A 144,179-nucleotide genomic window follows, 5' to 3' on the forward strand; every position below is an offset into this window, starting at 1 on the left:
GCAATGAAGAAGCATAACATCCATTTGGAGCATTATTTAACTTCAAATTCATCTTCAGGAATGGCACTTTCTGCATGTGGTTGTCAAGCATCTCGGTCTGGCTATGCACTAAATGTATCTTCTTCTTCTCATTCTCATGAGTGGCTCATTGATTCTGGAGCTTCTTATCACATGGCCAAAAACAAAGCCATGTTTTCTTCTTTAAATGATTGTAACACCAAAAATATATATGTTGGTGATGATAAATCTCTTAGTGTTGTAGGGACTAGAACTGCTCATCTAGACAATGGTCAGTTTAATGATGTATTATGTGTTCCAACCTTATCCTACAACCTTCTATCTATATATCAGATAACCCATTCAGGTGAAGGTAAAATCGTTGAATTTTCACCTCACGATGTTGTAATTAAGGACCTAAGAGATCTTAGACAGATTTTAGCTACTGGCATTGCTAATGATTCTACAAGGTTGTATAAGTTTCACAACTTTGGGTCATCAAATCTTCCCTCAGTATTTGTTGCTCATAATGATGAAGTGATCAAACTTTGGCATGAGCGATTTGGTCACTTAAACTATTGTTCTCTTCAGAATCTATGTAAAGAAAATATGGTGACAGGTCTTCCAATGGTATCTTGTAGAGATGGTTTTTGTTCCGGGTGTGTACTCAGAAACATCATCGGGACAGTTTTGAAAAACGTGCCTCTTGGCACGCCTCAGCCGCTTTATAGCTCGTGCATAGTGATTTATGTGGTCCACTTCCAGTTGCTTCATTCTCTTGCTACAAGTATTTCTTAACTTTCATTGATGATTTCTCCAGACGCACTTGGTTATACTTTGTAAAACTGAAGAGTGAAGTATTTAACATGTTCTTGGCCTTTAAGGCCTTTGTTGAAAAACAATCTGGACATCAAATTCTTAAGCTAAGATCTGATAATGGCAGAGAATACGTTAAAAACACATTCATCAACTTTTGCACTGAGAATGGAATTCAAATGCAACATATTGTTCCATATACTCCACAACAAAATGGTGTAGCTGAAAGGAAGAATCGCACCTTAAAGGAAATGGCTAATTGCATGCTTCAATCTAAAGGACTTAGTCTTAATTATTGGGCAGAAGAAATTAACTGTGCAAATTACATAATAAATCGCACTCCTACTAAGGTTTTAAAGAATATCACTCCAGAAGAAGCATGGAGCTCAATCACACCAGATGTAAGTCACTTTCGTGTTTTTGGAAGTGAAGCGTGGGCCCATATTCCAGATGAGAAACATAAAGCTTTAGAACCTAAGAGTGAAAAATGTATTTTTGTTGGATATTCTGAAGATGTCAAAGGATATAGACTTATTCCACTTAAGTCCAAAAATGATATCATTAGAAGAGATGTAAAGTTTTCTGAAAATATATCGGCCTGCGATTCTAGTTCGGTGGATGTGCCACCTCCCCCTATCTCTTCTACTTTTGAAAATATTTCTTCTTCAGATGATGAAAGTGAGGATGAAAATCCTCCCCCACCTTCTCGATATCCTCCTTCAGCTCCTCAGCTTCCAAAATGGGTCCGTGCTACTCGGGATGCAGCAGGTGATCTTGCCGGTGATCCTACAGATCAGCGATGTACACGTTCTTAGATCGAGAGGGCCTCTTCTTTACTGGCTCAAGCTTCAGTGAATTATGATCCTGACACCTTTGTAGAAGCTTAAGGCCATCTAGATTGGGAAGCAGCTATGAATGAAGAATATCATTCATTATTGTCAAATGATACATGGGATCTTGTTCCTCTACCAAAGGGATGGAAACTTGTTAGATGCAAATGGGTTTACCGAACGAAGTATGGACCAGATGGGAAAGTTGATAAACATAAAGCTCATCTTGTTGCTAAGGGTTTTTCACAAGTTGAAGTTATTGACTGCACTGAAACCTTCTCCCCTGTCACCAAAATGAACTCTATCTGCCTTGTTCTTTCCCTTGCTACTTTTTTCAAATGGGAAGTCCATCAGATGGATGTTAAATCTGCCTTCTTGCATGGGGACTTGCATGAAGAAATCTATATGGAATAACGTATTAGCTTTATACAAACAGACTCCAGCCTTGTATGTCGGCTTAAGAAATCCCTTTATGGTCTCAAGCAAGCTCCTTGAGCTTGGTATGCCAAAATGGATAACTTTCTTTCCGAATCTGGCTTCTCTAGGTGTCATTCTGACAATACTGTCTACACCAAGAAAGTGGGCGAGTCTCTTATCATTCTTGTTCTTTATGTTGATGATCTTATCCTGACTGGTAGTGATCCCAACCTTATAAACCATGTGAAGACTAGCCTTAGAAGGAAGTTTGAAATGACAGACTTAGGACACTTACATTATTTTCTCGGTCTTCAAGTCTTGCAATCCAAGGAAGGTATTTCCCTTTCTCAGTCCAAGTATGCCTGTGATATTATACACCATTTTTGCATGGAAGACTGTAAGCCAACCCCTTCTCCCTTCCAGTTTCGAGTCAAACTTTCAGTCACTTGTACTTCTCCTAAAGTTGATGCTACCTTATACCGTCAACTTGTAGGAAAACTTTTGTATCTAACCCATACTCATCCTGACCTTTCCTTTGTTGTTGGCCTTGTTGCTCGGTTTATGCAAAACCCACGTGAAAGTAATTGGAAAGCAGCTAAAAGAATACTTTGTTATGTTTGAGGTATAGTTTAGTTTGGGATTCATTACAGTGCCGAAGCATCTCCTCTATTGGTTGGTTTCACTGATTCCGATTGGGTTGGTGACCCTGATGATCGAAAGTCTACTGTAGGTTATGTGTTCAGTCTTGGTTCAGGACCTATTACATGGGCTTGCAAGAAACAAGGTGCCATTTCTCTTTCTTTAGCAGAAGCAGAGTATCATGGTGCTGTAGAAGCTAGTAAGGAAGCCTTGTGGCTTCGTCAGATCCTGTCAGAGTTTGGCTTTCAGCAGCAGCATCCGACTACACTTTGGTGTGATAATCAAAGTGCCATTCAACTATGCAAAGATCCAGTCCAACATCAACACAGCAAACACATTGAACTGCACATGCACTTCATTAGAAAGCTCATTCACGACCATGTTCTTGAAGTGCAATATTGTTTAACATATGATCAAGTTGCAGACATCTTTACAAAGGCTCTCACAGAGGCGAAGTTCACTAAACTTTGATTTATGGTTGGAGTTCAGGAAGTTATCACTAAGGGGGGGTAGGCTCTAGTGCCTCCTTCCTTCTCCTATTGTGTCATATTTGTAAATCCTTCAATCCCATCCTAGTTGTTCTTAAGGGGGGATGTTAGGATATTCCGACCCATAGGAAATAGTTAAGTACAACTTGGTCTAGTATAGAGTTAGGTATAGTGTTAGGTAAAGTGTGTTTCTTTACTATGTACATTTTGTAACTTACAATCCGACGGTCACGATATGTAGTGATCCGACGGTTCATTCTCTCCTCAGTATTATCGACACTTGATCTGTGGCTTAACACCCTATTAGTCCATGATCTCTATTTAAAGAGCATGGAGGGTCATTTGTAGGCTAATCTATCTATGAGAGAAGCATATGTGAATTTTCATTATTTTATTAATAAATTGCCTGAAGTGGCCACGTTGGCTCAAGCCATGGACTATTTCCCTCTTTGAGGATTTTAACCACGTCAAAATACTGTTGTATTGATCTGTGATCTGTTTGTGAGCGGTGTCCTTTGTTGTTCTATCTGAGGAACTTACCCTGTAAATTCCTATAGAGTGATGGCCTGCTCTTCAGTAACACATCCACCCATAGCTATATCGTGAGCAATTGGGGCCAAGAATGATTTAGTGAACCATTCAATGAGAAATTGATCAACAATATCAAATTTGATTAGGTGATGTCCACATCTCCATTCATGGATGTGATCAACGATGTGTGTCGCAGTATCTTGCTTAAGTGATGTGAGAAAATAGGTGTCAGTTTCATAACAAACTAGCAGCTGAAAATGCGTGAGGAAAGCCATGGCTAAAGAGTTAAAGTCATGGTAAGTACTTTGAGGTAGCTCGATGTACCACTTTGCTGCACCACCCATGATGGTCCATTGGAAAAGACGGAGATGAATGGAATCATCCACGTATGAGTTCTACGAGCATCAGAGGTGATATGTCATCACATGGGCCTAAGGATCTTCTTTAGCTTTCCCATTGAACTTTAGACAATCGCTTGGTATCTTGGATGACATCAGAGGCCAGTATGGCGAATGAAGGATAAAATCATTCGTAAGGTGAGATACATCTGGAAACTCGAGTGTAGCCAAAAAAGGCATTTGGGTGTTAAAAGGCATGAGAGGTCGATAAGTAGGCCCAAAAAGAGGAGCCCATCCATGCTGGTAAGGACTTTTGTCCCACAGTGGGGGATTCTGGCCATATGGCATTTTAAGCTACCCCCATGCAGATTACCTTGACCATATGGATGATTTTGACCTTGAATACCTTGTAACTGTCCAGCCATAGGTTGCTAATAAGCAACGTATGGGTTAAAATGTTGTTGAGCTTGTTGACCTTGGACATACGCATATGGGACTTGTTGACCTTGAACATATCGGTGATGAACCTATTGTCCCTAAACAAGAGAGTTTTGGACCTGTTATCCTTGGGCATAAGGTTGATACACTTGTTGCCCTTGGACATAGGGATTATGTACATGATGCCCTTGGTTGGTAGGATTCTAAACCTATTGACCTAAGACATGAGGATTTGAGTCTGTTGTTGCAGGACTTGACCTTGACCCTACCACTACAAGAGTTGACCTTGTTGATATGTATACAAGGGTTTCTGCTACGCTGGTTCGTTTTGTTGTTCCAGGACTTGACCTTGCGGTTGCAAAATTTGTCCCTGGGGCTATAGAGGTTGGCCCTGCAAGGACATGGATTGAGACGTGTGCAAAGCATATTCCATATGCTGCTACATGGCTTGCTTCAACTGTTCCAAGGGTTTACCTTGAGGTTGTTGTAGTTGACCTTGCTGTGAGATCATTTTCCCTTACAGTTGCATGGAGAGCCCTTACTACAACAAAGGTTTCCCTTGCGGTAACAAATGTTGCTCTTATTGTTGAAGAGGTTTTCCTTGCTATTGCAAGGTTACTTGAACAGTGCCTAGGAAATTGCCGAACCGAATCTAGCCGTAGCCAAGCTAGATGTACTATCCATATTGGAGGGTGTAAGGTTGATTAACCATTCCTTGAGAACCATATGGAATGTAAGGATTTTGGTATTAGACCTGAGTCCCATAAGGATGCTAATACTGAACATTTATTGATCCAGACAGACCAATGGGATTCTAATCCTATTGGTACTAGATATTTCTTGATCCAGTAGGACCAACAAGGTTATGAATGACACTAGAAGAAGGCTAGTTTATACCAAGCATGTGAGTTTGTGACACCATAGAAACATTCAGGTTCTGCCCCCAGGCGATGACACAACCTGGCCACTTGCTAGAGGGATAGAGGAACTGACAGAGACTTTCTTTGAAACTATCAATTGTGTCTGATGGGTAAATGGGATTGACAATAAAAGGGTATTTAGAATGGTGGGTTTCATCAGGACTGAGGTAATAGCCGGTTAGCGATTCATGTTCGTAATTAATGGACCTAGAGTAGGCATGGTGCTTGATGTCCAAACAAGCTTATGATAGAGTGATGAGGCACTAGGTGTACCTGAAACCAATTGTGCCAAAGACACATAGTTGGGTGGAAAACTGGTGGGAATACCCCCTCAAAAGGGGAAACGCTCTGGAGGAAGAGGCAATTCTTCCCCCTCAACATTGTCAGGAGTAGAAATTTCAGACCCATCCAGAATTGTAACTGGAGCGTCACCTTTGGGTTCCATGTCTGGAAACAAATGACAATGAATGGCTGAATGAGTAGGGGGGATAGTTCTAAAGGAATGCCCAACTGGTCATATGGACTGTAAGGACGCTGCAGTGATATCACAATAGGGTCAAACAAAGGGTTTGAAGGGTAGATAACCAATCCAAGATGACCGTCAGTGGTTAGCGATTTCTCTGGAGTTTGAACAGGACTGTCTACAGATTCCGGGCCAAGATCAAAAAATGAGCCAGTATTGAAGGTAGGCAGAGGACAAGATGACAAAGGTTGAATGCTCAGAACAACTGTGAGTTCAACATCTTGGTCCTCAAGTGACTCTGCTAACTCATCAAATGGCTCCTTAGACAATCTTTCAAATGGAGGAGAGGAAGAGGAATTGGGTGAACCAGATGGTTCAGCCACGATGACCTTGTCTTAGTTGACAAAACAATTAACTTCAAGGCTTTAAAATGTTTTTTTAAGGGAAACTCACAATTTGGTCTCAGAAAAAGACTAACTGGGTGTTTTGGATCATGGGCAATAAATTATCAAGATGCATAAAAGATTGGTGCTCTTTCATTTTTTAAGAGTTGAGAAAGAAAAAAATATGACTCTATCGCTTTTGATTGGAAACGAGCTTGTAAGGACAAGTGCTCGAATGATATTTTAAGTTTAATGAGTCAAAAATATCAAATGACTGCTCTAGATGATCAAGGTAAATAGGATTACCAGGCAACCATGAATTGCAGAATACCTCCCGGTAAACCAAGAAGTACAAGCAGGCAATCTCCTTGAATGTTGTGTTCGGTGTATCACACTTGCAAGGCAACTGACTCGACTTCCTAAGGATAAAAGGATTGCAGCCTAGTGGAGTCTCCCATTATATACTCAATGGTATGGGGAGCACAAATCCATACTAGAACTGTCTAATGCCAAAGCTAACAATAGTTTTTAGGTTTAAAGACCTCGGAACACATTTCTAGCCTAGACCTTATAGATATGATTATTAATGTCAAATGCACCATAGGTTAATTGAATTCATTTTGAAGTTTATCTTGAGTTATGTTTCAGTTTTCAGTTCTTATTGATGCAACTTAAATGCAACTAAATGAGACAAGGCCCTTTCAATTCGATGAAATGCCTACACTAGAGAGGGTAGAAACTACTCAATCAAATGCAAATAATAAAGCAACTAAAAACTAAATGATCTTTCACTACCTTACTTTTTTCAAAAAATAAACTAATGAAAAATGCATTCCAATTCCTAATTTCCTAACAAGCACTTATTTATTAGTCCTTTCAAAAGAAAAAAGTTCTCTTCCTTTTTCAAATGTTGCTGCAATTATAGTCTTCTAACAATACAAGTTATTGTAACATAATGATGCAACAAGCTAGAATTTCATACTTTTTTATGAAACAACGAAACAAACTTTTCACATATAATATTTCAGTGAAAAATTTCTTGAGACGATAAGCTCTTCAAGCAGATGAACACATGAAAAGAGAAACTCATTCAGGCTAATGAACCCTCGAATTTACCAACCACAAGACAAGCAACGTAATCCATGCCGGAAAATAAACGTTTAGACAAGCAAATGAAAACTTTTCAAACTTGTGTAAAAGAGGTCAAAGTCGTAAAGGGACCTAAAAACAAAATGCAAAGAGTAAGTACACCTATAGCCCAACTTACTGAGTTCACAAACTGCTGATTGGACGACCAACTAGATGCCCTAGTGTTGTTGGCCACTCAATGACTCAATCAATCAAGAAGAAATATGATAAGCCAACAAGCAAACAAAACCAAATGAAAAGTAGCTTTCTAATCATGGAGAAAACAATCCAAAAGGCTTACGGGGTCAAAACCGCAAGAACAGAATACACTGGCCGAGATTGGGGTCAGGCCCTAATCTTCACTTATAGGCATCGACGCAACTACCTAACTCACAACAAGCACCAGAGGCTAGTTGGTGCAACTGTTTCTTAGCAACTCGCATTGATCGGTGTGACTATCAGTGGGTTAACCACGCTGATCGAGGGATCTAAGGAAAAAATAAAAGGGAATTGAAACAGGAACCAAATCTGCTACTACGAATTTTAGATTCAGACTAGTACGCAGCAGAAAATAAATAGAACCAAAGTCAAAAAGTGGAACTAGAAAATTTCTCATGAAATCATGAAATCCAAGACAAACAAAAGGATTGGGTTCCCCAATGGAGTCACCAATTTGTGGTGAAGTAAAATTATAAGTGCGGACACAAACAAATTCCTCTAGCCCAATAATGGGTCTAGCCACAACAGATACATTCTATGGAATATTTCCTTAGGTTAGAACCAATTAAGAGGGCCTACCTCTTAGTCTACTTATCATGTTTGATGATGTCCTTGCTTGCTCGCTCCAGCTATCTCTCGCTTCCTTCTTCAAGCACCTGAAACAAGTAAACAACAACAAACAACCAACATGATAATAGACAAATTGTAATTCAACCTACTTAACAAGCCAAGAAACACTAAGCCATGAATATGTAAGATGAAAAATCATGTAGAAAATAAATCGATAGTTGCATATATTAGTATAAAATAGAGATTACAACCATTTTTCTTGACGTTGCAGTCCTCCTCTGACAAGACCAGGTTCCCACACACTTCTTCTAGCATTCCATGATGGCCTCAATTGAAAATAGTTTTAAGGCTCTTCCCTTTAGGCTTCACTCCAAACCAGATCACGCTTCTCCCTCACACAACTAGTTATAGCTTGTTGTGTACTTCAAACCAAAATAGCATTAGCACACTAATATCAACACTAGATTGTGCTTTGGAAGAAGGGAGGTTTATATAGGATGAATGGATGGGAGATGGATCCTCTTCTCATGGGAGAAGGGCTTATCCCTTGAGGCAGTTCCATCATTATAGGGGAAATGATCCCAAACTGACATCCTCGGCCCAATCTAGCCAAACCATTTACTAGACTTCCGTTAGGAAGCTTCTAGAGTTGGAGCTTTGGCTCCTAATTTAAAAAACTTTCCAAAGCAAGACCGGCATGACTGGAACACAGCTAAGTTGATGTGGTCGGCGTGAGGTATGGTGTTAATCTCTGCACATTGGCGTGGGGAAGACAAAGGTCATTAGCACCAGTCTTGTAAACTAGGAAAAATAGAAGTTTCAGGGGAAATGGTACAAAAGGGAACTGATCTACTTATGAAGAGGGACACAATGGGTGTTTCTTCATGAAGGCAAAGCATGTGGGGTTCACTGTAGAGGTCCTCTAGTATCAAGGAATTGGGAGTATAGGGACAGTTTCAAAATGTTGTATAACACACTGCTCAAGGTCATCGTCTCAGGGTTAGTGTGAGAAATGATTCAGTGAATCACGTTTGCACATGGGAACACAGGCTATCTGCATGAAATCTGGTACAAGCCAGAATTATGAATGTTCACATACACCTGATGGTCTCCAAGGTCTTTGCCAAAAGTACCCGCGAATGTTTCATCCACCTCTTGTCACTTTAGTTTGATGTCCATGTCTAGATATAGCTTCATATCTTCGTAGATCGGCGGATTAGAGGTCACCTGCTCAACTGCTGCTCTAGCTACAATACGATCAATGTCTTGAGATCATGTCCTCTTAGAAGCCATTGAGATAGATGAACACCTAAAAGATATGGAAACAAGCAGCATGCATGGCAAGAAATATCTTAGTGAAAACAAAGCAAATCTGTGGAAGGACACATCACATACCTAGGGAACTGATGAACGAGATTGTGAAAATTTCACTGGAAGGCTAGGTGACTAGCTCCCAGAACTATGCAAAAGGAAGTCTAGGATTTTTCGGAGGCTGGACTAGCTGCTGGATCTATGAAATGGGCAATACAGTGAGGCAGCTAGCTGTTGGGATTGCCAAATGCACAATTCCAGCTGGGAAGGACTGCTAGCCCAGGGACATATTTGTGAAATTTTTTGTGCCAAGTAGCCACTGTCCTCCATAAATGCACAAAACAATCCTAGAGGCCAGTGTTGGTCACGAACGTGAAAATCTGGAGAGGAAGGTAAGCATTCCTTCCACAAATCGTGCAATGCAACCTTGGTGAAGGCAACGCCCAGGACAAGGTTGGCCCAACTCACCGACGGGAATTTGAAAGTAACTAAGACAATTAAATGCATGGTGATACTAAGTGATAAAAGAAGTGGTTAACAGCGGATGCAAAAACATGAATGAATGAATCAAAATACATATCAACATGCATGTGGATGAGGCAGTTTGTCAGTTGGGCGAACTTCCAAGCAAAATAGTTTCACGCATGCGATAGCAGTTAGATAGCAACAAAAAATGAAACAGAGCTAGAAAAGTTAGAATACATGTAAACTATAACAAGCGTTCAAATAAATCAAGAAAATAACACTCACACAAGTGAATACACAAAAAGCGACAAAAATGTTGAAAAATACAAGTTGTGGCCACTTACCCGTGAATACCTAAGAAGATGAGTTGAAGAGTCCTATATGTGATGTGGGATTTTAGAGCTGCAAGATCGATGTGAATGAATCAGCTCTAATTCCTTGAATAAATAATTTTTGTCTCATGACACGCATACCACAAATCTAGGAAAAAAATGACACTTGGAGTGAAAGTTCTAAAACGACTTTTCATGTAACCCCCCCCCCCCCCCAGAATATTAAAAATAGTTCCCTGAATCATGGGATGCCTCTTGCATGTTGCCTCTTGCTATTCCAGAAAGATCAAGCCATGCATGCATGCAAGTCAAGTTTCCCTGGTCCTAGGTGGGATAGGTCAACTGGATTGTCCATGCATGCAAGTGCTCAGTTGCTTGGGAAAAATGTGCATTCTTGGCTAGGAGCTGGGCTAATTACCCACAATGTTTGAGAAATTTTAGGGCAGTGCAACTGAATGCTACCCAGATTTTCACTAATCCTAGGCTGAATAGCCTACTGCTGGGAAAATTTGTGCAAATCCTGCTGGGAGGGTTGGCTAGCAAGATTGTGCAATCTTGGAGCTTAGTAGGATGTCAGAGAGGATTGCACAATTCCTGGAGGGAAGACTAGTTTCCCTCCAAGAATGCATGATTTTCAAGGGGAATCTTCTTAGCCTGCAGCTGGACCAAATCTAGATAAGAAACCTATGAGGGGAATGGATCAACTGTTATTGATAGGCTTCCTTTGTGTGAGGAAAACGCTGAAGCTTGAGTACTTGACAAAGCAAGACATAGTGTTGTGTAAGGTTGCTAGGGAGGCTATAAAACAGGTTAACGCAAAATTTTGGAGGGTGGTTGTAGCTGCTACAGAACCTGGCCACCATTCAGCTTGGAATACGTGTCCCATCATCCATGGTATTTATATATTTTTACATGGAATTTTCACAAGGGTTGTTATAGAACCCTCCCCATTAAGGAAACACCATCCTTAGTGTTCAATGCACCTATAACCAAAAATATTGCTGAAAACAAAACATACTACCCATGGAGCTTTATAACACAGCTCGTTGCAATATTTACAATGAATGACCCGCTCAAAAGAAAAACATCATGACAACATGACCAAATAAAAACCATACAATATATTAGAGCTTTATAACATGGCTCATTACGGTATTTATAATGATATACACATATACACATTTTCATAACCAGAAAATAAAGGATACAATGCCCTAATCGATCAACAAGGGAATCCAGATGTTCACACCTCCACCCTCAAAGTAATAAAATGATTCACCTCCTTCCTAGGAACTCCAAAATCAACTATAAAGTCAAATCTGCATCTAATGTCCAACGCTATAATCTTATGCCACTTGTCCTCTCTGAGAACAATTATCAGCTCATTGTTACAAGGCACACTCCCAATGTGTATTTGATTCCATATAGCAATGCTAATGACCAAAAAAAATCCATCGGTGACCTTCCCTTCTCTACTACACAATCCCTCGAGAATCTGGTCACCTCTTTCGTGTAGTCACTCACCTTCCAAGTTCTGCTAGCAACACCATCCCAGGAACTCCATCCCTTGGCAAGGCTTCCTCCCATCAGAAGATACAAAAACCAAGGCATATCCCTGCCTTAAAACCATTATACTGGTCATAGCATGCTCATGGAAATCAATGGACACAATTGGGTACCAGTGTCCCACAATGTCCCTGTTTCTAAAGTTCTCTACCAATATACTTCTGCATTTCTAATTTCTTTCAGCGTTGTTTCTAATACTTGCAGTCGATTTCATCCCCCCAACTAGGCATGTTCATGCTTCCTGTACCAAGTACATAACTTCCATTAGATTCAAATTAAATTGAAATAAATTCAAATCATACCTCATTGGTAGTTTGTCAATAAGGTACACTTGGAATCGTGTTCACTTCCTGTAATAAGAAGTCAAACTAGCATCTTTGACCAAATCACATGTATAAAAATATCACATCACGTTAGCTCAAAACACAACCATCATTGATCAAGATCATAAATGACATGTAACCATCATAAGCCAGAATCATAGATCATAAACTAGAATCATAATTCACATGTAATCATCATATACTAGAATCATAAGTGACATGAATAATAAAACTAAAATACAATATCAATACCTATACTTCATCAATCATTAATTCTTCCTTTGTTCTTTTATATAGACACTGGATTAGTTGCCACATCCAGCAAAGACCCAATGCCTTCTCCTCTACCAAGTTTACGCATATTGTGCATCACACACATACAACTACACCTGACACACAACACCATTCAATACATGCACCTACACCTCACGTACAACACATACACCTATAGCTAGTGTACAACACATTGCATCCATCTATACCTGATGTGCAGTACAACCCAATACATGTACATACATAAAGTACAACACAACGAGTACATGCGCCACAATACCACAACTACATGATGCACATACATAATACCACATGCCCTCAACATAGCATGTATGACATGCACACAATACCACACTTGCACCAGTACCATTGGTACACCGCACCACCTGCACAATGTGTGTACAACATCACATGTACACAATGACACATGTACACCACACCACTTGTACAACGTGTACACAATACCGCATGTACACAATACCACATGCATGATATGTAGGCGACACCACTTGTACACAACACTATATGCAAGACATGTACATAGCACAACCTGCACACATCGCAACTTGTAAAAAATTTACACGACACCACATGCACACAACACCACTCGTACAATAATGCACACCACACCATATGTACATAGCATCACATGTACAACATGCATGCAACACCACTTGTCCATAACATTTCATTCCCAACATGTACACAACATTATCTATACACAACATTGCATATCCAACATGTATAGAGCACCATATGCACACGCATCGCATATATGTCGCAAAGACAATACAATATGTATACAACACCCCCATAGGAAATATTCTCACAACCCTATTTGTACCATCCTGTACATAACATTGCATAAATAACATGTACACATGCTATGTATACCCAACACCATAAGTGCACACATCATATATCCACATGTACAACATATACGACATATGAATAACAGTAGTACCACACATCCAGAGCCACACTAACTCTACCAAGAAACCCTGCTTCTGGTGTCTTATCCATGCTTGTCTTAGCATGCTGCGAACAACGCTTCTTTCATTCTACTAGTGTATAATGTGGTATAACATGTCCACAACATAGTCATAATGTAATCACATAATATCAACTAATAACCACATGATACTTACCTCGTATATTTTTCATGACTACTCTTCCGACGTGATTCCTCATGAACCATGAACCTCTTCATGCCATTCAGTTGCGTAAGAAATTATCCCTTCACAAGAATGATCCCTGACAATTCCTATCAGAAAGTGACATACATACATACATATATATTCGTTAGCATAAAAAAATCATCACCTTGTCGGACAGCGACATACATACATTCATGTATACATATATAAACATTAGCATAATCATGATCATAACATAATTACTAGATAACATAAGGTCAAGGTTAGGACAAATTCATTTATTCATGCAATACATGTGCAACATCGAGAACAATAGATCCCAACATAGCCAAGGCATATGATGCCTAAAATCCATTTTCTTTACCTTTTCCTGTTACCTTTCTCATGACTATACTGCTACCATCCATTTACCACAATGGATCCAGCCAATCCAACCAACTGTCATAGCCTTACCTTCCACTACGCTTACTCACGCACCGAGCTTCATCTAAATCTTACATTACCTTTCAGGTATGACACAAATGTCCTCACTATCCATCAACCTTCCTCTTTCCCAACCAGTTTCCAAGACTCAAAATAATAAAAGAGAAAATAAGAAAAAATGAAGAAGAAGACCATGAAATACCATAACGATAGAACACTACAAACAAGTGGCAAGGCCTTGCACTAGACATAAACAAAACCACAAATCAATCTCAAAAGACCAAAAGCACAAGAAATACACCATGACTTAATCCCCATGGTTCCCAAGGAAAGCTCAACATGAGTCATCTTCAAGATTTCACGGTAACCTGTCTTGCCATGCAACTCCCTGCATCATGATTCCAATGTATAATTAAGCATAATAATACACTATTTACCTCATCTAATTGCGCTAAGCGCATTGCTCGCAACTGAACACATCCGAGCCATCTCTCAAGGGACTTCAATCCTTTAATAGATCCATCTGTAGCTAAAGACTAGCTAATATACCTGTCAAGTCCATGTTCGTGAATATACCACATATCCACATAATGTTAGACAAAATAAAATGTTTAGAAGACTTTCTATGTGCAACACACTCATTCTTTTGAAATTAGGGTTTCCAAATAGAGCCAAAGGAATTATTGCCTAATTCCTTTCTTTTACCTTTTTACCTTGTTGGAATCAAGGCTTACTATATGTTGTCACACCACCAACTGTTAGTTATATAGACACATCAACTATTACCTTCTCATGCTAATACCAAGCATGTTACCCTGTAACTTCTCACACATGTCAGCCACATGTTCCAAATATCAAGACAATCATATCTATTAATTTGAAATCAACCATTACCAAGACTAACAATCATGTCATAATCCATAATCAACTCATAGTCATTAGGCATAATACTACAACTATCACCTACTATACTCAAGTACTTATCAACTGTCTCAACACGTATATTTTAGTACAATCATCTCAAAACAAGATCATTTAAACACATACTCATATTATGAAATTCATCAAACATTCATACCATGTTAAATAAATCAACTGTATGACATAATCAACAGTCAAGCACCAAATATATGACATAAGAAACTGATACCTTAATGTATCTCAGGGGAGGTGATCTTCTTTGCACAGTCAATCTAGTTAGCATGATATAACTTTACAACACATCAGCTCAAGAACTCATAAGATCATGATATCCATAACAATATCTAACTAACATGTTCACATCATAAACTCATACACAATTATCATTCACACATATGCAAAGTCAATCTAGATTAGTGTAACACCATCTCACAAATATGTCGTTTCATACTTGAATATTGCAACCATAACCATTTGCATAGGTCAAACCAAGTTAACACAATACATATAACATCAAGATCTTTAAGGAAATGAACATAACCATCACGCATATGACCAATCTAAATTATAACATCAATATCTCGATTAAATTATCATAATCATCACGTTAATAGCATATAATAACAATAGGCTATATATCATACTCATCAACAAGATACAACATAATCATTAAGTTATCTAATATAAAACAACAATAGCAATGTATACAACTACAAGTTACTATCATTCTTGACTATCTAACACATGTTCATATAACCACAATAATCATCTAACAACACAATACATATAACATCAAGATCTTTAAGGAAATGAACATAACCATCACGCATATGACCAATCTAAATTATAACATCATTATCTCAATTAAATGATCATAATCATCAAGTTATCTAATATAAAACAACAATAGCAATGTATACAACTACAGGTTACTATCATTCTTAACTATATAACACATGTGCATATAACCACAATAATCATCTAACATATATCATGAATGTAACCATAACATCAAAAACATGTTCATAAACCTAATGCATATAATAATCCTTAACTTACATAACTGCATGCCAAACATACACTACCTGTATGATGATCTTCTCTTATTCCAAAGTCTAATGTTGCAACCTCATTATGATGTTCTGCATCCCTTGCTCTATCTCAACTATCTTATTAGAATCATAACAACGAATAGTATCATGATCTAAATTGCATGCAATGACTTCACAAGGCATGTTTGACCTACTATACATGCATAATCATAGCCATGACCATACATGCATAACAATAGCCATTACTCCATTGTACACATTTCCACATGCAACCAACAGTATGCATAAGCAATGCCAAATCAACTACACCTACGCATAAATGCATGTAGTCGAACATAAGCGATCAATTCTTGTAATCAACCTCTAAGACTAATACATGTAATCAAAATATTCAAAAATGTAACCTAACATACAAGGATGTAAGTAGGTATCATGAAATCAACATGTAGGCAACATATAATTCATACTCATTCAGTCACATGTTCCAAAAATCAAGACATCTTGTCTATTAATTTGAAATCAACATTCACCAATACTAACAACCTATAAGCATACCCCCTTAATATCCATGGTCCACACTATGGTAGAAGGAGGAAGCTACTATCATGGCCTGCCCTCTAATGTCTAATTATGGAAATGGGATCTCCAAAGCTCTACTAAATGTAACCACACTTGAAAATAAGTTTATTTTTATTTCTCATACATTTGTATGAGACTAAGTAAAAAACATTTCACTTATTCCACTTGTAACATAATAACTAAAAATATGCCACTTTTCCATTTCCTTACATGCAACTTTCCAAATTCATTGCATGCAACCTTTCAAATTCCCTACATGCAACTCTTCAAATTCTTTGCATGAAAATACGCATAGATCAGCTACATCCATATTGTCATACTACAATACTATACCATCCAAAAAAATAACATTTTCTTCAAACAATTACCATACTTTTACATTTTTCTTCAAACAACTAGTATACTATTACATTTGCATGTAAGCATTTCATCAAACACTTTACATGCAAACTAATATAGAAAATTATTTCATACAAGTAAGAATATATCAACTACAAGAATATTATTACAAATCAATATTATCCCCAACCACAAACAACATACTCATTGGGGCACTTTATCAAATAGTTTGTATGCAATTAATCATTAAACGATTTAAGCATTCCATCAAACACTTTGCATGCAAACTAATATGGCAAATGATTCAATCCATATATCGTAAAATATAGTAGTACAAGTTATGGAAACTGAACCATATTATCAATGTTATTATCCCTCACTATGGTTCAAGTTTCAACTACTGATATTTCATAGTTGAAAAGTTATAACAAAATACCAACACAATCATATTTGGTGCACAATTCTAGGAGTATTCAAAAATCTCTACTTCCACTGGTCATAGATCCTAAAATATAGATAATAAATGTTTGAAATTTTTATCACAATATTAGTGGGATTTACCTTCAGTTTGGAAAAAAATTTCAGCTCCTGAGAGTGCCTAGAAGAAAAGTATAACAAAAATGGCAGCGTGACCTGTTTGAGGCCTGATTTTAGGAACATTTAGAAGGCTCGACTCCCTCTACTCATATCTCCTAAAGTATTGTGACCCAATATCTAAAGTTTCTACCACATAATCAATGGTATGTCCCATCAATGTGGACAATTTTTCAGCTTCTGAAAGCCTACAAACAATGAGTTATTGCATAACTTCCAACATGATCTGTTTAAAGGTGCATTCAGGAAGGTCTTCTTCTTTAGATCATAATTTCTAAAGTATTGTGAACCAACATCTGAACTTTTGACCACATTATCAGTGGGATTTAACTTCAAAATGGATATTTTTCAACTTCTAATATTCCATAGAAGAAAATTTATAACAGATATGAAAGAAACATCTTAAATTTAACCTTTGTTCTTCATTTCACCTATGATAGAGCCCATTTAGTCCAAGTGTTTGAACCATGATCTGATACCACTTTGTAACACCTTCAGGGGTAAATGTGCATATAAAATAAATAATAGGAACAGAAATACATTAAACATATCAGCCATAAAAATCCATATACTTAGTACATTTATACATGAAAATCAAGGGAATGAATTTTTCATTAAAAAATGTAATGAACCAACTGGTGATGGGACTACCACATTCCACCCAACCATAGATTGGCTGAGCCAAGTATCTCTTTAGTAAATAACCCCCATGTCATATTCCAGGAATGAATGTGGGATCTCAGAGAACACATCAATCAAAACTCATCCATGGCTTCGAGAGGCCACCCACCTCAAACTATCAAACAATGATTCCACTTCATGGTAAGACATCACTAAAATCCATCATCAGATTGATCTTCATCCAAGCCTTCCATGGCTTCTAGAGAATCTGTCCAACCAAGGCTTCCGGGACTAGTAACTCAACACACCAAGGGCTTCCAGAGAATTTTTCCAACCAAGGCTTCCAGGACTAGTAACTCAAACCATGTTGTTATAGGGTTTCCAAATCATTTGTCCAACTAGGGCTTATAGGACTAGTAACTCAACGCAAGATGTTACAGGGCTTCCAAAGTTTTTTTTCAACCAATGCTTCCAAGACTAATAACTCAACCCAAGCTAAGGAAACATGAGAACCAACCAAAACAAAATAGTGAAAGTAAACCCACAATCACCATGGCTATCGAGGAAATGGAAAGGCTAGGCAATCCACTATCAATCCTAGCCATCCTCCATGCCAATGACATATCATAACTAAGAAACCTCATGCACGTGCCATGCATGCTAAAACTAGTGAAGAAGTCATACATGCAACTCAACACCTACGAGAATTCTGATGTAGTTGTTGATGTCGATGCCCTCTTGTGCTTTCCTTCTCCTTCTTTGCCTTCTTGCTTCAAGAATCCAAGTAGGCCACACCCTCCGAGAGTTCCCCATGAAAAATCTAAGTATCCAAGAGTATGAGAGTGAGAGAATAATGAGAGAGATCCCAAAACTAAACTGACAAAAGATTCACACTGAAAGGAAGAAGCTTCCCAACTAATCCTTAAAAGCCTTTTTATTAATGAGGCCTCTATTTTCTTCATTTTTTGTTATTTTCCTTCATTTTCCTTCTCACATGCAACCTGTGACCTTTCACCTCCTTTTTCTCCTATTTTCCATTATTTTCATAAATAAATGTGCTAACATAAATTTTTTCCTCTTTAATGCCTTAGCCATTGCCTTTGCCAATTTCCTTAACCATAAACAACTAAATGAACACCCACTAGGATGTCCTACCCACCATTCAGCTTCGAATATGTGTCCCATCATCCATGGTATTTATATATTTTTACATGGAATCTTCACCATAGCTATTACATATTTAAGGAAGTGGAATCAAAAAACTAAAACTTTACTGACCTTTTGAAGGAGCTGCAGGACTCCGAGGAGCCAATCAGCCACTCTAGGTTCCCAAACCCTGAGTTAACTTGCTTTTTTAGTGATATGGATTCCTAGTCACTTCCATAACTAGAAAATCAAGTGACTGTAACCCTCTAACCACATGGGAAAGGATGTAACCATCCAGCCCCAGTTCTATGCATGCAACCCCAGAATCTGAGCCACTTTTTCAGGGCTACGATCTAGACCTATGCCTAGAACATGATAGAAATTTACAAAATGATGAGTGACACAAACACAAACCCATTATTATAAAACTTTCTCAAAGGCTTGACCTAACTAGACCTAACCATGACATTCATTTCATCAAATACGTTGTGAACATGTAATCTATAGGTCATAAATACATATATGAATATAGGGGTCTCATACTTATCTGAAAATCATCAGGAAGGTCTAATACCCTCTCATAATAGTTGCAATAACATCTATTAGGTCATGCATTCAATAACCAATCACTTAAAAATAAAACATGATAAGAGCCATAGCTAGAACCTGTCATAAACCATGCTTATAACCAACATATAACCAAAATAATAACAATGATATAACAACCATCAAAGACACATCATAGCAAGTAAATTTACTTGTAAAATACAAGAGGAGAATAAATCTTATTAGGATATGAAAAATCCAACCAATTCTATTACTTCCACATACCACCCAACCGTAGAATGGGTTGTACCAAATATTTATTTCAGCCAATCACACCTGTGCCATATTCAAAGCATGAATGTGGGATTCACAACAAATCAACCAGGGCTTCCTCAAGCTTTAACGCAATCCCATCAAAACTAGTTAAGGGACTCCTAGGCCCGAAACCCTCACCTATCAAACCAAGATTAACCACAATCCCACCATTATTTTTGAAGGGATTCCTAGGACCAAACAACAAAACATACACTACCAGGCTTTACTGCAATCCTACCAAAAATAGTCGAGGGATCACTAGATCCTAAACAAGCTTGGATGCCTCTGAATTTATTCACCAATACCTTGAGGAATTTTCTCATCTCCACCCTTGTTGGGTCCTTCATTTTTAGAAGTACAATAGTTGCGGAAACATAGCATCAAAAAACTACCGGAAACAAACCATCGAAAAACTAAAATGACAATGATATTGCTTGGAACTTGTGCAATGGAAAACAAGGGAGCGTGTTGAAGAACTAGAAGCCAACTTTGATATTTTGATACAGTCAAACAGAAAACCAAAATTATGGCTCGAGGTATTGAAAACCGTGGATCAAGTGAGCAAGGTATCAGAGCAAGCAAGCATGGTTATAAAAGAAAATAGAAGGCAATGAGAAACAAGTCTAGGTAATTTTACAAATTTGAAATCGAGCCTGAAGATTAGATAGTGTTGAGCGTCCAGAATTATTTATCTCTAATATATGGATTTGCAATATTTTCCTTATTTATTCTCTATATATTTTCATAATATGCACAAGTCTATAACTGTTGTAAGTTGTAATTCCATTGTTTGTAATGAAACTTCTCTCTGATGGTGATTAATATAAAAAATACAAGATTTCTTGTATTTCACTTTGTAACTTATGGGGCCTTTTAAAATTTTATGCTTATGTTAAATTTCTTGTTGAATGCATATTGTGAATGGTTAAGAATGAATGTTGTGATAGTCATGGAACTAATATAATAGAAATATCCAAATCCCCTTTATCTCTCCATGGTTCTGACTCGCCTTAGGTGAGATCTTCTTACTTTGGGAAGGAGTGAATATGTTGACGAAGTGATAGACTACGTGGGCCTTTTATTGGCACCCTCAGTCGATCCATGGATTAGTTTTTAAAGTAAATTTTCTTGCAAACAAATGGTTATGTTGTCAAGACCTTAATTTTCTTGAAGGTAGGTTTAGATCATGCGATCCTAGTATGTTTGTCAAAATATCCAAACATGGTGGCATGAATAGGTTGACAACTTTATTTTGCAACAAGGGTAGTTGAGGTATAAGAATTTGGACTCGGTCAAATAAGAAATGTTATATGTTTAATCTTCTTGCAACCAATACAAAATATTTTGGTGTGAGTTCTCAGAGAAGTTATAAAATTGGTCAACTCGATACCATCCTAAATCAAGGGTTCCTATATAGCCGATGTTGCGTAGGGATTGGACAACAATATATTAAACCAATATTTATCAGCTAGATACAAAACTGACAAGATCCATTTATTTCTGGGTTAACGCAATGATTGATTGATATATTATTGAGTTTGTAGCTGAAAAGCATCAGTCATTTTCCCATGCAGAGGCTATATTCAAATTTCGAATATGATGGTGGTTGCTGAAGGAAATCCCACTTTGGATTAAGACACTTTTATTTGAAGACAACCTATTGGAGTTTTAGCAAAATTAAATGGCAGCTTAAGTTACTTGTACTAGGCCAATGGATTAGGGGAAAGGCAGGTCGTGTCGTTGTGGGAGGATTAAGGGATTCCTATAATGAATCAAGAAGAGGTTCGAAAAGAAAGGGACTTTAGGGCATTGCAGAGGGTGATAATTTCTGAAGAGTGGCATGAGAAGAACTTGCGGGAACTTAGAGCTTGATGAAGAGAATTACATCTCATAGGCAGTGCTATGAGGAGTTTGGTAGAGTGAAAGAGGGAAATGGAGACTCCAGAGCTAAGGAAAGTGAGCGAGGGAGAGACTTCTTTTTCTGGCATGATAAGAGCAACCAGTGGGAGTAGAAGTGGAAGTGGAGTGAAGGGATTAGGAGAGGTTACTTTGATGCATGAGGGCGTAGAAGGATTTCGTACATCTGAGCCAGATGTCTAACTAACCAGGACACCAGAAGATGATACCCCAGTAGATGACGATTTACATTTCGTAATGACGTAGCTTTTATTTAAAGATGAGTCAACTCAGGAACACATAATTCCGTAGCATAGCAACACGACTATTCCTCCTCTCCCTTACCTTCCCCTAGTGCTATATCAAATTCCAGATTTTCTATTTTCAAAGATATGCAATTTTATTAAAGTTCAGTCATTGCATGAAGGTAAAAGTAGCTCTAGAGGTGTTAGTCAATCAATTTTAGTTAGCTATTTGCAACTAGGTTCATGAGGATTCATACTTGTTTCTACAACGTAACCAACCATGGCTAGAGTTGTCGTTGGATCACTTACAAGATAGCCCGAGTTAGTAGGAAAGGGGGGGAGAAGATGTTGAGCAACATTGGTATTTGTGTGAAGCTATTTGGAGGGTTCTTCAGACCCCTATCACTACCAATATCATTGTGTTTTAGAACACGTTGCGGGATAGGGATTTGAGATGGTTCATAAAGTGGATTGATGTTAACCATAATGATGATATTGAATAAGTTAAGAAAGAATTTATGTAGGAGTTTAAGTTACCACAATCAAATCAACAGGGATTGACAAAGTTATTAGACATTCATCAAAGAGAGGGGGAATCATCTTTGCAATGCATGCAGTGATTCAAGGATGATAGTAGCAAATTATCTTACACTATTAACCCCCATCACCAGAGATACTATTTTATCAAGGCCTTATTACCAATGACCCAGATTTCATTATCTCAGCAAAAGATCAGCATGTTGCAAGATTCCTTGTAGTAAGAAATGAAAATAGAGGCTATGGTGAGTTATCCACAAGATCATAGAGTTAGGGGACCTTCAACAAATCCTGCTATTAAGGGCCTCCAAAAACTAGTTGCTACATTGATGGAAAGGCCAAAAGATCTAGCACCTTCATGTCTAACAAGCCATCATGTTTGGTGTACCCACTGCAAGGTTGAAGGGAACTATGCTACAGAGTTCTCATGACTCATAGGACCAGGACAACGCAGTATGCCCATGGGACCTCAACCATCACAAACTTCAAGATTCACACAAATCTCTTCTATGTTTCCTTTTCAATGTCATACTTAGTTCTAGTCCTTTCCTAGTCCACTAGGTATGTCTAAAAATGATTATTGTGAAATATGTCGAATATTTGGGCATTAGCCTCACTTGTGTCCTATTTTACAGAAGTATTCAAATGTTATGAATAACCTATTTTGTGAATATTTTGGATCTCCTAATCATCATAGGGATCAATGCTAGTCCTTCAATGCCTTAGCAGACCATCTTGATCATTATTGTTTTCGTGTTATTGAGACTCCTCGAGGGTAAGGAGGAGGAGCTCTGATGGGATGAAGGATGGGTGGAAGAGGTCTGATTAGATGCTATAGTTGTGGTCATGAAGGCCATGTGGTGAGAGAATGTCCTTTAACGTGAATACCATGGTTTTCATAATATCAATTAAACAACATGTAACAAAATATTACCTTGAACGTATTTCTCTATGGTAAGAGAGAAATTAGGCAAAGGGAGCTAATTTATTCTGCGTAGACCCCCCGAATCCTAGCCCTTGAATGCAACCTAATATCAATTTTGTTATGAGAGAAGGTAAGAGGATGGGAACTGATATTGGATTCCCTGATTAGCCAACTATTATAAAGCCTACATCCCCAAAGAAATCATATGATCCAAACTAGCAAAAGGAGTATTACAGGGATGCAACTGAACTTTTTTGTTAGTTAATGCCCTCGCAATAAGTTGTAGAAGCAAGTTAAGGGATGTTAGGAGAAACATTTTGCAGAATATTCCCATCCTATAATGAACCAATTTAAGTTATTTTTACATATTATGAATGATGAGCAACTCATTGGCTAGTTGCAGAAGAGATTGAACACCATTGTTAAGGACCATGGGCTCTCTCAAGAACTGAATTCTGCAAATCTACTTGAGAGGCATTCTGCACTGGTGCAGAGGAACAAGAAGAGGAATGGAAGGGAGTTTTAGGTAGATGCTCAGATTTCAAGGTTTTAATTCAAGGAATCCATGTTGGATTTTGGATCGGACATTAGTATTTTTCTAAGAAAGACTAGGGAAGCTCTTCGAAAACCCAAGTTTCTTTATTTCCCTTTTTAGTTGCAGATGGAAAGCTAGTACTGTATTCTTCTTGTTGGTAGATTGGAAGATGTTGAGGTTGATATAACTAGTGTTAATACTTATTCATATTTTGAGGTTATCGATATTATTGGGGACAAATACCCATATCTGGACTTTTTCGGCATTGATTGGGCTTTCAATAATTATGCAGTCATCGATTTAAAGCGGGACACTCTAACTTTTTGAGTGGGTGGTATGCATGTTGTACTATCTCTTTATCCATAAAAAGGTCCGAAAAGTGAGAAGATTACATCAACCCCACAACATCTAGCTCTATTAGTTGGCTCTGAAGCTATGATCCAAGACTAGGAACAGGGTTCCCATGAACTCCACTCCCCACATTGTGCTATTGTTTGATGTATTCGCTACATCGGTACTGATGTACACAAGTATCCTATTTTTAATGGTACTAATTATGTTGTAAATTTTATTAAAGAGACTGATTCTTACATAGAATAATGTCATAATATCCCTAATGAGTGTTTCTTTGCAAGCTACTCCTCTACGGTGGTGGGAAACACACCAAGATCAGCTATAAGAATTGAGAATTGTTAATTTTGTCTTGCTATATCACTTTTCTTCATCGAACGAGCTGTTTAGAAATATTCCTATTTATAATGTTCGTACTTCACCACAAGATGATATTACGCATTGTTCTTTTGTATGGAGAATTTATGGTTTAGTAGTTGAGATGTGGCCTCATCTATTTATATATTCTTTTTGAAATATTCCGCAAGCTTGGTACTTGAATGAGGAGCTAAAATTCAATACAACATATTGGGATGAGTTGACAACTCAGTTTTGTAAAGATTTCTCATTTTCTGTTATCAATGAGAACATAGTGCAAGTTCTTAAAGCTATTAGAGGTGTATTATTTCTAGGATAGGATACGCTAATAGAATCTAGTAGGCATGGATACTTTGTGCACCAGCGTCATTCAAGATTTCATGAGGCTCTTGTTTGTGGTAAAATTAATAAAGACCTGAATGATGATTTAGAGGAATTAAGGAACCTAACTTTCAAAGAGTCTGAAGGGGAATGAAAAATTAAGGAGGATACTAGATGTGATGCCCCACACCTATAACCACTTACATTGAATAAGATGAATATTGGGACTGAAAAGAAAGTAAATATTACCTCTATTGGGGACTAATGGGATGAAAAAAACCACCAAAGAAATATTCGACCTCCTTAAACAATATGAAGATCTTTTGCATGTCCTATCTCAGAGTTGAAAGGAATTAAAGAAGATCTGGGAGAAATGAAAATTGAACTAAAGCCAGATGAAAATCCTATTAATTATTGTACCTACAGATTAAATCCACGAGTAAAGGAGAAGGTCGAGAAGGAGATTGATAAGATGTTAGATGTTGCTCTCATATTCCTTGTGCATGAAGTTGAATGGATAAGCCCCATTGTCATTCAGGATAAGAAGGATTCAGATGAAATTTGGGTATTTGTTGATTATCATAGTCAGAATAATGGATGTGTGCATGATCCATTTTCCACCCCATTCAATGATGAAGTATTGGAAAATATTGGGGGAAATGAAGCATATTATTTTACTGATGGGTTCTCAGCCTATCATCAAGTTTGTGTTGCTGAGGAGGACAAGAAGAATACCACATTCACCACTGCATGGGGGTTGTATGCGTATAATGTTATGCCTTTTAGGTTGAAGAACTCTCCAACTATTTTATGTCGCATTGTCATTTCTGGTTTCATGTGTATATACATAAGTTCCTTGAAGTTTACATGGATGATTGGATTGTTTACAATTTACTCAAGAAACACCCAAGCTTGTTAAGTGTTATGTTTGATAGGTGTAGGAAACTTCAGATATCCTTGAATCTGGAGAAATGCGTCTTTGTTGTATGTTTTCGAACTCTATTGGGGCATATTATTTGCAAGGAGGGATTTTGTGTGGATAATGTTAAATTTGCGGTGATATTTAATATGTCGCCACCCACTTCAGATTTTCATTTGTGTTCCATTTGGGGACACAATGTTTACTATTGAAGATTTATTCAGAATTATGCTTCCATTATGGCTCTGTTGTTGAATATTCTCAAGAAATATGAGCATTTTGTGTGGTTTGTAGAATGTAATTTTGCATTTGATATACCGAAAGAGAAACTTTTAATTGCACCAATTTTAGTTTATCCGGACTGGAACAAGTATTTCCATGTCCATGTTGATGCATTCAAAATTGCTTTGTGCACTAGTTTGATGTAACTCGATGAAGGAAATTTAGACCACCCTATTTATTTCGCAAGCCAAGAACTTTCTATTGTAGAGAAGAATCATACCACCATAGAATAAGAAGCCTTAATGATGGTATCCTCTCTTCTGAAGTTCTACCATTATTTGTTAGAAGGCTTGTTCAAATTTTTATAGACCACTCAACATTGAGGTACTTAGTTAATAAGCTTGTGCTTAAAGGAATAATTTTTCGGTGGTTGATGTTGTTTCATGTGTTCATATTCAAGGTCATTGTCAAGCCTAGAATGCCAAATGTGGGGCTGGATCATATATCCAAATTCGAGTCAGGAGATTCTAGAGGGTTTATTGATGATGAGTTGCTAGATGCTCATGTGTTCCACATTGAAGTTGTCCTTGACTATTTAGAATAGATTGCTACCTTTCTTGATATAGGTCAGTGCCTATCTGATTACACTACCATGCAAAAGAAGCATTTATTTGTTCAAGCAACAAACTATCAATTGATTGCAGGACAGTGATATAATATGGGGCTTGATAAGATTCAACATTGTTGTGTCCTGGATCATGAATGGGAAGGAATAGTGTGGGAGTGCCATGCTAGAATCACTAGAGGACACATTGGAGGTAAGGATACTACTCGAAAGGTCTTACAAGATAGTCTTTGGTGGAAAACTCTTTTAAGTATGTGAAGGAGTATGTCAAAACTTGTGTTGTTTGTCAACAGGTTAGTTAACCATCGCAACATCATGAAATTGCGCTAAATCTAGTACACACACTTGTTGCATTCGAAAAGTGCGTTGTTGATTTCAATGGACCTATCAATCCTCGAGCTCATATAATATTACAACAATAGACTATCTAACCAATTGGGTAGAAGCTACTCCAGTTAAAGATTGTATCGTGGATATGGGTGTTTGATTTACCTTTGAAAAATCATTACCAACTTTGGTTTCCCTTGCATGCAGATGAGTGATTAGAGTTCTCACTTTATTAATGAAACAATTCAAACTCTGTCGCAACATTTCATGATTCTATATCACAAAAGCCCCTCGTATCATCTACAAATGAATGGAGCTATTGAAGAATTTAGCAAAAATATGGATAAGGGGCTCACTAAGGTATGTTCTATAAATCACAATGATTAGGATGAACCAGTTCCCACTACCTTATGGTCCAACATAGCTATTTTCAAGAGATTGAATAGGTATACCATGACCAAACTAGTTTATGGAAGAGAATTTGTTGTTCTTAGAGTGTTTATTGTTATGAATCTCTTCATTTATTATGAAACTAGAATGTAGGAGGATGAATCTCTTCCTGATCAATTCAATGAGTTGCTACAACTAAAAGAATCTTCATTCCTTGCATATTTGCATCAGATAATTGAAAAGGAGTGCCAGAAATCTTGGCATGATCGTCACATCAAGAAGAAGACCCTCTCTGTAGGTGATCAAGTCTTACTCTATGACAACAAATACCCCAAACATCCAAGTAACCTCCAAATGCATTGGATCAGTCCTTTCAATGTTGCAGATATTAAATATTCTAGTTTTCTCCAGCTTGCTCAGCTCGATGGTACTTTGTTTTATGGAAGGATGAATGGTGCTCACATGAAACCCTACTTTTGCGATTCAATTTCTAGTTAAAGTGACATCTCCTCACAAGAGTCTTAGGTAGGTGTTAGGATGGTTATGTTAATAGTATTCTTTCATTTGTATGGTAGTTTATACGTTCTATATTTTCAACAAGAGTTTTCCATTTTTCAGTTGCGACCCAACACAACCACTTGTGGTCAGGGAGATTTTATCGTATCTTGTCTTGTCAGAGTCATTATTACTTATCGTATTTGTTAGAGTTTCCAATCATGCCATAATTAGTTACTGAATCTTTGTTTCAAGTCTTGATAAGATTTTATTATGTCGTTAGATTTTATGTTACATCACCACGTCCCTCGGTACGTGTCAGGATTAATTGTCATTAATTCCAAAGTTAAGTCACATTTCCCCCACCTAACGGCTAAGTCTCCATCAATTGGCCTATATATTCCTGCTTCTTGTCTTTGTCCTCAACGTTTCCCGTTGTCCGTTCTCATTTTCCGCTCTGGCTTCGATATCACCCTCCCATAAACCTTCTATGTCTTCTCGTCCTCCTGTCTGATTTGTCTAGAATTGTCACCCTATGAACATGGTTCTCTCAGTTAAACCCGCTCTCATTCTATACCCCATTGATTCTCACATCCAATCCTAAGATTATTTGTTGGGAAAGTATGATAAACCTCATCTTGTTGATAGCAATCTTTCCGATTCCACCTTGTTCCCTATGCTCTAGACTAATATTTTCATGGAGAGAAATACCTATCCCAATTCCCATTCCACCATGAAAGTTAGCAATGTTTACATTAATTGAAACAATCTACCCTTCTCCTTCTACAGGACTTACCTATTTTGGCACCACTAGTGAGATTATGCGTTGTACAAAGTTTTTCGACAACCAAATTCATGTGAGTTCCCTTTTCTTAGACCATGAATACCCCATCCATGCAATTGATATTCCATAGATCACTGGCCACTATGCCTATCGTGAAGATGTTAACTCAGCCTTTCAAAAAATAGCCAACTATGGAATGAAAATGACGAGAAAAATATGTACAAGAAGTATGGCATTGTCTGGAAAGGTCGAGGAGAAGTTCTAGATATGATCAACAACATGCCGATCAATGTTGCTTCTACAATTATTGCCACCAATATCACATGCCATTACACTAGAGGGGAGTGTACGCTAGATGCCATTTCTATTATTGAATCTTGTGTTTGTGGTGATCAACTAAATTAGTCCAGTTATCTTCTTCAAGAGTTATTTGGGGTTGCTAATGACATCTATGCTCGATCTACTTATTTTGTTTTTGGCTACCTACTTATTCCACTTGCCATGTCAAAATGGTGTCCTCCAAAGGGCCATCACCTTTCTCCAATTGCTGAAGAGGATCCTCATGCTTATATGTATGAACCCTGGCGAAGCACCAGAGACACTATCAACAAAGATTTTAATGACCTCGCTTTTAGTCACTGTTACAATAAGATGGTCGCTATGACAAATGCTATTTCAGGATTTCTTATTCCGTTATTGGAGAAATATTTTCCCTTATTTTTGTTTGGTATCTCTCACAGTTCTTGTTATCTTCGGTCGATGCATGTTTCCTTAGATACTTTGTCTATGCATACATTGCCATTTTACATCAGGGAAAATGATTTTCACACTAAATTTGGTTGCTGGCGAGGGGTTATTGCTTGGCAGCAGGATGGCCAAATTTTCTATAATATTGACGTGATGAAGCCTGATAAAGAAGGAACTTCAAATTGATATCACTCCCTCTACCTCTACTTTCATCAAACTTCATGCCAAACAAGCAGTCACAGATTTTGCAATGTCTATTTAAGAATAATTACCACCACCCCTGCATACAACCTCAAAAGGGGAACCTCATTTATCCACAACTACTTTATCTAATCGCCCTGATTCACATGTCACCCTTGATGAACTTGAAGAGATGGAAACTAACTCTGTTATTGTTGTTTCTACTCATATTACTGCTATTGTTACTTCTCGACCATTAAGAGTTCCATCTCATCCATCATCCTCTACTCCTCCATCCATTTCATTTAAACAAGTTGCCGACTTTTTGAAGGATCCTGAATAGTGTCTCCAAGTAATTTCCCTTTCTACCCAGAAGCATGATCTTATCTCTTTCATTCCAACACTTGTTTTACATCGAATTAAATAGATTGAAAGGGGTGCTACTCAATGTGAAATTTTAGCACAAGAGGAATTAGAGAGGTAAGTTGCTAGTGGCCAACCACTACAATATAGACTCCCACTGGCTGAAATAGTTGCAGTTAAAACTCTCAATAATTAGTCTTCCCATTAGTAAATTCAGTTCATTCATTCCTTTGTTTCTCAGATGAAGTATTGTTTGATTCTAGTAGAGAAAAGGTGTAAAGATCTTCAAGTCACATGCAAAGAACAACAACATTAATTGATTGTTGCCTCAGTAGTGTAAACGCAATCACATTTTGAAGAGGAGGGTTTAGAGTCCCAAGTTGGTGCAGTTCATTCTCAATTGAAAACTATATGGCTGACCCTTGATCCATATGCTACTGAGTATCTTGAAGGTTTCATCGCCTGTGCCTCTACTAAATTTTGTACTATAGCTGAAGTGCCATTTCAACAGTTAGTGTCCAAGCATGTAGAGCTCCAAGAAACTATCACCAAGATGCAATAATCTTCCTCTGATCCATCAACCGTCTATCATGCTCATCTTGGTGAGCAATTGCAGACTTCCACTCCTCTTGGAGCTACCCTACCTTAGGTCATACAAGAATGTTCATAATCTATATCAACAAGTATTAGTCACCTCCGATATGGAAGTCAAGTAGAGGCTGCTCAACCAAGATGATGTGCTTCATGCTAAAATTAGTGAGATAGAAGATGTAGTATAGGTCACCAAGTGGGTCCTCTGTGACAACCAGAAGCTGAAAATAATTTCATGACCTTGAACACCTATCTATCCTTATCAATTAGTGGATTCAAGAATTGGTTGAGTCTCAGCCCAGTGACCTTAGTGAGCAGCTCGTTAATGAGTTTTGAGGTAGGGTTTCCACAGTTATGGACTAATGGCACTCCTCTATTTCTACAGTCAATAGCTTTAAGGAGTCCACTCTTTAGACTATTCCGGAGTTGGGTCGTTCATTTGAAGGTACCGCAACTGAAGCTAATGGAAGACAACCCGCAACAAATTTAGAAGCAACAACAAAAGACATTGACTGAAGGGCAAGTCAATAGGATGCGGTCGGGGCATGTTGGGTCCTTTAGTTTTGGAAGGGTAACATTTAAGAATGACATTTTGGATAAAATTGTTGGAAACAGAGCATCAGAAAACTAAAACGTCAGTGAGATAGCTTGGAACTCACGCAACATAAAACAAGGGAGTGTGCCGAATAACTAGGAGTTGATTTTGATATTTTAATACAGTCAAATAGAAAACCAGAATGATGGCCCTAGGTATTGAAAACAATGGATCAAGTGAGCGAGGTATCAAAGAAAGTGACTGTGGTTATAAAATAAAATAGAAGGCAATGAGAAAAAGGTTTAGATAGTGTTACAAATTTCATATCTAGCCTGAAGATTAGATAATGTTGAGAGTCCAGAATTGTTTAGCTCTATGTTTCGCTTATGTATTTTCTATAGATTTTATTGTCGCGTGAGAGTATGTAACCACTGCAAGTTGTAATTTTTCTATTTGTAATGAAACTGCTCTTTGATGGTGATTAATATAAGAAAGATTAGATTTTTGGCATTTCTCTATGTAATTTATGGGGTCTTTTAAAATTTTAAGCTTATGTTAATTCCCTATTGAATTTATATTTTGAATGGTTAAGACTGAATTTTGTGATAGTTGCACAATTAGTGTAATAGGTAAATCTAAATCCCCTTTATCTTTCCATGGCTCTGGCTAACCTCGGGTGAGACTCTTATTCCTTTTGGAAGGAGTGAATATGTCATCGAAGTGTTAGACTATGTGGGCCTTTTGTTGACACCCTTGGTCAAACCTAGAGTCAGTTTTTAAAGTAATTTTTCTTTCCAAAACCCTCAGGCTTTACTACAATCTTGCCTTTACCGATTAAGAGATTCCTAGGCCCTTAGGAATTTTCCTGAGACCACCTAACTCAGATCCAAAACCATATGGTATTCCAAATCTTAACTAATTAAAGAACCCCATCACACCATGGCTATATAGAAATGGCAAGGAAAAACTAAAACCATTATAAAAATGAGAAAAAACCCATGCAAATGACATCAAGGGAACCAAATACACACATGCATGTACCATGCATGTGAAGGCTAGCAAGGAAATCATACTTGCAACTCAATACCTACAAAGTAATCCAAATATAAACGCTTGATCCAACTCATCCTTGCTTGATCCTTGATTTCCTTTGCTTCCTTATCCTTCCTTTTCCTTCCTTTCTCCAATGCAAGAGTGATCCAGTAATTCTCTAAGTGTGCAAGAGTATGAGAGACAGAGAGAGTATAGAGAGAGAGCCCCAAAATTGAACTGACAATAGCCCATGAACTAATCCTTAGAAGTATTTTTATCAGTGATGCCTCTATTTTATTCATTTTCCTTTGTTTTTACTTTAATTTCATTCTCACATGCAATCTTGTGACCTTTCATCTTCCTTTTCTTCTATTTCCATTATTTTCATAAATAAAATGCTAATCAATGCCTCTTTTCCTTTTCAATTTCTTTTCCAATTTCCTGAGCCATAATAAACAAAAAACACCCACTAGGATGTTTTTTCCCAACTTTCAACTTGGAATACGTGTCCCATGTCCTTAATCTTATTTCACCTTTATTAATTTTATTACATGAAATTTAACCTGCGGATGTTACAGGGAAATGGAAAGGGAGGTATATATAGATAAATATGGAGAAAAAATGTGTATGTTTGCAGGGTGATATAGAGAGACGAAGAAGGAGAGACATAGGGAGATACAAATATAGATGGCAGGGTAAGAAAGGGAAGAAGGGAGAGATAGAGAGAGAGAGGGAGAGATAGATAGATATTAAGAGAGAGAGTGTGTGCGTGTGTGGGGGACTATTGTAGAGTGATAAATTAGGAGATATGGAAGAACATATCAATATAGATGGAGTGGGAGAGAAAGGGAAGAAAATTGCTTGCACTAGATGCATTGATTTCAGTGTACAAATGTTGATTTCTAATCCTATTTTATTTTTTGCATCAGATCCATTGATTTCTATGTAGATGTTGATTTATAATTATAATTCGTTGTTCACATTAGATGCAATAATTTCATTAAAGATGTCAATTTATAATATTGTTTGATTGAGCTTAAATTAGATGTATCAATGCGTTAATTTTATTGTATATGTTGATTCCTAATCCTATTTGATAACTAGCACTAGATGCATTGATTTCAATGTAGATGTTGATTTATAATCCTATTTGATTGTTTTCATTAGATGGGTTGATTTCATTGTAGATTTTGGTTTCTCATCCTATTTGATTTCTTCCATTACAGTCATTTATTTCAGCGAAGATGTTGATTTCTAATTTAATGTAACTAGATGTATGGTGTAAATTAATTTCAAGGTAATTAGTTTAAAATCATACATTGATTTTAGTGTAAGTAAAAAATAATTATTGAGAACCTGCATTATGGCTAATATTTTATAGGTAAACCTCAAACAAAATCAACTCAAATAAAACTTTTATTTGTAACTTTTACATCTCCACATCTTTTAAAATTGAATAGAACTTATTTCAATCATATTTGAGTTTTTAAAATTGAAATAAAAAAAATTCTATCATAAGGAATTGATTGGAAGACTTGGATAACTACTTGTAAATTTAAGAAATATGATTTGACATTTTATAAAATTATAGAAATGTTGTCATATATTGTTTTTTGACCTATATATTAAATTTCAATACTATTGACCTATATAATGTTATGACTAAGATTTTCTAGATCATATCAAAAGAAATAATGTTGAATAAAACCTTTTTGTTGTTTACATGACATCTTTTAGAATTGAATAAAACTTATTTCAATCATATTTGTCTTTTTTAATTGAATCTTGAGATAAGAAAATTCTTGAAATACTTAAAAAAGTTCTGGATTTTAGACATTTGTGGTTTATATTTTCTGAGTTAGTAACTGGAGAACCCACAGTAATACCCATATTCTGTCAACATTTCAAATCCCAACAGGGATCCATTATCAAGACCAATTTTGAATGTTGATAGTAGAAGAGCTCAATTGCGAGATTTAAATAGTTATGAGGTGAGCTGTTTTGATTTAAGGAAAATGAAGGTCGACTGCTTAATAATTAATATTATCCAAATAATTTAAGTTTATATTAAATTAGGTTTTTTATTTTAATTCTAATTCATATAATTTATTTTTGATGATAAATTAACAACAATAATAAATAGTAATGTTCAAATTTCTTAGTGATATTTTCTCATAATAATTAATAATTTTCTCATAATAATTAATAATTTTCTCGTAATAATTAATAATTTTTAAAAAATATTAATTATTATGAGAAATTATTATTTTAAATTATTATATATTAAAAATTATTAATTATTATGAGAAAATATCACTAAGAAATTTCATCATTACTATTTATTATTGCACTTAATTTGCCGTCAAAAATAAATTATATGAATTAGAATTTAAATAATAAACCTAATTTAATATAAATTTAAATTATTTGGATAGTATTAATTATTAAGCAGTCAAACTTCATTTTCCTTAAATCAAAACAGCTCACCTCATAACTATTTAAATCTCGCAATTGAGCTCTTCTACTATCAACATTCAAAATTAGTCCCGATGATGGATCCCTGTTGGGATTTGAAACGTTGACAGAATATGGGTATTACTGTGGGTTCTTTGGTTACTAACTCACAAAAATTTAAAAAGTTGTATGTGCAATGGTATATGGATAAGAAGATTATTGACATACTTACAAATTTTATGACCCACCCTATATATGTGTGTGTGTGTGTGCGGATAAATTTATAATTTAAATAATTTAGTTTTAAAATTGAATTGTAATAACATACATGTTGATTGCACTAAAAGACACTTTCTTCAAGCCAATATGAAGCATGATTATAATTATTTCGATTTTCAATACTAAATTGATACATGATATATTTTAGCTCATTTTAAGTATCAAAGTTAATTTCATCGTAACTTAATATTGTACTTATTTTGTTAGTCTATGAAATTGAAAATTAACATTGTTATTTTTTGTAATAAAATCTATAATATATAGAAAAAGTTTTAAATTAGAGAAATAATTTTAACAAATCCATAAACATAAAAAAAATTAATGAAAACAGATAAATAATATTAATACAAATCCATAGATTTAAATAGCGTATGTATCAATAAACTATCCATATGAAAATATATACAAATTACAAATATCACACGAGCATCCATAGGCTAAAATAATAAGAATCCATAAACTAAACTAAGGTTTTTGTACATCCATAAACTGTACATGTATGCAAATATACAAAGTCTATATCACATGTGAATGTCCCCTATGAAATGAGCCTAAAAATATACAAACTACCCATTCCATGTACCACCATAACTCCTATGCTAGTTTCGTTGCACAAAGTGTCCATAAGCTAGAACTGCAATATAACACATTCAAATACAAACTAATTATATCATTATTTGTGTAAAATAAGCAATATGGAAATAAATGATTTTGAACCACATTTTTGATTACATATACATGAATCTACTAACTTAGTCGAGTCGAAATGAAAGTTATATAGGATAGGGGTTTGATGAATCTAGGTTTGGTGCTCCTCTGCCTATCACTCAATGATTGGGGTATGTATCTATGGACCAACATCATCAGTGCCTCTGGACTCAGCTTCCCACTCATGTGTCCACATAATAGGGACATCAACAAAACTCTACATATGGGCTTGGGTACACAATGGCAATGGAAAATTATAATTTGTCTACAGTTTGATTAACATATATGTGTAACTTAAGAAAATAAAATGTTGAAATATTTGGAATAAAAATTTTGACCCAAACTTTTGGTCCATGTGGTTGTATATAGTGACTCTTCTCCACATGAGCGTTCTGATGTGGAGGTGGAGTTGGAGAATCCATGGAAACATGCTCTAGTGGAGGATGGAATAGTTGATCAACTTCCCCCTCGAACACAACCCATCCACAACCTCTGACACTCTGACTAGCATTAGAGGCAGGATTTATGAGTGGAACATGCAGTTTGGGTGGGTACATGATCTGTCATGAGCCCGATCATGCATAAAAAATCCCTTCGCACTATGATTACTTGTAATTAGGGTGCATATATAGGATGCCTTTGCATATCACATATAATACATATAAACTAATCCAAGAAAAAAATGTTGACTTAGAAAGAATGTTAACAAAAAAACCATTTCTAAACTCAAGCAGAATTATCTAGCTTGGAGTCATAAAATTTATAGTCCATTTTTTGATAATTTACAACCAAAGTATATTGATTTCCATGTAAACACAATCAAAATAAGTGATCAAATATACCTTCACACTTTTTCCCATTTCTAAATAATACATTCTATTCATAGACCATAAACATGTAAATATATATGTAAAAATTTGAAATAAACCTATTTACAAAAATAATAAAAATTCATGCAAACTAAATACTTCAATAGACTTTAAGTTCCTAATGTTTGACTTTGACAAATGACATGTACTAGGTGCATGCACATGAAGACAATGTTTCTTGTATAACACACTACATAATGAAACAATATGGTACAAATTAGGAAATAGTCAAAGTGATTTTATTCACTCAACCAAATGCACTTTTCATAATGAAATTTAATGTATCTATCAATGATGCATTATTTGCAGATGAAATTATGTGTGTGTGTGTGTGTGTGTGTGTGTGTTATGTTTTAAATAGTTAGGCCATGTTCAATGTTATAGTTATAGTTATATTACATTATAGTTGTGCACAATACATGTGACTTTATGTTATGCTATGAACTATAATTATAGTTATGCTATATATATATATATATATATATATATATATATATATATATATCTATATATATATATATATATATATATATATATATATATATATATATATATATATATATATATAGAGAGAGAGAGAGAGAGAGAGAGAGAGAGAGAGAGAGAGAGAGAGAAGTTTATCCTATGTTAAATAAATATAAAACTATGTTATGTTAAATAGTTATAGAACCATGTTATGTTAAAGAAATATATATATAGAACAATAATATATAGCTATGTGATGTTATAACTTTATAATATATATTTTAAATTTATATAGCTATATTTAAATAATTATATAGTTACATAGTTATGTTACATGTTACATTATGTATATATGTGTGTGTGAGAGTTATATAAGTTAAATGACTTTATGATATCAATTAAATAATTATAAAGCTATGTTATGAATTAAATAACACATATAGAACTGTAATATATAGCTATGTGATGTCATGACTTTATAATAGTTAAATATATATAATTATCTTTATGACTATATAGTTATGTTATCAATCTCATGTTTTCAGATTTAGAGTTTTTGGGGGTATATTTTCAATCAAATTTGATAGAAATTTAAAATTCCTTTTTAATAACAAAAATTAAAAATGATTGAAATTTTATTTCACAAAATTCCTAATGCAAAAATTTAAAACTTAAAGTAATTAGAAAACAAAGTTTTTACCATTGAAATCGAGAATATGTGCATTTAATACATAAAACATGCTACCATTGTAGGTAGGAAAACAATTTAAAACCTAAATTATAGCTTTTTTGTCGTTTCGAAGCATTTTCGAGGTTTTTGTTTATGGTTTTCTAAGTTGTTTTTTGTGGTTTTCTAGGTTATTTTTTTGTGGTATTCTAGGTCGATTTTTGTGGTTTTCTAAGTTGTTTTGAAATATTTTTTTAACATTTTATTATGGCTTTCTAGTTTGGTTTTATGGTTTCTAAGTTGTTTTGGAGGGTTTCTTTGATGATTTTTTGTGGTTTCATGGTTTTTATATGATAAGCATTTATTTTAAATTAATTTGTTTAATTTTGCGAAAAGAAATAAATACATAAGACAAAATTATTGAATACCTACCTTCCTTTGGCCCTCTAGGATGTTGTTGTGGTTGTTGGCTATAGAATTTCCTACAATTTCTCTACAAATCTACCTCTGAGATCTATGTAGAAAATCTGACTATATACTAACTCGATAATGCAATATACCAAAGAAAAATACTATAATCTACTTCAACTATCAAACATGTAGAAGCTTAAAGATTGAGCTGACATATAACCATAAGAAGAAGAATCAATGCAAATGAAACACATAAAATACTCAGGGGAAAGCCTCGGCTAAAATCCCCACTATCTGTATTATCATACAAGGTGGAAATACATCAAAATTATACAAATTCTTAGCTCTTGCAACTAGCCATCTCTCAGTACAATCCTCCTAGATGCTCACAGGCAATCAAAGCTTCTCACAGGCCTTCCCCTCTGCCATCCAAGCTCCTATTTCCTTGCGCAGTTTCTCCTAGGTGATCCTCCTATTACCAAGGGGAAGACTTATCACTCACACTAATCCTACACACTGTCAGAACTGCAATCTTCAAGGAACCTTCCCTTGACTGCATGCATGAGTTTCCTTTATAGGAGAAAACATGCAACGGATAGTACATTGTCCTTGACATTTAGCTCAACTGGGTCTTTCTCATAATAGACATGCATGAGTTTCTGTGAGGGAATCTTCAGTTATTTGGAGTACACTAGTTGAGTGCATGCATTCATCAACTGACTGATAACTCACAATTAGTTCCTCAAACAGTTTGGAACTAATTTAACTAGCGTTAAATCAATAAACTAAGTTAACTAATTATAACTCAAATATAACTGAATCTTATCTCATTAATTAAGGGATAATATCCTTAACTTAAGGAATAAATGTTGCATGACTTTAGAAAGAATTCTAACTTGAATTTCTCCAACTAATTAATCCATAATGAATTAATTAATTATTTTCAAGCAACTAGTGAGACTAAATTCAAATTTAATTCACAATTTTAATTCAAGGACAAATTAAAATTGGAATATTTTGGATTCTATTTTTATCATTTCTTGTTACTATTTTCAACACTCCCTCTCAACAAGAAAGGAATTCTGTTATGAAACCAGCGCAAGAAAAGATAGATCAACGCCTTAGAATTTAGCCTCTTTGAGGGGGCAACCTCCTCTACATTACATAAATGAACAATTCTTGGATGATTCAAATGACAAAACCTCCTTTCTATATATAGGAGTCTAAGGAGTCACAATATAATCCAGCCGACCTAACAATAATAATATAAAGCCACAAAAATAACAATAGAGGGATTCTATGGGGCACAGAAATAACAATAAGGGCGTAATAGGGGCACAAAAATATAAATAAGGGGTATAACTATAATAGTAATGGGGTAATCACTAGTATTATAGGGACCGAACATGCCCCTCTCCTTCAAAAAAGTGTTGGTCTCAACGCTTGAGTAATTCTGGATACTTCTGCATAAAATTCTCATCCTCCCATGTGGAATCTTCAGCGGATAAGTTCTTCCACTTGATAAGATACTCTTAAATTGATCGATTTCGTAGCTGTCGAGTTCTTGTTTCTGTGACTGCTTCCGGTTCCAATATAATTTTTCCTTCCTCATCAAGTTCTGGCAATATTGTTTGAATTGGGAGCTTGTCGCCTATAACCTTATTTAAACATGAAACATGGAAAACTGGGTGCAATCGAGAAGCTGCAGGAAGCTCCAATTTTTATGCCATAGTACCAATCTTTTGCAACACCTTTTACGGACCATAATACTTTGGTGATAGTTTATTATCCTTCTTAGCTTGCTTTAGGGACATTTTCTTATATGGTTGTAGCCGTAGGAATACCCAATCACCTACATCAAAACTTCTTTCACTGCGATGTTGATCTGCCTGTTGTTTCATTCTATTTTGTGCCAACACGAGGTTATCCTTTAAGAGTTGGAGGACTTGTTGTTGATGTTCGATGTGATGTTCCACTGCCTGAACCTTAGAATTTTCTTTTAAATATGATGTGATGGATGGTGGTTGATACCCATAAAGTGCCATAAATGGGGTCATTTTTGTTGCTGTATGGAAGGAAGTGTTATACCACAATTCAGCCAGAGGCAACCATTTGACCCATTGTGTCTGTTTATCAGATACAAAGCAACGAAGATATCCTTCCAAACATTTTTTTACTATCTCAGTTTGCCCATCAAATTGAGGATGATAAGATGAGCTATGAGCTAACTGAGTACCAAGACAAGAAAATAATTCTGTCCAAAAATTTCCAGTGAAAATGGGATCTCTGTCACTTACAATAATCTTTGGGTTTCCATGTAGCTTTTGAACTGTTTCCATAAATGCAGTAGAAACTGTATTGGCTTTAAATGGATGTGATAATGCACAAAAGTGTGCATACTTGGTAAGTCTGTCAACTACCACCATGATGACACTCTTTCCCTCAGACATGGGTAAACCTGTGATAAAATCCATTGAAACCTCCTCGCAACGTTGGCTTGGAATGGATAAGGGTGGTAATAGACCCGGTGTCTTAATTGTTTCAACTTTATTTTGTTGGAAAACGAAACATTCCGCCACAAACTTTTGAATATCTGATTTAAGGCCATCCCAAAAAAATTCCTTCTTAACCCTGTGGTAAGTCTTTAAAAATCCTGAGTGCCCTCCTAAGGGAGAAGTGTGTAATTCCATAAGAATCTTTTGTTTTAGCTGGGAATTCTTACAGAGGTATAAGCGATATTTGTACCATAACGAATCATTTTGCCAACTAAATGTATCAGAAGTACTGGAATCTTGTTGTAGCTTTCGAATAAGTGCCCACACTTCTTCGTCATTCTTCCATTCCTCACTTGCTTTGTTTATCCAATCTGGTTGGATAATAGAAATGGCACACAACAATGCTTCCACATCCTCATCCTTTCTTGAGAGTGCATCTGCCACCACATTTTGCTTCCCTTTTTTGTAGATGATTTCAAAGTCATAACCCAACATCTTTGTGACCCACTTTTGTTGCTCTTCAGAGGATAATCTTTGTTCTAAAAAGTATTTAAGGCTATCATGATCCGTTTTTACCTTGAAGTGTCTTCCCATTAGGTAGGGTCACCATTTCTTAAGTGCATGGAGTATTGCCAACATTTCCTTCTCATAAATAGCTTTGCTTAAAACCTTTCCCTTGATTGGATGACTTTCAAAAGCAATGGGTCTTTCATCTTGCATTAGAACAGCACCAATTCCATTTCCTGAAGCATCACATTCCACAATAAAGGTTTTTGTGAAGTCCGGTGTAGCTAAGACCAGTGCTTGGCACATTGCCTCTTTAAGATGTTCAAAGGCCTTTGTTGCTTCCAGAGTCCATGAAAATGAATCTTTCTTCAATAATGTTGTTAGAGGTGCTGCTATTCTCCCATAATTCTTAACAAACTTGCGATAATACCCTGTCAACCCAAGAAATCCTCGCAGATGCTTTATGGATGTGGGGATTTTCCATTCCTTAATGGCTTTAATTTTGCTAGGGTCTACCTTAACTCCTTCATGAGATACAATATGACCCAAATATTCCACCTCCTGGACTCCAAAGAAACATTTGGATCTTTTTGCATATAATTGTTTCTCCTCCAATAGTTGTAGCACCCTGTCAACATGTTCAACATGATCCTTCCAAGACTTGCTGTAGATTAGTATATCATCAAAAAATACTAACACAAATTTTCTAAGGAATGGTTTGAAAATTGAATTCATCAAACCTTGAAATGTTGAAGGTGCATTGGTAAGGCCAAAAGGCATGACCAAAAATTCATAATGACCCTCATGAGTTCTAAATGCCGTTTTCGGAATGTCTTCAATCTTCATTCTGATTTGATGATATCCCAAACGAAGATCCAACTTGGTGAAGTAAATTGATCCATGCAATTCATCTAGTAATTCATCAATGACAGGAAGGGGGAACTTATCTTTAATAGTGAGCTTGTTGAGCTCCCTATAATCTGGACACATGCGCCATGATCCATCCTTCTTGTGCACCAATACTACTGGAGCTGAGAAAGAACTTTGACTCAGTTGAATTATACCAGCCTCTAGCATTTCTACAACCATACGTTCAATTTCACTTTTTTGGACATAGGGATATCTGTACGGCCTGATGTTTGGAGGAACACTTCCTGGAATCAGATGAATAGCATGATCATGATCACGCATAGGTGGGAGACCTTTGGGAGTCTCAAATACCTTGGAATGATTGTCCAGGACTTTTTGGAGATCTGGAGAAATAGATGATTCCAATGTGGAAACATCTAGCAAACATAATTGTGCAATTACACCTCTTTGCTCCTTTTTTAGAAGCTTAGTCATGCCATTAGAGCTGATTATCTTTCCTGGTTTCCTTGCAATACCCCTTAATTCAACTTCCTTTCCTTTTGTAGAAAATTTGATGAAAAGTTCTTGAAAATTAAAAGCTATTGTACCCAAGGATTGTAGCCATTGGACTCCTAGTACAACATCAGCACCTCCCATTGGAATGGAAAGCATTGGGTAGTCAATACATATTCTCCCATGGATAGCTTGATATTATGGCACTTTCCAGAGCAATTTATTGTTCCTCCATTTGAAATCATCACTTGACACTCTGGTGCTGGATATAGGAAGCAATTCAATTCTTTTGCTACCCTACAATGAATAAAATTGTGGGTGCTTCCTGAATCAATCAACACTATTACCTTTTTCTTCTTGATTTGTCCTTCTATCTTGATGGTTTGAGGAGTGGTAATTCCCGCCAATGCATTACAAGATATGGTCGGATTTATTTTTTCTTTATCTAGGCTTTTTTCCTGGAATATATCCTCTTCTTTTGACCTTTCTTGCTCCTTTTCTTCTTCCTCTTCACAATCTATGTAGAATAATTTCTTCTCAGCACACTTATGACCTTTTGTGTATTTGCTATCACAATTGTAACAAAGCCCTTTTGCTCTTTTTTCTTCCAATTGTTGTGGTGTCAACCTCGTAGGTTGTGGAAGACTAGGGGCAACAACACTTCCGTCTTTATAGTTGTGAGTGGTATGCTTCCTAGTTGCCATAATTTTGCTTTCCATTTTTCTTGCTAACCTGAATGCCTTCTCTAATGAATCAGGTTCCCAAAGGGGAACATCATGTTGGATATTATCCTTTAAAGACCCTATGAACACATCAATCCTATGCTCCTCTGGAATATCTTTTACCCTTATGTTCAATTTTTGGAACTCCTCAATGTGCTCCATTATTGAACCCTTTTGTTTGAGACTTATCAATTGGCTAAAAAAAGTGTTGCTTTTTGTATCCTCATAATGTGCTATCAATTCTTCCGTAAAAATTGCCCAAGTGATAAATTTTTTACGAGAACAAAGCCATTGATACCATACAAACTGATTTGGTTCCAAATATACAGTTGCCATACATACCTTTTGTGTGTTTTGCACATTATTGAGATCGAAGAATTGCTCCATCTGTAATATCCATGTCGCGGGATCCTTGCCATCAAACTTCCTCATATCGATTTTTGGAATATGGTGATTCTTTGATCCAACATTAGCATCTATGGAATCATGATTAACATTTCTTTTGTTCTCATCATGAGTTTCCTTTACTACCTTTTCACCATTAGTAAGTATTTCTTGTAAAAAATTTGTCAAATCTGTCTTCAAATCTGCCATGCCTGTCTTCAAATTTGTGTTCAAATCTATCTTCAAATTGTCCATCTTAGCTTCCATGCCATTCATCTTAGCTTCCATGCCATTTATCTTAGCTTCCACTCCATTTATCTTAGCATCTGTTAACTTTTGTGAGTGTGACATTTGTTGCACTTGTTCTTGTAATTTTGATATATCATGTAGCATTTCTTCCTCTTCTTCATGAGTCATGCTAGAGCTTTCAGGTTCCTTACTAGGTCTTGCATTTTCTTTCCTCGAGGCATCCGTTACCGATAATAATGCTCTACTATGCCCTTTGAATTCCTTCGAAATAAATTTTCAAACCAAGCTTAAGCCAAAATTTAAAAAAATCTACACACCTTTTTTCACTTTGTAGGAGCTCGATATTTCCTCCGATGTATCTTTGTACTTTCCAATCATATAGTTCTAAATTTTTTACCTGTAGTAGCTCTCGGTGTTCTCTTTCTAATGCCACCAGTCCGATCCAAATTGGATTCTCCAAGAAAGAGCTATGCACAATCTCCCAAGATGACCTGATTATAGACCTTTCAAGAAGAGCGAAGTTGTATGAAGTGCCACGTGTACAATTTTCAATATTTGGTTCTAAAAAAGACATACAAGAAACTACCACCTGTCCTCTTTCTGTACCTTCTTACGAAATTTCAATCTGATTCCCAGAGAGAAAGTTATGACAATTTTCTCCAAGTCACCTGTTTTGAATGTAATTCAGGAGTCTGCAAAAAGACCAGCTTCCTCAGATCATATCTCCCAATATATCACATGAAAAGCTCTGAAATTCGGACTTCAGCGTGATTTCATCTCAAATGGGTTTTTTTTGTGACTTCTGAAACGTCACAGAAAAAAGTTATAGTGAAAATGCCATGATGACCTGTTTGGAGCAGCGAAACCCTAGAATCCAAAGCTCTGATACTAAATGTTATGAAACCAGCTCAAGAAAAGATAGAAAAGATAGATCAACGCCTTAGAATTCAACCTCTTCGAGGGGGCAACCTCCTTTACATTACATAAATGAACAATTATTGGATGATTCAAATGACAAAATCTCCTTTCTATATATAGGAGTCTAAGGAGTCACAATATAATCCAGCCGACCTAACAATAATAATATAAAGCCACAAAAATAATAATAGAGGGATTCTATGGGGCACATAAATAACAATAAGGGGGTAATAGGGGCACAAAAATTTAAATAAGGGGTATAACTATAATAGTAATGGGGTAATCACTAGTATTATAGGGACCCAACAAATTCAACTCGATCCTGGTCGTGAACCTTTGGAATGTTATGCATGCAACACTTCTCTCTAGTGTTGTTTCTCCAACAACATCATAAACAAAAAAACATCCAACCTGAATCAGAATGATGTCTCTGTCATCAAATTCGTTGGCTACTATTGTCTTTGTCGACTGAAAATGCTACGTTTCTGCTGACTTAGCCTTTCTGCATTATTGTAAATCCTCCTCTGTGCTCTTCAATATCTGACTGCTCTAGCCTCTATCACATTGATCTCTGACTGCATCAATCCCACTGATTCCTCCCACTACTATGTACTTTGGGCTCCCGTAGCAAGGTACGATCCATGAGATAAAACCTCTTAATTAACCCTACGCAATTTTAGCCTTCTTGGGACTATCACTTCACATCGCCCCACTTCACACCTGGAGGTATGGCTGCATGTGATCCCTCTACCCACTTCTCCAATTGTGGCTCCTCCACAATTGTCTAAGACTTCTTCTGGGATCGCATGTTGAGAGGTAATTTACTCTCCTTCTCAACCACGAAGTCTCTAACATTTGCCTTGCTCCTCAAGGCTATGCATTCATCTTTAACCTCAAGAGCATACAGGTTCTCTACTCTTGAACCTATCTATTTCACCTATCTCGTGGTGATGTGTCTAAGGAAAATCTTTCCCTTACTGAAGACAACATCATAGCCTTTGTCCTCCAACATCGTGATTGATACCAAGTTCTTCTTTACCAAGTTCTTCTTTAGTCTAGGCACATACTTCACATCAGTCAAGGTGATAGGAGCTCCATGCTCCCTTTGAAAAGCAATAGTGCCCACTCCTAAAACACTAAACCTTTCATTGTCACCCATCTCTATGCGCATCTTGAAGTCTTTCTCCTCCAAGGCACTGAATAAACTTTTATCGTCAGTCATGTGGAATGAGGCTCCACTGTCAAGATACCAACCACAACCGATCATCGATGACACTATGCATGCGAATACGATAAAGTCTATTTCGAACTAAGAGGCTAATGCCTCACCTTCTAATCCTTTTGAGGATCCCGTGTTGGACTTCTTCGATGGGCAATTAGTCACATAATGTCCCATCTCAATTTTTTATTTTTTTTTAAGTATGATATGAATTCATTTTGCACCTGCAACCCCGAACTTCAAACTTCAAATTCTCTTCTCCTTATACTATTCACAACTCCGATAAACTAGCCTCTGATAAACTTAGCTCTGATACCATGTAGAAATTTCTCTATAGATCAGCTACCCCTGATACCATGTAGAATTTCCTGCAAATTCTCTACAAATCTACCTCTAAGATCTATGTAGAAAATTTGACTGTAGATTAACTCAATAATGCAATATACCAAAGAAAAATACTATAATCTTCTTCTACTATCAAAATTGTGGAAGCTTAAAGATTGAATTGAATTAGAGCTGAACACATATAACCATAAGAAGAAGAATCAATGCACATGAAACATAGAAAATACTCAGGGGAAAGCCTCAGCTAAAAACCCCACTATCTGTATTATCATACAAGGTGGAAATACATCAGAATTATACAAATCCTTAGCTCTCATAGCTAGCTAGCTCTCAGTACAATCCTCCTGGATGCTCACAGGCAATCAAAGCTTCTCACAAGCCTTCTCCTCTACCCTCCAAGCTCCTATTTCCTTGTGCATTTTCTCCCGGGTGATCCTCTAGTTACCAAGTGGAGGACTCATCACTCACACTAATCCTACACCCTATCAGAACTGCGCAATCCTCAAGGAGCCTTCCCTTGACTGCATGCATGAGTTTCCTTTATAGGAGAAAACATTCAACTAATAGTACAATGTCCTTGACATTTATCTCAAATGGGTACTTCTCAAAATAGACTTGCATGAGTTTTTGATGAGGGAATATTCAGTTATCTGGAGTACACTTGTTGAGTGCATGCATGCATCAACTAACTAATAACTCACAATTAGTACCTCAAACAATTTGGAACTAATTTAACTGGACTTAACTCATTAAACTGAGTTAGCTAATTACAACTCAAATATAACTCAATCTTATCTCCTTAATTAAGGATAGTCTCCTTAATTTAAGGGATAAATGTTGCATGACTTCAGACAAACTTTTAACTTGAATTTCTCCAACTAATTAATCCATAATGAATTAATTAATTATTTTCAAGCAGCTGGTGAGACTAAATTCAAATTTAATTCACAATTTTAATTCAAGGACAAAATAAAATTGGAATATTCTCGATTCTATTTTTATCATTTCTTGTTGTTATTTTCAACACTTCTTCTCAACAAGAAAGGAATTCAACTTGATCTCGATTGTGAACCTTTGGAATGTTATGCATGTAACACTTCTCTCTAGTTTTGTTGCTCCAGCAACTCCCAAAAAAAAAAATCCAACCTGAATCAGAATGATGCATCTGTCATCAAAGCCTCTGACTACTATTGCCTCTGTCAACTGAAAACTCTGCGCTTCTATCGACTCAACTTTTCTACACCATTGTCAATCCTTCTCTATGCTCTTTAGTATATAGCTTCTCTAGCCTCTATCACTTTGATCTCTAACTGCATCAATCCCTATGATACCTCCCACTACTATGTTCTTTGGTTTCCTGTAGCAAGGTACGATCCATGAGATAAAACCTTTCAATGAACCCTGCCCAATTTCAACCTTCCTAGGACTATCACTTCACATTGCCCCACCTCACACCTAGAGGTATGGCAGCATGTGATGCCTCTACCCACTTCTCTAATTGTGGCTCCTTGACAATTGTCTGAGACTTCTTCAGGGGCTGCATGTTGAGAGGTAATTTACTCTCCCTCTCAACCACCAAGTCTATAACATTTGCCTTTCTCCTCAAGGCTTTGCATGCAGCTTGAACCTCAAGAGCATATAGGTTCTTGACTCGTGAACTGATTTGTTTCACCTATTTCATGGTGGTGTGTCTAAGGAAAACATTTCCCTTAGTGGAGACAACATCGTAGCCCTTTTTCTACAACATCACGACTGATACCAAGTTCTTCTTCAATCCAGGCACATACTTCACATCGGTCAAGGTGATAGGAGCTCCATGCTCCCTCTGAAAAGCAACAGTTCCCGCTCCTAAAACACTAAACCTTTCATCGTCGTGCATCTCTATGCATATCTTGAGGTCTTTCTCCTCCAATGCATTGAATAAACTTTTATTGCCGCTCATGTGGAATGAGGATCCACTGTCATGATACCAACCACAACCCATCATCAATGACACCATGCATGCGACGAGGGTAAAGTCCATTTTGAACTGAGAGGCTAATGCCTCACCTTCCGATCCTTCTTAGGATCCCTTCTTGGACTTCTTCGATGGGAAATTAGTCACATAATGTCCCATCTCAATTCTTTTTTATTTTCAAAGTATGATATGAATTTTATTTGCACCTACAACCTCGAACTTCAAGCTTCGAATTATCTTCTTTGTATACTATTCACAACGTCGATAAACTAGCCTATGATATAATTAGCTCTGATACCATGTAGAAATTTCTCTATAGATTAGCTACCTCTGATACCATGTATAATTTCCTGCAAATTCTCTACAAATCTACTTTTGAGATCTATGTAGAAAATCTGATTATAGATTAACTCGATAATGGAATATACCAAAGGAAAATACTATAATCTACTTCTATTATCAAACTTGCGCAAGCTTAAAGATCGAGATTAATTAGAGCTGAACACATATAACCATACTAGGAAGAATCAATGCACATGAAACACAAAAAATACTTAGGGGAAAGCCTCAGCTAAAAACCCCACTATCTGTATTATCATACAAGATGGAAATACATCAGAATTATACAAAGCCTTAGCTCTCACAGCTAGCCAGCTCTCAGTATAATCCTCCTAGATGCTCATAGACAATCAAAGCTTCTGTTATGAAACCAGCTCACAAAAAGATAGAAAAGAAAGATAAATGCATTAGAATTTAGCCTCTTCGAGGGGACAACCTCCTTTACATTACACAAATGAAAAATTCTTGGATGATACAAATGACAAGACCTTCTTTCTATATATAGGATTCTAAGGGGTCATAATATAATCAGAGCTGACATAACAATAATAATGTAAGGGCACAATAATAACAATAGTGGGCTTCTATGGGGCACAATAATAACAATATGGCGACTACATTGGCACAAAAATATAATAAGGGGGTTGTACTAGTAACAATAAGGGGTTACACTAGTGCTATAGGGACCTAACATCACCCTCTCCTTCAAAAAGTGTTACCCTCAATGCTTGAGTAGTTCTTAATGCTTCTGTATAAAATTCTCATCCTTCCATGTGGATTATTTAGCAGGTAGGTTCTTACACTTGATGAGATACTCTAAAATTGATCGATTTAGTAGTTGTCAACTTCTCGGTTCTGTGAATGCTTCACGTTCCAATATGAATTTTCCTTCCTTGTCAAGTTCTGGCAATATTGTTGGAACTGAGATCTTCGACAATTTTTGAATGATTTCCCACCCTGCTTCTCCATTCTTCTATTTATCCCTTGCTTTGTTTATCAAATTTTCTTAGATAACTATACCAACCTCTACCATTTCTGCAAACATATGTTTAATTTCACTACTTTGGGCATATGGATATGTATAAGGTCTGATGTTTGGAGGAGCGCTTCCTAGAATCAAATGAATAACATGATCATGATCATGAATACATGGGAGACCTTTGGGCATCTCAAATAACTTGGAATGATTATCCAAGAATTTTTGGAGATCTGGAGAAATAGATGATTTCGATGTGGGAACCATTAGTGAACATAATTGTGCAATTACACCTCAATTTTATTTCTTTAGAAGCTTTTTCATTCCGTTAGAGCCAATTATCTTTCCTGGTTTCCCTATGATACCCCTTAATTCAAGTTCCTTTCGTTCCAAAGAACACTTAATGAAAAGTTCTTGAAAATTAAAAGCTATTGTACCCAAGGATTGAAGACATTGCACTCCTAATATAACATCAGTACCACCCATTGGAATGGAAAGCATTGGGTTATTCAATACATATTCTCCCATGTATAGCTTGATATTATGGAAATTTCTAGAGAAATTTATGGTTCCTCCACTTACAACCATCACTTGACACTCTGGTGTTGGATATAGGAAGCAATTCAATTCCTTGGCTATCTTACAATGAGTAAAATTATGTGTATCACCAAAAATCAATCAACACTATTACGTTTTTATTCTTGATATGTAATTCCATCTTTATAGTTTGAGGAGTGGTAACTCCGACCAATGCATTACAAGATATGGGCTGATTCATTTCTTCTTTCACTAGGGTTGGTTCCTGGTGAGTATCCTTTTCTTTTGATGTTTCTTGATACTTTTCTTCCTGATATTTCACTGCTTGAACCTTCTTCTTCTTGATATGTCCTTCTATCTTAAGAGTTTGAGGAATGGTAATTCCTACCATTGCAATACAAGATATGGTCTGATTCATTTGATCTTTCTCTAGGGTTGGTTCTCATTGTATATCCTCTCTTTTTGACGTTTCTTGATCCTTTTTGTCATTAGGAGACCTTTCTTGTAACAGCTTTGTACCACCTTCCTTCAAACCTTCCATGCCTTTCTTCAAATCTTCCATGCCTTTCTTCCAGTATGCTTTCATATCATTGATATCAACTTCCATGGCATAGATAAAACTATTCATCTTTTGCTTCTCTAGAATATCATTTACCCTTATATTCAATTTTTGAAAGTCCTCAATGTGCTCTGCCATTGAGGCATTTTGTTTGAGATTTATCAATTGGCTAAAGAAGGTGTTGCTCTTGGTATCATCATAATGTATTATCATTTCCTCCATGAAAATTGACCATGTGACAAGTGGTTTATGAGAACAAAGCCCTTTATACCATAAAAATTGGTTTGTTTCTAAATAATCAGATGCAATACATATCTTTTGTAACAGTGGTACACCATGTAGATCAAGATATTTCTCCATATGTAGTATGCAATTTACCAAATCCTTGCCATCAAACTTTTTGATATCGTCTTTTCTTGATTTTGGGATCTCGATCTTGAAAATATTGTAACTTTGTAATATCATATCTTCCAGTTTTGAAATCGTGACCTATAGTAGCCCTTTGTGTCTTCCTTCCAATGCCACCAGTCTGATCAAAATTTGATTCTCCAAGAAAGAGTTATGAACAATTGTCCAAGATGACCTCATCATATACTTTTTCATAAGAGTTAACTTGTATGAAGTACCTCATGTCACTGTTTTGACCTACAGATCTAAAAACTGTACATCAAAAACTACAACCTATCCTCTTTCTGTAACTTCTTACGAAATTTCAATCTGATGCTCATAGAGATAGTTATGACAATTTTCCCCAAGTCACCTATTTAGGATGTAATTTGGGTGTCTTCCAAAACCCTAAATTCCACAGATCATATATCTGCAAATATAGCAAGACAACATCTGAAATTTAGACCTGAGGTTCAGATCATGTTCTTCTCAAATGGGTTCTTTTTAGCTTTTGGAACTTCGTATAAAAAAAGAAAATTCCATGATGACATGTTTTAGATGAAATTATGGAGCTTGGAAAAAACCTAAATTCCTTAGATCATATCTCCAAAAATATAGTGACACAATATTTGAAATCTAGGCCTATGGTTTAGCATAATTCCTCCTCAAATGGGTTTTTTTTTAGCTTTTCAAATGTTGCAGAAAAATAGTTATAGCGAAAATGTCACGATGACTTGTTTGGAGCAACAAAACCCTAGAATCCAAAGCTCTGATACCAAATGTTATGAAACCAGCTCACAAAAAGATAGAAAAAAAAGATAAACGCCTTAGAATTCAACCTCTTCAAGGTGGAAACCTCCTTTACAATACACAAATGAACAATTCTTGGAAGATACAAATGATAAGACTTCCTTTCTATATATAGGAGTCTAAGGGGTCATAATATAATTAGAGCTGACATAACAATAATAATGTAAGGGCACAATAATAACAATAGTGGGCTTCTATGGGGCACAATAATAACAATATGGGGACTACATGGGTACAACAATATCATAAGAGGGTTGTACTAATAAAAATAAGGGGTTACACTAGTACTATAGGGACCTAACAGCTTCTCACAAGCCTTCTCATCTGCCCTCCGAGCTCCTATTGCCTTTTGCAGTTTCTCCTGGGTGATCCTCCTGTTACCAAGTGGAACACTGATCACTCATAATGATCCTACACCCTGTCAGAACTGAACAATCCTTAAGGAACCTTCCCTTGAATTCATTCATGAGTTTCCTTTATAGGAGAAAACATGCCACTGATAGTACATTTTCCTTTACATTTAGCTCAACTGGGTCTTTCTCAGAAAAGATATGCATGAGTTTCTGATGAGGGAATCTTCAGTTATCTGGAGTACACTGGTTGAGTGCATGCACGCATCAACTGAATGATAACGCACAATTAGTTCCTCAAATAGTTTGGAACTAATTTAACTAGACTTAACTCAGTAAACTGAGTTAACTAATTACAACTCAAATGTAACTCAATCTTATCTCCTTAATTAAGGGATAATCTCCTTAATTTAAGGGATAATTGTTGCATGGCTTTAGAAAGACTTCTAGCATGAATTTCTTCAACTAATTAATCCATAATTAATTAAATAATTATTTTCAAGTAGCTCATGAGACTAAATTCAAATTTAATTCACAATTTTAATTCAAGGAAAAATTAAAATTGGAATATTTTGGATTCTATTTTTATCATTTCTTGTTGCTATTTTCAACATTGGCGAGGTTGGTTGGATCGTTCCATGCTCCAATTGTTCCATTGATCTCCAATACCCTCGGTCGAGCCGCTTGAAAATGCTCTGTCGAAATATTACGTCTCCTGCGGTCTACGCAAAATGGTGAGCGCAAAATCTAGGTAGGAATTTTAATAGAAAAAAGGCTTTTTCAAGATATAAAGCTCAATCCAACCATAATGCTTGATTGAGCACTAGACCTCAATCGAACCATAAAAATTGATGAAGGGTTTTTTTAGCCCTCAATCAAACAATTATTTTAGTTCTTGAGGAGATCGATTGGTCGGGAACTTAATAATTTCTCAATCGACTGCTTAAATTGCTTGATTGAGCCCTCTTTTTTTCCACTTAAATGAACCATCTCTTGCAAAAAAGTGTAACCAAACTCCATACTATCACACAGTAATTGAGTGGTGATTTTCTTGCTAATACAGTTGTGGAGAGAAGGTAAAGGAGAAAACTAGGAGAAAACATATTAGCTTCAGAGGTATATAACAATATCTGAAGGAATAACCTATCCTACTCTAAGTAAGTTGAGATATATCTACCACCCTAGTGATATAAACACCAATGAAATTCCAATGATAATACTGAAAATAAAATAAAGGGTGAAAGAAGAGAAATTCTTCTTGCATGGAGAGGTGAAGCAAGCAACTTCATTGAGGTACATAATGGGCTCACTGGCAGTGAAGTGATGCTTGTGTTTCTATAGTGACTCTGTCGGGGTACTAAACAAGCTTGCTAGCAACTAAGAAACCCCAAATATGGAACTAAAGCTATGATCATATTAAAATTATGGATATATACTGTCCTTATCTTGAATCAAAATAATTGTGATATGATAAGCTTTTGTAACACACAGCCAGATATTACAAGTTGTTCTCACCTAGTTTAAAATTGCATTTATGTCTTTGTTACTATTTAAATTGTTGGGACTAAAAATAGCCAGAATAGATATTGTTATCTATTATTTAAATACTTTGGATAGATTGTTAAAATAATAAAAAATAAACAAAATAAAACAATTATAACAACTCCTGAAGCAGTTGGAAACAGTTTCCACTACTTTTCTCCAAAAGGGAAAAGGAAAGGGTAGCAAGGGGCTATACGAATGTTTCCCCTTGAGCTGGGTTGTGAAACCGATGGGAAAATTTTCATTATTGACGGAAAACAGTCGAATGGGTATGGGACTTGAGGCTGGACAGAAGTCTTGATGCCCAAGATACCCGACTGTATTGATTCCAACCAATAGGAGCAGGAAGTGCTCGGTGGGGGACCATGGACATAATTGCCAGGTCCATGGCTGGGTGGTGAGACCTTCCAGAAGGACTATTGATTTGCATAAAATAAACAACTCAAATAGATAAGTACTCAAGGGAAAACTTTAGTTATTTCGACAAATAAATTGGTATGCATTAGGAATAATGATCTTAATTCCTGTCTTAACTTGACACTGAACAATTAAGGAAAGTAATGGATTACTAGACTCATTCAAATTCTAGAAAAAGAAAATAGATGCATAATATTCTGCTAGTTATACAATTCATTTATTTAACCCAACAGTTCTGTAAAATCTTGATTTCATTTAATATCTGCTATGTCAAGAGGAAAATTACTTTTCTGTAGAATCTAGAATTCATTTAATATCTGCAATGTAAAGAAGGAATTTACTTTACTATAGAATTACTAACTCATTTATATCGACCTTATAAAAGGGGAAACATTTACTGCTATCCTGACAATAGAGTTGCGACTCTTATCTATAGCCTGTCAAAACTATGAACTGCTAAAATGGAAACCAAATCATACCGACTGTAAGAGCATATTACTTTATAAAAACAAACAGAGGAACTAAGTTGTTTCACCATGTATTCCAAACAAGAAAAACTTCAACTCTATGTGGTAGAACCTTCATAGTTATCAAGAGCGAAATCGAATAACAAATTTATAAACAATTACATCAAAAAAAACTGAGTACATATTCATGTTTAATATTCATGTCATACTAATACCATCGACTCTAGTAATATCATTTTTTTCACCAGATCATTCTTAGAATAATTGCAAGGCTCATCAGGGAACAAGCTAAACATAAGAGAAGCATGAATCTAGAGAAAATTCAAGAATTGAAACAATATATTTATAATCTGAAGTAATTGCCTATCCTAAACCTCAACATCTATTCTATCTCTAAATATTTTCATATCTTCACAAAAACTTCAATAAAAATGTCGATTACAGCCACTGTCTAAGAACCAAGGCTTTTAGTACTTGTTACAGACACAAAAGGGGTTCATAGAACTGGAACGGATAGTGAATGTCGTATTCATATTAACCACAACCGAATAGTCCAGAAATCTAGTTTAGAGTTACTCTTTAAACATTATTGCGAACCCATCAGGTCACATCTTATATTTAACCCTCATTTTCTAAGAACCCTTGCGAAACTTCAGTCATGGTGAGGGTTTGACTGTGCCAAAGGCTAGCAAACTCTCCCACCTCCTTTTGAAGGTAAGCATGTATCTCAGACAAGCAGACGAGAAACAAAGGTAAGGTAACCAACCTGTGGAAAGCAAAAAGGTTTGGTTCAAGTTATTCCCTTGAAAGACTATTCAACCAGCGGCAGGGTTGAACAATACCTATACAACCATACAAATCACTGGTTAGAGCCATACCTTGAGCCAAGTAGCAGCAGTGAATTATTAACAATAAAAGAATAGGTTAGGAAACTTATTACCTAAGAAAAAGGGTGCCACTATTGAAATTCTATATGCCTAGAATACAGTTAAGATTCACCATTAAATATAGATCAGGGATGAGACTTAAACCTCGACGATGAAAGCTCATTGTTGTTTGGCTCTCAGGGAATTTTTCCCAATCTATAGACCATACCTGCACCAACATTGAGATCAACTATGAATACAAAGACAGTTGCAATTACAAACCAGAAAACTTGAATGATTCACTTACCTCCCATTTCAATATGTATGTTGCCATCGGGAAACAGCAGAACCTCTTTGGAGAAAGGAAACCTTCCTTACCCTGCACCCTAACAAGCTGTGTCTCAACCTCACACAATGTGGAAGAAAGCAAGAAACCACACAACAATTCCATTTCAGAGCATATATCTCTTTCAAGTCCAAATACCGTATACCAATATGAACCCTTACATTAATCATCGGGCAGAGGAGCCAACACCTCTACCGAGGTGCAGGCAGGTGGCACACATGTACAAGGTCTAACTCAAGTTGTTGTGCAGGAAAACTGTGTGACATTCAAAACCTTTAACCGTGCCAAGTTGGAGTCACTTCACATCACCTAGAGTGGGTTAGGGTGACAGGTAGGTTAGAAGTATTAGGGAAGTTAAGTAAAAAAAAAATATTTATTTTTTTGGGGTGTTACAAACGGTATTAGAGCCCAAATTTGTACACTGAAGCTTCTGGGTTATTTAAATAGTCAAATTAAGTTGTGATATTTTGATATATATGTATATAAATAGAAAAATAAACTGAGTTTTAGACTAATTGAAAACAGAGAGAAGGTGAATTAGCATCAAGAGTACAATGCATAGGAGTCCCAGATCATCGAGCCAGCCAGAGGTACATTATGCGGAGGCCAACCCAGAATTATGGGTACAATTGGGAGAAGAATTGAGATAAGCAAATGTCGCCTTACTTGAGGCTATGCAGTAGATTCGAGTAGAAATGACGAACCTTAGATCAGATAACAAACGTCTACGACAGGAGCAGGAAAATATTCTTAAAAGTTTATCAAATTAGCAAAATCAAAGAGGACCAGATCCCAGTACAAAAAATAGGGAAAAGACCCCAACCACTCATAATGAAGAAAATCAGGTTGAATCTGTGGAGGGTCACAAAGAATAAGATGAAGGACATTTAGATAAACATTTCAACCAAAGACCAAAGATAGAACTACAGGGTGAGCTCAAGAAAATCAGACCCTCACTGTTCGAAGGAGAATTGGAAGAATTGTTTGAAGCCTGGCTGATAGACATGGGTAAATACTTCCAGATTTATGAATAGACTAAAAAGTTTAAAGCGAAATCGGTAGTATACCAATTATGAGGAAAAGCCACCCTCTGGTGGGAAGAGATTAAAACCGTAAGGAAGATTGATGAGGAACAAGTGACATGGCAGGAATTCTAGAAACACTTTAAAGAAAAATATTTAACAGAATGTTACTATGATGATAAAGCAAAAGAATTCCATGAATTGAGGCTAGGAACCCTGACTATGGATAAATACGTAGCATGCTTTACTTCTCTGTTGCATTATGTTCCATATATGCAAGAAGAAAAAGCTAATATTCAACGGTTTATTAGCAGTTTGCCCAACTTCATGAAAGAGAAATTAGAATTTGATTACCCCAAAACCATGGATGATGCAGTTCGAAAGGCTCGCATCTGTTATCAACAGATGAAGCAGAAAAATGAAGGTTCCAAAGGAGTTGCTGCCAAGAAGATGAGGAACTTGCTACCAAGCAGACATCCAAAAACCATGCATGGCAGAAACAATCAACAAAGGACTTTTGGAAAGTTTGCAAGAAACCCATCTAGGTCTCAGACATTCACTGAAAATAGACAACCTAAAGGAATTAGCAGGACTATTACAGAATAGCTAGTGAAACCGCCACTACAGTGTTGGGGATGCGGAGAGGCACATTACTACAAAAACTGTTCGTAGAGAACTCAGATTGAGCAACTTTCCAACATGAAAGAAGCATCTACGATAGGGGATATTGCAAGGATCATGCCCAGGATCAATGCAGCATTGGATGATCATCAAGCTGAATATCAGCCCACCATGATCGAATGCAAAGGTATGATTTCTTGTCAATCTGTTTCTATTTTGTTTGATCCAGGTGCTAGCCTAAGTTATATTAGTCCTAAGTGGTATAAAAGTTTCAATTGCAAAGCAATAAATACAAACAGTCATGGCTAGTTCAACTAGCTACTGGTACCAAAAGGAAGGTGGCAACCAAAATAGAAAACTGCCCTATTATAATTTCAAGACAGCCTATCTAGGTCAACCTGAATATTCTTCCCCTAGGCTCATATGATGTATTAATAGGAATGGACTGGCTGGAAGGTCACTGGTACTTGGTATATTGTAAAGAAAAGTCTGTAATTTATCTTACCAAGTTAGGACAGTGAAAGGGAATTCAAGGAATTAAGAAGAATATCAAGTTGTGTCCTATTACAGCTAAACAACTCAAAAAGTGCATAAGAAAAGGGTGCTAGATTTATGTTATTTAGGTAGGGTACAAAAATGATAAAAACAAAATTACCTCTTTGGAGAATATTCATGTAATACAGGATTTCTTAGATTCTTTTCCTGAATCTATTCCAGGATTACCGCCCACATGAGACATTGACTTCACAATTGAATTAATGCCCGAGGAAACCCTTGTTTCAAAAACACCTTATCATATGAGTGTTCCAGAATTGACTGAACTCAAGATGCAACAAAAGGAGCTATTGGAAAAAGGATACATATGGCCAAGTGTGTCTCCCTTGGGGGCCCTAGTGCTATTTGTACGTAAGAACAACAAAACCTTACGATTATGCATCAACTATCACCAACTAAATAAGTTGACCATAAAGAACAAATACTCGCTACCTCGCATCGATGATTTATTTGACCAAGTACAGGGGGCTAGTGTGTTCTTGAAAATCGACTTAAGTTCTAGATACCATCAAATCAGAATAAAGGACGAAGACATTTGTAAAACTATGTTTCGAACTCGCTATGGACATTACGAGTTCGTGGTACTGCCTTTTGGCCTTACCAATGCACCAGCCACATTCATGAGCCTAATGCAAGGTATTTTCCAACCTTTTCTGGATAAATCTAATTTTCATAGATGATATACTAATATATTCGAAAAACCAAGAGGAACATGAAGGGAATTTGAGAACGGTGCTGCAGATTCTGCGGGAAAACCAACTGTATGCAAAGTTCAACAAATGTGATTTTTACAAAGATCAAATTCAGTACTTGGGCCATGTTATATCAGTAGAAGGAATAGTGATGGATCCAGAGAAGATCAAAACCATTATGGAATGGACTGCACCAAAAAACGTGGCCGACATAAGATCCTTCTTAGGCTTGGCAGGGTACTACTATCGATTTATCAAGGACTTTTTGAAAATCACCTTCCCAATGACTTCACTTTATAAAAAGGTACGAGCTTTCCTATTGACAGTGGAATGTCAGCAAAGATTTGAATAGCTAAAACAGTTACTCATGACTTATCTAGTGCTAAGGGTAGCAGATCTAGAAAAATCCTTTGTAGTGTGTACTGATGCAAGTAAATAGGGTGTTTGTGGAGTACTAACTTAGGAAGGAAAAGTCATTGCATATGAGTCTCGAAAGTTGAAGGATTACGAACAACATTACTCTGCCTATGATTTAGAGTTGACCGCAGTAGTACATGCACTAAAGATGTGGTGGCACTATCTCCTGGGGAAGAAATTTTTGTTGTTAACTGACCATAGCAGTTTGACAAATTTCTTTAATCAATCTAACTTAAATGCTTGCCAGGCCAGATGGACCACATTTCTGAGTGAATTTGATTTTGACTTGAAACACATCAAAGGAAAAGAAAACCAAGTAGCTGATGCTCTAAGCAGGAAAATACATTGCATCTATGAGATGCATTTCAGTCGTGTGCAATCTAACCTACCGGAAGTTATCTGGGAGGCTTCCCTCAAAGATCTGGAATATGCATTCTTATGGAAGCAAGCTTCAGAAGCCCAGGAAAGAGGGCAGCAAGGTGAGTATGCAATTAATTCTGACAAAATGTTAACATTCAGAAATCGAATTTATATTCCTAATCAAATTTCCATGAAGCAGATGTTACTCGATGAGTTTCACAGGAAACCTTACGCTGCCCACCCGGGATATCAAAAATTGTATTTTGCTATCAAGAGAGATTATTTCTGGCCCGGCTTAAGAAAATATGTGGCGGAATATTTATCTAAATGCTTAGAGTGCCAGTTAGTGAAAGAAGAACATCAACATCCTGTGGGTCTATTGCAACCACTACCCATTCCGGAATGGAAGTGGGAGACCATAACTCTAGATTTTATTACAGGGCTACCTCGTACCAGAAAGAAACATGAATCAATCATGGTGGTTGTGGAAAAGCTAAGTAAAACTGCTCATTTCATTCCCGTAAAATCCACCTACAAAACAATGGAGATTGTAGACATATTTATGAGAGAGATCTTTTGGCTACATGGGATACCCCGAGTGGTGATCTCTGATAAGGATGTAAAATTTACATCTGCTTTCTGGAAAACTCTTTTTTCAGGACTAGGGACCCAAATTCATTTCAGTACAGCTTACCACCCGCAGATAGATGGTCAAACGGAATGAGTAAATCAAGTTTTGGAGGATATGTTGCGCATGTTTGTAATGCAACAACCACAAAAATGGGAGGACTACCTTCACTTGGTAGAATTCGCCTACAATAATGGGCATCACGAATCTTTGGGTATGAGCCCCTTCAAGGTACTTTATGGATGCAAGTGTCGGGTACCCACGGATTGGAATAGTCCAGAAAACAAATTAGCATTGGGCCCTGACATGCTAGCAGAAATGGAAGCTACCGTTAAGAAGGTTTGTCAAAATTTAAAAGCGGCACAAGATAGGAAGAAGGTGTATGCAGATAGGAAGAGAAGGCATAAAGAATTTCAGTTGGGCGATCATGTGTATCTAAAAGTGAAACCTCAGAAGAGCACCTTATAGTGGAAGGGTTGTGCAAAATTGGCACCCCAATATTATGGGCCTTTCCAAATTTTGGAACGGATTGGACCTGTGGCATATAAATTAACACTACCAGGCCACATCTAAGTACACAATGTCTTTCATGTGTCCTTGTTAAAAAAATATATTTACAACCCTCGACATATTATTAACTGGGAAAGTATTCAAGTAATGATGATAGAAATGTAATATGAGTAAAGGATTAATGTTTTTGCAACATTTTGACAATATAATATGAATGTGCAGGTAGAACCCAAGGGAGAATTCCTCGCAGAGCCTCTTCATATCCTCAATCAGAGAGAAACCACCTTGCGGAGGTGAGCCATCATCCAATTTAAAGTGCAATGAATGAATTCTAGCCTAGAACAAGGCTACATGCGAGGAGGAAGAGGTCATGCGGAAAGCTTATCCTATGCTGTTTACATAGAGGAAGAACATTAGGGACAGTGTTCCTCTTGAGGGGAGGGATTTGTAACACATAGCAAGATATTACAAGTTGTTTTCACCTATTTTAAAATTTCATTTATGTCTTTGTTACTATTTAAACCATTGGGCCTAAACATAGACAAAACAGATACTATTATCTATTATTTAAAGACTTTGGACAGATTGTTAAAAGAATAAAAAATAAAGAAAAGAAAATAGTTATAACAACTCCTGAAGCAGTTGGAAATAGTTGCCACTACTTTTCTTCAAAAGGGAAAAGGAAAGGGAAGCAAGGGGCTACAAGAATATTTCTCCTTGAGTTGGGTTGTGAAACCAGTGGGAAGATTTTCATTATTGACAGCAAATAGTCGAGTGGGTATGGGACTTGAGGCTGGACAGAAGTCTTGATACCCAAGATACCCGACTGTATTGATTCCAACCAATAGGAGAAGGAAGTGCTTGGTGGGGGACCATGGACGTAACTTCTAGGTCCATGGGTGGGCGGTGAGACCTTCAAGAAGGACTATTGATTTGCATAGAATCAACAACTCAAACAGATAAGTACTCAAGGGAAAAATTTAGTTATTTTGGCAAATCAATTGGTATGCATGGGAATAATGATCTTAATTCCTGTCTTAACCTAACACTAAACAATTAAGGAAATTAATGGATTACTAGACTCATTCAAATTCTAGAAAAAGAAAACAGATGAATAATCTTTTGCTAGTTATACAATTCATTTATTTAAACCAACAGTTCTGTAACATCTTGATTTCATTTAATATCTGCTATGTCAAGAGGAGAAAAAATTACTTTTTTGTAGAATATAGAATCCATTTAATATCTACAATGTAAAGAAGGAATTTAATTTACTATATAATTATAACTCATTCATATCGACCGTATAAAAGGCGAAACATTTACTGCTATCCTAGCAATAGAGTTGTGACTCTTATCTACAGCCTACGAAAACTATAAATTGTTAAATGGAAACCAAATCATACTGACTGTAAGAGAATATTACTTTATAAAAACAAACAAAGGAACTAAGTTGTTTCACCATTTATTCCAAACAAGAAATACATCAACTCTATGTGGTAGAACCTTTGTAGTCATCAGGAGCAAAATCAAATAACAAATTTATAAATAGTTACATCAAAAAACAAAACTGAGCTCATCTCCATGTTTAATATTCATGCCATACTAATAGCATCGACTCCTGTAATATAATTTTTTTCACCATATAATTCTTATAATAATTGTAAGGCTCATTAGTGAACAAGATAAACATAAGGGAAGCATGAATCGAGAGAAAATTCAAGAACTAAAATAATATATTTATGATCTGAAGAAATTTCCTATCCTAAACCTCGACATATGTTCTATCTCTAAATAATTTCATATGTTCACAAAAACTTCAATAAAAAGGTCAATTATAGCCTCTGTCTAAGAACCAAGGACTTCAATAATTGTTACAGACACAAAAGGGTTTCATAGAACCGAGACAGATAAAGAATGTTGTATTCATATTAAGCAAAACTGAATAGTCCAGAAATCTGGTTCAGAGTTACTCTTTAAACATTGTTGCAAACCTACCCTCATTTTCTAAGAACCCTTTCTGAACTTCAGTTGTGATGAGGGTTTGACTATGACAAAGGCCAACAAACTCTCCCACCTCCTTTTGAAGGCAAGCACGTATCTCAAACAAGCAGACGAGCAAAAAAGGTAATGTAACCAACCTATGGAAAGCGAAAAGGTTTGGTTCAGGTTATGCCCTTGAAAGACTATTCAACTAGCGGCAGGGTTGAACCATACCTGTACAACCATACAAATCACCAGTTAGAGCCATACCTCGAGCAAAGTAGCGGCAGTGAATGCTTAACAACAAAAGAATAGGGTAGGAAACTTATTACCTGAGAAAAAGGGTACCACTATTGAAATTTTGTATGCCTGGAATACAATTAATATTCACCATTAAATATAGATCAGGGATGAGACTTAAACTAAGATAGTGCTTGAGCCAGAAGGAGTCTAACCTCGGCAATGAAAGCTCATTATTGTTCGGCTCTCATGGCAAGTTTCCCAATCTATAGACCATACTTGCACCAGAATTGAGGTCAGTTATGAATACAAAGACAGTTGCAATTACAAACAAGAAAACTTTAATGATTCACTTACCTCCCATTTCAATATGTATGTTTCCGCTAGAACATAGCAAAACCTCTTTGGAGAAAGGAAACCTTCCTTACCCTATGTTGGGCTTGAGATCCCCCAAGGGTATTTTTGGGGTTAAAATCCCATATTAGGTCAAATTTTGTAATCCAAGTGTAAAGACTCCACAGTTTGTGGTCCTGGAGCGTGTAGGTGTTAAAGAGTCAGAGGGTTGTCCACCCTTATTTTGGAAATGTAATGTCGGCTATAAGAGATCTACCCATGTTCTGCGGACCATGGGATTGTATAAAGAGAGCTAATCTATAAGTAGTTAAAGGATGAATAGAAGATAGAGACTTGAAGATATGATGTATGAGAGATAGGTCTAATGTAAAAGTCTACTTTGGGTTGTAGCATAGGTAGAGGCTTTGCAGCTGAGTGTGCAGAGGCCTTGAAGTCCACAACTGAGTGCGCAAGGTGGGTTGAGTCTGTAATTGTCTAGAATTGTCAATAAAGAGAAGTATTCTACAATTTTTGTGTCTTATTTCCTGTTTATGCATCTTGTTATGTTGGGTATGAATTTCACTTAAAATTATTATATGATGCATGAACGTATGTAAATGTTTTGGTTAAGTGAACACAAGTAAGAACATCTATTTACACAAAGCCAACTTAGATAAATTAATAAGATAAGTAAAACACTTAGCCTATTTTGGGAGATATCGTAGTTCACTACCGTAGCAGCACGAAAGTCCCTGAACCGCAGGTTAGGGCTACACGAAAGCCAATTGTACCCTCTCATGAACGCACTAAAGGGTTGAATAGAGGGCTAAGAAATCTACATGAAGGTAGCTGTAGCCGGAATAAAATGATATCACATCCATCTCAAGGGTGCAGAAACTTGGTTCCAGCATCCCCCCATACTGCTTCAGGTGAGACTTTAGTCCGCGCTTCATGGGTAGATGTCGAAAGGGCCAGTAGTGTAGGGATTTGTTTGGCTAACTAATGCTCAACCTCGATTAGGCCCCCCTTAAGCTAGCAAATGGTTTCGTTTCCAGGACGGAAATCTACATAAGAGATGTGTGATGTCATATCACTAGAATCCAGTTAAGAAAGAAATCAATGGCTAGTTGGACAAAAGGATTCACGAGTTTGGCACAAGAAAACATAAACTTGTGACTATCAACAGAATAGTGGTTGCACCGATACTTTTATATGGAGATCCATGAAATACTTCTCGCCTCCTTTCCTATTGAGCTATATGAGTGGATCGCGAAGCTAGTAGATAGGCAAGGAAGGTTGAAACTTGATGGTCCTATTGTGTGGACCCCATAGCTAGTGCGAAGGTTGGAAGCATTGAAGGATAAGATCTCCCACACTATCAATCATTGGCTCGATCGCGTCATAGGAGGATTTGTGACTGAATTCACAGTTGACACCTTAGTTAGCTATAACGAGGCAGACTGATGATTTTTCAAAGGACCGAGAAGTAAGTATGTAAAATCTTTGAATACTTGAATTAAAATGTTGTTGTGCGAAAAATTTTATGCAGCTACCTTAATGTTTGGGACTATACAAAGTAGAAAAACTTACAAGAACGACGGAAATAAGGGTCTGGAGTATAGTCGCTTGCTTTTAGCTCCGCAAAGAGACGAAGAAGGAAGAGTGAAGGTTTCTCCGTGAAGCGCTATTCAGTTAATAAGAAAAGGATTCTCGTGAATACCAGATCCTCCCACACCACCTCTGACTTCACTGCCATCACCTCCAACTTTACCTGTACCACCTCCACCTCCATCGTGATTCAGTATGGAAAATACAGTAAACTTGCCTTTTTTTGAAGGCTTGGAAATGAGGACCCGGACCAATTCTGGTTCGTTGTGAGGGTTGTATGGGAAGCTCAAGGTGTTACAGATGATCATATAAAGAAAGTAACACTGGTTAGTGCTCTAGAAGATCATGCTCTAACCTGGTAGATTAAGTACTCTAACAATAATAAGAATGTTGGAGTAGCAGACGTCCAGGCAGCACTAAATAGGGAATTTATCAGGTCTAAATCTGAGGTGCAATTGATTGTGGGATTCAAAGAGATTGCGATGAAACCAAGTAAGATGCCTTGGGAATTGGATGAGAGGCTGAAATGTATGATCTGCGAAGTCAACATGAACTTGACAGATAGATAACATCGTGAGTGGTTTGTGGCTTCACTATTACCACACTTAAGGAGTGCGTTGTCGCAACAAAAGATAACAACTCAGGTAGAGGCCTTGGAGATTTCCATGAGACTACATGAGACTCCGATGAAAGATTCTAACCTAGGAGTCCAACAGATCCATGTGCAGCTGGAAAATCTGTACCCTGAGATAAAAAGTGTGAAGCAGGATAGGATGCTTCGACCAGAGGTACGCGAGGAGGTATGGTGCTTGGAATGTAAGAGTTAGGGTCCTTACAAAGACCATTTCCCAGTCTTTATAAATTACCTTACAGGAGGAGGATCGATGCCTTTAAGGCCAAACGCTCAAGAAGGACCTAATGCAGCGCCTCCTTTATGGTGCGCTATCTACCAAGTAGCTGGCAAACATGCCACGGATAACTGTCACTTGCTACAAAAGTATGTGTAAGCACTGCAACAACTATTCTGAAACTTTTGTAGGTCAGTAGGCCATGATGAGCGTACTTACATGAGCTATGAATTAATGATGGATAGAACTTCCGCCAACAAGGTTTAGGCCAAAATGCGGCCCTTCAACTAGAATGTAGGGATCGCGCAGATAGTATTTTAGGGGCACGAATGAGGCCGAGGTAGAGGAGGACCTCGTAGAGGTCGAGGATAGTTGATTTGCTACAATTGTAGAGGACTATGACACTATGATGCAATTACACTAATTCGACGCGTCTTTCGTGCAAGTATTGCACGTCATTTGATCATGAAATGGAATATTTCCATACACTGATAGCTAGGATACATGACAAGGGAGCACTACTACCTCCCCCAACTCAGCACTTGTAGATGATGAGGTCTGAGCTGCGCAAGGAAGATGCAAACGTAAATATAGTGCTCCAGAGTGGAATCGCGACAAGAGATGACAAGGGGAAACAACCAGAAGACAATAAATGGGTTCGCAAGGGCTTGGTGAAAGAGGCTGAGTTTGATTTGGGGCACACTCGAGAAGCCTCCACGGAAGCTAAGAAGAGCTTCGCAAAGGCCTCCACTTCAGGAAGCAAGGATAAGCCTAAGCCGAAGATGGACCCCTCTATGCTCACAAATTTCCTGGAAACCTGTATGAAGTTACTATGCGATAGTAAGGTTATAAAAATGCTACAAGAACTCATCAATAGATGCACTGGAACTGCGCCAGGTGATTCCCATGTATTGCAAAAGATTGTCAAGCATAAGATAAGGATGGGACAAGAGATGAGACTGACTACACAAATAGGAGAATATGAAATGGATCAGATCATTTTGGACATGGGGTTAGATGCAAATGTCCTACCAAAGCAGACTTAGGAGTAAATCGGGAGACCTACACTGCAATGGTCTCCAATTCAGCTAAGGATGGTGAATCAATAGAAAATCATCACCATGGGGTGGCTGCAGGGAGTGAACGTGGATATTGAGGGAGCAAGCGCACTAGCAGATTTTAAAGTAAAAGAGATAGTGGATGATAGCAATCCCTACCCTGTGCTTCTAGGAATCGACTGGGCTACTGATATGAATGAGGTAATCAATCTAAAGAAGTGAAAGATGATCTTTGAGAAGAAATCACTGCACTTAATATTACCCCTGAATCCTACTAAAGGATCGTGCTATACAGAACTAGTCTATGATTATGAGAGTGATTATTATCTATACTGCATCTATAAGATAACAGCATGAGACCAAGACTGGGTGAATCCCACGCATTCCTACACTTCAGACTACGATGAAGAAATAAAACGCTGGCAGAATCGGTGACACAAGGCAACTACGCTGAATTGCAACATGATGACCTATTCCTTGCGCTGTGTGTCATTAGAGGAAAGAAATCCAACTATTTATGATGGCCTAAACGATGGAAAATTTTAGGGGTGAATTTTCGACCTTAGGCGAAATTAAGGAGTTTTAAATTTTTAGTGGGTGAATATTTTGTATCATAGTACATTTTTACAAATCGCCTCAAATTTATTTTATAAAAAAATTAAGTATGGAGGTTAGCCCACCTTATTTTAAGGGAGAGGGTAAAAAAGGTAAATTTAGTCCTTGAAATGAGGTACAACCTTCCATTCCCCTAATTTTCAAGAATAGGTTTTATTTAAGTGAATCCTATGGGCCAAATACCATATTTATAAAAGAGGTATGGTAAATTAATAAAAATATAAATAAATGAGAGGTATGGTAAATAAATAAAACATTTTTTATATCTACTCCATAAGTCACCTTATATACATGCAAGGGTGTAAACAAATAAAAATATAAATAAAGTGGAAATATGGTAAATAAATAAAAATCTTTTTATACTTGCTCAAAAGGTATGGTAAATAAATAAAAATATAAATAAACTAGAGGTATGGTAAATAAATAAAACCTCTTTTTATATTTAGTCCATAAACCTCTTTCTATTTATGAAGGCTCAAAAAGATGTTTTATTTAAGTGAATCCTTTGGGCCAAATACCATATTTGTAAAAGAGGTATGGTAAATTAATAAAAATATAAATAAACGAGAGGTATGGTAAATAAATAAAATATTTTTTTATATTTACTCCATAAGTCACCTTATATTTACAAACACTCAAAAAATGTGTTATATTTAGGTGAAACCTATGGGAAAAATACTATGGGCCAAATACCATGGGCTAGATTATTATTAATACCATGCAAAGAAACATTATTAACCCTAATATTAGTATTAATAAAAATAAAAATGGCACATGTTATTGATCCATGGTATTCACGTGGAATGTAGCCTATTTAAAGGGGGAATTAAACCAGCATAGATCCATCTTTACTCTGGATCTACTAAGCCCCGAGAGGGATCAAATATCGAGTAAAAATGGATGTCGTAATTTAATGTATGTTAAACATTTTAACTTTGTTAAAATAAAAATCAATTATTAATTATATTAATTTTTATAAATTACTAATAGTAATTTTTAAGCTCCAGATTTATCATAACCCATGGTATTGACGCATGGTAATACCATGGCATTCATGTGAGCATAGACTATTTAAAGGGGAAATTCTATCATCTTAGATCCATCTTAATTCTGGGTCTACCAAGTGGTCAGCGGGATAAATAGATTTCATCCCTCTAAGAGTGGTAGACATGGAGTTAAGATGGATATAGGTTGGTTTTTATGATAATGAAGCTATTAAATAGACTTATGAAATTATATTGTAAAAACATCTTAAGGTGAATTGTTAAAGCTACATTTAGTCACTTCAAAAAATTTAGTAAAAAATACCATATCTCCATTAATTTTGGTTTTTCTATTTAACAAAAAAAATTCAAAACAGTGGAACCTTATCACTCTTTCTGCATCACCCTCGCAGAAGATTTCCCACCATTTTCAAACATTCTCAATATGATATCTTCAGGAAAAAGTGTAGGTATTGAGGTTGGATTAGTTGTTTGAAAAATAAGCTAGTTTGTACAACCTTTCATCTTCTGTGCTATTCTTAGTTTGTCCTAATGATCTATAGGGGTTGAGCCACTACACCATATTTTCCTAAAGGGTGGAGATTATTCACCAAAAAGGAAATTAATCTACACGTTACTACACTACTAAAAAACTTTGTTGTGGAATATTATCAAAACTAATAGAAGGATATGAAAGAGTGTATTGTAAGAACCTTGACAAACATGGCCACTGAAACTTGGAACATTGTTTGTAGGAAGAGAAAATTGAGTTTCTTTTTTCCAAACATGTATGTTAGTATATTACATTTTAATGAATATGTTTCTTATTATCATATATGGTTTCATACTTTAACAAAACATTCACCAAGACTTCACAATGTTTTATTGTTCAATAAAAGATTTGCCAAGATCTTACAAGATTTTATAATTTAGTGAAATATTCTCCAACACTATACAGGATAATATAATCTTGTGAGAGATTTTCCAAAAAAATTATATATACATATTATATTATTGATAAAATCACCTCCCCTTTCTCCTATGTATCATGGGGATTAGCCCATTTATTATACATATAAATTTAGGGTGATTCTTAAAATTTTCCCTAGTCTAAACAAGGTACATATCTTCTTCGATGCATTTGAAAAGGAGGTTCCAGAAAAGTAGCACTTCCAGGCCTTGGAATGCTCACTGCACGCTATGCCCGCAAGATGGTGGGGTATGCACAAGGGAAGCTTTGATGATTGGCGCGAATGTAGGAGGATAATGAGAGCATGATTTGGGAAGCCTAAGATGCAAATAAAAAATAAGTAGGATAGGCAAGATGATCCACACACGCATCTAGCCAAATGGATGCAGGATTATGGAGAAAAACCACAACCTGAGTGGGTGCACCTATTCTATCACACCCTGAATGTTATCACAATGACTTGGTATATAGAAACGGAGCTCCACCATGGGATATCCTGCATGAAGGATTCATGATGACATTCAGTTTTGAGGAAAGTTTTTACAGTATTAATGAAGCACTACAACAGATGAAAGCAATCATCTTTCAGATACCACAAGATCCTTTGGACTTGATTCAGTCTGAATGGGCTACTCAGCTGGGTCGTTCACTCGAATGTTATAATGAAACTGATGAAGAGGAGGATGAGGATCCATAGAAGAATAACATTCTAGAAATAGAAGGCCACCGTGAGGTTCAAGGACTGTAGATTGAGAACCCTGATATAACCATGACAGTGAAAACTAAATAGGTGAACATTGGTACGGAGGCAGAACCCAAACTTGCGAAGATTGGAGACTACTGGGATGACACAGCAGTGGATAAGGTCGTCAAATTACTCTGAAAATATTAGGACTTATTCCCTACCAAGCTTATGGATTTGAATGGAATAATCAAAGATCTAGGAGTGATGAAGATCACGTTAAAGCCCAATGTGAAGCTAGTTAAGCAGAGACCTTACCGCCTAGATCCAAAATACAAGGAGAAGGTCCACATAGAGTTAGACAAAATACTAGCAATAGGCGTCATTGAGCCTATGGAAGAATCCGATTGGGTAAGCCCAATGGTGGTGCAAGAGAAGAAGCAGAAGGATGAGATAAGGATATGCATGGATCTTAGAAAATTGAATGACACTTGTGTGCATGATCCTTTTCCAACTCCATTCACGGATGAGGTGTTGGACAGTGTCAGTGGCCATGAAGCATACTCCTTCACTGATGGGTTCTTTGGGTACCACCAAATCAAAGTCACACCAGAAGATAGGAGCAAGATAACCTTTACGACTAAGTGGGGTTGCTTTTAATACACTATAATGTCATTTGGATTAAAGAATATGCCTGCTATCTTTTCATGCATGGTTTTTGCGGCATTCAAGGAATTTATTCATAAGTTCCTAGAGGTATACTTTGATGAATGGATTTCAATTGGTTTGATGAAGCACCATGTAGCGAGCTTGAGCTTGATGTTAGATACCTGTTGAAGATACCAAATCATGCTCAATCTCAAGAAGTTTCTGTTTTGTGTTCCTTTTGGGAACCTACTGGGGCATGTGGTTTATAGACAAGGAATGATGGTAGACCCCGTGAAGATCACGGTGATAATAAACTTGTAAGTGCTGAGGAGTGTGAAACAGTTGCGCACTACTTTGGGACATACGGGATACTACAGAAGTTTATCAAAACCTATGCCTAGATCACCATACCGATGGGTGTATGTCAAAGAATAGGTAGGCCATTGCAGAGGGATGAAATTCCTTTGAATCTGTAAATAATGTTGCAACCCTTCAAAAAGTAGGCAATAGATTTTGTAGGACCCATTCAACCATAAGGGAAGACGGGCAAGGTACATTATCATTGTGATGGAGTATTTGACTCGTTGGGAAAAAGCGCAGCTGGTGAAGGATTATACAGGCGCAACGGTTGTGAAGTTCCTGTTTGAAGATGTACTGAAACGATTTGGATGTCCATGAATCTTGATGAGTTATCATGGTACACATTTCCTGAATGAGATGATCATTGCACTAACGGAGGAATTTCAGGTGTATCACCAAAAGAGCACACATTATCACCCACAGGTTAAAGGGACAGTGGAGGCATTCAACAAAGTGCATGAAAATGCACTAACCAAGGTTTGCAATGCTTAGCAAAGTGATTGGGACCTACGCATACCTGCAGTATTATGGTCTTATCGAACGACTTGCAAGAAGATGATGGGACAAACTCCTTTTAGGCTTGTCTATGGCATGGAAGTCGTAATGCCTATGGAATACATTGTTCCTAGTCTATGCATAGAAGTGCTCACAAGTATGATAGATCGCGGAGCAATTGAAGAGAGGATCGCGCATTTGGATGAGCTTGAGGAAGACAGATTTTTGGCTGGATTTCATCAACAAGTCCAAAAGTAGCTCGAAAAAGCGTGGCATGACAAACATATTAAGTTGCGCACCTTTAAGGTGAATTACTTGGTGTTATTGTATGATAGTAAGTTTGATAAATTCCCTGGAAAATTTAGGATGGACTAGTTAGGGCCCTATGTTATTAAGGAGATTACCGATGGTGGTACGACCTAGTTGTTTAAGTTGAATGGAGATCCCTTCCCAAGAAAGGTGAATGGTAGTCAATTGAAGCCATACACAGGTGGCCTGGCCATCTGAATATGCGATGGAAGCACAGTATTACTGCTCCATGGAACTAAAAGGAGGCATGGGACTATAAACTACAATGCCCAGGTTGGGGAGCTGCGCGATTTCAGGAATATGTGAAGCAGGGAAGTGTCACAAGAGATGTTGTGCACGAGGGTAGCCAACGTGATCTTGCTACCTGATGGGGCACTCATTATAGAAAATGAGGTCGACAAGCCCACGGTGAGCAATATGAAAGGGGTGGGACTGAATATGGTCATGCTCCCTTGTGAGATGCTCCACCTATTACAAGATGGAGTCACCGCGGAACTTAGGGCCTGGGAGAGTCACACTTTGTAGGTCATGAGTGAGCAGCACAACAACATCGAGCAGTTGGGCCTGCAATGCAACGAGGCAGTGGAACAGAATAAGCAGATCATGTAGGTTTTGGAGGAAGCCTACCGAATGGTCCCAGAGTTAGACATTCAAGAAGAAGAACTAGTTGAGGCGCATGTCCACAAGTTAGCTACAGGGGTGCGCGATGCTCAGACGAAGATGGCAAGGATTTAGCTGGAGTTGAACCTGCAGATCACATAATTACAGTGCAGGCTTAGCCTTCAACTTCACTGGAATCTAGTTAATAGTGTACCACCACTATTACAACAATAATAGTGAAGGTCGACAATGTAGTAGTAGCCTACACGTGACTTTTCGAACAATCATTTAAGGTCTTGACCACCCTACAAGAGGACCCAAATGTAGAGCACCTGGAGACAGAGGCACGCAGACTATAACAACAATATGATGAGGTCAAAGAGACCGTGAAAATGGTCACCCTTGCACAGAGGCTCGCATGGATGCAGGAGGCAAAGGCACTTAAGGAACAGGTGGATGCCGCTTGGCACAAAGAGGCAGTCTTAAAAGTGTGCCTAAAACCATGGATAAATGATGCTTATATGATCACAACTTCCATTAAAGGAAACCTTGTGACACTGCAGGCAACTCAGTAGAAGATTCAGGGCAGCAGTTTAGTGGTAGTCACTGAGAAAAGAGTGGAAGAAGTCCAACAAGTGGTCGCTCAGTGCACTGGTGAGGATACGATCATCCAAATGGAGCTGCGAGGTCTTCACGCTAATATCTCTGCACCTGTCGAGTGACTCGAGGGTGAATCATGATGTTTGCGTTGGGGGCCTGTTGGGTGTGGGATTCCCCAACGGTAGTTTTAGGCCTAAAAGCAAATATTTTGGTCAAATTTTGTAATCCAAGTGTAAAGGCTTAACATTTTGTGGTCACGAAGTGCATAGGTGTTAAAGAGTCATAGGGTTTTCCGCCCTTATTTTGGGAATGTAATCTTGGCTATAAGAGATCTACCCATGGTTCATGGACCATGGGATTGTATTAAAAAAGCTAAGCTCTAAGCAAGTAAAGGATGAACAGAGGATAGAGAAATGAAGATATGATGTATGAGAGATAGCTCTGAGGTAGAAGTCTAAGTTTGGGTCGTAAGGTAGTTTGAGGATCTGCAGCTGAGTGCGCAGAGGCCTAGAAGTCCATAGCTAAGTGCACGGACCCCTGCATCTAAGTGCGCAGGGCAGGTCGAGTCTGTAATTTTCCGGAATTATCAATAAAGAGAAGTATTCTACGATTTCTACATCTTATTTCCTGTTTATGCATCTTGTTATGTTGGGTATGAATTTCACTTATAATGCTTATCTGATGCGCAAATGTATGTAAATGTGTTGGTTAAGTGAACGCAAGTAAGAACATCTGTTTACATGAAGCTAACTAAGATCGATTAATAAGATAAGTAAAACACTTAGCCTAGTTTGGGATATATCGCAATTTGCTTCCCTAGCAGTGCGAAAGTCCCTGAATCACGGGTTAGGGCTACTCTAAAGCCAATTGTACCCTCTCACGAAGGTACTAAAGGGTGGAACAAGGGGCTAAGAAACTTGTGCAAAGGCAAGTATAACTGGAATAAACTAACATCACATCCATCTCAAGAGTGTGGAAACTTGGTTCCAACATCCCCCCATACTACGTTAGGTGAGAGTTCAATCTACGCTCCGCTGGTTGATGCCAAAAGGGCCAGTAGTGTAAGGATTTGTTTGGCTAACTAATGTTGAACCTTGGTCAGGCCCCCCTCAAGGCAACACCCTGCGCCCTAACAAGCTCTGTCTCCACCTCACACATTGCTGAAGAAAGCAAGAAACCACAACAATTTCTTTTCAGAGCAAATATCTCTATCAAGTCTGAATAATGTATACCAATACTAACCCTTGCATTAATCGTCGAGCAAGGGAGCCAACACCTCTACCAAGCTGCAGGCAAGTGGCACGCATGTACAAGGTCTATCCTAGGTTGTCATGCAAGAAAAATGTGTGACATTCAAAACATTTAACCGTGCCAAGTTGGAGTCACTTCACATCACCTGGAGTGGGTTAGGGTGATATATAGGTTAGAATTATTCGGGATGTTAAATAAATAAAAAAACATATTTATTATTTCGGGGTGTTACAACTTTGTAATTGTGTTTAGCCAAGAAATGGAATAAGAGAGACTATATTTATAACCAGGATATATGGGGAAGATTAGGTGGTCAAAATGGTGAATCAATACTTCCTAAAATACTAGAATTGCATAAATCTAGACCTAAATAGTGAAGTTAGAGTTCTTCTAATGTGTCACAAAGTGTTTTCGTTGGGACAAATACCTAGCAAAATCTTGCCTACACTTGAATTTTAGACCCTCCTTGCGATCTTATGTTGTGTCATCTCAACTAGTTAATGTTCACTTCATGATCAATTGATGCTTTTCCAAGTCCTTAAGTTTTCTTGTAAGATTCTAACTATTGAAGCCACTTTCTTAAACATGCTTATATTTTTTATGCATCTATAAGACCACTCTTTCCTAGTGAGCCTAACAGTCCATGTCTACCTTTTTAAGATAGAAATTGAGTAGTCTTGGAAGACAATTCCTGCACAGTTCTTGGAAACATGATTTCATAGTCTTTAGTGGCATACATTGCATAGCTCTTAGATATAATTCAGTCCCTAATGATAGTATTTTCATATTTTACAGGGACAGTGAATGCGCAATCCATGTGGATAGTTAGTGCACAATTTTAGTTAATAGTCTCCCTCACTCTTACTTACAAATATACCATCATCTTGGTGAGTTTCTCAATAGTCTCTTTTGCTTTCATAAGTCTGAGTTTCACTTTTGCGACTATTGTTTTTGCTTTCTTTCAATTTTGCAAGTGTTGTTTTTTATTTCCTTAGCTTTCACATGTGTCACTTCAACTTTCTTTATATTTTTGAAGTGTCGTTTTCACTTATTCTTACTATTGCAAGTGTTGTTCTTTATCTTTTTCACTTCTGCATGTGTCCCACTTTGGCACACCACTAGAGGTAGATCTAGCACACTTTTCTATATTAGCTTATATTTTCTATATTAATAATATACACTAGACACATTCCCATATCTTATCATACTTTCTGTTTTTAGTCAACATTTGTTTTCAAAGTTGTAGTGGAAGTGTCACAAAGCTACATTTCAACTGTCACACTTAGAAACAAGTGTCGCTTTATTTTTGTTTCAAAGTATGCATTATTGGAAAATTCAAAGTTGCAACTTATTATATTAATTTTCCTTAAGCTTAATATTTTCTTGTGAAATTATTTTGTCTTGTTGTATTGTTTATTTAGATATTTTCATAAAAATTTGTCAAGAACAAAAATAGTAACAATAGAAGACACATAAACTAGGATCTCATCCATAGAAAAACCCCTCCAAATGGAAACCTATAATAATCTTCTATTCTTATAGAATTTTCTTCCAATGGGACAATAAATACCTAATCTTAGATCAAGTCCTCCATTTATCAAGTCATCCCTTCCAAAAATTCCTTCCTTGACGTAGCGCTAACCAACTTCAAACTACAAATTCAACCTGCTAACTTCAATACTACTACTTAGACCTGCAACTTTGGCGATGTAGCAGTTGTATAAATCCTAATCTGGCTGCATCTTGAGACCTTCTTTAAGCAAGACAACTCCTCCCAAGGTCAACGAGGTCAACACATGATATTCTTCCTTCCAGAAAAAAGAAATTGTACTTCATCCTACTACAACTTGGATCAACAATTTCTGCCTCCATTATAGTTGCATAAACCCTAAACTTTTGTATGTGTGAAAGAGAGATATCAAAAAAACAAGTCTTCTTCTTATTCTAGACATTCACTCTTCTTTTCTTCTTTCCTCTCAGCTATATATCAAAAACTTTCCTTGATATTTAAATTCTTGGGTAGTAAGCGAAAAATTAGGTCGAATGCCTCCTTTATATAGCCTTTCCAAGGGGTCAAATTCCCTCCTTTAGGTCGACTTGAAGTTGTGAGGGAAAACTTGTAGTTTTGGAGTTTTTAGGATTTTCTAGACCAAAATTAATTATTTTCCCAGTTACGTTTTTCCTACAAGTATCTTTTAAACATGATGTTGACTCCATTGACTCATAACAATAAATCATAAGACTTAACAAACCCAGGAAACATGAATAACATGTTTTTAGCTAGAAGACCGTCAATAAGAACTATTTTTTTTGTTACATAGGATACATATTGAAATGACTAGAACAACAATTATGAATATTGAAAGTAGTTACATTTTCAACAATCTCTCTTAACTAGAGAGGTATTAATAATCGTACAACCAGTACAACATCATTATGAAACTAAAGATTTCTAATAAGAAGAGTCTAAATGAGAAACCAACCATAAGCATCATCATTATAATCAACACTATCACTAAGTCCTATCTTAACAAGCTCAACTTTATATGAGAGCATTATGTTGGGAGGTTTTACGTGTGATACTATACTACCTCTAGAAGGAACATACCGCATCTAGATGTTCACAAGGTATGCCCTTTTAGGACTATTCTTATCTTAAATATCCAATCCTGAGTCCTCAAATAATATTGGTACTTTGTGATGACTCTTCTCTTGGATATTTTTCCTATCCTTAAAGGGTCTCAGCATGTTTCCTTTCTTGGATTCTATATCCTCAAGGAAACCATAAATGCTTATCCAATCCACCACTGTTCTTTGTTGATTACCTAAAGATGAGAATGCACATTTGATGTCCAACGACACTCCCTCTTAACTAAAGAGGATAACCCTATTCCCTCTTTCCCAAGGAAGACATCCTTGCTCGTATTTAAGGAGACTCCTTTGCTCCCTCTCAAATATAGACTTCCTTTCTATTTGGGAAGTAAACACAAAAAGCCTTATAGCTTGTCTTCTTAAAAGTATCCACTACCAGTTCTCCATAGTTGTACGGCTTCCTCTTTTCTCTGCATATCATTTTATTGAGCTTGCTTCATTTTGAGGAATCATGGAGCCATCTTCACTCTTCAATATTTGGACAATATCGAGGTCATTTTTCTTGCTCATCACTTTCATCTTTGACATCATAAATGAAGGCATTGCATTTAGCCTTTCCAAACTTTAAGCAGATCATAGCTTCCTCATGAAATTGATCTCCTTTGACCTTTAGGTTATATTCTCTCATGACTATCTCCCAATCCCAAGATGGACATATATTGACTTCACAATTGTCAGGTACTAAATATTGAACTTTGTTGAACATTCTTCATATATTTTCATCCATACAGTTGTACTTGACTTAGTTGTCGTCATGTATCTTTGCAACATTCTTTTATGTAGAAAAATAATGTGTTAACTAGATAACCAACAATAATTAAAATCATGCTTACCTCATCATGATGGCCTTATGATTCCATCAACATCCTCATGGTCCATCTCCATATGAATATTCGTTCATGCATCAGAGTGCCCAAGGATCAAACTTGATGACCAAGTTACAACCTTTTCTTTTGAAGATTATACTAGATGTTTAATCATTATTTTAGATATTCTGGAGAAAATATTAATCTTTTATACATCATCAAATAAGTAAAATTCTTCCTTTTAAACACCATACAATAAAACTAAACATGTTACAAGATTCTATCCACATGAATCATATTAAATAGTCTCTTCCAACGAGTATCTGTGTGCCTCTTATTCTATCATATATCTATATTTCTCATACTGAGCCTACACCATGACCCATTGCATTCCTTCATCCTTTAATAGTATTGTTCCCACATTACATGGAATGCATACAACTGAGTATAGTACGAAATGCATGGAATCCTTTAATAGTATAGTATTGTTCCAACAATAAGTGAATGCAGTTCATCCTAGTGCAACTGAGATATACAATTTCAACCTCCTTTGTAGTTGCATAGACCTTATAATTTCACAAGTCTGAGAGAGAGAGAGAGAGATAGCTCAAAAAAAAGTCTTATTCTTCTTTTAAACCTTCACTCTTCTAGTATTCTTGTCTGCCAGCTATAGATTAAATTTTTTCCTTGAGATGCAACTTCATGGTGAGTGAGTGAAAAATGAGGTCGAACTTCTCCTTTATAACCTTTTGCAAGGGGATCAAATTACTTCTTTTAGGACAAATTGAAGCTTTTAGGGCAAACTTATACTTTTGAAGTATCGAGGACTTTCTAGACTAAAAAATAGTTCTTTTTCCAAGTACATTTTTCCCAGAAGGGTCTTATAAACATGATGTTCACTCGTTTGACTCACAACAATAAGTCCTAAGGCCTAAAGGACCATAGAAACATGAAGAACATAATTTTAACTATAATACCATAAAATATAAGCATGAAACTCATGCTTAGAATAATAATAACTTTTTCTTTTTATTCTTTTGTTTGTTACATAGGATACATATTGAAATGAGCACAACAATAATTATGAAGACCAAAACTAGTTACATTTTCAACATGCATGTGGATATTAAGTAATGTGCATTCTCTTGGCTTGCTTTTAATGGTATACATGTTTGTGAATATGTTTTGGAAATTTTCTATGCCATGTGTTCTCTCTTGTTCCATTGATATAACACTTAGCCACTTTTGGGATTTCCCTTATCTCTACACTTTGCATACATAAACTACCAACTACTAGATGAGCACATTTTGCACTCGTAGCTAGCAAGGATGCAATCCTTACCTATTATAACTACGCACTATGCCATTCTAAGGAAAAAATATTTCAAAAACACATCATACAATCCTGAAGCATAATCTCTCAAGTCTCTACTACTTACCCTTTCTCACTGCACCTAAGATTAGCTTTTGCGTTGGAAACTAGATCACTACTAGGGAGAGGGGGGAATCAATAGTGAATGAAATTACAAAATTTTTATCCAAATTATTAGTCTTTAATCATGTATAAAATGAAACACCAAAAGAGAGATTAGAGCATCAAACATAAACATGAAACCATTCAACCGTTCAACAAAAAAGATACAAATATTTTTGGTTGAAAACCCTCTCTAGGGAAAAAAACCACTCGTTCTTGTTTCACTGCTCAAATATTCATTGTGCTAAGAAAGATATTTACATAGAGTTACAATTAACTACTATCAAATGGAGATCTCTTTCTCATGTAGATCTATGGACTACCATCCACTGGAAACCACCACAACCAACAATCCTCGCTTGGTTACTCATGAACTGTCAAATGACTCTATAAACTTCAATTTGATGGAATCCACCACGGCCAATGAGCCTCACCCAGTTTGTTCTGAACTATCCAACTACCATTGGATTGAGAAAATTGGTAAATTATATTTATTTCACTAGAGTCCTTCAACTCCACTCCTCTATGTGGTTCTTGTTTTATACATTTTCATATTGTAGCCAAGAACTGCTCAATATTACCACTACAACAACATATCATCAACGGACACAATAAAAAATGAAATCGACACCACAAACTACAACACAATATCACCAACACTACACAAAATAATTTGATCAACTCATCAGCTAAAAATCTCTCTATAATAAATAAAAATACTCACAACTGAATGTTGCACTCAAACAATAAACTGAAGAATATGCTAGGAGAAAACAATCTCCAAATACTTCTGTAATCAAGATCTATTTCACCTCATCACTTGCTTCACAAAATAATAGCTGAAACATATGTTAACCAACTATTGCAACACCTGCAAACTACTTCAGAAAATTTTCATCACACAACTCTCATAGCTTGCACACTCTTCTCCACTCACACACACACTCAACTCACAACACATCCAACCAAACTATCATTCACCTCTCTCCAATATATAAATGAACTAAGGTGATTAAATCAATAATTACCAAGAACTAGAAACCTCCACAAATCTCTCTTCATACACTTGATGTGATATAGATTTAGCTCCTTGACTACATCTTAACATTAACTGGACTTCGTAAAATATATTTGCAATGTTAATCACTTTCTAGAATTTCCATGACATTTTCTGACCTTTACATGAAAATTTACGAGCAAGACAAGCATGAAAAACCATAAATTAACTTGATATGAAGGAGGAATGCATAGAAAAAAAATTCCATGATGTATACATGGGTTTCCTTCATAAGATCTACATATGTATTCAAATTTCCTTCACAAAACCTGGGTACACCTCCCAGAACTGTGTTTTCTCAAGAGTTTTGTAGCCCTGCTTTAGGAGGATACCTGATAAACTGAGACAACCTTCAGCAACTCCAAAAACACACCTCCAAACCTCCGTGACAAGTGTGCAACTGATGAAATAGGATAAGAACCTATCCAACAAGTCAATGACATGTAGGCCCTAGTTTTATAATCTCCTCATCATGACAACCACCTCTAGCTCCTAAAGAAGTAAAAACAATCTGTCTAAACATCTCCAACACTAGTAGAAACATCTCCAACTCCTATAGTAGAAGTATCAATCATCAAACTGCCTCCAACACTTGTAGAGGAACCTCCAACACAAGTACTAGCAACATTACCTAAAACAAACAAACACAACATGTCCTGAAGCCATCTCTACTCAGCCTCCCATTCATGAAATAGGTAGTCTCGTAACTATGTTGACATCAATGCCAACCAACAAGACCAACAAGCCAAACAATCATCACACATCAAGAGGACTCCTAGCATGATTAGGTTGACATAAGGAATATGATGAACAGTACCAAGACCCTGTTGACATTAATTCCAACACTACAATGCCAATAAGCTCTCCCTTTCGCATTGATGTCAACCTCCATGATTTGATCTTAAACATGAATGCAACAAATTACAGATATAATCATAAATACGGAGATGCAACAAAAATAACATTTCATTTCATTAATATCAAATAGTGAAATAAGTTTACAAATAGAATGGAAATAAACTAACTCGGGTGATGATAGCTTATCTATGAGAATAAATGTGGTGGCTACATGACTCTGAACTATGTTAAAATGAGGTCAATGGAAAACCCTAAACATCTATAAACCTAACCCTAGAAGATGAAGCACCAAAACTATGGGCCCTGTTTGGGTAAATTGGTACATCAACTTCCTAGGGTCGTAACTTTGACATACGATCTTTGTTTGACTTGAACAATACCACATTAGAAAGATCTATATGAGGAATACAACTTTAAAAGTAAAATATTTTCAAACACTTTGGTTTTTCTTAGTTTTCCAAAAAAAGTTGTTTAAGGGCTCAAAATGGCTTCAGAAGTTCAGGACCCAAAAAGCTGCCAAAATAGTAAATTGTGCTACAATTAAGGAAACTAAAAAAATAAAAGAGACAGTGTTGGGGATCCAAGTGGAATAGGTGGATGGCCACCAAAATTCACCTGGATCTGTCCTCCCCCATTAGGAAGCAACAGTCCCTATTATTTTGAGTGCCTCCATGAGATGGGGAAACTTCTATTGAACTTGGTCCCTAGTGAGCCACTTGCCTTGGTGTAGGAGTTGGCCAACTTTGACAACCTTATATGGCTGGATCTTCTGCTCGTGATTTTTCTTAATCTATGTGTCCATAATATGATTAGTTGTGGCTTGCTCCATGGAGTCCAAGTTTAACTCTGTTGGTGTCAGTTGTTCTGTAATGTTTGATGTGTCCAGTAATGGTGGGAAGTATGCTCGAAGGCGGTCCACATTGAAAATTGGGTACAGGCCAAGGAATGGGGGAATGCTAAGATCAAAATACTTGTCTCCCACAGTCTTGGTAATGGTGTAAGGACCATATCAGAGTCATCTGAGCTTTGTATGGGCTCTAGTAAGGCATTCTTTCTGCAAATGCAACCAAACTTTGTCTCCCATCTAAAACTTGTGTGGCACCCGATGTTGATCATGTCACTACTCGTACTTAGAATTTCACTTCTCAAAGATGTCATGAACTTGATGGAAAATGTATAAGATGCATTCAATAAATCTGGTCGCTTTATCAGCTTCAAACAATACATGTGTGGATTCTTTCTATGTAGTCACATGAGGCATGGCAACATCAATCAAACACAATGGTTGAAATCCTAGACCTAGTTGAAAGGGACTGCAACCAGTCGAGCTATGTAGAGTTGTGTTATAACTGTACTACACATAGGGAAGAATCTCATCATATTTTTGTGGATTCTTGGAGTTATACATGTGAAGTATGTGCACGATCATCCTATTGATGACCTTCGTCTAACCATTAGTTTGGGAATGGAAGGCAATCGACTTGGTGAGCTTGGTGTCTGATAGTGTCAAACGGCTTGACCAGAATGTGCTCAGGAACCTTCTATCCTAATCTAATATAATGGTCTGTGGGATCTAAAAATGTACCCACACTTGTTCAAAGAAGAGTTTAGTAGTGCCCTCTATTGTGGTACTCTTCTTGCAGGACACCAATGTAGTCATCTTAGAAAATCAGTCCACGAACACAAATACACAGTCATTACCATGCTTGGTAGAAGGGAGGCCAGACATATAGTCCATGGAGATGGATTCCAATGTTGAATGGGAGTAGGCAGAGGTGTGTACATATATTACTTCTTAATAGTTGGCTTGGTGATGGCACAAGAACTGCAGGATCTGATATATTTCCCAACATCCAGTTAGAGTTTTGGCCAATAAAATTACTTTTATGGTACAGCCACAATTTTCTCTACACCAAAGTGTCTTGTGACATGACTGTAATGCGCCTCCAAAATCAGCTTGGCACACTCACTTGAAGGAACACAAAGGTGGACTAGGTAGCATAATAATGCATCCCGAAGGTGGAAATCATGAACTTTCTTTCCATATACTAGCATCTAGTATGTGGAGGTGAACTCTAGATCATTTTTGTATACTTGTGTGCACCCAAAGGTGTCCTGGCCCAAAGAGTTGAGAATAGTAGTCAGTGTTGCAACTGGGGCCTAGCTGAGGTAGTCTGCAGCATGATTGGTGCTGCCTTTTTTTATTTAATGTTCAAGTGGAATTGTCGTAGATATGTAGACCACTTATGATGGAAATCGTTCTACAACTTCCCTTGCATTTGTATAAACTAAAGAGGTCAGTGATCAGTTTGGATGATCGTCTCATTCCCCATAATCTAATGCTTCCATTGCTAGCAAGCCTACACAATGGAATACATAAATTTATCATAGGTAGGGTGGTGAGCTCCAGTATTGTAGCAATAATGCTACAACTCCTGGGGCTTCCTGTCTCTTAATTTTATCAACCCGGTAGTTCGTACAAACTTGGAAGCGACGATGCTGTATGCACAAGTACTAGCCCTTGTCGCAGCTGTCACTTGGTCAGCTGGCACAAGTCCGCTAGGGCTTAAGCCAACTTCTATAGGCTCACAGAAGAAGATTTATCAATGATGGACGAAAGCTAACTCAAAGGAAGGCTACGCTGCTTGACAAACTGAATCAAAAGCATGTAAATCCATGAAACCCTAATTTAACTAGTCTATCTTCTATAATGCAAAGAATGTGGATGCAACTCCTATGAATGCTGTCATTACCTCTAACAAGTGTAAATGCATGGGTATAAGCTACTTGCATCATGAGAAATGTGTTTTTGTTTTTTTCCTTTAGGTGTGTGGAATGAGTGTGAACTTGGCCTAATTAGGGTTTGATTGTGCAGGTGGGATGGAGAAGGAAGGAAAGCGTGGGACAGGTTGGGGAGGCTAGGAGAGGTTCCTAAGGATCCTTAGCACCCATCCACAGAGGTCCCTCACGTTCAGAAGCTCGGCAATGAAGTGAATGGTCTCCTACAGGAAGGCTGCAGGGGATCCTACAGGATACTCTATTTTCTACAGGATGGCTGTGCACGTCTACAGGATGGTTGGCCGTGGAGGTTTTTAGGAGTTGATGGAGTGTTGGAGTGGTGTGGGAGGCTAAGGGAGATGGAGATGGACCTAATGATGTCTTAGGAAATGGCAAGTCAGACGAAGGAAGGGTGCATGCAATGGGTTGATGTTTTGGAAGGGTGGAATCAACGAGAGTGAAGGAGATGGAGCTGTACGTGAAATGAGAGAGTTGGAGGGCACGTGAGTGAGATAGAGGGTGAATAGAACTTGCAGGTGGATGAAGAAAACGACGAAGGAAATCGCCTGAGCAAAAGCAGTGTAAATAAAACAAATGACCTGTGCATGAAAACAAGGAATTCATTAACCTATTATGCCATGAAACCTATAAATCCAAAATGGAAACCAAGCAATAAAACTAATGCGTGAGAGTGCAATATGGATCAATGTCGAGAATGTATGAATAAATCCTTAATGAAAAACGTTCATGTGGCAACTTGCGTGGAGATGAAATGACTACTGTTCTTTTTGGTGGCTGATCATGGTCTACACCCCAATCCCAAACAGTGAGATGGCAGTGAGCCTTTACAACCTGTTTTTGTTGGAGCTCCAAGAGATTTATTCTACCAACCTATCAAACTTGAATACTGAAAGCAAAGCATCATACCAGTCCTATCTATGCTAATGAAAACAATTAAACTAACAAGCTGGAAATCCGAATTGCATAGGAAACTAAACAAACTCAAGTGCTGGACCTAATTGTAAATGCATTACAACACTGAGGAGGTCTATGGCTCTCAGGTTGGGCCCTAACCTGAGAGCTATAGCTCCTTGAGAAAACTCAGAACTAACTCAAAAGTGGCCTTCTTTATTCATAATCTGATAATATGCCAAATTGGCTTACAAAAGAGAACGAAACTTGAGCTGTGCTCCAAAATTACAATAGTAATACGAGAGTTTCAACAACCTAACCAAGGCTAAGGCCTCTATACTTATACAAAACGATGATCCAACAAGTATCATGATTCTAGGAGCTCGGCTGTTTAATCTAGAGTTTAACTGTTGATCCTGTAGGATGGTCATAAATGTTGTTTCCTGTAGAGCAGTCTTGAACTGCTGTTCCTGTAGAACAGCTGGCCGTGTATTAAGCTCGGAGGGAGGATGGAGTGGGGCTCGGAGTTCTTGGTGAGGATCACGAGGAATGTCCCCCAAGACCGTGGACAACCTCTCCTTACGTCAGCAATGCCAACTCGTTGTCTCCTTGCCACCTTTTCGTTGTCTTTTGCTCCCTTTTAATGCCAAAACCTGGAATCACAATGCATTAGCTACGTAGATAAAGTGCCTATCCTTTCTCCTACAAACAACATGAATAAACTAAGAAGTGTATGCATAAACAATAAAAATGAATGGTTTGAGCAAGAAGAATAGGCCAAAATGAGCCCAAATTGTACCAAAATTGGGGCTCATCATCACCCCCCAGCTGAACCATTTGCTCATCCTTGAGCAACCTTGCTCCTGCTTCTCGTCCTTGGCTGAGGACTCGGGACCGGAACAGGCTCTTTCTTTTCTGCTTTTGATGGCCCTGCCTTCTCTGCCCCTGGTGGTGATGAAGGTGACGCTTCCTTCCCCTTTTCCATTTCCTTGAGTCGGGCTTCGGAAGGTGACTGGCCTATCTTTCGAGTCCAGGAGGTTATTTTTGGGCTCCCCTTTTCTGGGGTGGCTGATGTTTTAAAGGGGGTCCTTGGACTGGGTGAAGTAGGTACATCCCCTGAAGTGGTTTGGCTGCTGGGTGGAGGCTGTGGCTTGCCCGTGGTCATCCTTTTGCTCCTCCTGACTTCAGGTGGTAGAGGGGTCTCCCTCTCCCTTTTCTCTTTCGGTTTTGGAGGTGTGCTGAGGGCAGCCAGTGCCACTACTGCCTCCTTCTCAAGAATTCCAACCTTCTCCTTCTTGCGATTTGCTCTCTCGTAGCTCCTTGTAGAAGGCCTCTCCTTTTTAGATTTCGGGCTTCTTGTGGAAGACCCTGCTTTGCCTGCTTCCGGGCTTCCTGTAGAAGACTCTTTCTTTGTCTTCGGACTCTCTATAGGAGGCTGTTTCTCAATGACCTTCGGGCCTCTTGTAGAAGCCCCTCTTTCCAATCTTGGGCTTCTTGTAGAAGCCCCTGTCTCTGTCTTCGGGCTTCCTGTAGAAACCCGGGGTTGCACTTTCGGGCTTCCTGTAGAAGCCTCTTTCTCCGTTTTTGGGCCTCCTGTAGAAGCCTGTCCTCCAATGATTTTCGGGCTTCCTGTAGAAGCCTTGGTTGTTGCTCTTGGGCTTCCCGTAGAAGCCTGCTCCTTACTGATCTTCGGGCTTCCTGTAGAAGCCTTTGTCTTTGTTTTCGGGCTTCCTGTAGAAGCCTGTTTTTGTGTTTTCGGGCTTCCTGTAGAAGCCTGCACTTGCGTTCCTGTAGATGCAACTTCCGCCACCTTTTTTTTCTTGGCTGCATGGATTTTGCTTTTGGTTTTGCCTGCAGGAGCTGACGAGGTGCTTGGGCTGGCAGGGACCACCTCAGTTTTGACTGCCCTGCTTTTCAACCTCTGTTCCCTTGCTGACAGGATGGGGTGTCTTCTTTTGCTTCGTCATCCTCTCCCTCCTCCTTCTCTTTTCGTTCTTTCTTCTGTGATGGAGTCGGGGCCTTTTTACTTTTCCCTTTCTTACTCTTGGCTACGGGCTCTTCTTCTTCACCACTAGAGGACCCTGTCTCTCCAAGCAACATTTTTATGTCCCCTTCTCTTGTTAAGTTCCTAAATGATTCCCATGCGAGGGGGACTTTATATGAGCGGAGAGCATCCTCCACGAGCAATTTTATCAGCCCATGATGGGCTATCTGATCAGGGATTCCGTCCTTGAGCTTTGTAGAGCACTCTATCAAGGACTGCAGTAAAAAGTAAGGAATGCTCAGCCTCTGTGCTGCAGGGAGGTCAATCTGGTGTCGTAGTTCGTTGAGCAGCCTGAAGTGATACGCATATATGATGCTGTAACGACCCTCACAGGGGATATATTTCATAATTTGAAAACTGACTTCGTGCCACGGTGGTGACAGGCTGGTCCTTTTCACCCCATTCTTGTCCTCTGTGAAGGATTCTTCAGGCGGGAAGAACTCCTTCTTTGCTTGCTGGCTCTGCTTCCGCTCTTCTTTATCCCACGGCAGACCCATGGGCAGTTCCGTGACTCGACTGATGTGCTCTGGGGTGAGTTGGAGGCTGAGGCCTCGGAAGCTTACCGTGGCCAGTGTCAGGGATTTAGGCTTCAAGGCCTGCAAGAATTCCTCGGCTACTTCATCATCGTAGCCCTGTAGTTTATCACAGAAAGGCATCCATTGTGCTCTAGTGAAGAGCTCAACCACTGCCGGGTTTCTCCTTAATGCATTTGAATTAGTGGGCTCTCGCCTGATAAACCCGCCAGGCATGATGAACACAGTGGTTTATACCAGAGGTGGTGGATACACAGGAAATTCGGTCTTAAAGACAGAACATGCAATGAATTTTCAGACCACAGTTTGATTATACAGCTATCCTGTAGGAGCGATAGTATAGGCACGGAAATCCAATTCTTTATGACCACACTATGACTAATGGCCTTGCCACCTTTAAAAACCCAATTGCGGAAGGAGTTGCAGGGTTACCTCTTTTCTGCCACCTTTTTTTTTACGTGAAGACTTCACCTTCCTGTAGAGCCGCGTTCCTGTAGGACGGCGTTCCTGTAGAAACTGTTCCTGTAGGAGCAGTGCGCAGGCTTCGGGAAGAGCTTTAGTCAGCTGGCGGTCGAGAGGTGCTTTACCAGCGTTCAGGTAGCCGAGAGCTCGGCGTATCAACATGCAGAGGTAAGCAGAGGATCTACTCGAGTTTTGAAGTGAGGTTGATGGAGATACACGCTTAATCGAGCCGATTAGATTTTGAATCAGCGCAGCTCGTGGCACGGGGGTGAGCTGTCCCCGCCGGACCATTGGGTGACGTCACCCATCATCCGCCTGCACATTCGTTTGTTTCCGCATTCATTCCCACAGATCTGTCGCCGCCCTTTTCGGTTAAACTTCACTTCTCGGTTGACGGGACTGATCTTCACGTGCTTGCTGCGTGTTTCTTTCGTCGTGGCTGCCACCTCGTCCTCTGACTAACCCTTTACTAACCGACGTGGCCAATCACTGGCCTTTAGGCCGCTCAACCATTCACCTTTATGCCATGCAAAACAAATCGAAGTAATAATCATGCAGTTTGATGGAGAGAAGGATTAGAACACTTACCTGCGCGCGGCTGCACATGATTTCCAGTTTTTTGAGCGATGGATCTACCTGCCGCCTGTGGCTGCACATTCCTATAGGCTCGTGGTTACAGGATGCTGGCGATGGAGTGAATGGTTCTGCGTTCATGCGCCCGTGTTTGATCTCAGATGGCGGTGCTGTGAACAGTCTTCACTTGAGCAGGTTGAACTATTACAGGATCCCCGCGAGGGTTCTTGTCACCGTTCTTTCTCCTCGGGTGTATGCTGCATGCTGGCGGGTCTGGCTTCTCGATCACGATCCCAGCGCTTCTGATGTATCAGCGTGGATGTGGTATGGTTCTCGGTGCTTAGCTTTTCTTTGACAGATGCTTTCTCACGAGAACTGATTACTTTGTTGTGCTGCTGCAGGGATCTTGGTTGCATGGCGACGAGGATGGTGGAGGACGATAATGGCAATGTTCAGGGGTGCCATCATTGGCATGCATGCATTCAATCCACTCCTCAGTCGCTAGATCTTCATTTGAAACACATTTCGGCCATCGTAACCTTCTACAGGAAGTTTCCTGTAGAACACAGAGTTTCCTGTAGAAATTTGGCATTTTCCTGTAGAAGATCCGCGTCTTCCTGTAGGAAGACTGTCTGTTCCTGTAGAAAAACTGTATCCTCCTGTAGAAGATCCAAAGCATGATAATAATTGCACATACCTTAAAAAACATTGTTGTTCTTGGAGGAGGTGCTGATGACATCCTTTGCTAGCATGATGAAGGCCCCTGGCTTGGAGTGGAGAGGCTTCTTCTCCTCCATAGAACATTTGCATGCAAACCTTTTATTGTGCTGATTGCTTTTTCCTGTTTTCTTTCTTTTTTTTCTTTTTTTTCTCTTTTTTTTTTTTTAGAAAGACAATAGGAGAGCCTCAATGAGCTTTTCACCCCTAGTGCCTGCCTTGGGTGCCTCAGAGAGGTTTTCACCCAAGGATCTTTATTTTTCTCTCTTTTCTTTTTCGAAAGACAATAGGAGCGCCTCAATGAGGTTTTCACCCCTACTGCTTGCCTTGGGCGCCTCAGAGAGGTTTTCACCCAAGGATCTTTTTTTTTCTTTTTTTTTTTTTTTTTTCTTTTTTTTTTTGTGTTTTAGATCCTTCAGGGTATGCCCAAAGCGGAGGCAGAACCCTTCTCTATGACCAAAACAGATTTCTCCATAGTGCTGATAAACTCTTGTCTTGAGAGAGGTCTTCTATAGATCTTCAATCGGTGCCCATTGACAAGCATGGGAATGGATTCCTCATCAATGGTTCGAATGAGGACAGATCCATTGTCATGGCACTGTTCCACCACATATGGTCCTAGCCATCTGGTTCTCAACTTCCCCTTGAAATCTTTGAATCTGGAATCATACAACAAAGCCCAATCTCCCGGCTGAAATTGCTTGTCATGGAGATGTTGGTCATGCCACACCTTCCTCTGAAGTTGAACCACTTCTGAGTGAAGGAGGGCCTGCATGCGGTGTTCATCCAGTCCATTCAGTTGCAATAACCTTTCTTGCTGTGCATGGCTGAGATCTAGGTCCAGCTGAGCTGCCAACCTCAAAGTGTTACACTCAAACTCAATGGACAGTAAAGCTTTCTTCCCATAGACCAGCTCATACGGTGTGAAACCGGTGGTGGTCTTCCAAGTGGTGTTGTAAGCCCATGTGGCTTCAACTAGGCGATCTGCCCAGTCTTTTCTGCTGCTGTTCACCACTTTGGTCAAGATCCCTTCTAGAGCTCTATTGGTGACTTCCACCTGCCCATTTGCTTGAGGATGATAGGGGGTGGAAGTCCTATGCTTGATCTTGTGATGAGCTAATAGATCTTCAACCAAGTTGGAGGTGAACTGGCTCCCTTGATCGGTCACCAGCTCTCTTGGGTAGCCAAACTTGTAGAAGATGTTCTCTCTTAAGAACTCGACCACCTTTTCTTCTGTTGCTGCTTTGATTGCTTTAGTCTCTGCCCACTTTGTCAAGTAGTCAGTACACACAATGATGTAGGATCTCTGCCTCGAAGAGGGATTGATTGGGCCCACAAAGTCCATGCCCCACTTCTCAAATGGCTCGAGAGTCACTTGAGGTTGGAGAGGCATCTCATCCCTTTGGGTCGGTTTCCCCATTCTTTGGCATTGGTCACACTGGCTAACATATCTTCTGACATCTTGATGAAGTGTGGGCCAATAGTAGCCTGCCTGCAGGATCTTGAAGGCAGTTCTCTTTGATGCAAAATGTCCTCCACAAGGCCCATCATGACAGGTGAGGAGAATGTCAAAGACTTCCTCCTCCCTTACACAACGCCTTAAGATCTGATCGGGGCCAAGCTTGAACAGGTTGCCCCCAATCCATGTAAATGAGGCACTCTTTCTGATGATTTTGCTCTTCTCTTTTGAAGAGAGGTGCGGAGGGAACTGAGCTAAAACAAGGTAGTTTGCTATATCAGCAAACCATGGAGAGAGTACTGAGATAGCAAACAGATGCTCATCAGGCATCTGGTCATCCACCGTCCCATCTTCATCTGCAGACAAATCCAATCTAGACAAGAAGTCAGCAACAACATTTTCTTTTCCTGGTTTATCAACAATGGTTAGATCAAACTGCTGCAATAAAAGTAACCATCTAATAATACGAGCATTCACATCTGGTTTATTCATCAAGTATCTAATAGCAGCATGGTCAGTATGTACAAAAGTCTGGTAACCAGTAATGTAATGTCGGAACTTGTTCAGTGCATGAACCACAGCTAAGAATTCCTTCTCGGTTACAGTGTAGTTCAGCTCGGCTTTGGACAAGTTTTTGCTAACGAAGTAAATGGCATATGGAAGTTTTTCCTCAACTTGTCCTAAGGCTGCACCTATGGCTTTGTTTGAGGCATCAGTGTGGATGTGGAAAGGTAGGGCCCAGTTTGGACCTCTCAAGATTGGTGCAGACACCAACTTGTCCTTTATCTCATTCAAACTCCTCTGACAATCGTCAGTCCACTTAAACTCCACATCTTTTGCCAACAAACCAAACAATGGTGAGGCTAACTTGCTGAAGTCTTTAATGAACCTCCGGTAGTATCCTGCTAATCCCAAGAAACTCCGGACATCCCTTACTTTTAGAGGAGGTGGAACCCTCTTGATGAGAGCAATTTTGTTAGGATCCACCTGCAATCCTTGGGAAGAAATAGTATGGCCTAGCACTGTCCCTTCAGTCATTAGGAATTCACATTTCTCAGGGCTAAGGGACAAGTTCATCTCGATGCACTTGGTTAGGACCTTTCCCAAGTTGGACAATGCTTCCTGGAAGTTGGCCCCATAAGGGGTAAAGTCATCCATGTAGATTTCCACTGCATCATGGACCAACTCCGAGAAGATGCTCAAGACAGCTCTCTGAAAAGTAGCAGGAGCATTGCATAGCCCAAAGGGAAGGACTCGGTAGGCAAAGGTACCCCAAGGACAAGTGAAGGTGGTCTTATCTTGGTCTTCCGGACTGATTTGGATTTGATTGTACCCGCTGAACCCATCCAGGAAAGAGAAGAACTTCTTTCCTGCCAGTCCATCCAACACTTGATCTATGAAAGATAGAGGGAAATGGTCCTTCTTGGTAGCTTTGTTCAGCTCCCAGTAATCTACACAGATCCTCCACTTCCCATTCTTCTTGGGAACCAACACTAGAGGGGACACCCATTCACTATCTGAGATGGGTTAAATGAATCCGGCATCCAACAGTTTTTGCAATTCTTCCTTGACAATGTCCTTAAGGGCTGGATTCATTCTCCTCTGGGGTTGCCTAACTGGTTTACAATCCTCTTTGATGTATATATGATGGGTACAGACCGAGGGGTGGACTCCTTTCATCTCCTTATAGCTCCAAGCAAAAGCATCTAAGTGGCTGGCCAATAGGCTACACAACTCCTTCTCCTGGGAAGGAGATAGAGAGGAGCTGATCTTTAACGCTCTCTCAGGGCCGAACTCCACACTTTTGACTCTGGGAGTGACAGGGCTGGTTGTACAAAGGTCCACTAAGGTGCTAGCTTGGGCATCCTCCACCAACTTCTCTAAAGATAGTGCACTGGAAAGTGGATTCTGGATCAGGGTCTCAATTAAATCATCCTCGGTAGGAGAACTTCTTATAGCGGTATCTAGGGTGCACAGAGGTGCAGAGTACACCTCGTCTTCCTCTCCGTCCTCCAACCAGAGTGGTAAATCATGCTCTAAAGAGGGTTGGGCAGGAGGGTATAGGACTAGCTGCTTGGACATGGGACCATTCTTGATGGTCATGTTTCCTGCCCGACAACTTATGTAAGCATCTGCAGTAGCTAACCAAGGCCTTCCCAAGATGAGAGGATATCCAGTAAGCTTGGCCTTTGGTTGCAGGACCAGGAAATCCGCAGGGTATTCCCAAGAATCAATTGAGACCAAGACATCCTCCACAATCCCTTCGGGAGTCACGGTGGAGCGATCTACTAACTGCAGTACTGTTGAGGTCTTTCTCAAGGAACCCTGAAGATTGAGTTTAAGCATGGTATCCCTGGTCATCACATTGATGGCTGCCCCCAGATCAATCAAGGTGTGGGGGATAATGGTGCCATTGATGTGTACATCTACTACAGGACTTCCAGGATCTAGGTACTTTGGGCAGATGACTTGTCCTAGCATAAGGTCAGACAGTTGTCCTATGACATTGATAGTTGAGGCATCTTTCTTCCGTCTGCCTGGGTGTTTGAAACACTTCTCCTTAATCAGCTTGTTATCTATTGGCACATCCTTGATGGCTTGGAGAAGTGGGATTTTTACACACAACTGTTTGAGCTCACCCAAAAGCTCATCTTCTTCTGGGTTCGGTTGTGTGGTGGCTGTTAGTCTCTCAGGAAAGGGTGGAGTAGGCTTTGGTTCACTCTCCTGATGGGTTTCCTCATCCTCTGGGGGAGGAGGTTGGCGATCTGGAAGAGTCTTTCCAGATCTAAGATTCATCTCCTGGATCTCCACAGCATAGGTAGGGCATGAGGTCTCCCCAGTATATACCTGCTGAGCCTGTCTATTGTTGGGGTTCGGGTTCGGTTGAGCAGGCATCTGAGGTTGCCTTGGAGGAGCAGGAGGTAAAGGCTGAGGTTGAACTGGTGGTGGAGGCAAAATGGCAGGAGGAGTGTTGTATTGGGGCCTCCACCCCGACTGAGGAGCACTCCATTGAGGTTGCGACTGGGTATGTGAGTGATATGGGTGAGAAGTAGGTTGAGTAGGGTACTGAGGTGGATAAGACCATGGAGGAGGCATGGACCAGGAAGGATGAGCAGGGGGACCCCAGGAAGGCATGGGATTCAAGTGGTTGGGGTTGTAATAAGCTTGAGATGCCCCTTGCATCCCCTGCTGATAAGGTCTAGATCCTTGAGGCCTCCTTTGGTTGATGAAGTAGAGAGGTTCAGTGGGGGCTTCAGTTCCTTAGTACATGGCTTTAAACCCAAGCAAGGTTGGACACTGATTTGTTGGGTGGTCCTCCTCACAAACGAAACACACTTCGACCGAATGCAATGGACATTCGTTCTTAGGGTGTCTTCTGGTGCACCTAGGACAGAAGACAGCCAAGGCTCTCTCAGCTTCCTCTTTCTTTTGCTGGATCCTGAATGTGTCCAGCTGCATGGCAATGGTATGTCTCACCTCACTCTTAAGATATTCTAATTGGTTTGTAAGCTCATGTTTGGAGAAAGGGACACCGGTGGAGAGGAGGTTTCCTCTACCTCGTTTTCTAGCTGCCCTGGAATGATTTCGAAACACAGTCTTGATGTCCTCATAAGGCAGTTGGTAAATGTCCCCCCCAGCTAACATGTGAAGGGTGTCTAGGAGATCTTTAGGGACTCCTCGGAGTAGAACCAACTTGAGGGATTCAGGGTCAAGTGTGCATCTGGACCGTTTATAGCTAAGTTGGAACCTCTCCTCATAGTCCTCTAAATACTCATCATTCCCCATGGTCATTCGAAAGATCTCTCCCTTGGTTTCCTTGGACCTACAATAATCCCTATACTTGGTATTGAAGGCTTGTTGCATCTGAGCCCAAGTGGTGATGCTATTCCCAGGTAATCCCATGAACCAGCGTAGTGTTGCATCCTTAAGAGTGGAAAGGAAAAGCTTCAACTTTTGCTCATCCTCAGTATAGTCATAGGTTCGACAAAGGACAACAAACTCAAACAAGAAGGTATCAGGATCCTCAGTGGTCAGTCCATGGAAGTGAGGCAAGGTAGAGGGGCTAATGTTTTTCATTTTCATATCCCCATTGGTCTCTCGGATGGGGAAAGCTCCTTCTATTCTCTCATCTTCTCTCCTGTTATCATCCATGGCTTCAGATGGAGTGGTTTCTAACTCTTCTTCTTCTATAGGGTCTTGGTATATCTCGGGATGTTCACCTATAGGTTCCTCTGGGTCACTGTCACCAAAGAAGAGAGAAGGGTGACTTAGTGATGTGGTGGGGGTGTTTGGTAGGAATTTTCCTGATCTATCTCGGTTCCTACGAGGCATGAAAGGGAAAGGACTCTTCTCTGTTTTTAGTGCTTTTTTTTTTCCTTGTACCTGCAAAACTGAAACAAAGTGATCTACAACTAACTAGATTACTCAAATGAAATTTGCGGAATTGGAAATATTAATCTAGGAAAGCAGGAAATACTAATCTAAGAAAGCAGGAAAGATTAGTCTAGGAAAGCAGGAAATACTAATCTAAGAAAGCAGGAAAGATTAGCCTAGGAAAGCAGGAAATACTAATCTAAGAAAGCAGGAAAGATTAGTCTAGGAAAGCAGGAAAGTCTATACTACTTTTGCAGAATGGAAATGAAGCAAACTACTTAGCAGAAGGTAAGAGTAGGAAAGTAGAGGAAAAGCAACAGGTGCTAATACTCTGACGCTTCCCCGGCAACGGCGCCAAAAAGGTGGTGAGCTCCAGTATTGTAGCAATAATGCTACAACTCCTGGGGCTTCCTGTCTCTTAATTTTATCAACCCGGTAGTTCGTACAAACTTGGAAGCGACGGTGTTGTATGGACAAGTACTAGCCCTTGTCGCAGCTGTCACTTGGTCAGCTGGCACAAGTCCGCTAGGGCTTAAGCCAACTTCTATAGGCTCACAGAAGAAGCTTTATCAATGATGGATGAAAGCTAACTCAAAGGAAGGCTACGCTGCTTGACAAACTGAATCAAAAGCATGTAAATCAATGAAACCCTAATTTAACTAGTCTATCTTCTATAATGCAAAGAATGTGGATGCAACTCCTATGAATGCTATCATTACCTCTAACAAGTGTAAATGCATGGGTCTAAGCTACTTGCATCATGAGAAATGTGTTTTTGTGTTTTTCCTTTAGGTGTGTGGAATGAGTGTGAACTTGGCCTAATTAGGGTTTGATTGTGCAGGTGGGATGGAGAAGGAAGGAAAGTGTGGGACAGGTTGGGGAGGCTAGGAGAGGTTCCTAAGGATCCTTAGCACCCATCCATAGAGGTCCCTCACGTTCAGAAGCTCGGCAACGAAGTGAATGGCCTCCTACAGGAAGGCTGCAGGGGATCCTACAGGATACTCTGTTTTCTACAGGATGGCTGTGCACGTCTACAGGATGGTTGGCCGTGGAGGTTTTTAGGAGTTGATGGAGTGTTGGAGTGGTGTGGGAGGCTAAGGGAGATGGAGATGGACCTAATGATGTCTTAGGAAATGGCAAGTCAGACGAAGGAAGGGTGCATGTAATGGGTTGATGTTTTGGAAGGGTGGAATCAACGAGGGTGAAGGAGATGGAGCTGTACGTGAAATGAGAGAGTTGGAGGGCACGTGAGTGAGATAGAGGGTGAATAGAACTTGCAGGTGGATGAAGAAAACGACGAAGGAAATCGCTTGAGCAAAAGCAGTGTAAATAAAACAAATGACCTGTGCATGAAAACAAGGAATTCATTAACCTATTATGCCATGAAACCTATAAATCCAAAATGGAAACCAAGCAATAAAACTAATGCGTGAGAGTACAGTATGGATCAATGTCGAGAATGTATGAATAAATCCTTAATGAAAAATGTTCATGTGGCAACTTGCGTGGAGATGAAACGACTGCTGTTCTTTTTGGTGGCTGATCATGGTCTACACCCCAATCCCAAACAGTGAGATGGCAGTGAGCCTTTACAACCTGTTTTTGTTGGAGCTCCAAGAGATTTATTCTACCAACCTATCAAACTTGAATACTGAAAGCAAAGCATCATACCAGTCCTATCTATGCTAATGAAAACAATTAAACTAACAAGCTGGAAATCCGAATTGCATAGGAAACTAAACAAACTCAAGTGCTGGACCTAATTGTAAATGCATTACAACACTGAGGAGGTCTATGGCTCTCAAGTTGGGCCCTAACCTAAGAGCTATAGCTCCTTGAGAAAACTCAGAACTAACTCAAAAGTGGCCTTCTTTATTCATAATCTGATAACATGCCAAATTGGCTTACAAAAGAGAACGAAACTTGAGCTGTGCTCCAAAATTACAATAGTAATACGAGAGTTTCAACAACCTAACCAAGGCTAAGGCCTCTATACTTATACAAAACGATGATCCAACAAGTATCCATGATTCTAGGAGCTCGACTGTTTAATATAGAGTTTAACTACTGATCCTGTAGGATGGTCATAAATGCTGTTTCCTGTAGAGCAGTCTTGAACTGCTGTTCCTTTAGAACAGCTGGCCGTGTATTAAGCTCAGAGGGAGGATGGAGTGGGGCTCGGAGTTCTTGGTGAGGATCACGAGGAATGTCCCCCAAGACCGTGGACAACCTCTCCTTACGTCAGCAATGCCAACTCGTTGTCTCCTTGCCACCTTTTCGTTGTCTTTTGCTCCCTTTTAATGCCAAAACCTGGAATCACAATGCATTAGCTACGTAGATAAAGTGCCTATCCTTTCTCCTACAAACAACATGAATAAACTAAGAAGTGTATGCATAAACAATAAAAATGAATGGTTTGAGCAAGAAGAATAGGCCAAAATGAGCCCAAATTGTACCAAAATTGGGGCTCATCATAGGGTACTTTCAAATTGAATCAGAAAGTGTCTCACTATGATAGGAAACTGGATGCCTGTGTTGGGTGAGGACTGCACCAATATCAAAGTCAGAAACATCTATCTCAATTTCAAATGGATGATATAGATCTGGGAGTGTGAATACTAGTGCAAAGCAGAGGAAGTGCTTCAACTCAACGAATGCCTTGTGTTGGGACTTGAACCAGGAAAATTTTATTTTCATGCCACCCTTAGTAATTTGACTCAAAGGCTAAGTGATATGGGATAATCCCAACGCAAACATCCGATAAAAATTTCCAAGGACCAAAATTTTTTGAAGCTATGTTAGACTGGCTGGGGCTGGCCAATCCAAAATGAATTGGATCTTAGTCAGATCCACATGCACACCACACTCATCTATGATGTAACCCATATATTGGTCCTAGCTCATGCTAAAGGTGCATTTCTCCAAGTTGGCACACAATTTGTGTTGCTAAAGAGTTTGAAGGACCTACCAAATTTGTTGCAAGTGTTCTTCCAAACTCTTACAAAATATGAGGATGTCATGTAGATAAAAGACCACGAATGACTTGGTGAAGGGCTAAAAGATGTCATCCATTAGCATCATAAAAGTAGCGGGGGCATTTGTCAACCTGAAGGGCATAGCCAACCATTCAAAAATGCATTCCTTGGATTTGAAGGTGGTCTTCCATACATATATAGGGTCTATTGGAACTTGGTGATAAACATACTTCAGATAAATCTTTCTAAAATGCTTTCCTCCCTTGAGTTTGTCCAGAAGATCATCAATCTATGGGATAGGATACCTATTCCTGACAGTGATTTTTTAAGTGCTCGATTGATGGGCCTCTAAATTAGACATAAATTAAGGCCCATGCCTCTAAATTAAAGCATAAATTAATGCCTATGACCATCCTCCAGCACATTAAACCTCTCTTGCTACATTAGATAATGTATTTTTAAGTCTAATATATTCATTAGGAAGGTTTATGAATAATTGCATATTTGTGCATAATATTATTTATTTTTGTGGGATATTATGAGAGTATTGGGTAGATTATCAAGATTTGGAGGAGATAATTTAGGGACTTGTTCCCTACTACAGGAGGATCAATAATAAATAGTAAATCAATAATATATTATGGAATTATGTCACAGATTGTGGAACTCCGATGATTGAGAAAATCTAGGAATGTGTTCCCTACCATTTAATGCAGATTTCTAGTGTTGGGGACCAAATCCACTAATCAAGGGATTTTGGTGGGGAAAGCTTCCTCCATTCATGGGGACTGATTCCTAATCATTTTGTATAAGTAACAAGTTGAATTTTCATGGCACAAATTGTGGAACTCAAATGATTGAGAAAATATAGGAATGTGTTCCCTGCCATTTAATGTAGATTCCTAGTATTGGGGACCAAATTCAATAATCAAGGGATTTTGGTGGGGAAAGCTTCCTCCATTAATCGAGAATTATTCTTAATCATTTTGTATAAGTACCAAGTCAAATTTTCCTCTAGGGATATATTTTCATTAGTGTTCTTGTGGAGAGAACTCGTATTTTTTCAGCTCCATTGTATTTTCTTGCAGGGATGTAATTCTATTGATGAAGATAATGAAGATTGGTGTCATGTTCAACTTCTAAATCTTGTTCTCCTCCATAGGTCTCTGATTTTCCTTGGGCTTGGCCATCCCAGGAGCGCTAGAGCCCTTTTGTATCATTATCTTTCCTTCTTTTCACTTCTTATTCACATGCATCTCTTGTTTTTACTTCTTTTGATTTATGCATTTAGTATTAATGATTTTTGTTGTAGAATGAGTTAAATGGTTGATGTAAGTTCTTTTGTAGGATGACAAGAATTATTTCATCCTTGGAAAATATTTTGAATATCATAGTAATCATTGAGATGCTTGGATTAGTCTTCTTATTCCCAAATCTAGGTTTCTGGAACTCCTTTGTAGTAAAGAACAATAAAATTTTGCTACTTTTTACAGCATGCTAATGAGCTTCAATCAAGTTGGTTCCAATTGAATTAGATAAAAAAACATTCTAGTTCATAACAAAAATTACCCAATTGCATTTTCACTTGATTAGGTTAGACCATTTTTAGATTTAGTAACTCACTAGTTCTCAAATTTATAGATTTTCGACTAGTAATGTTTTTCTATTTTTTAGCATGGGTTAAGAGGTATTCCTGAGTGATTCCACTTGGAATGGGGACCTAAGGCATCCTACTTAATAAAAAAAATTGTCTCATCAAATTTAGATTTGATTTTCTTGGTCATTTGATGAATTATAATAAATCTGTACATCCTATAGGAAATCGCTATAGCATCCTGTAGGAAATCCTATTTTGAGCCCAAATTGAGAAAAATCATCATTGAAGTTGGGAATAGGCCTCTACTTGACCTCCATGCCCTCAAGACAATTTTAAGCCTCTTGCTCCACACTTAGGTCAGCATTTTGCTAGTTTTCAAGAGTAGGATTTGATTTCCATTTCTTCTATCTGAAGTCTTACATTATATCTCATCAATGTTTTATATCATTCTACAAATTTTTACTCATGCATGAAGTAGAAAACTAGCTCATGAAATTTTGTTTCCTTTAGATAATTGAAATTCTTCTTATTTGCATGATTTTTGGGTAAATGACAATGTTTGATGTAGTGTAGATTTTTTAGGAGTACAAAGAGATTTCATAGTCAACAACCTTGTCCCAACTTCATCCACCCATGGTCCTCACTTTCTTTCACTAAAACCTCACCAATTTCATCATTTCACAAGGAAACTTCTCCAAGACAATCCAGCCATCTCCCAGCTTCGGTTTTGAGATCTTAAGTGGTCCTAGGTACTCCTTTGTCTCATTCCATCCACCAACCACCTTCCCTAATCTTTCCATCACCTTCAACATCCATCCTTTTTCTCTCAACTGTATCCTGTAGGTTTTTAGGGGATCCTGTAGGTTTTCAGGAAATCCTATAGGAAATTCTATAGCATCCTATAGAAAACCATATTTTGAGGCTAAATTGAGGAAAATGCCTCTAGGAAGATAGCAAAGGGTCCCTACTTGTTTCCCAATCCTTCTGACCATTCACCATCATCTCCAAGCCACCTGGCACATCACGAAAAGAGATTAGCTTTCACACTCTCACATGAAAAAAGACAAAAAGAAAAATAGACTTATTATATTCAATTACATGCATAGTAGTAGAAGGCTTGATGGTTTGAATCTCCATGCTTAGGAAAATAGGATTGCATACATGCTAACTTAGCATTGTTTTGAAGCAAATCCTCTTAGTATCTAGTTAGAAAATGGTGTGTTCTATCATTTGATATCAGTCTCTTTCCTTGTACTTTCTTTCTTACAATAGGTTAAGGTTCCATTTTGAACATTTCATTTTCTACAATTAGTTTAGGATTTGACTTCAGTACATGCACTCCATTACATCATGATAACAAATGAAGGAAACATTGTATGTTGCACATTTAGTGTCGATACCTCTTAAGTTTGTACCAACCCTGGGTTGATAATTAAAGTCGGTAGCCTTGGGAGTTGCATCATTCTTGTTGGAATACTAAGGCTCATCACTTTTTGGCGTCATTGCTCGGGAGGTGTCAAAGTATGCATTGTTTTCTTCCGTAGTTGATTCATTTTTTTTTACTTGTTTCAAAAACAAAAAATATTTGCATTAGGAATATTTAATTTCAAAGGTAGAAAACTACATTGCATTATAGTTTTCATTCAATCATAAAAAAAGAAAAAAATCAATCTCCAACACCAACCCACCTCCCCATTTGATCACATGGTGCAGTAAGAGCCACATCACCATTCACTCTTGTAGGTAGAAGAATAAGATATAAAAGAATGTAGAAGAAATGGATGGAGATGATGGCAAAGAGGAAGATCCTCTCGGATTTCCCATTCAAGATACTAATGGTAGTGTGCACATGAAGAACATCCCCTCATATTTTCTTCAAAAAAATTCATGGTCTAAGGTTAGAGGATCCATAAACATTTCTCTTTGAATTTGGAATTGTTTGTAGATCTTATGGTTACTTATTAAAATCTCAAAACTTGAGATTGTTTCCAGCAACATTGAAGGATAGAGCTCTTAAATGGTTCACGAGTTTAGGTACTAATTCAATAATATCATGGAGTGAGATGCAAAAGATATTTCTAGAAAAATATAAAGATCATGATCTTAAAGAAGAAATATTTAGAATGAATCAAAGAGAAGATGAGAGCATTGAGGATCTAATAGAAAGGTTCATGTATAATGTTAAGAGGGAAAAACTACATCATTTAGGATCCAACACACTAGAAAACCTCTTACTTAGAGAAGTTAGGGATGAATGGATTGATATCCTTAATATCGTGAGTAGAGGTGATGTATATCAATTATCATTTGAGAAAATTTGTGAAATATGTAAACATGTATCAAGAGGAAAATCAAGAGTAGGTAAATCAACATCAATATCAGTAAGTCAAGCTAAACTTGGAAATTTGTTTGATGATTCTAAAACAGAAATTTTTAGCAATCTAACCAAACAAGTATAAATGTTAAGAATACAAAATGAGCAAAAAGAAGATGTTTGTGTTGTCCATGTTGAATCACATGATGTAAAATGGCTCTCCTATTGCCAAGGTTGAAAGAAGTTCAGCAAGAGGACAATGGAGAAAGTCAATTGCCATTTTAGTGATTTTATGTAGCTCCAAGAGGGCCATGGTAGCCTATTTAGCCTAACATGATGCAAGATCCTAATTCAGAATTTCAATTTTATTCACATCCACCTAAAAGTAATTGGAGCACACCCTTTCCTTAGCAACATTGGCCATCTCAACCCCAAAACCAATCTTGGCAACAAGGTTGGCAAGGAACTTATGGGAGCCATCCACAATATCCTCAGTATTTTCCTCAATATTCTCCATACCAAACTCCATGTTATCCTTACCATTCATCTCCAACACAACCACTACTCCATCCTCATCCATCTAGAATATACACTCCCACTCAACTACCTGTACCACCATTTCCAAACCCACACATTGAAGTAGCTCAACCCACTTACAATGTTGAGGTACAACACTTCCCAACATATCCTCTTGAGCTCAATGTATTCACCATAGCTCAGGAAGACTATTTCAAAAAAGATATTATCTTGATATCATTGAAGGACCACATCCAGAAGAAGAAGATGCAAATGAGAATACCACATAATCATGGGCTGCACTTGATGAAGAGAAGACATCAACATCAAAGATCGAGAGAGCTCCCTCATGGTTACTATCAAATCCTCCATGTATTCAAGAGGACAATCAACAAAAGGAGGAATATTTGAAGGTCATGGTAGAAGAATACATGAAGAATGATCCAGATAAACAAGAAAACCAAGGACATCAAAGTTATATTTGGGTTTGGTTCTAGAAAATCAACAAGATGGAGAATTACTCTCTTCTTCAACTATGTTTGATCCTTTCAAAGTCAAATCATTTGGTCTCTAAAATCCAGGTACATGCCAAAGCATACATTTCAAGCCTACATATCATTTTGTCTGTCATCTTGATGTGCACAAGGCTCCATTGGAAGTATTCTTATACTTGAAAGTGATTTTGTTTTTCAAGTAGGGAAGGGTTGAAAAAAAACAAACGAAAAATAAGTGAAAAAATAAAAATCTCAGGTGCAAATTTCCTTCGAGGTGCCTCAGATTGGCTCATTGATTGAAAACCTCCATGAGGCAGTCAATGGATCGGGAAAAAATAAAAATGAGAAAAAAAAGGGATCCTAGGTGAAAACCTCCTTTCAGACGTCTAGGCAGACCTACTAGTTGAAAACTTCATTGAGGCGGCTGGTATGCCTAGAAGAAAAAAAGAGAATAAATAAATAAATAAATCCTTGTTCCATGTATCTCTTTGATGAATGTAGTTTCTCTCCAACATCTACAAGAAAAAAAACAAGTTGGTACCAGAAGAAAAAAATTGGTAAAGCCTAGTCAAAAGAAGTCAAATTTTGACTTTCTCTTCCTTGCCCAAACGCTCCGACAAGGCCCGGGTCATGCCAATCCATCACCCTCATCTATTTCCACCATCAACCCATCATTCTTAAGCTTCTACCATTCAGTTTGTTTGTTGTCCAAAAAAATTACAAGATGTTATGTTTTACTACAGGATACAAAAATACATAGAGTAGAAATTTGTTCTTGCCATAACTTAAAAACCATGCATCCATTGTCCAAGATGTTTCTATATGGAGATGCATATGGATGATGGTAACATGCTCAAGCAATTTCATCAAATTCCATTGTAGAGTTTTCGAGAGATCAACCTCCATCACCTACAGCCAGTTTTGCATTTTCTCGATATCCGTACAACCATTTAAAATTTTTTTTCATGGGGAGATGCATATGGATGATAGTAACATGCCCAAGCAATTTCAACAAATTCCAGTGCATGGTTTCCAAGAAATTGGCCTCCATCACCTTCAACCATTTTTAGTTTTTCTTGAGATCCACACATCCATTGAATTTTTTTTTTTTTATGGGGAGGTGAATATTGATGATCTCAACATGCTTAGAATGTTTCAAGTCAATCCATTCTACCGTTTGGGATATATGGGCAAAACAAGTCAGCTACAAAAGGTTTTCCTATAAACCTACATGATTCCCTAAAAACCTACAGCATCCTACAAGATACACAAAAACACCTATAGGAATGGAACTCAGTAGTTTTAAAAGGTAAAAATAGAGATTGGCTTCATTAAGCAGTGATAATGAGGTAGGATCTATACTTTCACACATTTTCCAAGTGAAAAGAATATAGAAAGGCCTTCTAGTTTATTGAAAAAGATTGCAGTCTAGGGGAATTGTATACACAAAATTTTTAAATTTGGTATCAAACATATACAAACCTCCATCCATCAGAGAAAAATGATATGGGGAACCCATCAACACAGTGAGGATTCATCACCACCCTCCTATACTAGAGATATTCGTAATGCACAATTGGATGGGCTTCCTTGAAAAATTGAGGGGATATGATGATCACGTACCTAGATATTTGCAGCCAACTTCAGCATGGAGATACAGAGGTCAAAGAAGCCTCCCTAGAGCTTAGCATCAACATTAGTATCATCAGCATCACCATTCAACACCTACACATCATCATCAACTTAGGAGCAACATGCAAGTCTCTCTAACAACCATCAAGTAGGTACAGGTATGCAATATTCTTGACCTCTTCTCTTGAGCATATTATAGTTAGAAATTTGTTGTCAACGCATGAGAGATTAGGTTTTATAAGCTAGGGATGGGTCAACAGTCTCAGCCGCCTTCAACTAGTTAATTGCAACTCACTCCTTCACCCATGCAATATTGAAAATTCAAATTATGAAGGGTGATGATTTCAATGAATGAGGACAACAGTTAAAATAAGAAATTTTTGCGAAAGCCAAAGTCACCACAGTACTCCAAGCCCTCCATCGACTTCATATTCACTATCTATTCATCATTCATCCATCCCATTTCATGCTTGAAAAAAAAAACAGAGAATCCTCTCCATTTTCAAAAACTACACTACTCCCTTTGAGCCCTAGCATCATCATCGAATCCCTCTTCATCATTTCTCATCACTCCCATACACTTAGAAGACCCTGAAAGAGGAGGAATGACTACTACAGGAAGGTAGAATGATGCTACAAAAAGGAAGAAAGAAAATGTGCTAAAACCCAAAATACAGTGTCTAAGAGGCACCTAATCAAAACATAGAACTCCAAGGCCATTAGATGGTCATCTAGGCCACAATAGAGAATAATAAAGCAAAAAAAGGAAATGAGGCATTCACCATCAAAACAAAACTCAAACTACAGTGATGAAAAGATGTTTTCCAAGAGGTCTCCAATCTTTTTCTAGCTTTTTTCCAAGGCCTAAAAATGGGAAAAGGCATGAGACTCAAGTTGAGGGCATGTCCTAGTCTCAAACTATCATTTATGCTCAAAAAGGGTATCATGTAGTTTTAACAGGGTTTCCTGTAGGTTTCCTATAGTTTTGACAATAATTACTACATGATGTCCTAGTTCTCATCTAAATGCATTTTGAAGGTATTAGAGGTGTCCAAATGGAAGAACAAGGTAGCAAAAGGTTGATAAGGGTGTGGAAGACCTTGCCAAACTGAAAAATATACAAGAACCCATCTTGAATAAGGGGAAGAAGGCAAGCTAATGGTCTCAAGAAACAATGATTTTTCTTTGCACAAATATGTGTTTGGGGTTGTCCTTGTAGAAATTGCAGCCAATATTGTTAATTCACAAGAAAGAGGCCACCAGGTCCATGGATGAGGCACAATAAGGTCACTAAGTTGCTCAAAGGATGAGCAACACTTTCAGCAGCGAGGTATGATGGGGCTATAAATTAGACATAAATTAACGTCCATGCCTCTAAATTAAAACATAAATTAAGACCTCTGACCATCCTTCAGCACATTAAACCTCTCTTTCTCCATTAGATAATGTATTTTTAACTTTAATATACTCATTAGTAAGGTTTATAAATAATTTCATATTTGTGCCTAATATTATATATTTTTGTGGAATATTATGAGAATATTGGGCAAATTATGAAGATTTGGAGGAGGAGATCATTTAGGGACTTGTTCCATACTATAGGAAGATCAATAATAAATAATAAATCAACAAGATATTATGTAATTATGGCACGGATTGTGGAACTCAAAGGATTGAGAAAATCTAAGAATGTATTCACTCACATTTAATGTGGATTCCTAGTGTTCGGGACCAGATCCACTAATCAAGGGATTTTGATGGGGAAAGATTCCTCCACTCATGGGGAATGATTCCTAATAATTTTCTATAAGTACCAACTCAAATTTTCGTCTAGGGATAGATTTTCATTAGTGTCCTTGTGGAGAGAACTCGTATTTTTGCAGCTCCATTGTATTTTCTTGCAGGGATGTAATTCTATTGATGAAAATAATGAAGATTGGTATCTTGTTCAGCTTATAAATCTTGTTCTCCTCCATATGTCTCTGAGTTTCCTTGTGCTTAGCCATCCCATGAGCCTCAGAGCCCTTTTTTATCATTTTCTTTCCTTTTTTCACTTCTTATTTACATGCATCTCTTGTTTTTACTTCTTTCTATTTCTGCATTGCAGGGATGTAATTCTATTGATGAAAATAATGAAGATTGTTATCTTGTTCAGCTTATAAATCTTGTTCTCCTCCATATGTCTATGAGTTTCCTTGTGCTTAGCCATCCCATGAGCCTCAGAGCCCTTTTGTATCATTTTCTTTCCTTCTTTTCACTTCTTATTTACATGCATCTCTTGTTTTTATTTCTTTCTATTTCTGCATTTAGTGTTAATGATTTCTTATTGTAGGATTGAGTTAAATGGTTGATGTAAGTTCCTTTGCATGATCATAATAACTATATTATCCTTGTAAAAGCTTTATAAGTTCATAGTAATCGTTGAGATGCTTGGATTAGTCTTCTTATTCCCAAATCTATATTTCTAGAACTACGTTGTGGCAAAGAACAGTAAATTTCTGTTGTTTTTTAGAGCATGCTAACAAGCTTCGATTGAGTTGGTTCCACTTGAATTATATCACAAAAAAATTATAGTTCATAACAAAAATTACCCCATTGCATTTTCAATTGATTAGGTTAGGCATTTTTTAGATTCACTAGCTCTCAAATTTTTAGATTTTAGATTAGTAATGTTTTTCTATTTTTTAGCAAGGGTTAACAGAGGTATTTTTGAGTGATTCCACTTTGATTGGGGACCTAATACATCCTAGTTAATAACAAAATTTGTCCCATCGAATTGGTAATTCGATGAGTTATAGTAAATTTTTACATCTTGTAGGAAGTCATTGTAGCATCCTATAGGAAAGATGTTTTTGAGCCCGAATGTAGAAAAATCATCATTGAAGCTGGGATTAGGCCCCTACTTGACCTCCATGCCATCAAAACAATTTTAGACCTCTTGCTCCACACTTAGGTCAACATTTTACTAGTTTTAAAAGGTAGTATTTGATTTCCATTTCTTCTATCTTCAATATTAAGTTAGATCTCATTAGTGTTTTATATAATTTTACACTGTTTTCCTCATGCATGAAGTAGACAACTAGCTCATGAAATTTTGTTTCCTTTAGATAATTGAAACTCTTCTTGTTTGCATGATTTTTGGGTAAATGTCAATGTTTGATGCAGTGCATGTGTTTCAACAGTACAGAGAGATTTCATAGTCAACAACCTCATCCCAACTTCATCCACCCATGGTCCTCACTTCCTTTCACTAAACCCTCACCAATTTCATCATTTCATAAGAAAACTTGTCCAAGATTTTTTATCAAATCCAGCCATCTCCCAACTTTAGTTTTGAGTTCTGAAGTGGTCATAGGCACTCCCTTGCCTCATTCCATCAACTAACCACCCTCCCTAAGCTTTCCATCACCTTCAACATCCATCCTTTTGCTCTCTGTTGTGTCCTGTAGGTTTTCAGGGGATCCTATAGGTTTTCAGGACATCCTGTAAGAAATCCTGTAGCATCTTGTAGAAAACCCCATTTTGAAGCCAAATTGATGAAAAACCATCTAGGAAGCTAGCAAAGGGTCCCTACTTGTCTCCCAACCCTTTTGACTATTCACCAGCATCTCCAAGCCACCTACCACATTACCAAAAGAGATTAGCTTTCACACTCTCACATGAAGAAAGACAAAAAGAAAAACATATTTATTTTATTCATTTACGTGCACAACAATAGAAGGTTTGATGGTTTGAATCTGCATGCTTAGGGCAGTAGGATTTCATAGATGTTAACTTAGCATTCTTTTGAAGCAAAGCCTCTTAGCAGCTAGTTAGAAAATGGTGTGTTCTATCATTTGATTTCAGTCTCTTTCCTTGTACTTTGTTTCTTGCAATAGGTTAAGGTTCCCCTTCGAACATTTCATTTTCTACAATTATTTTAGGATTTGACTTGAGTACATGCACTACATTACATCATGGTAGCGAAGGAATGACACACTATATGTTACACCTGTAGTGTTGATACCTCTTAAGTTTCTATGAACCCCATGTTGATAATTAAAGAAGGTAGCCTTTGGAGTTGTAGCATTCGTATTGCAATACCAAGGCTCCCCACTGATAATAAATGAACAACCTCGAGGTCCCATCCTTCTTCTGTGGAAGTACAATCGAGCTCCCACAAGGCGAGGAGCTTGGACGGATGTGTCCTTTTTGCAAAAACTCTGGATTTTAAGCTTCACATCTTCATTTTATAGAATGAAGCATGATGGGCCTCTAAATTAGACATAAATTAAGGTCCGTGCTTCTAAATTAATCATAAATTAAGGTCTATGACCATCCTTCAGCACATTAAGCCTCTCTTTTTGCATTAGATAATTTATTTTTAACTTTAATATATTCATTAGGAAGGTTTATGAATAATTGCCATGGAAAATTTTAGGGGATAATATTCGCAGGTGGGCTAAGTTTCCATGATTTTTCCAAAATAATATTCACCAACTTCCATTTTTTTCTAACAATGATTCGCCCAAATTTTACAATATAAAATTAGTTTACCTTAAAAATCACCAACATTATATAAAGACTATATATAAAATCATTATAATTTGAATAATTTTACATATATATTAATAAATATTTTATATTTGCATATTGACGAATAGTGAAATTTTCCAATGTCTTTAAACTTCAAGATAATTTTCCATCCTTCAAATTTTCCTTGATAATTGCATATTTGTGGCTAATATTATTTATTTTTGTGGAATATTATGAGAATACCGGGTAGATTATGAAGATTTGGAGGAGGAGATAAGTTAGGGACTTGTTCCTTAATACAGGAGGATCAATAACAAATAATAAATCAACAAGATATGATGGAATTATGGCACAGATTGTGGAACTCCAATGATTGAGAAAATCTAGGAATGTGTTCCCTGCCATTTGATGCAGATTCCTAGTATTGGGGACCAAATCCACTAATCAAGGAATTTTGGTGGGGAAAGCTTCCTACTTTCATAGGGAATGATTCCTAATCATTTTGTGTAAGTACCAAGTGGAATTTTCCTCTAGGGATAGATTTTCATTAATCTCCTTGTGGAGAGAACTCATATTTCTGCAGCTCCATTGTATTTTCCTGTAGGGATGTAATTGTATTGATGAAAATAATGAATATTGGTGTCATGTTCAACATCTAAATCTTGTTCTCCTCCATAGGTCTATGAGTTTCCTTGGGCTTGGCCATCCCATGAGCCTCAGATCCCTTTTGTATCATTTTCTTTCCTTGTTTTCGCTTCTTATTCACATGCATCTCTTGTTTCATTTCTTTCTATTTCTGCATTTAGTATAAATGATTTCTTTTTGTAGGATTCGGTTAAATGGTTGATGTAAGTTCTTTTTTAGGATCACAAGCATCGTTTCCTCCCTGGAAAATATTTGGAAGATCATAATAATCATTGAGCTACTTGGATTAGCTTTCTTATTCCCAAATCTATATTTTTGGAACTCCTTTGTGGCATAGAACAATAAATTTCTACTATTTTTTAAAGCATGCTAACAAGCTTCAATCGAATTGGTTCCACTTGCATTAGATCACAAAAAAAATCGAGCTCATAACAAAAATTACCCCACTGCATTTGCACTTGATTAGGTTAGGAATTCTTTTAAATTTATCAGCTACTATTGAAAGGAGCTACAACCCCTGAGTTATCAACTACCATTGAAAGGAGACACAACCCCTTATTTACAAGATACAACTTATTAGACCTCCTTGGTTCATCTTTCATTCCTTTTTTAAACTCAAACCAGGAAACCCTCTCTTTCACAAAATATTTTTTCTCTATTTCTCAATTACACACTTCAAACACAAATTTAATATCTACTATAAGATCACCATAAAACACCTTCAAAAATATTCTTTTCTAATCTCTTCATTAGTCTCATTCTTGTTGATCGAAATTTTTTCTTATAAAGAACAAGAACTAATATTTGTAGTGTTTACCTTTTAATTAAGTTCAAATCTTAACTATCACTTAACAAAGATTTTGATCTCATTACATTCATGTTTTTAAACTTATGTTTACTCATCCTGATGTGTTCTAGTAGTCTTTAGTCTCTGCATGAAGGTCTGAAGTGAATCTTTGCACTTATTTATTTTTTAAACTACATTCTAGAAGACTAGAAGGTTTAGTTGGGAGTTTATCTGTAGTTATAATCTTTATTTTTACTCCGCCAAATTCACCACATTCCGTTAAGCTGTGGTTAAACATCCTACAGCTCTATCTGAATGGCCAAATACAGAAACATTTTCCAAAACTTTAGTTGACTTGGTTCGTTCATCGTCGAATGGCTAAGAACTTTCTTCTTGGACCCTCTGCCCATATGATTTAGGGCTATGGACATGACTAATATGATCTAGTACTTATCTCCTCATACATTAGAGCCGCTAAAATTTCAACTCTTCTATGCCTATGACCACAACCTGGAAACCATGTGCTTCATTGTCTGGGGCCTTTTTTGTGTGCTAAAATCATGCTAATTTCATCTGGTTCCACATGGCCTCTTAGGATTGATACATTTTTCACCTAGAAATGACATGATTGGCCACCTAAAAAATTTCAAAATGAGTTTCACATGTCCATCTCTAGATGTGCCATGTGTCCTATGTTAAGTCAACTTTCTACTATCCTCCACATCAACTCCACATGTCTACTACTTCATCCTTGCTATATAATCCCTACACACATTTATCTACCACTTTTCATATTCTCATCGAACCAGATCATTTATTAAAACCACATCACAATGCTAGATCACCCATCAAAGGGTTGGAAACCTATTAAAGAATTCTCATGTTCTTTATTACATGTGATTATGGCCATTAGATATGATAATCCTACGTCATTGGATCCATCAGGTTTCAAACAATGCATTAACCCTCACATAGTCATACACCGTATAATCATTGATTTTTTTATCACTTGCACGATCTAACTATAGAGTAGGCCACCATTTAACCATTGACCTTTTCCAATAGATTTTTGAACCTTTGAAGAATGCCAAAATGTCCCCAAGTCTAGGTTGTGTTATGTTCACCACTGATTTTGGCCTACAAATTTGACTTTAATCTCAAAAATTGAATGGCCATATCTTCCACTCTAGTTTTTTTTCTGTATTTTATATATTGTTGGAAATCTCTCTTCAAAGTCATATCAATCTTAGTAGTTTCCAATCTCAATTGGGCTAATATTTTATGCTAAAAAATAATCTAAAGATGCTACTCCATAAAAGCTTGTTTAACCAATCTACCTACATGCAAATGATCATCTCCAATCGATGACTTTCATTGACATCAATGACAACATATTTCTAACAACATCCTTAGGCCCAAAGTGCTTCCATTTCACTTTAACCTGGGAAATGGCTAAATTCCATGGTATATTTTTCCTCTGGTCTAATATTTGGAGAGGCTCGACCTAGAACTCTCCTTTCAATTCAACCTGTAAAACATTCTAATTAATAACAAGAGTTGGATCCTAAATATACATTTTCATAAAAAACATATGAAATACATTGTGAATCTTAATGTGAGAGGGTAATGCTAGCTAGTAGGCACTGGACCTACTATTTCTTGTATATCAAAAGGTCAACAAAATTGGGGTTCTAATATAGCATAAATTCCCTATTTTAGGGTACTTTTCTTTGGTCTGAATTTAATGTATACATGATCCCCTATATGAAATTATTTGTGTGTCCTTTTTTAAATCTGCATAACTCTTCTACCTATTCTGGTCTTCCTTTAAGTTCGTCTTTACCTTCTTCACAATTTGTTCCATTTCCTGCAAAATATGTAGTCCTAAAACAAGTCTATCTTCAAATTGACTCCAAGTCAAGGGAGTATGCCACTTTTTCCTCTACAAAATTTTGAAGGGCATCATTTTGAGTGATTCCTAATAACTATTCTTATTGGAAAGGTCAACTAAATGTGAATACTCTTCCCACTACATGCATAGCATGTCTCGAAGGATTTAATTGATCCTTTCATTTTTTCCATTTGTCTATGGATGGTATGCAGTGCTGAAGTTCAATTGTGTACCCATTCCTAAAAATAATAATTTCCAAAAGTTGGAAGTAAACTTCACATCCTTGTCACATATAACGATTTTCATTATTTAATTTAATCTAAAAGTTTTTTCCACATTAACAACTTGATAAGTTTATTTCACTGGTATAAAATGAGCAACTTTTTTCAATTTATCTACTACAACCACGATAGGGTCACACTATATTTTAGTCCTAGGTAATCCAATCATAAAGTATAGTTAGACTATTTCCCACTTCTCTTCTCATATAGGAAAAATGTTCAACAATCCAACAGGGTGTTGATGTTATACATTTACCTTTTGGCATTCTTGGCATTTTTTGAAAGACACAACGACCTCCTTTTCCATTATGGGCCAAAAAATTCTTTCCGAAGTGCTGAAATAATTTTCTAATAACCTGGATGAGCTGAGAAAGGCCTTTTATGGTGTTCATCAAGAATTAATTGTCTGATCCTGGACACATTAGGGACATAAACTTTTTTCTTTAAAGGTTAATAGGTCATTTCCATTAATTTCATATTATGTCTTTTCTAATTGATCAACATCATTTTTAAACATTCCCCATATCTAATTGTGAGTTTTATCTTTTAAAGTTGTTGTTTTTATTTGTTCTATGAAATTTGTTTTAGCATTGCTTATGGATACCTCACAAACCTACTTCAAACTTTGACTTATCACATGAGATACTTTATTTTCCTAACACTTAATATGATTAATCTAGAAATTATACACTCTTAAGAAGGCCATCCATCTAGCTTGTCTAGCATTCAAGACAGGATGACTCAAAACATATTTTAAACTAATATTATTAGTGACTAACATGAAATTTGTACCAATTAAATAATGACGACACATTTTTAGTGCATGTATGACTGCAGCCAGTCATAAACCATATATCTCATAATTCCATTCATGGTATTTTAATTTTCTAGGCTCGTAGGCTACCACATGATTTTGCTACATTAATACTCCTCCTAGGCCTCTTGAATAAGCATTAGTACAAAGTGTGAAATATTATCCAGGCTTAATTATTTTAAGTATAGTTATCATGGTGAGAAAATTCTTGAATTGTTCAAAACTTTCTTAACATTTATGTGTCCATTAAAATTTAACCCCCTTCTTCTATAAGGAAGTTATGGGTTGAGCCAATTTAGAGAGTCCCTTAATGAATCTCTAATAATACCCTGTAATACCCATAAATGATCTAACATCTACCACATCCCTAGGAATTGGCATGGTAAGTATGTATTTAACACTCTCAGGATCCACAGCTTTCTCGTCCTTGGAGATTACATGCTCTAGGTGCTATATATGGTCCAACTAAAATTCACTCTTACTGAACATAACGTAAAGTTGATGTTCCCTAAGTGTTTGCAACACTACCTTTAAGTGTTCTCATGTTCCTACGATGTCTTTAAATAAATTAAAATATCATTGATAAAATATTAACACAATTTTATCCAAATATTGACTACAAACATTATTCATCAAGCACATAAAAGTAATTGGTGCATTAATATGTCTAAATAGAAGTACAATAAACTCATAGTGCCCATATCTAGTTATGAGATTTTTTTTAGGAATATATTCATCTTTAATCCTTAATTGATGGTATGAAAACCTTAAATCTATTTTAGAGAAGATAGTGGCCCCTTTCACTTTATTAAATAAGTAATTGATTCTAGTTAATGAATATTTGTTTTTTATTGTTAACTCTTTCAACTCCCTATAGTCAATGCATAATCTAAATGTTCATCCTTCTTTTTTCACAAATAAAATTAGTGCTCCCCATGGAAAAACAACCAGTCTAATATATCCTTTATCTAGTAATTCTTGAAGTTGCATTTTTAACTCCCTCTAGCAAACTCACTCTATAGGGTTCTTTAGCCACCTATGTGGCCCCTGACATTATCTAAATTGAGAATTCAATGTCTATGTTAGGTGGAAATCCTCGAAACTCATCTATAAACACATCCTTGTATTCCCATATCACCTCTAAGTTCTCTAAGGCTCTAGTTTTAGTTTATTGTGAATAATCCTCTACTTCAATAACATACACCTCACACCCTTTTCTTGCACACCTGTTTAGCTGTAAGGCCGATATTTTCCAAAGATAAATGGGTTTGTATATACCTTTTACAATTTCTATCTCTCCATTGTCCATGGTACAAGTAACTTTTTTCTAGACAATACTAATTTCTCTATGCCCTTCCAACCAATCCATGCCCACTAGTATAGCATAGAAGTCCAAAGGGAAAATATTTAGATTAATGGTTTTTTTATTCCCATTTAATTTAATCAAGCAAAACATCACCCAATTGCTAACCTCCCTTTTAGTTATAATAGCCAATTAAACCATCCAAGGGTTCTTTTATTTTTTTTGAATTTAATTTACATTTTCCCACTATCTTGGGACTAATATAACTCGAACTAGCACCTGGACCTACCAAAACAAAATTAGGTTCGTTAAAAGGAGTACATTCTATCTCAACCATCATGGATTGATGCTCATTTTGACACTCCTCAAATGCCACGTTAATTTTGTGAACATTTCTAGACACATCGTTCACAGTGGAACCCTCTTTGATATTTTACAAATTTTGAACATATTTCACATTATAAGGGAAATTTCACAAAAGATGAGGCTTTCAATAGCCTCAACATTTTAGCAGTTCTCCTTCCTTCCCATTAAAATTTTTACTATTTAGATCTATCAATTTAAATATAGTATGAGTTTCATCCTTTTGCAGTTGATTACCTTTTTAGTTGAAATTCTTTATGCAAATCTATCCTTCTTTTTACTGGGCCAATATTTTTCATTTCCATTTCTTTTCTTAGACTATTGATAGAATATTCTTTCCATTCAAATGAATTTATCCATTTTTTTTGGGTTATCATATTCAATTTTCTCTTTAAAAGAGAGAGGAAGGAAACTGATAAATTGTTGGACTTTGGCTTTTTCTTCATGAATTTAAGGCACATACCTCAAGAAATGAGTAGATTTCATCACTACTTCTCCCATAATCATTTGAAAAAGTCTTAATTCACGAAATTAGTTCACCTTGTCATCATAATATATTTCAGTCAAATATTTTTCCTTGAAAAATCTTTGAAAATTTTCCGAATTAACACCCTTATCTTCCAAATTACATATAGTTATGAATTCTTCCCACCATAAAAATGGTTTTCCTTGTAATTGATACGTAGCTAATTTAGCCTTCAAATTTTTGGGATAATCATAAACCTAGAAAGATTGATTAATGTTCAATAACCATGCCTCTATTTCTTCCTATGCTTCTCCATCATAAATTGGGGGTCTAATTTTCTTGAATTCCCCTTGCAGCTCTACATTCGATTTAATAAGTATTTTAGCTAAATTAAACTCCTTTGCATCTTCATATTTATCATCTTTACTCTCGTCTACAATACTATGGTTCTTTCACTTGAAGGTTCCCTCCATTATTCCTCTTCTACTATTGGTTCCACAATTTTTCGATTGGATCTATCCATTAAAGTTTTAATAATTTTTTCTTGTTCAGCATTTACCTTTAGAAACTTCTGATTATCTACACGAAGAGTAGCTAACTCTGCCATCAAATCTCTAACTATATTTAGTAATTCCTTTCTAGGTAGTGGTGTTTGTTCTCCCAAATGTACCCAAATTTTCTCTTCTTATATATGTGTTCCTGCAAATGGTTCTTCCATCACTTTGTCTCCTTATTCTCCTTACTTTCTCTCTCCGTGTAAAATAGAGCATTTATTTTGTTAAGAGGAAAATTGTGATAAGGCTCATAGGCCACAATATAGTAACTAATACTTTGATACCATATGTCATGTACCTCAATTTATCAAGATAATATTTAATAATTACCCTCATTTTTTTTAAGACAATATATTTATATTACAAATTCATAATTTTTCTTTCTTTCTTAAGAAATATTAACATTTTTCCCATAATTCATAATTCACAATGTACTTATAGGAAAAACTTCCTCTCCCAACGTTATATATGCATACAATAACCATTAACCATTGGTTAAGATTTTACAAGAATATTTCTCTAATACTTTTAACAACAACATATAATTTGTTTTTGCTCAGCTCTTAAGGCTACCTCAGCTAAGCTTAGATTGTGGTTACATCCTTTTTTTTTTTTTTAAATTCTATCTAATAATTATAATTGATACCTTCTTCAACAAACAAATATATATATATATATATGATTCTACCATAAGTCGAGATTAATATGTGACAGAGGTTCCATGATTATTCTACCACTACAGTCTTGGTATCAGTTTGATATAGCTTTAGTTGTGAAGAAAGATACCTTCCCCGTTGATTTCATTCAAATTGAGTGGTAGGTTTTTGGCAAGGGCTAACCAGCCTGCCATAGGGCATTAAATGCCCAGGTATATGCATGCTCTATAACAAAATAACACACAGTCCTTGGTGGCTACATAAATTAAAAATAAAGGCTGTGTGTTATTTTGTTATAGAGCATGTATATACCCAAGCATTTAATGCCCTATGGCAGGCTGATTAGCCCTTGTCGTAGGCTTTTAATCTTCCACATGTATTGCCATGTGTCCCGTCAAAGTTTGAACGACTCGAATCCATTATAAAAATTTTGATTGTGGAGATTTCCTCGAAGGGCATTTTGGGTAACTAACCTCGCCCTATCCCCTGGGCCTCTGACTCCATTGTCATTTCCATCGAACAACTTTGGTTCTCTCGGCTCTACACCATTAAAGAATGTATTCATTCTTGGCTTATGTTTTCACTATACCCTTTATCTTTTCCCTTCAGGTTATGTATTGTTGCCCAAGTTATGCTAAGGGCCTCACAAACCTCTTACTCTAACCTCTTCCTTTGATGTATTTAGCACTCTGTCACTTGCAGGTACATCTTCATTTGTATTCTTTGCTCCTTTAGGATTATTTAATTACCTCAATGTTTCACTTGAATTTTTAACTTGGTGCAGGGAAGAATCATAATCGCTTCAAACCATGGTTGTTGGGTAGATATTGGGATTCCTCTAACGGGAATTTTAATTCATTTGAAGTTTCAAATTTGAAATCGTTTACTTAAGCAATTTCAAGGTATGTTTAGGAAATTTTGAGAAAGGGTTTTGTTGTTCCTCTGGTTTATCTCTTTCTGGTTCCACGAGTTGATGGCCCACGAGTTGATGGCAGTAACCATGCTATAGTTTCCCAGCTCATTTCTTCGTCAAGTTGCCACTTAGGGTTCTAGCAAAAATTTCCTTTCTATTCTTCTTAGTATACCAGGGTTCCAAAGGTTCATCTTTGCCGAGTTTTTCTTTTAGTAGTCCCTCCATTTTGTTTTTTTCTAATTGTAGGTTTTTTTTTTATTTGTAGAACGTGCTATGTCGGAATTTCTCAGGAGATTATCTATTTCCCCAGCGTTCCATCTATGGAAAGAATTTTAATGCACAATGGTTTCCGTATTCCAAAAGGTTATTGAAATTTATTATATAGTTTTCTTAGATCCTTTTTTTTTGGTAATATTTGTGCATAGATTTAGGGTTCGATGAAATGTGAGGCGCATACTCCAGTAATTATCCATCTATCAAATATGGCAGTCTCTCTTTACGACCAAATATAAATTTTTATTTTTATGTTTATACCCTTTTGATATAGTTTTCTTGCCTGCCACAAGTTTGCACCTCTTCTTTCCAGGGTTTTCCTTTCTTGAGATTTCTTTTGTGACTTGAACGTTTACCAGGTATCTAGGGTTATCTAACCCTTATACCCTTTTATTGGCAGGCTTACATCTATCTCAAGAAAATAATGCTTATAAACCCAAGATGGCCGTGGCCATATGTGTATTACAATCATTTTCAGGTTTACCAATTTTGTTTCAAAAGAAACTAAACCCTTCTGGGTTCACTTATGTGTTATTTTAACATGGTTAAATTTTAAGAAAGATGTTTACTTCTGCAATACCCTGTTTTAATTACACTAAATTTAAGGGTCAACCATGGCTATAATTTATGATGGTTTGTCTAGTTGTTGGATTGTTTGTTTGTGTACAAAACACATGTTACATATGAATTTTTTTACGATGGCTTCTTCATAAAGGATTCATTGAGGAAGAAATACCATACCACACGCATTCATATTGGGGGATATATATTGAGGAAAAAATGACATAATATATTGAACATATAATAAAGAACATATAATAAAGGGTAAAGTGTTTTTATATTGACAAGTATAAAAACGGAGCTCAAAGTTAATGAAAAAATATAAAGGGGTATAAAAAATGTTGATGAAAAAATGAATACCTACAATGTCTAGTGAAAGTAGGGGTTGGTTTTTTTTTTTAATTGGGAAGGTGTATTGGGTTTGTATTGGTAGGGAGCTAAATAATGTGATTTTTAGAGGTATTTTCCAATATCTGGTTAAATAAAAGATATTGTTTAGTATGCAACGAATTCACGAGATATGTTATAGGTTCATTGAGTAAAGCTCCCATGGATTCCTTATGTTATTTTGTTTAGATTGTATATGATTAATTTCATTATGTAGTGAGATATTTACAAAAAATATATGCATGCTTATTCTGGAGATGTTTAAAACTTGGTCTTGTATTTAGAATATTAATGTCTTCCCTTTTATGAATAAAAAACTACAATTACTACACATAAATAACATCATATAAATAACATCATGTTCACGAAATGTCGATTTTTCTTGAAACATAAATAGAGCTTCCGTGCATGATTGTAGATTTTATTTTAATATTTAACTTCATACACATTCCATTTACTATTAAATATAAGGACCAATAGTCCAGTCATACAAAATAATAATAATATTACTTAGCATTCGAGAATATATATATATATATATATATATATATAATTAATTAATTATAAAGTATATATAGATCAGGAAAAACTCCTATTTCTAAAGTTTTAAGTACAAGAGTCGTGGCTATCAGGTTTAGAACTTAAAACTTTTAAGGGTTCCCATATTACAATAGGGATTACATGTTATCGTGGTACAACCTAAGAACATTTCTCAATGTCAACTCATAACCATGTTAACTTTTTAAGTACAAGAGTCGTGGCTATTAGGTTTAGTACTTAAAACTTTTAAGGGTTGAATCCATATTACAACTCATAACCATGTTAACTTTTTAAGTACAAGAGTCGTGGCTATTAGGTTTAGTACTTAAAACTTTTAAGGGTTGAATCCATATTACAATAGGGATTACATGTTATTGTGGTATAACCTAAGAACATTTTTCAATGTCAACTCATAACCACGTTAACCCTGTCGTTCATGATTATATATGCACTTTATATGATGTTTGTCTATGACAATGTCATACTTGATTCGAAGTTTTCAGTACCTGATTACTTTCAAAATTAAATAAACTCTTCATTTAACATAAACATACAACTTATTTCATATAACCAGTTATAACAAAGTTAGACTATTCTTAGTAGGGGACCATGCATTCATTAACCCTTACATTTATTCCTTTTCCATAGGTAGAGACATAATCAAATCTTGGGATTCAAATACTCAATCAAATCATAACAGAAGAACCCAATTACTTATATGTGATTATTTTTTAAAATGTAAAAGGAGGGACCATGTTACTCTTAATTATTGAAATATTATCTCAATAGTTTACCTTGAGCTACAAACTGTTTTTCTATTGGGAAACAAACCAACAACTTTCATAGTTTCACTTCCTCGAGCTTTTGTAGTGTCCTCCTCAATTTAGATGGAACTATTTATTTGTGCAACTCTAGTCTTTCTATGTCATTATAACCTTGTTTTCCATATTTCCTTTCTCTCTTATAATCTTGTTTTCTAAACCATCTTCTTCCACCCATGAACTTTCTCTCCCACCGTGATATTTTGGGTGATTGGAAAAATCATCCTCTAAAAGATGAAGGATTTTTCTTTTTTTGGCGACTTTCTTTTCTTGGACCATAACCAATTTCTTATTGTTTCTTAATAGTTGAAAAATTAACTACTCACTTGTTAGCTCCTCTTATATTTTCAAAATAACAATAAATAAAACAACAAAATTTCATTATAGTAATAAATATTTATTTACATTCAAATAAAAAGGTTCAACTTTACTTTTTAGATTCATAATCATGAAAATAAAAATCATAAAAAACTAATAAAAATCATAAAAAATTAATAAAATTACTTTTATCGAAGACAATATAATTAATTAATTAAACAATTTAACATTAAACCTAGAAAATTAATTTAATTATATATATATATATATATATATATATATATATATATATATATATATATATATATAATATGAATGATTAATTAAACAACTCAACATTAGGCATACCTAACTCAAACCCTGGAGGTACCTTAGTCACACCGACAATGTAACTTAGAATAATCATGCCAAACTGTCACTATTCGTCCTAACTAATATTTCGTAAATCATTTGCAAACGCCTAAGTTCGATAGTGTCCAGCATGTGTACCTCCATTTCAACGCTTGCTATGAACGATTGTACAGGCAGTTAGGTGACTCCATCTGGTATTTGGTCTCTAATCACTACATCTTATAGTACGACCTTAAAATTCGTGAGATTTAAAACCTCATAACGTGCGAACTGTAACTAAATTGAACATTGTCACTATAATAGTAACATTTATAATAAATCTTATTCATCATCTAACCTTTTCTCAAATCATTTGATTTTGGATTTTAACGTTTCATTGATATAATGATAAATCAAATAGAATAATTATTATTCCTTTGTTTTTTTGAGCAATTTACCAATTTTGTATTGGTATTGAAAATTCTGTAGATAAGTATAAAACAAATTGCAAATTGTTTTTAATATTTAATAAATCAAAGTTAAGATGAAGCTATATCAGTGATTTAACCAAAGTTTAAATTGATAATTTAATAATTATAGTTTAAAATGTTTTAGTGATGATTTTATTAAAAGATAAATAGTATTTATATTAATATGATTATAAATCTATTTTAATAATGGATTTAGTAAGTGTTTAGGAAAAATCAAATTCAATGAGGTGTAAAATTCACTAAAAGAGAAGTTTGCATTTTAAGAGATTTTATTAGATCTCAAATTAAGATGGATCTATATTAATTTTGAAAAATATACTAGTAAAATATTTCAACTATAAGACTTTTGTTTTTACATTTATTTATATAATATATACATAGTTGGCATTGAAATATTTTTTTTATAATTCACACTCTCCACATATTAAAAAATTCTTACATGTCCCTTCATTTTTATAGAAAACATATCTATCTATCTATCTATCGATGTATATATAAAAGTAATATTTTACTTAACACAACAATTTTTTTAATTTAAAACACCATATTATATTATTTAATATGCACATTGAAATATTTTATTTATATGGTACAATTATTTCTCATTACTTATATATTTTTATTTTAAATATTACATGTCAACATAAAATGAATTTCAAATCATATAATATCAACAATATTATTTTTACATGTCATTTGTCAAATTCCATATTAAGTAACAAAGGGTTTTGTTTTCAAATTACTTTATATATGAACAATATTATTTTTACATGACATTTCTCAAATTCCATACTAAGTAACAAAAATTGGTTGTTCGTTCTTTTTTCTTCATTTTTTTTCAATTACTCTATCTCTTCATATCAAGATAATTTAAAATTAAGGTGGAAATTAAAGATTTTATTTATATAAGATATTAATTTTTATTTTCTCATTACTATTTTAATTTTATAATATAAGTATTATTTTATTATGTTGAAATGTTAAGCTATGTAATAACATCTCCTTCATACTGAGTAGTAAAGTGCTTCTTGATACTATAACATAAAAAAATTTACAAGTAATCGTAAAAGACAAGTTTTAAAATGTATTAATATTGCTACATTATATGTTTTGGTAAATTATATAGTATAAGAACTTATAAGTTTGTTTTACTATACCACAAAAACAGGAAAGCTCACAAAACATGATGATGAAGGGACTAATACAATTTATTTTCATTCAAACCCAATGGCCCATATCCCCATACTTCTCATTGTTGGTGATTAATTTGGACTATGTTTCCCTCATATTGTATGTGATGGAGTTACGTGGGGTAGCTTCATGATTCAAGATTTTTTCGTTACCTCTTTTCTATTGTTCTAATTTTATGTGTAACTACTCAATGTAATCTTAATGTTGAAAACTTCTTATCAATCAGAATTATTTTTCTTCTCCATCACACAAAATTTGCAAAAAAATAGCTTGGTACTAGTTACCTTTTTGCTCCATCTCCACGTCAATTTAAATATTTCTATATCCCAAGTTTTGGAGTAACGTGGGTCAAGTGATATTTGGGTAATTTTTATTTTTTAATGTGAATATCACTTTTCGTACTTATCTGGTTTATTTTGGTTTCTTTGGCAAGTGACAATGAAAGTCCTCAATTTTCCTCACACCTCATTAGGTTATTGACATGCATTTAAGCATTTGAGTCGGTAGAGGATGCTTCTTAATGGTTATGGATCTTTCGGCAAGCACTCAATTACCTTTTTTTAGGTGTTCGTATTGTCGTTGGGCTTTAAGGTATCAGACTTGCACAATATAAGATAAAATGGGGTTACCTAAAAGATGGGGAACTTTCAAATAAATGGTCGTGTTTCAAAAATAATTACTATCCGCATCTTCAAACAAGGAAAATGGATTCCCATCCAATCAAAGATAATGTGTAGAATCCGTGAATTGATTAGAGTAAAAGAAGTATATCGAAGGATCTACACATTGTATTTTTTTGAAAAATTAAATAACTCGTAACAACACTAATAGGGACAACTTTCACAAAAAACCATAATCACAATAAACCCAAAAAACTCTGATCATTGGAAACCAAAATCCCATTTTTTAGAAATAATTAAGGGAATTGAGTGAAGATATTAAAGTCAAATTAAACAATGTAATGGGAATGATATCTTAATAATAGAAACTTACAATTTCCAATTCAAAGTTGAATTTCCCACATTTCGTTGATACCATCATATTATGAAAACACTAACGTAACGAAAACTAAAAACAAATTGACATGAAGGAAAGCTAAAAATATGAAACAACTATGTTTGAGTGAAATTGAAGATGCTATGTCAAGACACGAATCGAATGCCATTGTCTCATCCCCAATATCCTTCCATAAATATGAAATTTCTATTTTTATAATGATCGTGGATTTAAACGATTTCAATTGTGTATTTTTCATAATTGCAATTGCTTTCAATAGGCTTAGTCTTCCCATATTGTGCTTCAAATTCCCATATAGATAAATTAATTTAATATGAACGTCCTTCATTCTTGCACCACCATTAATTATCTAAAAAGTTAATTATTATTATCTAAAGCTTTAACTTTTCCTTTGTTACTTTGAAACATATAAAATACATTTCTAAACTACCACCTAAAACCCCTTCTAAATTTCATTCATAACCACTTCTTCTGACTTTTGACCTACCATTATACCATTATTATACCAGGTAACAAATGTAGCTTTAGTTTCAATGCTAAAAATCCATATATCACTAATAGATTGACATGCACTTCCACCATTATTAACATACTCAATTCTATAATCATGGTTCTAAAGTGAACATTCCTAATTTTATTAATCAAATCCTACAACCTTAATAAGAGCGAGCTCCAAATGCTTCATTCACATATCCAAATTAAAAATTATATATTATTTAAGATTATTTAATAAACCTAAATAACATTATAATCATATTTATGACCATTGAAATTTTATTTTTAACATTCAATTAAATATACTAATTCTTTTTATTTTTAACGTTCAATTAAATACACTAATTCAATAAATATTATATTTTTTTTTGGTTAGGTGATGTATTAAGGTTGAATCTAAAATTTCATAGAGCATAATATTTTATTATCAAAGTGATGGTCAAATAAATATCTTTATAAATAATAAATATTATTTTTTAAATTTGGAAATTTAATATATAATATTTTAAGAAAAAAATTAATGCATAATAATAATATAAATATAATACTTTTTAAGTTTTAATGAATTTATTGTCACTTTATATATTTTTTAAATATTATATTAATATAATAAAAAATTATTTTTGGTGATAATCATAGATAAATGTTTTTTGGAATAATCACGTTCTTAAGATTTGGTCGACGTTTCGAACCGACCAATGTGGTTCATCCTCAGGACAAGGTGAAAGCAATCATATAATCTTCAAGAATAAATAATAAGCATGAATCATTGTCCAAGATTAGTTGTTGAAAACTAGCTGTTGGAGATTAGTCAAACAAGTAAATAAAATATTGGACAAAGGTGGAGTAGTCATCATTTTGGATAAGTACGACAATATCAACAAAATGATTGACCATCTCTCTAATAGTGTTTGTTACGTCAAGCTTAGAAAGAATCCCATTAAGTCTATTTCTAAGGATGTAGAGACAACCATCAAGTCAAATATGTCTCTTAGTCCTCTCTTCAGAAAGCTCATTGAGAGCAATCCCCTCACCCCTAAAATTTATGGCCTTCCCAAGATTCAAAAAATCTGGGACCCCCTTGAGACCTATTGTTAACACAATTGGTCGACCTACTTATCTTCTTGCCAAATTCTTAGCTCTTAATCTCAAAGCTCTTGTGGGTCGAACTCGTTCCTATGTTAATGATTCTACATCCTTTGTTAAGGAATGTAAAGATTTAAGGCTAGACCTAGGGAATCTACTTGTTAGCTTCTATGTTGTTTCCCTTTACACCAAAATACCCATTCATGAGGCCATTGATGTCATAAGTAAGATAATTGACCAAGACACTACAAGATTGGTTAGCCTCTGCCTCACTGCGACCTTTTTCAGTTTCCAAGGAGAATTCTATGAGCAAACCTATGTGTTGTGATGGGTTCCCCTCTTTCCCCCATTATTGCTAACCTTTTTATGTAATATTTGTAGACTAAGGCCTTATCCTCATATCAATTTTGCCCTAAGAAATGGAAGAGGTTTGTTGATGAAACTTGCATCATTTGGCCCCATGGTCGCAAGAAGTTGGACTTGTTTCAGAATTAATCTGAATCCATCAAGTTCACAATGGAGGTAGAGGTGGATGAATGCCTTCCTTTCCTTGACATTCTCCTCTCTAAAATGGATGATGGTTCCATTTCTCACCAAGTTTTTTTCACAAAAAAACTCACATGGAAAAATACCTTCATGCTAGTTCTCATCATTTTCCTATGTATAAATTTGGTGTTCTCAGCACCCTTGCTACCAATGCTCTGAGAATCTCTAACAAAAACCACCTAGAGCAGGAGAAATCTCATCTCCTTGAATTTTTTAAAAATAATGGATACAACAAAACTTAGGGCCTGAAAGCCTTTGAAAGAGACTATAAAGAATCTAGAGTTAAACCGCTCATGTCGATCCTATCTTCAAGGTTCATCTACCATTTATTCAAGGGACCATAGGTAATATTGCACATATCCTTAGGCGAAATAATGTTTCCTCGTCATTCAAACCTCTAAGGACCATTATAAATTCTCTTGGTTTGTTAAAGATCCTATGGACCCAAAGGACATGAAAGGTATTTACTTGTTTCCATGTTCATGTGGTACTCCATATATTGGAGAAACGGGTCGATCGCTCAACCAGAGTATCCGTGAACACGCAATAGACATAAGACAGAATCATTCTCGCTCTTTGGGTATTGCTGAACATGTGGTGAAATCCAACCACCATGTTTGCATTGAGGATTCTAGATTCATTGCTAGGGTTGACCATTTCCACCATAGGAAACTTACGGAGGCTATAGAGATTAAAAAGCATGCTAGGAATCTCAATATAGGTGATGGTTGGAAATTGAGTAAAAGTTGGATTCCGACCCTCTCCTTAGGATCCTCTTATCTCCTTTTATACTTTTTCTCTTTTTCTTTATATATGTATATCATATTATTTATAACTTAATTATATTAAATGCTCAATCTCCCTTTATTTACCACATTTCCTTACCTTGATTTTTAACCATTTTTATCTTAATTAATATCAATTATCGTCCTCATAATCTCTTCAATTGTATTTAAACTCTTAGATCCAAGCCTTATAATCTCCCTAGGAGATTTATAGTTTACCCCCTTTATTAATTTATGGGTTTTCTTATCATTATATTATTTCTTAATACTACTTATACATTTATAATATTCATTAATTCGTATCCTATCCCCATTAGGTTGTTTTGAAACCTCTTGTTACCTTATCCTTACACCTAACCATTATCCAATATTACAAAAACATCTATTTTTAACTATATTAAGAATACTAAATAATTTATATCTAATTTTTTTACGATTTTAGATAATATCAAAATATTAAAACTAATTTTTAAACTGTCTCATTCATTTTATTTTCAACATCCGTAAACCTAACATCTATTTTGATCTAAATTAAGAATATTTCTGATTTTTGAGGAGTTTAAATAATATTAAAATATTAAAACTATTTTAAATAAAAATAAAAATAATATTTTACTTTTTAAATAAATATAATATTTTATTGACTTGTTTGACTAATCTCCAATGGCTAGTTTTTAACAGTTAATCTTGGGCAATGATGCATCCTTATTATTTATACCTGAAAATTGTATGATTTATTTCACCTTGTCCTAAGGAGAACCACATTGGTTCGTTGAAACTTCGACAAAATCCTAATGATATGATTATTCCGAAAGAAATTTATACACAATATAAATCACAAAAACCTCAAATCTAATAATAATCATGTTGTTAAGATAGTCTTCAGCAAAATCACATAACCAATCTTTTGTCGACGCGTTTCGAACCAACCAGTGTGGTTCATCGTCAGGACAAGTTGAAGAACCAATCCAGCTTAGAAGATCTAAGTGACTTGTACTTATATAAAACTTAAAGGAGACAAAAGTGATATATATATATATATAAACAGACACACTAAACACAATAATTTAATAATTATAATATTTTAGTTTCATTAAATAATATATATTATTTCTAGCTATTTCTTTTTACATTTATATAATATAGATCACATTGTTATTACTTATTTGGAAATTAATATTATTTATATTAAATAATAAATAAAATTTTATTGTATTATTATAAAAAATCATTAAAAATAATCAAATTTTTAAATATTTTAATTTTTTATTCTTAAATATCTATTATTATTAAAACAATAATATAATTCTGCTAATAAAAGTTAATATATAATAAAACTTAACCTACAAAACTATATATAAATATTTTGTAATATTTGAAATTTTAAAATAACTTTCTCTACTTTAATTAATAAAATATTTTATATAAGAAGAATAAAATGTAATTAACTTCTCGTAATTCTTTAAATCTGGATAAGATAAATATATACTAAGCTTTAATTAAAAAGAAACAAACAAAGTATTGGTAATTATTTAAAGTAGTTTGAGGCCCATCTAGGTTTGATACTTAGATTTGGAGGCAAATTCCAATTCATAAAACTAACCAAATTAATATGTTTCTCTTACAGGATTTGAATTTCTATTTTAATGATTTTTAAAATCTCTTTGAAACTTTTGACATCATTAAGATTCTTATAGATGAGAAATATTTTCTAATGGAAGACATAAAATTTAAAGTTGGGCATAGTAAATTGGAAAGCTACGGACATTGAAGTCTATCTAGATAAAAAAAAAAAAATTTAAGTTGAAGGGCATATCGTCATCTTTCAAATACACAAGCTCTTCAATTTATAACCTTCTATAAATATTGGACATAAATATACATTGTACTTATTTTAAAAGTGGGAATAAAATTGTTCATTCTAGTTTTAGGTCAATTACATGATTATCCCAATTTTAAATTTAAGTTTTATAGAATTATTTTGAAAATGAATATCAACCTATGCTTATAAATCCATAGAAATAGAGTCAATGTCTAAACCAATTTTAGGAGATATCATTCAATTGTGGACTATCTTGGGACTCTTATGATCATTTTGAGAAATTGTTGTAAAAATAAAACTATTCCTCTTTTTTGTTTCATTGAGTTTAGAAAAAAAAATTGACATTACACCAAAAACAAACCTTTGAAATAGGTTGGAAGAGAATAAAGGCTCTCTCAAGTGGAGGGTTACTACAGAAAGATTGTATGGGAACATTATTGCCCAATTTAGGAACAATGAGGGTGAGTTAGAAGAAAATTCGTACAATATCAAATTTAAGCAAGGTTGTGCCTTCTCTAATACACCTTTTGGCATATTATTAATGTTATAAGATTGTTAAGAAGAAGCAAGTTGTGTCGACTCAACTCTTTCAAGTATAGTCATCATTCTTGTTCATTATGCTGACAACGTTCTTCTTATGGTGAAGAGTCCCTATGATATTTACAAAAAACTAAAAATACTCGAGGATTTCTATTCTAATAAGGTATGACTATTACTGAAAAATGAAAGTCGTGAGAATAGATCCAAAAAGATCAATTAAAAAATAATTTCACGTATGGAAACCATAACTTGGAGGAAGTTCCTTCATACAAATATCTTGTAATAGATATTTATTGCAATAGAAAATCAATGGATCTTTGTATATGGGATCTAAAAGACTCTTGTTTGACACTCTTCTTACTCATGTTATTTTATATAAATGTGAAATTTGGGGATGCAATATCTCTAGAAAGTTGTGGAGAAATAAAAATCATATCCAAAAGAATTATATAACATATAATCTAAAAACTAAATGAAATACACCTTATGCTATATTTCTCATTGAAGCATGTCTTTCCCCCATTTCCACCCCATTTAGAGCACAAGTATGACTAGGTACATAATTATTAGAACAAGTTAAACAATATGGAAGAAAGGAGACTTCATAAAATTGCTTCAAACTCTAACCAAAACCACATTTACCTAAAGTTGGGATGGCTTGAAGATGTGGCATCTTAAACTAAACCCTTAGGTAATAAAAGAGGGGATGATTTTATAAAATTAAAAATATTGTTATATCAAAATTTAAGGAGAAAATGTGGCACTATAAAAAATTAGGGAGGAAAAAATGAAAATATTATTAAAAAAATGATCAATCCTAATAGAAAAGACCAAAATATTTCTTATATAAGAGCGTAAAGAAAACAATAAAAAATATTGCTAAAATAAAAACATACTCTTTAATAAAATTAAAAGCTTCTCCATTCCTCAAACATAAAGTTTATGAAAAAAATCTCTTAAAAAATCATACATATATATATATATTATTTTCAAAATATTTATCACATCACTACTTTTCTTATCATTTTAAATTAACAAAACTACAATAATTTTAAAATAACTTTTTTAATATTTACAAAATACAATAAAATTCCTAAAAATTGCAAACAACCTCTGCCTTCTTAAAATGTGATAAAAATTTTTCCAAACAATCTCTTATCGTATGGTTAAAATCTGACAGAGATAAATTAATTTTAGTAAACTTTAATCAGAATCATCATGTTCTTTATCACCATCCACATAAAATTTTAATATATAAATAATATTCTAATTTTATCGGCTAGAGGCGTATTTCTCACCATTACGACCTATCAAAATCAAAATGTATGTGGACAAAAACTATAACATCAAGCAAATTTCTAAACATTGCTTGTATTTCTCACCATTACGACCCATCAAAATCGAAATGTATGTTGACAATAACTATAACATCAAGAAAATTTCTAAACATTTTCACATACGGTTTAAAGCGAAGAAATAAAGATCTCTGGCGCACCACAAATAGTGCCATCACCGCCGGGCCGCTCACAAAAATCAAATCACGTGGAACGAATACAGACACGTAGAGAGAACCTTCACTCCTTCTCGATGTACAGCACGTGGAGTCAACCTTCAATCAGACCCCGACCATGTGGAAAACTCCATCCTGTCCCTTTTGCATGTGGAAAACTCCACTATTCCCGCCTGTCCGGAGCTGCCGAGCGCCAATAAATTCGAGTTCCACAGAGAAAGGGTCCCGCTCAAAACTCTTCCCGCTAATCTGCCATCAATGCTCCAACACAGCCACGAATGCGCTACGACGGAGCAGCCAAAAAAAACAAATTTCTTGGAGAAAAAACCAGTCCTGACCGTCCCAAGTTCGCATCAAAACCTGTGTTACCTTTTCTCTGTTTTATATTTCACATGACGACAGCGATGAGCTCGCTGGTTCTCTGGTACCCACAATTCGGTTAACCTTTTCGCATCAGAGACAACCTCTTAATTGGGCTGCCTTCTTCTTGTCAGCAATGCCAACCAAACAGTCACACAACGATCCATGGCACTCATAATTCCCAGGTAGAGCTTCAATAACCAAAGTCGTGACCATTAAATCAGCACTTCATAAGGCAATCCAACCAAGATCAAATCACATGAGCTCATTACTATGATAATTAAAGCCAGCAAAATTCTGGTGATAGGGATTTCGCAGAGAGTTTCAGAAACCTGTTGTGGTCATTATGAGTTAAATTTTTCATGGATCAATGGAACTGCATGTGTTGCCGATCAAAGGTTTTGGTAGTCCATAGTTGCTGCATGCCACTATTTAGTCGAAAAAGGGAAAAAAAAGAAAAAGAAAAAATAAAGACAACGCTTCATATTTTTCATCTCGTCTCTTTCCAGCTTTTAATGCATCAGTTATCCAAGAAAGGTGAACCCTCAAAGCTTCACTTGCCTTGTTACCATTTCATCTGTATTTGATGCAAACCATCTACACATCTTTTTCATTTGAACTGACATGCATTTGAACTGCACTGCATGTCATGGAGGTTTTTCTGTATTCTGGGAAATGCTCATCAGAGAATGAAACAAGAAAGCCACACGTTGGAATTTGAACACTAAGAATTCATTCAAAATGAGGTAAAAGAAACAACTAACTCGTTTGATGATAATGAGCATGAGGAGCAAGGAGTTGATCCCCGAGGAAGTGCCTCCAATATTTTGTATCGTGGAAGCATCCGCCTAGGTTACTGTGAGCTCAGCAGAGCTCGCTCTCATTAACCAAAATATATAATTGCCACTACCAGTAACACCAACAGAATAGGAGGCCAAACTTCTGGATTGCTGGATCCACCATCCAACAAATGTTGCTTCAGTGCCCGCGTGACTGTCGTCCTCACGAGCGAAAAACCGAGGCGAAAGTATTATGAAAAATTTCAACATCAGAAACACCAATGGTTGGATGGGAGAAGGACCTCCTGAATCTTCGGAGGTCAACATCAACAATAAAAATTACCCAAACCCTAATCGAAACACAAGACTACTGAAAATTTGCAGAGGCAAATTGGATTAGAACTCGTCCATGCAAAAAATATCCATTCCCCAAGTCTTTGCGACTGGATTCTGAGTGCTCTACAAATGTTGTTGCAGTAGACCAAGTGATTGATTTTGTATAGCCAACATAATTGAAGCAGTGAATACGAGAGTCCATTTTTGGTCTGCAATATATGGGAGATGGAAAAATCATGGCATTCGAAAGACATGGAAAATAAGCTCATCCTCTTAAGCTAGCTCTCCCTCGTCAGCTATTTCAATTATCAGAAAAATGAGGTTGAGGAGCTTCCAACATCAAAAGGTGTCCACCAGAGTAATCTAGATCTTGAGCTTGGGTTCCTCGTTCAAACCAGAGGCTAGATGTAAAAACCTTCCCAGAAAATTGATGAGAGAAATAAAATGAAATCACTAACAAAATATTACCAAAGCTGGTGCAAAAAACAGCTTAAATCAGGCATGTAGGTTGCGTTCTATGGACTCTAGGTAGAGTGCGCACGTGGTGCATGCATGCCACCCAAAATGTTCTTTTAACTTTTTTACCCAAAATACTCTTTTACCTTTTTAAATTTATTTCCATTATTATTCATTTAATAATATATTTAATATTTTATTTAAATATATATACATATATGTGGAATTTAAAGAATGTGATTATTATTTACGGAAGTCATCAATTTAAAATCAAAGAGCTTGTTTAACAGAGTTTCCATAGGGACAAAGAATGAAACTGAAAAGGAGAACAAAAATTGCTCTTCTCAATATTCAAAATGGCTAAATAGATTACATTGTAAACATCAATAATAAATAACTGAAGTCAAAGTCGACACTTATGGAGTAGAACTCAAGTAAAATTGAACTCTCTATGACACCTAGCACACAACATAATCAAATGTGATGATGAAACCTAACTCACAACTAACTGACAATGAGATTAATATCTCAACATCCCCTCCTAATCTCAACTGTTACATGTAGTGACACTTACAATGCCTAATTGTTCTCTTTGAAATTCGAATACATTCTTGCCCAATGGCTTTGTGAAAATATCTGCGAGTTGATCTTTAGAACCACAAAAATCAAGTACTATGTCCCCATCATTAACAGGCTCACGGATGAAACGAAAACGAGTGTTAGTGTGCTTGCTCCTTTCATTGAAAACATGATTTTTTGATAAAGAAATTGTTGAACTATTATCATAGTAGATTGGAGTTGGCTCTTTCTAAAAATTTGAAATATCTTTCAATAATCTTCTCAACCACATAGCTTGACAAGCTGTTGAATTTGTTGCTACATATTATGCCTTTGCAAAAGATATTGAAACGATTGACTGTTTCTTGGATGCCCATGAAATCATATTGGTTCCAAAATGAAAAGCATACCCTAAGGTGCTTTTGCGATTATCTAAACTGTTTGCATAATCATTTTCTATATAACCTGAAAGTGAACAATGTTGAGAATATAGAACAAACCATAGTCTATTGTCCTTGCAATATACGTTAAAATCCTTTTTGAAATCTTCCAATGAGAAATCTTAGGTGATTGCATATACATGGAGACTAAAATTATTGCAAACATAAGATTAGGTCTAGTTAAAGTGAGATATAACAAGCTGAGAGTTGTATACAATGTGGAATCAACTGGTGTCGGTACATCTTCTTTGCTCAGTTTGTGCCTTCAACAATTGGTGTATTTGCAGGTTTGCAATTGGTCATCCTGAACTTTTTGGTGATATTAGTGGCATAGTTTTGTTGACCAAGAAAAATTCCATTAGCAAATTGGTGAATTTCAATGCCTAAGAAGTATTTCATGACTTGTAGATCTGTCATATGAAACTCTATTTGCATTGCTATTTTGAAATATTCTAACATCATATTTCTTGTATAAAGAAGATCATCTACATAAAAGCATACATTAATAATTTTACCTTCATGCATTTTTGTATACAAAGTTGGCTCATGATTGCTTCTGCAAAAAATAATTTTAACGAGATAGGTGTCAATTGGACTGTACCAAGCTCTTAGAGCTTTGTTTGAATATCATATAAGGCTTTCTTGAATTTGTATACCTTATTCTCCTGTCCTGGAACTTCAAAACCAGGAGCTTGCTCTATATAAACTTCTTCCTGCAATATACCATTTAGGAAGGAAAATTTTACATCAAGCTAATAGACTTTCCATTTGTGTTGAGATGTTGTGGACAAAATGGTTATGACAATCTCTAACCTGGCTACTGAAGCAAAGGAGTCACCATAGTCGACACAAAAATGTTGTGAGAATCCTTTGGCAACCAACCTTGCCTTATATTTCTCAATCTCTCCTTTTTCATACAGTTTGGTCTTCCATACCCATTTTACACCAATTTTGGTTTTGTCTCTAGCTAATTCCCAAGTCTGATTCTTCTCTATGGTAGGAGTTTCTTGGTTCATTGCATCTATCCAATGCTTTTCTTTAACTGTTTCTTCAAAATGAGTTGGCTCAGATGAAATAAATGCAAACATATTATACTGGTCAAACTCATGCTCCTACTCATATATTTCTCTGATTCTTCTTTTTTTTTTCTGATTGTCTTATGAAATTATTGAATCACTGGTGGATTCACTGCTTCAACATGTACCATTTTCAGAATGGTATGGATCTTCTTCAACCTGCAATCTTGGTGTTTCTGGTGGATAAAACGATTGACTTGAAGCTTCATTAACAAGATCAGATGAAGATTTTTTTCAAAAAAATTTACATCTTTCCTTAAGACAAACTTCTTGGTAACTGGATTATAAAGTCTGTATGCCTTTGACTGCTCACTATAGCCTAGGAAAATACATCTTTCACACCTATCATCAAGATTATTTCTTAGCTTCTCAGGAACATGTGAAAATGCTACTGATCGAAAAATTTTAAAGTGAGATACATTTACCTTTTTAGCATCCCATGATTCTTGAGGTATTGTATCTTGGAGAGTGGTTGTTGGAGATCTGTTCAGAACATACACTGCTATCAAAATTGGTTCAACCCAATAATTGTTTGAAAACTTCTTCTCATGAAACATACATTTGGCCATGTTCATGATTCACATAATTTTCATTTCTACTACTCCATTATGCTCTTGAGTATATCTTGTTGTGTTCTACATTACGATCCTTTGTTGTTGACAAAAATATTTGAAGTCGTTAGAGTTGTACTCTCCTCCTCTATTGGATCTAAGCACTTTCAAAGGCTTTCCACTCTGTTTTCCTTCTTCTCCTTTGAATTCTTTGAAACTTGAGAATGTATCTTATTTGTTTTTGAGAAAATACACCCATGTCTTCCTACTATTATCATGAATGAATGTGAGAAAATGAAGACTACCACCAATAGATTGTGTGTACATTGGGCCACATATATATGTATGGACAAGCTCTAAAGGCTCTTTTGCTCTAGAGGGAGATGTGGGAAAGTTGTCTCTTTTTCATTCATAGCAAGGAGATCAATGACGATTGATTGTTTCTGAAACTCACTTAGACTCTTGAATGGTATGTGGCCATATGTAGACTATCATAGCTGAGACTCATCCATTCTTGACACATTATGGACAAAAGTCTGCGAGACATTTCGACTTCTAAGAGTCAAAGGAAACATCATACTCTTGTTTTTTTCAACCTTTTCTATCAGTATTCTACTGGGAGGTTTGTGATAGATATGAGATGTGTTCCCTTTAAATATTACATCATAACCGTGTTCCATCAGTTGTCCTACACTAATGAAGTTATGCTTCAGATTTGGAGCATAATAAACACCAAGAATGGATTTTTGTTGATTCTATTTAGTAAGAATAGGAACAATACATGTTACACAAAAATATCGTCACCATGATTATTTGCAGTCAGTAGGGGTCTGTCATCACTTGTACTGTCCTCATAAGCAAGTCTAGGACCTCAGCTCTTCAGATCAATCTTTGGAAGTGGGAGAAAGACATTAAAAATCAATGTAACTCTGGTTCCACACTTTCTCTCATGGTCACCTGCGGTCCCACATCTTCTGTGTACAAAAGCTGCGTACCTACCCGCTCTGTTCCTAACGGTGCAGGTGCGGACCCCTGTGAAAGTCAAAAGGCACAATTTTTATCTTAAAAAACTCACTTTGGGTTAATTCTAGAGTTTTCTAGAAGGAATTTTGACGTGGATTGTTCGCTCTGAGGTGGTTCATGCATCCCAAAAGAGAAGGAGCTAATCCCTTGACTAAAGGAGCTATCCCTTTGAAGGAGGGATTTATCCCTTTGAAGGAGGACCTAGTAACTTCCCTCCATTGCACTATAAATACAAGCATTGGGGTGAGGACTAGGGAGGTTGGAAGCTGAACATTTTGAGGGTAAATGATGGTGAAATTAAGACTCTTTGGTTGAGCTTGAGAGGAAAGATCACATACCTCTTGGTTCCATTGGAGAGTGAGTGAAACTTGTCAAAGTAGAGGAGACATCTTGTTGGACCCTGGGAGGAGCTTGTATAGCGTCAAGGCAAAGGTTGTAAAGTTCTTCTTCTTTTGAATTAATACAATCAAACTCATTTTTCTCAACAAGTATCTTATGTTATTTGTTTCATGGACTCCTTGACTTTCATGTTAAATATGTTTCATGCAATTGGTTTTTCAGGTGCTATTTAATTTGTTTGCCTTGTTTGTGTTTGCAGATTCGCGAAGAGGAGCTCATTTGGATCAAAAGAGCGAGGGCATCCACAAGCTTGCGTTGGACCAAAGGTAGGCCCTAAAAACCCTTGTTTGTTATTGTTTATTGAACCATATTTAGAGAAAGATAGTGTCTGGTTGGTTTGCTTGTCGTTAGGTCTTCTTTATATTCTAGGAAGGTTTATCTTGTCTGCAAGATCGACTCATTCCGCTCGACAAAATGGCGACTCCGCTGGGGACTTGATTGTTTTCTTTGTCTATACTTTGACCTGAGAAACTGCATTTTCTGTTTCTGTTTTTGACTTGATGATTGTGGGATTGGGTGAATATAGTTAATTTTGAGTTAGTTTTCATTTTTCATAGTTTTGGGAGAGGTACGCACCCTCTGAGTTAAGCACAATGCATACCTGTACACACTTTTGCTTTGTGCACAGAGCGTAGACGCACTGTGTAAACAGGTTGCCTGCGTAGCTTGTCAAAAATTTGAAAATTTTTAAATTTTCCTCTTTTTTATCAGTTTAGAATTTGTTTATAAGTTTTAGCCATTGCCCAGACCTGCTTGTTCCCTGTCAAAAACTTTCCTTGGTTTAATTTCATTAGCATTAGGGTTTTAGGTGGAATTCCTAGGAATTTTGCTTGTTGGGTTCGTTTTTCATTTTGGTTGTGTAGTGGCTCTGAGCTTAGAAGCCCTAGGGACCTCAGATTACCTTGGTGTCTACTGGTCTTCTTGTCAGTCTGACCATTTATGAAATCTCCCCTTGTTGAGGAATTCGCTTTGAGTTTTCTCATTTCAAAATTTCGAAAAAGCTTGTAGTTGAAAGTTTGGAATTTTCATTTTTAAAAAAGAAAACGAAAGATTGGTTGTTTTTTGACTAATTGTGATTCTGCATAAATTAGTCCTTAGCTCACATTTAGCTAAGTAAAACATCCTCAAAAAGACTTTTAGTAGGCTTTGACTTCAAGTAGCTTTTTATAGTTTGTAGCTCTCAAAGTTAATCATTTTCATTAGTTTTGAGTTTCTTATTTACAAAGTATAAAAAAACAAAATCTGTTTTGGAAAAGTTTGTCTTTTGTAGTGATTGAGTGCTTTGAAAAGAAAAGGGAAATTTGTGTGAATTAGCTAGTTGTCTCGTTTTGAGTGCTTTGGAAAGAAAAAGCTCTTCTTTTAATTTGTTTAATTGAGAAAGATTTGTGTTTACAAAGTATTTGCATTCTCAAACTCTTTCTTAGTTTAGAAGTTCATCGAAGAGAAAAGAGTGGTTAAATCATCCTAGGTGCATCTTTTTAGTGATTTCGAGTCGAGTCTTTACACCATGAGTTTCATCTCCGCCACCTCTTGACTTAAACAACAACCACTAGAATTAACGCTTAAAGTAAAATTAACCTAGTAACATTTTATTACTAGGGCTCTGATACACCAACTTAGCTTAGGCTAGTGTCTTGGTGTAGGAGAGTAATTAACTCTCCAAGACAGTAAAAAAAACCAAGTAGTTGTATCTTGTGGTAGGAAGAAATCCAATTGTTGCATTTATGCTCTGGGAAAGCTCCTCTTAAAGAAGAAGCACGAGATCGTGTCTGAACCAATGTGGGAATCAATCCTTCCTCATTGGGAACGACGCCAGATATTCACGTATTAAAAACGGTAAACCTCGAATTAACCATTGTCGAGGAGCCTGGGGTCACTTGTTGGTAAACCTTGGATTATGTTAAGGAGCCTTCAAGGGGATTGAGCTTGCTACTCTGCCCTTGCGTGCGTATCGGATCGTAGACTGTTCCCCCAGGTGTATTTGTCTCAGTTGGTAACCTTAGTGGCCATATTATTTAGGATTCTTCCTAAGGTGACAGTGGTGGGAAGATCCCATTGTACCTGGAGCAGACGTTGGCTAGACTCACTTGGATTTTCTGGGGGGTTCACTTCACTCAAGACGGTTAAGTGGAGGAACTTGGTCCAGTCTATTCATTAAGCAGGTTGACGGGGTAACTGTTCCAACCGCCATTTCTGTACTGAATTCTGCGACGTTGGATTTCATCACCAACTAGTGTTTTCGGTCCGGAAAGCTACTGTTTGTGTGTGTTTGATCTCTAGATTCTTTAGGCATGTGATTCAAATTTGTTTGGTTCTTTAGAGGCTTTAGGTGTTTTTCATTGAGATTTTACTTTGTTTGCGTGTGAAGTAGTTAAAAGTTTTAACTGTGGTTGAATTACCAAGACAGTCCCGTAGACTTCGGGGCTAGTCTCCTGAGTTTGTAACCGTGGCTGATTTACTGAGGAAGTCCCATAGACTTCGGGGCCAACCTCCTGAAGAAGTCCTGAGCCATCTTGAAGGCTTGAAAGTCCTCGTAACTCCTAGTGGTAGTAAAGTTGGTTCACCTGAAGAAGGAGAGTCTTCATTGGTTGTACATCCTGATTACCAAACTCTAGAAACAGGTTATAATCCTGAATCTATTTCGGTTTCTGAACTTGCTGGTAGATTTTCATCTACTAGTGATATAGGTGAAGAACCTGAGATATCTGAACCTGTTACTCCAACATCGGGGTTTGTCTCTCCAACTTCTAGTGGTCCTAATTCACCTAGGGTAGAAAAAGTAATCACGGAAAATCTTCCTTCTGGTTTGATAGCTATTGAAGAACTTGCTCCGGAAGAAGAAGTAGGCATCCCTATCCCTGAAAATCAACCTGTTATTGATCTAAGGGAGTGTGAATCAATTTTTTACAGTCCACCTAGAAGTACTACTTGGTATCTTTCTTTGACTAATTATTTGGAAAACCCAGTGTTAAGATTTTCACCACCTCGTGCTCCTTATCATCCTAGAGGTTTTTATACTCCCGTAAATATGTCAGGTCAGTCGTCCATGTTTACTCAATCGCCTGAATCTTTTTTGTACGGTGGTCCTTCTGTTCCCTCTGGGTATCAGTCACTTTCTGGTACTTTTTCGGGAGCATCTCCTCAACCCATTGAACAAGGGTTATTCACTAGAAGCAATGGTGCAAAGCCATTGAGCGTAGAATACATTCTTATGATGTCAGGTTCTATTCCCAATTCTCAACCTCAAGGTGGCCAGTTACTGCATGGGGGGTAGCCTCAATTAACGCCTGGGGGGCAACCTCAAGGTACACAATTTTCATCTGGGGGGCAACCTCAAGGAAAGTACATACCTACGGTACAACACGTTCCTCAAGGTCAACCCAGACTCAATATGTACTCCAAGGTCAACCCCAGTATCAATTTATACCTCAAGGTCAATCCCAGTATCAGTACGTGCCTCAGGGGTATCTACCCCAAGGTCAGTACTCGAACAAGGTTTCCAACCACCCCAAGGTCAATCTTATGTTCAAGGAATGAGAAATGTACCTTTCAACTATCAAACCTACCCTCAACCCGGTTATGGTCCTCAATATTCTCAACCTGTTATGGGTCAGTACCCCGGAGCGAACATAGTGTGGGATCCATCGCAAACTCAACAGGTGTTGCAGCCAGGTGTACAGTTGTCATCTCAAACTTGACAACCCTTAGTTTCTGGTTCACCACAGCAACCAGTCCAGTCTAACATTCAAACTTTTGTACCTTCGGTAGTTTCACAATCTGGGCCTACTGCGCCTCGTACTCCATCTCAAACGACTGCTGCAACTGTCGCAACATCTGTTCAATCTACCCCACCTACTTCTGGAGTATCGATCGCTCGGGTTTCTACTATTTCTGTATCTACTCCTCAGATATCTTTACCACCGTCTAGATCCACCATTCAAACTACGGTTCAGATGCCTGCAGGACAATCTGGTTTAAGTAAGGTTGTCACTTGTCAACCTCAATTCACCTATCAATCGTACGAGGGATAGTACCAATTCGGTCCTGCTGTCCAGCAGCTAGTTTATCAGTATCAACCGTATCCTGGGTACACTTATCAACAACCTCAACAACCCCAGTACGGTCCGGTTAATCCTGGTTTTCCAGGAGGATACAATATCCCAAACGCGATTCCTATTCCTAGTTATCCTGGATATCCTCCTCCTGGGGCTGGTCTCATGACCCAGAGTTTTAGGGATCCTAATCGGCAGTTACCATTTATCGCAACTTTGGACTTACCAGACTTGTCGCGCCTAACGAACGATCCAATTAATTATCTTCCATTTTGGCTGCCAATGCTGAATAAGTTGCCCAGTGACATTCCCAAGTTCGAAGGTAAATCTGGAGAGGACCGGTCGAACCATGTGATGACTTACCACCTCTGGTGTGCGTCTAACTCCATCACAGATGATTCGATCCGTCTTAGACTTTTCCAGCACACTCTAATTGGTCTCGCGGCCAAGTGGTACATTGAGTTACTGCGAGGCACTTTTTATAATTTTAGTCAGTTAGCTACCTCGTTTTTAACTCATTTCCAGTTGCCAGTTCGATATGACAATGGCACGGAATTGTTAACTTCTCTAAAACAATCGACATCCACGTATATTTCAGATCATATTCATGAGTGGAGACGTCGACGACGTTTAGTGAAGGTATTCATTCCGGATCAAAACTTGGCTGAGTGGTTTGTAAAATATTTATTGCCAAGGATCACTGAAGATGTTGCTAAAGCCGAAGTGGTTACTGAGGAGCAAGTGATTGCTCAAGCATAGTACCTGGACATGGTCTATACTCAGTCAGGTACGTTACACGAAAAGATCCCCGATCTTCCCAAGTCAAATCAAATCACTGCAGCTCCTTCGGGATCTCATGCCGCTGACGGTATGATTGGTACGGTTAACACTAAAAGTAAGAAGAAGTCTTCCAAGAATTCTTCTCCTATCATAACCTTGCATGATTCCCCGACAGGAGATTCTTCTGCAGAGGTTTCCGCCGATGTTCACGTTGTAGAATCATCTACAGCTAAATCAAAATCCGGTGGGAAGAAGAAAGGAAAGAAGAAGAATAAAACGGACAAAAGTTCAAAGGAGAAACCTGAAAAGGTAGAATCAAATGATGAAAAGCACAAACCTCGTTATCCGTGTCTCATTTGTGACGAAGAACATTTCACAAGAGACTGCCCTCATCGAGCAGAGGTTGCGAAAATCGTCAAAGGTTCCCAAACTCCTACTGTTTTGAGTGCCAATGAAGAACCCATATTGATGATGTCCCATGTAAGGATTGCGACTCGATCGCAAGATTATGGCAGTAAAAGTCCTGTTGATGGCAAAGAAGTAGAATCTTCTCATTCTAATCCATCAACCTCAGCTCCCGGTTCCGATCCACTACAAATCAAGAAACCTAATCCAGACTTAGTAATCAAACCACCCGCCAAGGGTGTACTTCGAAGGTCAGCTTTCAATCCACATGCGAGAGCGGCTCAGAATTATAACATTGTTGAGGAATTAGTTGTTTCACCCTCAGCAATGTCGGCTTTGGAAGTGCTACAATCATGCCCAGCACAACGCAAATTACTTTTGTCGACTATAGGAGCTGTTGATGTTCAGGACCCGAACCTAATAATCTTTGATCTAGAAAATAGTACACCGCGTTTGCCTCATCAAATGGCTTTCCAGATTCCAGTGATAGTCAAAAACAGGCCTATTCATCAGACTGTAATTGATGAGGGAGCTTCAACGTGTATTATGTCGATACAGTGTTGGAGATCGCTTGGTTCTCCTTCACTAAATCAATCCCCGACAATTCTTAAGGCCTTTGATGGCCATGGGTTTCATCCTTTTGGCATTCTACAAGATTTGCCTATAGGGGTTGAAGGAAAAACAGTTAGTCTAGATGTGGAGGTGGTCGATGCCCCTCTAGACTACAACCTTCTCTTGGGTCGAAGTTGGTCTTACGCTATGACAGCGGTCGTTTCATTAGTCTTTAGAGTCATAAAGTTTCCACATAATGGAAAGATCATAACAATAGACCAGCTGGCTTACTTTTCATCCGACCCAGCCTCTTCGGAGAGTATTCAGCACGTTAGTAAAACGACTATCCCATATAAGGATGTTGGAGTAGGATTAGTTACAAATGCCGGTTTACTGGGAACTTTTCCTTTTCCTCCAATCAACGCATCATCTTCATTTGCAACTATTCATATGATTACATCAGACACTATTTTTTATGACGATCCTTGGATCGTTCCTTCTGAATCTGAAATAGACTCATTTGGTAATTCCATGCCTTTGAGTCCATATGAAATTGCCTATGAAGCTGTGTAGTCTTTTGCCGACCTATTTTCAACCAAAAAAGACTTAATGAATGTGGTCTGTGAGGAATCACTTTTCACATCAACCTCGGATTTAACTACGTTTTCTGAACTTGTTCACTCTGATGAGCAAATTCGTGAAATCCTATGTGTAGATGATTTACCATGGGAAGATCTCCATCACAGATCTTCGTTTTTACCTGAGGATGATCGTTTTGAAAATAATTTCTCATCAATCTTTACGACCGAATATGTCAAGGAACCTCAGAATCCAATGAAACATCCCGATTCAGAGTTAAATTTGGGAAACATCTCTCGAACTATTCCCATTGACATTTCGGTTAAGCCCGGAATTGTTGAGAACATTCATATAGGTGCCTTGTGTACAGATGACGAAATTCAATTATATAAGGCCCTACTTCAAGAATTCCGCGACATGTTTGCCTGGTCCTATGAGGAAATGCCAGGAATTGATCCCACAATTGTTGTTCATGAGATCAAAACTTACCCGGACGCTAAACCCGTGCGGCAACGTTTGCGTCAGAATCACCCATGAAAAGCTGCTCCAATTAAAGCAGAAGTTGAAAAATTGTTGAACGCAGGTTTCATTTATCCGATCCCGCTAACGGATTGGGTATCGAGTATTGTTCTAGTTAACAAAAAACAGGGGACAATAAGAATATGCATCGTTTATAGGGACATTAATCGAGCCTGTCCAAAGGATAATTACCCAACTCCCTATATCAATCAAATCATTGATGATTGTGCCGGCAACGAAATATTTTCCTTTATGGAGAGTTTTTCCGGATACAATCAAATCAACATTCTACCTACCGATCAGCCAAAAATGGCTTTCATTTGTTCATGGGGGACATTTGCTTATTGCAAATTACCTTTTGGGCTTAAGAATGCCGGAGAAACTTTTCAAAGGGCGATGTCTTATGCGTTTCATGACATCAAGCACATTGTGCAACCCTATCTCGATGACTTGCCTGCTCATTCACTACATCGAGCTGATCACCTCGTCCACTTACGGGCAATCTTTATGAGGTGTAGGCATTATCGTATTCGGTTGAACCCACACAAATGTGTCTTTTGTATAGAAACGGGTCGATTGCTAAGATTTGTAGTTTCGAAAGCCGGCATTCGCGTTGATCCCTTGAAGGTCGAAGCTATTATCAATTTGCCTCCTCCTTCGAGTCTTCGCCAACT

This window comes from Pinus tabuliformis, chromosome 3_2 (assembly GCF_031772625.1).
Source record: "Pinus tabuliformis cultivar Carrire ecotype Pingquan chromosome 3_2, CPIR1, whole genome shotgun sequence".
In the NCBI taxonomy this organism is placed as follows: Eukaryota; Viridiplantae; Streptophyta; class Pinopsida; order Pinales; family Pinaceae; genus Pinus; species Pinus tabuliformis.